Genomic DNA, 144179 nt, shown 5'->3' on the forward strand with positions numbered 1-144179 from the left:
AATTAATATCTGTATTATACACATAATTTATAACACAAAGATAAGTTTGTTCTGTAGTTGAGCTTGTATTGTGAGGGTCACTTGTTCTCTTTGTCTTATACTGCGACGGTCACTTTGCTCTCGTTGTCCCAAGTTCAGGCCCTCACAGATACATCCAGTGGCGGACCCAGGATTTTCCGACTGGTGAGTCACAATCGATAATCAAATATGTAAAAAAATTTTTTTACCAAACAACCAAATAATAGTACTAAAAAATACATCCAAATATTCAAACAGTACAAAATACAACCAAATGTTCATATAATACTACAAAAGACAACTAAATAGTAATGCAAACTTATTAAAATAGTTCTCGACGAGTTTTCATGTTTTGATATCGATTCATGATATCTTCCATGCTAACATTCAAAAACAAATCATTCTCCAAATAAGTAATTAAACAATCATTCAACATTTGATCTCCCATGCTATTTCGTAGTTTGTCTTTCACTTGCTTCATGCCAGAAAATACTCTTTCCACACTTGTCGTTGCGACAGGAAGAAGCAACACCAACTTCAAAAGTAAATAGACCCTATCATGAGTTTCAGACAATCCCGTTTCAACCAATTTGATTGAAAGATCACTAAGACCCTTCAAATTCCAAAACCTTTCATCTCCTGTAACAGAACAAATGTAACTATCAAGTGTATGACCAAAGACTATCAATTCTGAACTTGGAAATTCATTAGGATAGAATTTTGCAAGCTTAATCAATTTTTCCTTATCAAACTTAGAAAAACGATCCACAGGACTCAAACAAGACATACACACAAGTAGTTCTTTAGTTATTTCGGGAAATCGATTTTCAAGTTCTTGCAATTGAAGATCAATGACACCAAAAAAAACTTCAACTCGAAAATGATGTAGATTAGACACTTGTGGGCATTTACCTCTAAACAACCTCCTCCCGGGAACAACATATTTAGCCTCCATATCTGGAACTGCAATGTCATAGTCACCAATAAAAGAAATTACCTTTTCCATATGAGAATCCCATCCTTCATCTCTCATTTTTTGCAAATTAGTCTTGGTTACATTAACCATGGCCATTGCATTCACAATGTCTTGATCGTGCTTTTGTAAGGCCACATTCAAAGCATTTGTTATCGCAAATATACTAACCATCAAGTGTGCCACGAACACAAAATCAAAGGACATTAGAAGATTTGTAAGTGTTTGAGCTCTATTAGAATCTATTGTATCAGATACTTTTGCAATATCCTCAAGAGAACCAAGGATTACAGGGAATAAATCAAGTACATTCAAGATTGTCTTGAAGTGAGATCCCCAACGAGTATCACAAGGTCTACCTAATCCACGTTCTTGATTTAAACCTGAACCCGTTTCAAGTTCACCTAGAGACAATGCATCCACCACTCTTTGAGCTTGATTTTCACGAAGAAACTCTTTCCTTTTTGGTGAACCCCCCACAAAATTCAAGAGAGGTGCAAGTACATCAACAAATAACCAAGCACAATCTGAATTCTTTTTAGCAAGTGCAACTTGAGTTAATTGAAGTTGGTGAGCAAAGCAGTGGACAAAATAAGCTTCTTTACACTCATTCTCTATAAGAGTCCTAAGGCCATTAATAGAACCTTGCATATTACTTGCCCCATCATAACCCTGACCCCGTACTTGAGAGAAAGACAAAGAATGCTCCATTAATAAGGATTCAATAGCAGTTTTGAGAGTCAAAGAAGCAGTGTTTACAACATGCACAATACCAAGTAAACGCTCACACACTTCTCCCTTTCTATTAACATATCTCAAACAAAGAGCCAATTGTTCCTTGTCAGAAACATCAGCGGACTCATCAGCAAGGATAGAAAATAAACCACCATCAATATCTTCAAGCATTGCTTTAGTGGTCTCTTTTGCACATGCATTTATGATATCTTTTTGGACTTTAGGAGAAGTAAGTTGACAATTACTAGGAGCATTTTTGAAAACAACTTTAGAATATTCAGGATTACCTTTGGAAATAAGGGATAAAAGTGAAAGAAAGTTACCTCTTCTTAAGGAACTTTCTTTTTCATCATGACCACGGAAAGGCAACCCTTGGAGTAAAAGCCATTGGATAGATTCAATTGAAGCTTCAAGTCGCGTCCTATATGCATTTGTACTCTCAGCGGTTTGTTTTGTTAAGGCTTGTGTGATGCTTGAATTTTGTTTCTTGAACAAATCCATAGCTAAAACAGCATTATTATGTGCACTCAAGTGTTTACCGACATGTTTTCTTATTAAATCCGATCGATTCCATGATTTGAAACCATCACTAACAAAAGCATCACCTCCAAAGGCATTTTCATCCTTGAATAGATAACAAGGGAAACAATAGGCAACATCCTTTTCCACACTATACTCAAGCCAAGTCCAAGTATCAAACCACTTAGCACAAAAGCGACGATTTTTGCCAAAAATAGAAGTTTGAGGAAATGTAAAGTCTTTGGGCTGACAAGGCTTTCTTTGAATGTAAATTCTTCTCACTAAATCTCTATCATCTTTATGAAATTGACTCATTTTTCTCCTCTTTCCTGGATCTTGTGGAAGATTAGCAAATTCATGTTCACTTAATCTTTCTCCAAAGATTGGGGCATTAGGAGAACATTGGCCTTGTTCATTTTGAGGGGAATTTTGAGTTGAATAATGAGATGGAGATGAAAGTTGCTCACTTTCTTGAGGTGGAGTTATAGTTTGTTCATTTTGTGTTGGATGTGGAAGAGAAGTTGGAGTAGGTTTTTTTTTAGCAAAGAAGCTAGTAATGTTTTGCATTTCATTTGGAGTATGTTTTCTCTTCATTCTGAAATTTGAATAAATATTGAACTAAATCAAGCAATATTCCCCAGAAAAATTATTTGAATAAATATTCAACTAAATGGTCTAAATCAAGCAATTTCACATAATGACATAATGACATAAACATATTACACAAAACACAATTACACAAAACAGATTTCACATAAGTAATAACTAATAAGTTTAAGAGATTTCAATTACACAAAACACAATTACACAAAACAGATTTCACATAAGTAATAACTAATAAGTTCAAGAGATTTCAATTACACAAAACACAATTACACAATTACACAAAACAGATTTCACAAAAAAAATCAATTGATGATTAGTTGATTACCTACCTTGCTAGGCAGTCGGCAGTCGGCAGCACTCAAGTCTCCAGTGGCGTAAGTTTTGGGTGTAAGTACCGGGCAACTTTCTTGGCTTTCTCAATGGCACAAACTTTGCTCCGATAGCCAAGGAAATAGGGGGACCAAAGATAAAACCTCTTGCTTCAATGCCTAGCAAAACAAAACTTCCAGTTGAGCAACACAAGACAAAAAAGTTAACTCTAAGGTTTGTGGATAGCTGTAATAACTGTTCTGAGAAAAGACCAATTTACAGTATATATGATAAAATATGATGTAAAAAGTGCAAACATGAATCAAGACTTTACTTAAAAACCTACATACTTAAGGTCACCATCCACAAACATATTACCAGTGATATTCTAGCTATCCTGAAGCTAAATTTGTTGGGGAATCTAGATAGTAAACATTAAACTCTCTTCCCCTTTATCTCTAAAATGAATAGCATGATTTATGGCAGCTTAAATTGGCTCGACTAAGAGAAATCTCGTACAAAAATGTGGATACCAGATAATAGCAAGATCTAACCAAGAAGGCTGATAATTTATGATCATTTGATAAGATGATACCCACTGAGTTCTGCAGTGACATCCTCAAAGCATAAAATACAAATATGAGCAAGTAGATTGTAGATAGAAACAGGCAACAGGGTTTCTCCTGATCACAGGAGCAGGAGTGTAATTAACAGATAAGCAAAGAAAGAGACAGAAACTGCTGTTTATGCACATGCGACAGCAATAACCACATCAGACAACCACATTTCATCATCCAGCTTAGCAAATCAGTTGTTACAACAATAACAAAGATCAATAGTCTTTAATAGCTCAATTATGAACGGGCCGATGCAATAAAAGACAACATAATGAATAGGAAAGAATAAAAGCAGCTAAGCCACTGAAAGATATTCAAAATAGGAGTAAGTAGATCACTCGACTTTAAGCCAAGAGCCAAAGGGAATCAAAGAACAAAATAAATTCAGCAATCAGCAGCACAACCAACAGTAAAATAACAAATCAACCAAAGTTTAAACCAAAGTTTAATAAAATTAACAAATTAGACTGAATTAATTTGAAGATTAGAAATTAAAAATAAAAATTAGAAATCAACTTACTAGCACCGACGTTTCGAGTAGCGATTTCACGAAGAGGACGGAGTCCACGAGTCACGACCACCGAGTCACCGACGTCCGACTACCAGGCGATTAGGCGAAGAGAACGGTGGCTGCCTGGCGAAGCGAAGAGGCGAAGTCACGAAGAGAAGAATGGAGATGAGCGAAGAGGCGAAGTCACGCGAAGTCACGAACAGAAGAATGGAGATGAGGCGATTAAGAATGGAGGCGATTAGGCAGAGAAGGCGAAGTCACGAAGAGAAGAATGGAGGCGATTAGGCGGAGAAGGCGAAGTCACGAAGAGCACGAAGAGGCTAGGGCTTGAAAGCCTTGAAGTCTCCTCTAACTGATTTTAATTTTTTTTTTTTTTAAAAAATAACTTAAAATTTTTTTTTTGGGCCTGGTAAGTCACTTGACCCACCAGGTCTAAGCTCAAGTCCGCCACTGGATACATCCATACAAGTTTAAAGGCTAATTATTTGAAAGAAAAATAAAAAAAAGGCTAATTATTTAACTTTATGATAAGGTAATTAAATTGTATAAACCGGTTAGTCTAGTATTGGGGTTACAAACAAAATTTAGTTCTTTATTGGATAATTTTCTTAATATGTAATGAAACTTTATACATATAACTGCTTTTTTGCCATACATAAATAATTGTCATATGCGTGCGATTTAAATATTAAACATTTTATGTGATTTTTTTTTTTTTTTATTGAGATTTGTTGTAGAATTATTAAATATGTTATTGCAACTTGTCAGCATACTCGATAACTTAGAAATTAGCTCTGTTCCGTAAGTTTATCGAAATGCACTTCTAGCATTTTAGATTTTAAAAACCTGGCCTTATGTTTGGTAAATACTGTATAGAAGTTCTGCCTAATATATAGTAGTAAATTTACTTTGTTTTGATATCAATTGACCAAACCCCTGTATTATCATGAAACAGAAACACATTCTGTTTTTTTTTTTACTAAAAATCTAGGACGTATGATATTTTAACTACTTTATGTAATAAAAGTGTCAGTAAGCCACTCTTAATTGCCATTACAGAAGACAGATACAATAAAAACCATTAATTTTGTGTACATGAAAGAGCACCATCAACATTGACAAATACAGCATGAGCTATTTCAAATTAGAATATGAAATATTACAATAAGCAATAATTTAAAATGAAACATTACTATGTGACATAGTCCATATATTTGCAGTTTAGTGCTCAAGGAATGTAATCTAATGAGAATTTATTTTCTTGGTGATCATTCAGAAATGATAATGGAGGATATGTGTTGAATCTTCGGCCAATCATTTCCAGTTGGATTTTGACATTTTTCCTTCAAGCCTTGCTTACAATAACTCAGATCAAGTAGCTTCAGATTGGTGAGGCTCCTCATTGTTTCTGGCAATGAATCGAACTCCAAACAACACTTAACCCGAAGGGACTTGAGAGATGATAAACAGCCTATCCATTCTGGTAAAGCCTTAAATTCCTGAGAACGTTCAATGGTGAGGTCCTGAAGGGCGGACAAGTACTGCATCCCACTAGGAAGAAGGCTCATGCTTTCAACTCCCCAAAGCTCTAAGGAACGGAGGCTCTGATGAAGGGCTCTCCAAGGCATGCCATCGTCTTCATTGCTGTCATCCTCCTCGGAGAAGGTTAAAACTGGACATTGAATTACTGAAAGAGACTCTAGGACAGTGAGGTACTCTAACCCTTGAGAAACACTCCTCAAGTTCTCACAACCTTGGATTGTAAGCCTACGCAAAGAAGAGGAGCAGCTTCTAAATGCCTCCTTAGCTTGGGATAATCTCTCCACCTTATGATCCCATGTTATGCTGAGGCTTGTGACAGAGCTCATTGACAGTGACTTTAGATAGCCAATATTCTCGAAAACATTTACCTTTCTCAGTGCTGAAGGGCGATTATGATCATTGTAATCATCGACGACATCCCTAAACTCCATTATTTTGAAGTTTTCATCAAGTTTGCTCAAGCTCAGTGTTTTCACCCTCGGACATGGAGGAAATGACTCTAGTTTAGGGCACCCCAAGATTGACAATTTGAAAAGGCGCTTAAATGATGGTTGCCAACAGCTACCATCCGCAGCAACAAGCTGTTGATGTTGATCACCTTCCCACCACCCTTTCAGCATGGGACTATAGCTTATGCTGAGCTCTTCGAGGGAGGGAAAGAAAGTGAAATTTGAGGGTTCTTGTGCATAATCACTGCTGCTGCTTCTGCCGTTTGTATCCTCCATATAAACTAAATTGTCCATACTTGATACTGTCAGCAACTTCAGGTACTGCAGCTTGCTGAGCAACGAGAGATGTTGCAACCCCATGGCAGATTCGATCTCTATCTTGATAAGGTTTGGGAGACTGGATGTCCACCTTGTAAAACTCGTACCTTGATAATACCACAATCCTACCCCTTTGAGATTAGAATGTGGCTGTAATTTTTCTAGCAAATCTTCATGATTGATTGCTAGTTCATCACCATACTCATGGCCTTGAAACTCTATAGATACTTCCTTAAGATGCTCCATGCTCCCTAAATATCCTCCTCTTCCTTCAAGGATGTGATTGTCGTTGACATCTTTATACTCTGCAGGGATCGAGATGCTAATCGAGCCTCTTAGATTTGAGAGAGCTTTCAGATCTTTTAACGTGCCCACATTTTTCTCACCGCTATTTGAACTGTCATCTTCACTCGAACTTTCCTCCTTATCACTTACGCTCTCTTCCGCTACTTGAAAGTCAGTGAGAACATGAAGACATGTCAATTTATCCATGCCTAAAGGCATAGAACACATCGCACAGGAATTAATATTTAAGCTCCTAAGGTTCACCAGTTTATATATATCCCATGGCAGCTGTTCTAAATTAGTGCAACCATCTAGATTCAGAGTTTGCAGGTTGTGTAGTTTAGTGATTGAATTTGGAAGTCTTCTAAGATGATTATGAGAGAGATCAAGATACCTTAAATGCAATAATTTACTTATCGATTCTGGCAAACTATCAATGTTTAACTCATGCAAGTCTACTGCCCTTAGACACATCCAACTTGATACAAGATTTTCTAGTGGTGGAAATGAGCGATCAAAAATGCCATGAATAAAAGAACGAATTCTACTCTTAGGAAAAGAGCTTTCACGACATTCACTTCCAATATGATGTAAATGTAGGACATTATTCTCGACCATGTTATTATCTGCAGTAGAATCCACTACACATATCTCCTGTGCTCCAACATCTAAAAGACTATGGACTTTACAAGACACAACCTCGCCATATTCATCCAATTTCACAGGTTGCAGCAAACATCTGATTAACAATATTGAGAAGTATTCTTCAGCAGCATCCACCATGCTCTGACCATCAAGTGGCACAACATATCCTTGCGCCATCCACAGCTCGAGCAACATCTTTTTATCAATGATAAAATCCTTAGGGAACATTGCACAATAACTCAAGCAACTCTTCAATCGAGTTTCTAGATTATTAGGGATAAGATTATGTGTCAATGGAGTCCTATTATCTTCATCATTTGTGGCTAATGCGTGCTCTTCAGACAAACCCAATTTGTTAATATCCTGACTAAATATAACAATACCTAGCTCTTTTATAGCAGGAGGAAACCCCTCACACTTTTCAACTATTTCAGCTAATTCAGGGTGGATTACATGTTTTTGCCCTTTCCCAAAAGAAGTCATCTCTAACAAAAGCCATGAATTCTCCTTGGACAAACCTTTCAACTCATATGTATGTTCGCTCCTTATAGCCCTCGTAGTATCATTCGAGCATGTAGTAACTATAATCCGACTCCCCCCTACACTGAACATTAAAAACTTTCTTAAAGCAACCCACTCTTCTTGATCCTTACCACTAACATCATCTAGAACAATCAAGTATTTCTTCCCTCTAAGCTCTTCTGTAAGTTCTATGCTCAATAAATCATCAGTATCTGTATAAAACCGTCCTGCAGCCTCTAAAATTTTCCCAAGAATCTCATTCGCGTTGAGTTTACCTCCATCTCCATTTGAGACTTGAACCCACAATCTCAACGAAAACTCATCTCTTACCCTTTGATCATTATATACAAGTTGAGCAAGAGCGGTTTTCCCCATTCCCCGAACTCCCTCAATTGTAATGAAAGAAACATCATCTTTCAAATTATTAGTATCCAACAACAGCAAATCTATTACAGCATTCATGTCATCCTTCCTCCCAACAATCTCATTATTTCTGACATTTATACGAGAACGAATGTCACACTCACCCCCCATAATAAGCTGATAATCAACTTCAAACCCAGTATTACCATGACAAATACAAGTACAACTACTGTTACCCAACTGATTCCTTATACTCTTAACACACTGAGACATTCTGCTATCAGAAAAGAAATCGCGTACCTTATCAGGAAGTTTATTGTTACGTTGGAAGCGGCCCTTAGTCTGAGCAGCCACTGTAAGTATTTCATCAAACAAATCATCAGCATCACAAACAGCATCCTTGAGCTTCTGAACCCACTCTCGTGTTTCGACAGAAAGCTCGTGCTTAGCACCCACATCACGAAACACACTCCCTACTTCCGAGACAGTGTTAATCAGGTCATTCAGTTCAGATTCAAATCCCCATTTGGAGAACACCTCTTTCACCATGGAACTTCCCACTGCAGTTAACAGAGTTTCTGCTACGTTACGTAAAGTTGACATGTCTGAAGCAGAGAATGAGGTTTAAACTTTCAATTTTTAGTAAAGCTTTGAAGAAAAAGCAGAGAATGAAGTTTAAACTTTCAGTTTTTGGTAAAACTACAACTCAGATCTACCAGTGTATATATAATGAGCTCAACCAGCTACTGTTAGTAAATCTACCTTTGTTTATTGCGTATTACTTTATTAATTTTGGTTCATTTTCAAATATTCATCTGTCTCAAAAAAGAAAAAAAAAAAATCTCAATTATTATTCTCGGCTACATTTGTCATTATTTTAATGTTTTCAAAATTATCCGTTGGTCTCATGTACCCTTTCTCTTTCTCCTACCAATCAATCACCACTTTCTTCTCTAAATTTGATTTTATATTCAACAAAGTATGGAGTATAGAGTACTACATAAGTCACAATCTAATGAATACTATAATTAAATGGGTACATCTTATTGATAGTATAAAAGCTAATGACATACTAATCTGTAAGTCTTGGTCTTGATTTAATGAAATTAATATACTAAAGTACTCCAAGTTGGAGTTGGTAGAATAAAAGTTAATGACATACTAATCTGTAAGTCTTGGTCTTGATTTAATGAAATTAATATACTATAGTACTCCAAGTTGGAGTTGGTAGAATAAAAGTTAATGACATACTAATCTGTAAAACTTGGTCTTAATTTAATGAAATTAATATACTAAAGTACTCCAAGTTGGAGACAGAGGAACGGTAAAGTATTGATAAAAGGGCATACAAGCTTGCCTTCTTTCATTGATTGAGTCAATATATAACACAAGATAATATCTAAAAATATGATAGAATCAAAGGATTTACACAATAATCTCACAACTTATTAAACTCCTATAATTAAGTAATTAATCTCAAAGATGTATCTTCCCAAATATTCTCTAACTCTTCGTAATAATCCTAACACCCCCCTCAAGTTGGAGAATGAGGAGTGAAAATGCCCAACTTGTGAAGTAAATGGTCAAACTGCGACATGTCGAGAGCTTTGGTGAATACATCGGCCAATTGTGCATTTGTAGGAACATAGGAGGGATCAATCAAACCATCAGTTATAGTATCACGAACCAAATGACAGTTGTTTCGGGGTTTTTTTCTGTGTCCTGCGGGAGAGTTACAATTCCGAGACTGGCTTGCTGACCGGCTGTACCTGCAAAATAACGAAACTCCGGTTGGGTGGAGTTCCGCCGCCAACGATCTAATTAGAATACGTTCGAAGTGAATAGTGCGGAAAAGTAGATGGTTTCTTTCTAATTCAGAGAGAATAAATGTTGTTTGCTTTTGTGTTTTTTGTGTTTAATTTTCTAGATGCCCCATTAATGAGGTCTGTTCCTCTATTTATAGGGCAGGGGAACTGTATCCCTACCAATGGGGGGGCCTGCCACGTGTCAGCCTGGGATTGGCTCCCACTTGCCCTCTCTGGGACTGACACGTGGCACTCCCTGATTAGGCCACGTGGCTAGGGTATTTTTTACCCTAATCATTTGCCCCTCACAGATGACACGTGGCGTGCCATGTGGCATCTGTGACATGGCATGCCACGTAACATGCAATGTGACAGTTGTCACAATTCTGGGAAGGGGACGGTTGGTCTCCTTCCCTCCATTTTTTTTTTTGGTGAAGGAGAGGTGATGGTTCGTCTTTCTCCCGCCAAATTTTGAATTTTGAATCAGGGAAGTGACGATTCGTCTTCCCTGATCTCTATATAAGGAACCCCCCCTTAATCATTTGCAACATTTGCAAATTTCCAAAAATTGAAAAAAGAGCTCTGATACCGGCCGCTTGTAAACACCAAAATCCTTCTTTTTTCTTCACATCCGGCTTCCTCTCTTTCCTGACTCAAGACGCCTGGTCATTTCCGGCTGAGGTAACTTTGAAACTCATCTTTTTCTTTGCATACTCATTCGGTTTTAGTTAGCTTATCTTGGAACACCCCATCCGGTATAATACAGTATCGGGTGACCAGCCGAATATATTTATTTTTTGATCAGCCGGTAATCTTGGAAAATTTGTTCTATCCTCTCAATAAACCCCCATCCGGTATAAACCGCATGGGGTACTGTTGTGTAATTTTTGGGTTGCTTCTCAAAGCTCTCAAAGGACCCCCATCCGGTTATGATCGGCTGGGGGGTCTTTGAATGACCCCATTTTTCCAAGGTTCCTCAATGTACCCCCAACCGGTTTTAATCGTCTGGGGGGCATTTGGGTAGATGTAGGACTTTTCCCACGAGCTTCCAATAAGCCCCAAGACGGTCTTAACCGTTTGGGGTGCTTTTGGGTAAACTAGGATTTTTTCCCAAAAGCTTTCAATAAACCCCCATCCACAACAAGAAATAGGCCAAATTCCGACGAAAACGTTCCGACGGACGTATATTCCGTCGGAAAATTCGACATTTCCGACGGAATTACGACCTGTCGGAAAATTCCGTCGGCAAAAGGAAATTTCCGTCGGAAAATCCGTCGGAAATTTTCCGACGGAAAATCCGTCGGAAATTTTCCGACGGAATTTATTCCCTCGGAAATTACAGCTTCCGACGGAAAATTCCGTCGAAAGCTGTGAATAAAACAGGAAAAACAAAAAAAAAAAAATTTTCCGACGGAAAATTCCGTCGGAACCTGTAAATAAAACAGGAAAAACAAAAAAAAAATTATTAAAGGATGAAGGAATTTCCGACGGACAATTCCGTCGGAAATTCCCTCGGAAAATCTTTATATAAAAATTTAAGAGAATTTTTTTTTATAAAAAAAAATAGAGTTTCCGACGGAATATTCCGTCGGTATATTCCGACAGAACTTAATCCGTCGGAATTTTCTGACGGAATATTCCGTCGGAAACTTTATTTTTATAAAAACCTAACCCTAATTCCCCTTCTCTCCCTCACTGCCTCCGCCTCTTTCTCTCTCCTTTTTCCCCTTCTCTTTCTATCTCCTCTTTCCCCTCTTTCTCCTGTACGTCCTCCTCTCCTTCCTTCCTCCTTCCTCTCCTTCCTTCCTCCTTCCTCTCCTTCGACGACCTCAACAACAACAACAACAACAACGAAGGCAACAACATCAACAACGCATAACAACGTCAACAACCATAACAACATCAACAAACGCATAGCAACATCAACAACAACATCAACAACGCAACAACAACAACAACAACATTTGTAATTTTTGTAGATTTTGTAAATTTTTGTAATTGTTGGATTGATTTTCTGATTTTTTGTTGATTTCCTTAACTTTTTAATTTTTGTTGAATTTGTAATATTTGTTGATGGATTGATTTTCTGATTTTTTTTCCTTAACTTTGTTTTTGTTGATTTTTTCCTTAATTTCTGATTTTTTTGTTGATTTTTTAATTTTGTTTTTAATTTCGATTTTTGTTGGGTAAGGGGGTGGCTGGGTGGGTCGTGTTGGTGGTGGGGTTGGGTGGCCTGGGTCTGGTCAGGGGTTGGGTGGGGGGCGTTTGGTCAGGGGTTGGCTGGGTGGGGGGCGTTTGGGTAAGGGTGGGGTGCGTTTGGTGGGTGGGTGTTTGGGTGGGGCTGGGTGGGTGGTGGGTGGGGCTGGGTGTCTGGGTGGGGCTGGGTGGGTGGGGGCTGGGTTGTCTGGGTGGGTGGGGCTGGGTGGCTGGCTGGATGGGGCTTTTTTTTTTTATTTTTTTTTTAATAAATTTTCCGACGGAATATTCCGTCGGAAAATTCCGACGGACTATATCTTTGAAAGTTAGATCCTGCTATGACGGAAATCATTCCGACAAAATCAACATTTCCGTCGGAAATCCGTCGGAAACTACCTTTTTTCCAACAACAGGTTTTCCGACAGACATGTTCCGACGGATTTCCGACAGAAATGACGATTTCACAATTTTCCGACGGGAATTTTCCGTCGGAAATGAGCTTAATTCGTGTAGTGATCCGGTTTTACCGTCTGGGGTGCTTTTGGGTGAACTTTTGGGTAAACTTTATAATTTTTCCCAAAAGCTTTCAATAGACCCCCATCTGGTTTTAACCGTCTGGGGGGCTTTTGAGTCACTTTGACCAAAAGCTTTGACCAATATCGGATGGGGTGTTTTTGGGTAAGTTTGACCAAAAACTTTGACCAATACCGGATGAGGTGTTTTTGGGTAAGTTTGACCAAAAACTTTGACCAATACCGGTGGGGTGTTTTTGGGTAAGTTTGACCAAAAACTTTGACCAATACCGGATGGGGTGTTTTTGGGTAAGTTTGACCAAAAACTTTGACCAATACCGGATGGGGTGTTTTTGGGTAAGTTTGACCAAAAACTTTGACTAATACCGGATGGGGTGTTTTTGGATAAGGTTGACCAAAAACTTTGACCAATACCAGATGAGGTGTTTTTGGGTAAGTTTGACCAAAAACTTTGACTAATACCGGATGGGGTGTTTTTGGGTAAGTTTGACCAAAAACTTTGACTAATACCGGATGGGGTGTTTTTGGGTAAGTTTGACCAAAAACTTTGACTAATATCGGATGGGGTGTTTTTGGGTAAGTTTGACCAATACCGGGTGGGGTGTTTTTGGGTAATTTTCTGATTTCTGATTAATTGATGTTTATTTTTGCAGATATTTGTAGTGACCGTCTGCACTTGTACCAATCAACTTCAACTTTCAGCTTTCAGTACTAAGGTACCGCCTTTACTTCTTACAACTCTTTATCAATTTTCCGGCTGAATAGGTAGTTAGAAATGGACTCACCCAACACACACTTGGCACAACCTAAAACTGATGTCAACCGGTCACCAAGGACGGCTGAATCTAGGACTGGGGATGCCGCCTGGGAGTGTTTGGTCCACTCTTATGCCATAAATCTGACCGTCTATGCTCATGTGCAGGACAGAATGGCCCGTACAAGATGGACGGCGGTTGATCCTGACTACGAGTTCGAGGGCTCAGCCGGACCTCCGGTTGAAGATGCCCTTTATGACCAACCAGGTGTACCCAGTACACCTAGCGATAGAATTTTGGACGAGGCGTCCGAATCAGGAGGCGAGAGCATTCAAGGATCCGCCTCCTCCTCTTCTGCCACAACTACTAGGGAGCCGGTTGCCCCTGAAACGGACCAGGAAGCATATAACTGGCCGGCAGTAAACAACCCCACCGAGGCGTCAATGAGCGCTCGGGACATTGTGACCCTCAACGCCACTTTGCCAGCTTTTTTGGCAAAGAAGCCGGTAGGGGACGGCTGGGACTTAGCGGTGCCGTCGGCTGACGCAACGGTTGTTTGGGACGACAACCAGGACCATGCAGACAACTATTTTGGCTGCTACGAGGCGGCCTTTAAAGCAGGTCTCCGGTTCCCCCTACATCGAACAATCAGGGCCATACTAAGGGGGTATGACCTTGACATCTGGCAACTTACACCCAACTCTTGGGTGAACATTCTAGGATATATTGCCGCCTGTGAGATGCAGGACGTGACCCCAAGCTGGGAGGCGTTTGCGCACATACATTATCTAAGCCGTGCCCCAGGCGGTTGGAATGCGTGGTACACCCTAACCACGCATCCGGAGTTCATGATGACCCTGGACAAGCCGTCCAAGTGGTCAAGTTGGAAGAGTAAGTTTTACATGCTGTCATCACCATCTCTCCAACTGAACCGGAGGCTGCGTAACTACAACACGCAGCCGTTGCTCCTTGGCAAATAATGTGCCCTTCCAAAGATACCTGGAGAGGCCTGGGATCAAATTATGGAGCCGGGGCTCTTTAAAAAGATAACCATGCCCCTGGATGACGGGACACACATTATTGTCCCCAAATTTTGGGTCCCGCATCCGGATTGGTTTAGAGACGAGGCGTTCCTTTCCGCCTGTGGTTTGAGTACAATGTTCTCCAAACGTACGTCCAAGTTAACCGGCCTTTCTATCCGCCTGTATTGTGCTTGGACAATATCTAATTGTTTTCTTTTGTTTTGCAGAGAAAGGGAAAGAAATGGTTTCACCGGATATGACCCCGGCAAAATCAGCGGCTGAGATCCGCAAAGAGTAGCTTGAGAAGAAGCGAGCTCAAGTTGCGGCCCGGAATGAAGGGGTAAGAAATGGATGCCTCTCTCTAGTTTTTACCGGATGTATGAGTTGCAACTAATACTCTAAAACGCGGATGTATGAGTTGTAGCTCATACACTTGATACCGAGTGTATGAGTTGTAGCTCATACTCTTTACACCGGATGCCTATTAACTTATACTGATGCTTTTAACTTTTTCTTTGCAGTCGGGGAGCAGGACTATGCCTCGCTCCATTCGGCAAATGACAAAGAGACCCGACGAGGAACTTTCCCAGCCGACCTCTACACGCCAAAGAACCATTCCTCTTCCTCCTCCCGTCTCAGGTGCCAGGCCGCCTGCTCAACAAGAGTGGTCGACCTCTGGTGGAAAGAGCCTTCGAGGCTTCATTCCTAGCTCCCAGACGGGAGAAACTGAAACTGAGGAGCCGGAGGCTCCTTCTGGCCGGGTGCTTGCTGTAGCATCCGGCTCAAATGCGGCTGGGGGTGGCTCAACCCCTCAGCCACAAGCTCAAGGTATGGCTTCCCCCTTTGAACACCCCTGGCCGCTTGGACCTGCCAGAGTCAAGTCCTAGGCTTCTCAGTCGGGCGATTCTGCAGCCAACCGGAAAAATATAGGCGGTGCTTATGCCATGTACTTAACCGGTCAATCTGTTGATGCAGAAACTTCTTGTTGGCCAGATTTACAAAATTATGCCAATAGAATGGTCCGGACCCTTACCCGTTCTGAAAGGGAAGCGGTCCCGGGTGTTGGGCAAGTCAATATTGACCGAGTACAATCACTTCTTGCTGAGGTATGTACCGGCTGAGTTACTTTGATGCAAATTTTAATTTCAACGGATGCCTTCTAACTTCTCTTTTGCCGGCTGCATTGCAGGTGATGTTACGGGTGGATGGACTCCGGGGCTCTCTCCGTAGAAAGCAGGAGGAGGTAAGGGATGCCCAAAGAAGGGCAGTCGACTTAGTTGACGTCCATCAGTATAATTCGCTTATGTATGAGATTGAAACTAAAGCCCGGGAGATGAAATAGGAGGAACTTCTCCGGAAAACTACGGCTGCTGCTGAGGCTGCTAACAAGAAAGCAGCTGAGTTTGAGCAGAAAGTACAGTCCCTTCAGGCAGACGTCCAAAAATTGACGGATGCTCAGAAGGAGAATGATGAGCTCAAGGCGGAGGTTGCTAGAGTGAAGGGTGAGCTTGCTCAAGCTCAAAAGGACTTCAAGGGCAAGATGACGGCTGAGCAAACCCGCCTGATCAACGAAAATGAGCGGGGCTGTGAAGCCCGGATGAAGATGGCGTAGGCTTTGCTCCACCTGGAGACAGAGTACGCGTGCTTCGACCTGCGTTATAGGTACGCAAGTGAAGTATACGACGCTCAAATTCTCGGGCTGGACAAGCCGGCGCCCTTTGAAGAGTGGGCGCTAGCTGAAATGGAGCAGGAAGAAGAAGTGCCGGCTGAGGGTGTTGAAACCCAAGGCCAAGCTAATGAAACTCCTCGAGCCGGCGAGGGCCAGCCGTCTCTTGATCAGCCACAACCTCAACCTCCGCAGCAGCAGCATTAGTTTTTTTTTTGCTTATTTTGTTTCATCTTCCGGCCTGCGTGCCGTGTACTAAATTCTTTCATCTTTTTTACCGGACGTGGGTCCGGGTAACATTATATATATATATATTAACCGGTTTGTACCGATTTTCTCAAGATCTTTGCAATATTTTTGCTTTCAATTGTTTCAATTTTTGCAATAATTTTACAAGTGTTGGGTACGTCTGCCCCTGGACGGGTGCTTGCTTCAAGTTAAATCTAACTTGAAGTAAGCAGCCGTCCATACTACCATCCGACTATCACATAGCTTGAGCCGGATGAGGTGCCATTTGAACATAGCAAAAGACCGTCTGTAGGGTCTTTAGATAAAGACCGGCTACGTAGGCCTTAGCTAGAAACCGCCTGTAGGGTCTTTAGATAAAGACCGGCTATATAGGCTTAAAGTAAAGCGCCGCTTGTAGGGTCTTTAAATAAAGACCGGCTACTTGGGCTTGAAATAAAGCGCCGCTTGTAGGGTCTGTAAATAAAGACCGGCTACTTGGGCTTGAAATAAACCACCGATTGTGGTGCCTTTGGGCACCAATTAGGTGTACAAATTTTAGGCCTCTTTGAGAGCCGGATGTCTATCTCAGTTGTAATGATTTATTGCACTTAGGGCTTTCATTGATAGCCGCAAAGATTTTGGAGGCCGCCTGTACCACTTTTGGGTAATAGGCGCCTGTATCTTAAATTCGAAGGATCGTGCAACTGTTAAGTTGATTGTTAGAACAATGTGCCACCCAGGAGGGAGATGCTCTCTTCGGCGACTGAAGCTAAATTCAAATCGCCGAATGTCTGCCTTTTTGGGCAGACAGTTTGAAATAGTTTGGGCAAATTATGCGCTTGCCCTCGTAGAACCGACTACTATTGGGGCTTCAAGATTTTAAACGTCGTCTGTATTACCTTTGGGTAATAGGCGCCTGTATCTTGAATTCAAGAGATCATTCAACTGGCGTTGAGTTGTGATCCCTAGAACAATGTACCACCCGGAAGGGAGATGTTCTCTTCGACGACTGAAGCTAAATTCAAATCGTTGGATGTCTGCCTTTTTGGACAGACGACTGAATTTTATAAACCTAAGTTGTACTTAGATGGGTGCTCGGATGCGTATTACGCATGGGACTATATTGTGAAAGGGATTTATGTCCTCGTGCATTGCACAATTTCAGACAAGGATCCGGATGTGTGTATCACACGGGATAAATACAATAAAATAAGACAAATAAGCGCCGGCTGAGCATTGCACGGCTGGTTCTTAACAAAAATAACTGAAAATTAAGCATCTTTATTAATATACTCTATTACAAAACCTTAGAAGTAGTACTTTTTCAAGTTGTCTACGTTCCAAGTTCTGGCTAACTGCCTACCGTCTGGAGTTTCCAGCCGGTAGGTGCCGCCTCTGACTTCCTCGGTAATCCGGTAGGGGCCTTCCCAATTTGGGGTTAGTTTCCCTTGTTCATTTGCCCTACCGGTTGCCTCCATTTTTCTCAAAACAAAGTCACCTACTTTTAGAGGCCGCTTGTGCACTCGCTTGTTGTAGGCTCTCGTCATTCTCAAACGGTATATCTCATGACGCAAGGCAGCATTGCCCCTGCGCTCCGGGAGTGAGTCCAATGCTAGCCGCATGGCCTCCCAATTTGCCTCTTCATCATAGAGCATGATTCTGAGTGTTGGTTCATATAATTCAATTGGCAGGACGGCTTCAGTGCCGTATGTCATGAGAAATGGGGTTTCACCGGTTGACCCCTTTGCAGTTGTTCTGATGGACCATAGGACGTGAGGTAATTCGTCTGCCCAAAGACCACCAGCCCTTTCTATTTTCTTCTTTATACCGTCTGAGATGAGCTTGTTGAAAGCTTCAACTTGGCCGTTTGCTTGGGGACGGCCTACGGATGCAAAACAGTGGGTGATCCCTTGATCCCCTAGCCAGCTCTTGAGCATAGGCGTTTCGAACTGAGGACCGTTGTCAAAGACCATGGACAGAGGCACCCCAAACCGGGTGATGATGTTTCTCCAGATAAAGGAGATAACATCCTTTGTCTTAATGCCCTTGAACGCCTCTGCTTCTACCCATTTGGTGAAGTAGCCTACAGCCACTAGAATGTATCTCCGGCCGCCTGTAGCAGGCGTATATGGACCTAAGATGTCCATGCCCCATTTTGCAAATGGAACCGGGCTGTAGATAGCCGTCAGGTCTGTTGCCGGACGGTGTATGAGCCGGCCAAATTTCTGGCACTTGTCACACCTCTTCACCAATTCCATGGCGTCTGACTCAAGAGTCGGCTAGAAATATCCCTGCCGCCTGGCTCTCTTGGCTAAGGATCTGCTGCCTATGTGCGATGCACAGAAGCCTGAGTGCAGATCTTCCAAGACTTCTTTCCCCTTTTCAGGAGTCACACATTTCAAGAGCGGCTGGAGATAACCTTTCCGGAAGAGTTCCCCTTGGAATATTTCAAAACTGGCGGCCCGTTTTTTCAGCGCAGCCGCCTCAGCAGGGGCACCTGGCAGAGTGTCGTGTGCAAGATAATCCCGGATGGCATCCATCCAGGTAGAGCTTCGGTCAAGAACTCCAATGGGATCATGCCCAATGCTTCTTTTTTCCATGACTTCCCAGAAGACTGACCTAGGCGCATCACAGGTGGCGGAAGATGCCAGTTTGGACAATACATCCGCCTGATTGTTTTCTGACTGGGGCACTTGACTTAAATTAAATTCATCAAGAGTCCCGGCCTCCTCTTTGACTGCCTGCAAGTATTTGATCATTGCCGGATGGGTGGCCTCATAGTCACCATTGTATTGGCTAACGATCAGCTGAGAGTCTGAGCAGGCATCAACCTTTCTTGCCCCTGCTGCCTTACACATGCGGATACCGGCTAGCAGGGCCTCGTACTCTGCCTCGTTATTCGAGGCCTGAAATTTGAACCGTAGTGCATATTCATAAGTGTCCCCTTCCGGGGATTTCAGGATTACGCCTGCACCACAGCCGTTCATTGTAGAGCTCCCGTCTACATGCACCTTCCAGACCTGATCTATATTATCCGGCTGGGGTGGCCTGGTCATTTCGACAATGAAGTCGGCGAACGCCTGACCCTTCACTGCCTTTCTAGGCTCGAAGGTGATTTCTAAGCTTTGAAGAGCAATAGCCCATTTTAGAAGCATGTCGGATGAGTCCAAGGTTGTCATTGGCTGCTTGAGGGGTTGGTCGGTATAAACCACCACCGGATGCGCCAAGAAGTATGGTTTTAGCTTCTTGACGGCCATGAATAGAGCAAGACCAAATTTCTCAACCATTGGGTACCGGAGCTCTGCATTCCGGAGAACGTAGCTTATGAAGTAGACCGGGAGCTGCGTGCAATCTCGCTCAGCAAGAAGAACGGCACTGAGGGCATGATCCGAGGCGGCTAAGTACATATACAACACTTGCCCTTTCTGGGACTGACACGTGGCACTCCCTGATTGGGCCACGTGGCTAGGGTATTTTTTACCCTAATCAACAGTCAACTTGTATATGTTTTGTTCGTTCCTGAAAACAGGATTCTTAGCAATATGGAGAGCTGATTGACTGCCACAAAACAGTAAGAGCCTTTGGATGATGCACACCCAAACTTGATAAAAGACCCTTCGACCACTTTAATTCACAAGTGACTGCAGCCATAGAGCGATATTTTGCCTCTACTGAAGAGCGAGAAACAATGTTTTGTTTCTTAGTCTTCCATGAGATGGGGGAATGACCAATCAAGAAACACAAGCCAACCAGTTAATGATCTACGCGTAATGGGGCACACGACCGAATTAGAATCACACCAACTTTGCAGGGTTAAACCACTATCAGCTCGTAAAAGAATTCCTTGTTCGGGAAATCCCTCTAATATCGTACGACCCTTAGCACCGCTTCCTAGTGTTTAGTTCGGGGTTCTTTCATAAATTGAGATAAGATATGAACCAAATAAGCAAGATCCAGTTGAGTGACTGCGAGTTAAATGAGCCTACCAACAAGCCTTCGATTGATTTTGGGATCAGAAATAACATCACAACTAGCTAACCCAAGCTTGTGGTTTTGTTCGATAGGATAACCAACAAGTTTAGCGCCTAGCAATCCAACTTCAGAAATAATATCAAGAGTGTACTTCCATTAACACAAAAATAAACTAGCAAAGCTACGAGCAACTTCAAAAAATATTTCAGAGACCCAAAATCTTTCATAAGAAAAACTAAGATATGCTTTAAATACCCTTAATGCAGCGGAATTATTTCCAGAAATAATGAGATCATTAATATAAACAAGTACATTTATCTGTATAGCTCTACTAGTAAAAGTGAATAGAGCATAATCTATTGGAATACAGTTGCAAAAAACAATACTCTTTCAAAGCAGACACAAGTTTGGCAAACCAACATCTAGGTGCTTGTTTTAGGCCATAAAAGAATTTACGGAGGCGACAAACCTTATTTGGGTGACATGATTCAAAGCCAGGCGGATATTTTATGTACACCTCCTCATTAAGATCCTCGTGTAAAGGCATTTTGTATATTTGTAGACACCTAAATGCTACTTCTCATTACACGCTTACCAATGTGTCATTTCAATCATTAATACCTATGATTTATTACTAATATGGCAAAATTATAAAAATTTGATATTTTTAAACTATAAACCGAGACAAATCTAACAAGATCTCACATGACTATATTTCCTTAACTATAAATTAACAAACTTAGACAAAGTGGAATATATGAATAATGTAAAAGTCAAAGTATTACATTTAAAAAAGAATGGAGGAATTATTATATAAATTTACCAAATATAGAAGTGTTGTATTTAAAAAAAACCTAAAAATAGCAAACGAAGCATTTAAAAAGGGAGGGGGGGGGGGAGTACAACCATATAATTGAAGAGCTCTTTTCAACCTAGATGAATTTTTGCTTCTTGTCACTCTCACACTTGATGATGTCATATCATAAAATTTAACCAAGATTGATGGTTTAAATTCTTTAAAAATAAAATTAAATTGATTGATGATTTAAACCATAACATTAATTTTATACTATCAAGAGATCGAAGTAAAAGTTTTAAGAAATTTTAAAAACATGGCACAAAAAATGCTAAGATTATTATGAAAGTGAGGTAGTAATCTTCTAAATTGTGGCATCAATCCCTTAGGAGCAACTTGGTGAGATGGAATTTGTAAATTGTAATGAGAAGTTTTCACAGATTTCGGGATTATCTCTTAGGAACTCTTCAGATGTTTTGTTACTTAAGTTGAAGCAACTTCTGTTTAAAATGTTTCAATTGCATCCAATATTGCTTTGGCAACGCTGTATTTCAGTATTGGGAAACTAGTCTAAGCTTTTTTTTTTTTTTATGATTGTAAGTTGTATCAGCGAGACAGTAACGTTGGTCAATGTAGGTGTGATATTAAGTTTCGGTTATTGACTCTATGTTTTGCTGAAATTTGTTTATTGAAAAATCTGGAAAATCTGTGATTTTTAGGATCCGGCAGGTCTAGATTTGGATCCAGGGTCTGAACGAATCTAGATCCGGATTCAGTCGGATTCATTCCGGATTCGACCCGTTGCCATCCCTAATGGATACCATAAAAAAAGTTTTATCAACTAGACTATTTAGTAATTGATGTTATTTTGTTAAAGTAAAATATTAATAATTAACATTTAAGAGATATATAGCCTCAGGCATCACTCATGCCTAAAAACTAGTTTAATGTTAACTTTAGGCCACTTATTTAGTTGACTAGGTAAAGTAGTAAAATAAAATTACAATTAAAAAGTAAAAAGAATGTATTATTGAATAACGTGTTACTTAATATTTCATCTTCACTTCCACTACATCCATTTGGTTTTTCATTGATGTCCTTAGAACAATTTTGTAACTACATATATAGTGGCGTGTGAAAGAGAATAACAAAATAATTAGTACCCTCTAGTTTTATTTAAAATTTTGGCCGGTATATTTGCAAAAGTTAAACTTTGACAGATGATATCTTTAATTATTAATGTATATAAATTATAAAAAGTTGATATACGAAAAAATATATGTACTGAGATGATTCTAACCAGTAACAAAAATGAATACGTTTACTTTTATAAAGCACAAATGTCGGTCAAATTAGTGTATGTAAATAGTGTAAAAGTCAAAATGGGACAAAAACAGAGGAATATGATGATTTTCCACCATTTTATTTGCTTTTGGTAGAGAAGATGAATAATTGTTCAAATTTATTTGATAAAATAACATAATTAAGAGCTGGCAGAGCCACTAAGGAACAAGGGGAACATCTGTCCCCCTAATTCAATTTCTTTAATCCATTTGGTTTTTCATTGATGTCCTTCTTAGTAGTTCTTATCATCCTGTCTCATATAAATCCACTAAAATTGAAGAACAGTTTTGTAACTATTTAGTGGCGTGTGAAAGAGAAAGACATAATAATTAGTACCCTCTATTTTTATTTAAATATTTGGCTGGCACATTTGCAAAAGCTAAATTCAACAGATATATCTTTAATTATCAATGTATATAAATTATAAAAAGTTGTTATTTGAAAAATATAGATTGAGATGATTCTAACTAGTAACAAAATGAATATGTTTACTCTTATAAAGCATAAATATTGGTCAAGTTAATATATGTCAATAGTATAAAAGTCATAATAGAACGAATAAAAACAGAGGAATATGATGATTTTCCACCGTTTAATTTGATTTTGGTAGAGAAGATGAATAATTGTTCTAATTTATTTGATGGAATAACATAATTAAAACCTTATATACGAAGTACCTAATTCTTAACCAAAGGAACAAGGGGGACAGCTGTCCCCCAATTTCAAAAAGAAATATTAACTTTTTTTTTAAGCTATGGTAAGAATTAATATCTGTATTATACACATAATTTATAACACAAAGATAAGTTTGTTCTGTAGTTGAGCTTGTATTGTGAGGGTCACTTGTTCTCTTTGTCTTATACTGCGACGGTCACTTTGCTCTCGTTGTCCCAAGTTCAGGCCCTCACAGATACATCCAGTGGCGGACCCAGGATTTTCCGACTGGTGAGTCACAATCGATAATCAAATATGTAAAAAAATTTTTTTACCAAACAACCAAATAATAGTACTAAAAAATACATCCAAATATTCAAACAGTACAAAATACAACCAAATGTTCATATAATACTACAAAAGACAACTAAATAGTAATGCAAACTTATTAAAATAGTTCTCGACGAGTTTTCATGTTTTGATATCGATTCATGATATCTTCCATGCTAACATTCAAAAACAAATCATTCTCCAAATAAGTAATTAAACAATCATTCAACATTTGATCTCCCATGCTATTTCGTAGTTTGTCTTTCACTTGCTTCATGCCAGAAAATACTCTTTCCACACTTGTCGTTGCGACAGGAAGAAGCAACACCAACTTCAAAAGTAAATAGACCCTATCATGAGTTTCAGACAATCCCGTTTCAACCAATTTGATTGAAAGATCACTAAGACCCTTCAAATTCCAAAACCTTTCATCTCCTGTAACAGAACAAATGTAACTATCAAGTGTATGACCAAAGACTATCAATTCTGAACTTGGAAATTCATTAGGATAGAATTTTGCAAGCTTAATCAATTTTTCCTTATCAAACTTAGAAAAACGATCCACAGGACTCAAACAAGACATACACACAAGTAGTTCTTTAGTTATTTCGGGAAATCGATTTTCAAGTTCTTGCAATTGAAGATCAATGACACCAAAAAAAACTTCAACTCGAAAATGATGTAGATTAGACACTTGTGGGCATTTACCTCTAAACAACCTCCTCCCGGGAACAACATATTTAGCCTCCATATCTGGAACTGCAATGTCATAGTCACCAATAAAAGAAATTACCTTTTCCATATGAGAATCCCATCCTTCATCTCTCATTTTTTGCAAATTAGTCTTGGTTACATTAACCATGGCCATTGCATTCACAATGTCTTGATCGTGCTTTTGTAAGGCCACATTCAAAGCATTTGTTATCGCAAATATACTAACCATCAAGTGTGCCACGAACACAAAATCAAAGGACATTAGAAGATTTGTAAGTGTTTGAGCTCTATTAGAATCTATTGTATCAGATACTTTTGCAATATCCTCAAGAGAACCAAGGATTACAGGGAATAAATCAAGTACATTCAAGATTGTCTTGAAGTGAGATCCCCAACGAGTATCACAAGGTCTACCTAATCCACGTTCTTGATTTAAACCTGAACCCGTTTCAAGTTCACCTAGAGACAATGCATCCACCACTCTTTGAGCTTGATTTTCACGAAGAAACTCTTTCCTTTTTGGTGAACCCCCCACAAAATTCAAGAGAGGTGCAAGTACATCAACAAATAACCAAGCACAATCTGAATTCTTTTTAGCAAGTGCAACTTGAGTTAATTGAAGTTGGTGAGCAAAGCAGTGGACAAAATAAGCTTCTTTACACTCATTCTCTATAAGAGTCCTAAGGCCATTAATAGAACCTTGCATATTACTTGCCCCATCATAACCCTGACCCCGTACTTGAGAGAAAGACAAAGAATGCTCCATTAATAAGGATTCAATAGCAGTTTTGAGAGTCAAAGAAGCAGTGTTTACAACATGCACAATACCAAGTAAACGCTCACACACTTCTCCCTTTCTATTAACATATCTCAAACAAAGAGCCAATTGTTCCTTGTCAGAAACATCAGCGGACTCATCAGCAAGGATAGAAAATAAACCACCATCAATATCTTCAAGCATTGCTTTAGTGGTCTCTTTTGCACATGCATTTATGATATCTTTTTGGACTTTAGGAGAAGTAAGTTGACAATTACTAGGAGCATTTTTGAAAACAACTTTAGAATATTCAGGATTACCTTTGGAAATAAGGGATAAAAGTGAAAGAAAGTTACCTCTTCTTAAGGAACTTTCTTTTTCATCATGACCACGGAAAGGCAACCCTTGGAGTAAAAGTCATTGGATAGATTCAATTGAAGCTTCAAGTCGCGTCCTATATGCATTTGTACTCTCAGCGGTTTGTTTTGTTAAGGCTTGTGTGATGATTGAATTTTGTTTCTTGAACAAATCCATAGCTAAAACAGCATTATTATGTGCACTCAAGTGTTTACCGACACGTTTTCTTATTAAATCCGATCGATTCCATGATTTGAAACCATCACTAACAAAAGCATCACCTCCAAAGGCATTTTCATCCTTGAATAGATAACAAGGGAAACAATAGGAAGCATCCTTTTCCACACTATACTCAAGCCAAGTCCAAGTATCAAACCACTTAGCACAAAAGCGACAATTTTTGCCAAAAATAGAAGTTTGAGGAAATGTAAAGTCTTTGGGCTGACAAGGCTTTCTTTGAATGTAAATTCTTCTCACTAAATCTCTATCATCTTTATGAAATTGACTCATTTTTCTCCTCTTTCCTGGATCTTGTGGAAGATTAGCAAATTCATGTTCACTTAATCTTTCTCCAAAGATTGGGGCATTAGGAGAACATTGGCCTTGTTCATTTTGAGGGGAATTTTGAGTTGAATAATGAGATGGAGATGAAAGTTGCTCACTTTCTTGAGGTGGAGTTATAGTTTGTTCATTTTGTGTTGGATGTGGAAGAGAAGTTGGAGTAGGTTTTTTTTTAGCAAAGAAGCTAGTAATGTTTTGCATTTCATTTGGAGTATGTTTTCTCTTCATTCTGAAATTTGAATAAATATTGAACTAAATCAAGCAATATTCCCCAGAAAAATTATTTGAATAAATATTCAACTAAATGGTCTAAATCAAGCAATTTCACATAATGACATAATGACATAAACATATTACACAAAACACAATTACACAAAACAGATTTCACATAAGTAATAACTAATAAGTTTAAGAGATTTCAATTACACAAAACACAATTACACAAAACAGATTTCACATAAGTAATAACTAATAAGTTCAAGAGATTTCAATTACACAAAACACAATTACACAATTACACAAAACAGATTTCACAAAAAAAATCAATTGATGATTAGTTGATTACCTACCTTGCTAGGCAGTCGGCAGTCGGCAGCACTCAAGTCTCCAGTGGCGTAAGTTTTGGGTGTAAGTACCGGGCAACTTTCTTGGCTTTCTCAATGGCACAAACTTTGCTCCGATAGCCAAGGAAATAGGGGGACCAAAGATAAAACCTCTTGCTTCAATGCCTAGCAAAACAAAACTTCCAGTTGAGCAACACAAGACAAAAAAGTTAACTCTAAGGTTTGTGGATAGCTGTAATAACTGTTCTGAGAAAAGACCAATTTACAGTATATATGATAAAATATGATGTAAAAAGTGCAAACATGAATCAAGACTTTACTTAAAAACCTACATACTTAAGGTCACCATCCACAAACATATTACCAGTGATATTCTAGCTATCCTGAAGCTAAATTTGTTGGGGAATCTAGATAGTAAACATTAAACTCTCTTCCCCTTTATCTCTAAAATGAATAGCATGATTTATGGCAGCTTAAATTGGCTCGACTAAGAGAAATCTCGTACAAAAATGTGGATACCAGATAATAGCAAGATCTAACCAAGAAGGCTGATAATTTATGATCATTTGATAAGATGATACCCACTGAGTTCTGCAGTGACATCCTCAAAGCATAAAATACAAATATGAGCAAGTAGATTGTAGATAGAAACAGGCAACAGGGTTTCTCCTGATCACAGGAGCAGGAGTGTAATTAACAGATAAGCAAAGAAAGAGACAGAAACTGCTGTTTATGCACATGCGACAGCAATAACCACATCAGACAACCACATTTCATCATCCAGCTTAGCAAATCAGTTGTTACAACAATAACAAAGATCAATAGTCTTTAATAGCTCAATTATGAACGGGCCGATGCAATAAAAGACAACATAATGAATAGGAAAGAATAAAAGCAGCTAAGCCACTGAAAGATATTCAAAATAGGAGTAAGTAGATCACTCGACTTTAAGCCAAGAGCCAAAGGGAATCAAAGAACAAAATAAATTCAGCAATCAGCAGCACAACCAACAGTAAAATAACAAATCAACCAAAGTTTAAACCAAAGTTTAATAAAATTAACAAATTAGACTGAATTAATTTGAAGATTAGAAATTAAAAATAAAAATTAGAAATCAACTTACTAGCACCGACGTTTCGAGTAGCGATTTCACGAAGAGGACGGAGTCCACGAGTCACGACCACCGAGTCACCGACGTCCGACTACCAGGCGATTAGGCGAAGAGAACGGTGGCTGCCTGGCGAAGCGAAGAGGCGAAGTCACGAAGAGAAGAATGGAGATGAGCGAAGAGGCGAAGTCACGCGAAGTCACGAACAGAAGAATGGAGATGAGGCGATTAAGAATGGAGGCGATTAGGCAGAGAAGGCGAAGTCACGAAGAGAAGAATGGAGGCGATTAGGCGGAGAAGGCGAAGTCACGAAGAGCACGAAGAGGCTAGGGCTTGAAAGCCTTGAAGTCTCCTCTAACTGATTTTAATTTTTTTTTTTTTTTAAAAATAACTTAAAATTTTTTTTTGGGCCTGGTGAGTCACTTGACCCACCAGGTCTAAGCTCAAGTCCGCCACTGGATACATCCATACAAGTTTAAAGGCTAATTATTTGAAAGAAAAATAAAAAAAAGGCTAATTATTTAACTTTATGATAAGGTAATTAAATTGTATAAACCGGTTAGTCTAGTATTGGGGTTACAAACAAAATTTAGTTCTTTATTGGATAATTTTCTTAATATGTAATGAAACTTTATACATATAACTGCTTTTTTGCCATACATAAATAATTGTCATATGCGTGCGATTTAAATATTAAACATTTTATGTGATTTTTTTTTTTTTTATTGAGATTTGTTGTAGAATTATTAAATATGTTATTGCAACTTGTCAGCATACTCGATAACTTAGAAATTAGCTCTGTTCCGTAAGTTTATCGAAATGCACTTCTAGCATTTTAGATTTTAAAAACCTGGCCTTATGTTTGGTAAATACTGTATAGAAGTTCTGCCTAATATATAGTAGTAAATTTACTTTGTTTTGATATCAATTGACCAAACCCCTGTATTATCATGAAACAGAAACACATTCTGTTTTTTTTTTTACTAAAAATCTAGGACGTATGATATTTTAACTACTTTATGTAATAAAAGTGTCAGTAAGCCACTCTTAATTGCCATTACAGAAGACAGATACAATAAAAACCATTAATTTTGTGTACATGAAAGAGCACCATCAACATTGACAAATACAGCATGAGCTATTTCAAATTAGAATATGAAATATTACAATAAGCAATAATTTAAAATGAAACATTACTATGTGACATAGTCCATATATTTGCAGTTTAGTGCTCAAGGAATGTAATCTAATGAGAATTTATTTTCTTGGTGATCATTCAGAAATGATAATGGAGGATATGTGTTGAATCTTCGGCCAATCATTTCCAGTTGGATTTTGACATTTTTCCTTCAAGCCTTGCTTACAATAACTCAGATCAAGTAGCTTCAGATTGGTGAGGCTCCTCATTGTTTCTGGCAATGAATCGAACTCCAAACAACACTTAACCCGAAGGGACTTGAGAGATGATAAACAGCCTATCCATTCTGGTAAAGCCTTAAATTCCTGAGAACGTTCAATGGTGAGGTCCTGAAGGGCGGACAAGTACTGCATCCCACTAGGAAGAAGGCTCATGCTTTCAACTCCCCAAAGCTCTAAGGAACGGAGGCTCTGATGAAGGGCTCTCCAAGGCATGCCATCGTCTTCATTGCTGTCATCCTCCTCGGAGAAGGTTAAAACTGGACATTGAATTACTGAAAGAGACTCTAGGACAGTGAGGTACTCTAACCCTTGAGAAACACTCCTCAAGTTCTCACAACCTTGGATTGTAAGCCTACGCAAAGAAGAGGAGCAGCTTCTAAATGCCTCCTTAGCTTGGGATAATCTCTCCACCTTATGATCCCATGTTATGCTGAGGCTTGTGACAGAGCTCATTGACAGTGACTTTAGGATAGCCAATATTCTCGAAAACATTTACCTTTCTCAGTGCTGAAGGGCGATTATGATTATTGTAATCATCGACGACATCCCTAAACTCCATTATTTTGAAGTTTTCATCAAGATTGCCCAAGCTCAGTGTTTTCACCCCCGGACATGGAGGAAATGACTCTAGTTTAGAGCACTCCAAGATTGACAATTTGAAAAGGCGCTTAAATGATGGTTGCCAACAGCTACCATCCGCAGCAATAAGCTGTTGATGTTGATCACCTTCCCACCACCCTTTCAGCATGGAACTATAGCTTATGCTGAGCTCTTCGAGGGAGGGAAAGAAAGTGAAATCACTGCTGCTGCTTCTGCCATTTGTTTCCTCCATATAAACTAAATTGTACATACTTGATACTCTCAGCAACTTCAGGTACTGCAGCTTGCTGAGCAACGAGAGATGTTGCAACCCCATGGCAGATTCGATCTCTATCTTGATAAGGTTTGGGAGACTGGATATCCACCTTGTAAAACTCGTACCTTGATAATACCACAATCCTACCCCTTTGAGATTAGAATGTGGCTGTAATTTTTCTAGCAAATCTTCATGATTGATTGCTTGTTCATCACCATACTCATGGCCTCGAAACTTTATAGATACTTCCTTAAGATGTTCCATGCTCGCTAAATATCCTCCTCTTCCTTTAAGGATTTGATTGTCGTTGACATCTTTATACTCTGCAGGGATCGAGATGCTAATCGAGCCTCTTAGATTTGAGAGAGCTTTCAGATCTCTTAACGTGCCCACATTTTGCTCACCGCTATTTGAACTGTCATCTTCACTCGAACTTTCCTCCTCATCACTTACGCTCTCTTCTGCTACTTGAAAGTGAGTGAGAACATGAAGACATGTCAATTTATCCATGCCTAAAGGCATAGACCACACCGCACAGGAATTAATATTTAAGCTCCTAAGGTTCACCAGTTTATATATATCCCATGGCAGCTGTTCTAAATTAGTGCAACCATCTAGATTCAGAGTTTGCAGGTTGTGTAGTTTAGTGATTGAATTTGGAAGTCTTCTAAGATGATTATGAGAGAGATCAAGATACCTTAAATGCAATAATTTACTTATCGATTCTGGCAAACTATCAATGTTTAACTCATGCAAGTCTACTGCCCTTAGACACATCCAACTTGATACAAGATTTTCTAGTGGTGGAAATGAGCGATCAAAAATGCCATGAATAAAAGAACGAATTCTACTCTTAGGAAAAGAGCTTTCACGACATTCACTTCCAATATGATGTAAATGTAGGACATTATTCTCGACCATGTTATTATCTGCAGTAGAATCCACTACACATATCTCCTGTGCTCCAACATCTAAAAGACTATGGACTTTACAAGACACAACCTCGCCATATTCATCCAATTTCACAGGTTGCAGCAAACATCTGATTAACAATATTGAAAAGTATTCTTCAGCAGCATCCACCATGCTCTGACCATCAAGTGGCACAACATATCCTTGCGCCATCCACAGCTCGAGCAACATCTTTTTATCAATGATAAAATCCTTAGGGAACATTGCACAATAACTCAAGCAACTCTTCAATCGAGTTTCTAGATTATTAGGGATAAGATTATGTGTCAATGGAGTCCTATTATCTTCATCATTTGTGGCTAATGCGTGCTCTTCAGACAAACCCAATTTGTTAATATCCTGACTAAATATAACAATACCTAGCTCTTTTATAGCAGGAGGAAACCCCTCACACTTTTCAACTATTTCAGCTAATTCAGGGTGGATTACATGTTTTTGCCCTTTCCCAAAAGAAGTCATCTCTAACAAAAGCCATGAATTCTCCTTGGACAAACCTTTCAACTCATATGTATGTTCGCTCCTTATAGCCCTCGTAGTATCATTCGAGCATGTAGTAACTATAATCCGACTCCCCCCTACACTGAACATTAAAAACTTTCTTAAAGCAACCCACTCTTCTTGATCCTTACCACTAACATCATCTAGAACAATCAAGTATTTCTTCCCTCTAAGCTCTTCTGTAAGTTCTATGCTCAATAAATCATCAGTATCTGTATAAAACCGTCCTGCAGCCTCTAAAATTTTCCCAAGAATCTCATTCGCGTTGAGTTTACCTCCATCTCCATTTGAGACTTGAACCCACAATCTCAACGAAAACTCATCTCTTACCCTTTGATCATTATATACAAGTTGAGCAAGAGCGGTTTTCCCCATTCCCCGAACTCCCTCAATTGTAATGAAAGAAACATCATCTTTCAAATTATTAGTATCCAACAACAGCAAATCTATTACAGCATTCATGTCATCCTTCCTCCCAACAATCTCATTATTTCTGACATTTATACGAGAACGAATGTCACACTCACCCCCCATAATAAGCTGATAATCAACTTCAAACCCAGTATTACCATGACAAATACAAGTACAACTACTGTTACCCAACTGATTCCTTATACTCTTAACACACTGAGACATTCTGCTATCAGAAAAGAAATCGCGTACCTTATCAGGAAGTTTATTGTTACGTTGGAAGCGGCCCTTAGTCTGAGCAGCCACTGTAAGTATTTCATCAAACAAATCATCAGCATCACAAACAGCATCCTTGAGCTTCTGAACTACAACTCAGATCTACCAGTGTATATATAATGAGCTCAACCAGCTACTGTTAGTAAATCTACCTTTGTTTATTGCGTATTACTTCATTAATTTTGGTTCATTTTCAAATTGGATCACGTATATATATATATTCATCTGTCTCAAAAACGAAAAAAAAAAATCTCAATTATTATTCTTGGCTACATTTGTCATTATTTTAATGTTTTCAAAATTATCCGTTGGTCTCATGTACCGTTTTTCTTTCTCCTACCAATCAATCACCACTTTCTTCTCTAAATTTGATTTTATATTGGTACATCTTATTGGTAGTATAAAAGTTAATGACATGGTAGTATAAAAGTTAATGACATACTAATCTGTAAGTCTTGGTCTTGATTTAATGAAATTAATATACTAAAGTACTCCAAGTTGGAGTTGGTAGTATAAAAGTTAATGACATACTAATCTGTAAGTCTTGGTCTTAATTTAATGAGATTAATATACTAAAGTACTCCAAGTTGGAGACAGAGGAACGGTAAAGTATTGATAAAAGGGCATACAAGCTTGCCTTCTTTCATTGATTGAGTGATTGAGTCAATATATAACACAAGATAATATCTAAAAATATGATAGAATCAAAGGATTTACACAATAATCTCACAACTTATTCAACTCCTATAATTAAGTAATTAATCTCAAAGATGTATCTTCCCAAATATTCTCTAAATCTTCATAATAATCCTAACACCCCCCTCAAGTTGGAGCATGAGGAGTGAAAATGCCCAACTTGTGAAGTAAATAGTCAAACTGCGACTTGCCGAGAGAGAGCCTTGGTGAATACATCGGCCAATTGTGCATTTGTAGGAACATAGGAGGGATCAATCAAACCATCAATTATAGTATCACGAACAAAATGACACTCAACTTGTATATGTTTTGATCGTTCATGAAAACAGGATTCTTAGCCACAATATGGAAAGTTGATTGACTGTCACAAAACAGTTTAATAGCCTTTGGATGATGCACACCAAACTTGATAAAAGACCATTCAACCACTTTAATTCACAAGTGACTCGAGCGATATTCTACCTCTACTGAAGAGTGAGAAACAATGTTTTGTTTCTTAGTCTTCCATGAGATGGGGGAATGACCAATAACACAAGCCAACCAGTTAATGATCTACACATAATGGGGCACGCGGCCCAATTAGAATCACACCAACTTTGCAGGGTTAAAATCACTATCAGCTCGTATAAGAATTCCCTGTCCAGGAATTCCCTCTAATATCATACGACCCTTAGTGCCGCTTCCTAGTGTTTAGCTCGAGGTTGTTTCATAAATTGAGATAAGATATGAACCGAATAAGCAAGATCCGGTCGAGTGACTTCGAGATAAATGAGCTTACCAACAAGCCTTCGATAGATTTCGGGATCAGAAAGAATATCACCACTAGCTAACCCAAGCTTGTGGTTTTGTTCGATAGGATAATCAACAAGTTTAGCACGTAGCAATCCAACTTCCATTAACACAAAAATAAACCAACAGAGCTACGAGCAACTTCAAAAATATATCAGAGACCCAAAATCTCTCATAAAAAAACAATCACTGAGATATGCTTTGAATACCCTTAATGCAGCGGAATTATTTCCAGAAATAATGAGATCATTAATATAAACAAGTACATTTATCTGTATAGCTCTGCTAGTAAAAATGAATAGAGCATAATCTATCTGAATACGGTTGAAAAAAACAATACTCTTTCAAAGCAAACACAAGTTTGGAAAACAACATCTAGGTGCTTGTTTTAGGCCATAAAAGGATTTACGGAGGCGACATACCTTATTTGGGTGAGATGATTCAAAGCTAGGCGGATATTTTATGTACACCTCCTCATTAAGATCCCCGTGTAAAGGCATTTTGTATATCTATAGACACCTAAAAATGTCTCCCCAACACCAAACCTGGTGATGTATAATCTTTTACGATCATATTGGTCGAGTAGCCGCACGCAGCGGGTTGAATAATCACATTAATATTCCTTTCCAGCCCAATTCATTTCCTTTCACAAATCCATTCATCAAACCCAACCATTTTTCCTTAATTAATGTTGAACCCAATCCATTAATTAAGCCCTTTCATTAATTAATCCTAAACCCAAACCATCCTAAACCCTAAACTAATCCTAGAGGAATTAGGAGATTTTAATTAGCCGTCATTAATCTTTTCCGTACATTAATTTACCATAAGTCGGCTAAAAACTATTTCAAGGAGCAAATTCTATCATTTAGCCGCTGTCGCAAAACGGTAGAGGTTGTCACAAAATGGCAATGCTACTGCAAAACGGCAAGCCATAACGTTTTGCGGTGCATGCTGACGTGGCGCGACACATTTGTAGGATAATTTCTCCCAGTTTACATACGGTTTCTGTCGCAAAACGACGCTGCTGACGTGTCGCAATAATCTGCACTGTTTTGTGACATATCCTGCCGTTTTGTGGCAATTCACTTTTCACATGCTTTGATCTAAACTCAAACTTCTCGACCACGACACTTTTTCCCCTATAATACCCGGCTATTTGTTAATTCGAGAACACCAATTCATATTCCAAGATTCACATCACAAACACCGTTACGATATCTTTGAAGCATCAAACACTTTCACGATTATTCCTTCACGTGTTTCGAAGTCCCTAAGCCATACTCGAAGTTTAAGACCTAGATGTGAAAGGTTTGAAATTTCTGAAGGTTTGGATCATCAATCTCAATTTTAATTATTTAATTACTTGTTTCAATTGATTTATATTTTGCCTTCAAGTTACTAACGCTCTATTATTTTGTAGAAAAAGGTCTCGACTTTGAAGTAAGTGCTTCTAATAATTGATTTGAATTTTTATTAGAATCGCATGCTTAAGATAACACGTTTTGTTTGATTATTAGTAACATGCTAGGATTTTATTAATCTTATTGGTATCATGCCTAGGATCTTGCTAATAATGATATTGATATGACGATGTTCTCATGGCTATGTTACTTCTAATATTTATGCTTTATTGCTTGCTTGAAATCACCATTTTGCATGTTTTACAAGAATATGTAATTGAAAATCACGCCTAACAAGATAATTTGGACAACCGGTTTTGGTACCTTTTAATCTTATTATTAATTCAAGTGGTCGTGATTCGTAGTAATTAATAATAGTTGTGCATTGATATTCAACCAACTTAGCTTAATCCTAGTTTGGAGTGGATCAAACAAATTGTTTGCATGTTATTTAGGAAGCGATTAACAAATGTCGTGGTTTGCTTCATAACGCAACTTCATACCATCATCTCTGAATATCCAAGCCAGTCATGGTTCGCAACCACTGTAGAGTTAGCAATCTCATAGATTGTAAATATGGTGTAATCTTCATAATTTATGAACGGTTTACAAGTTCCTAAAACTTGTTGGCGACTCTCTACTTCCTTCATTCTTCATACAATGTCGAATCCCACTTCCTACGATAGCCGGCATTCTCACAACATGTACATGTAGGTACACTTCACACGACGCCTAAAACATCCATCTAATGTAGCACCCAATTTTTAGAAGCTACAATTGCAAGAAAGGCTCATACAGTAACCATTTTAGTCACATGAGCAAATGTTTCCGAGTAATCAATCTCTTCCCTTTGATGGTTGTCGAAGACAACTAATCTGGATTTTAACCGTTCAATGCTTCCATTGAAATTATATTTGATCCGATACACTCATTGACTACTAAGAGCACGTTTACCGGGAGGAAGATATTCCATAGTCCATGTGCCATTATTTTCTAGTGTCTGAATTTCCTTTTTCATTGACTCTCTCCAACCTACATCTTTCATAACCTCTCTAAAAGATCGTGGCTCTTTATTAGAAGTAATGGCTGCAATAAACTTTCGGTAATGCAAAGAATAAGTATCATAATTTATATAATGTGCTATAGGATAAGGAGTGCCTAAGAGATGCTTTGGAGACGAAGTGTTAGGAGATGTAGAAGATGGACCATATGTAAAAATTGAGTGTGTCACATAGTCGCGTAAAAGAACTGACGGAATCTTATCCCTCATGTCACGGCCTAGCTCAATGATATGTGAAGAATCGAGCTGTTATGTATTACTTGCAGGAGACGAGAACGATGTTGCAGGCTGCTCCGCACCTCCCTGTGGCAGCGTCTGTTCGCTGCGGGGTACCCGCGGAGCCTACTGCCTGACTGTGGGTGCATTGCCTTTGTGTGGTCTGCCCGAGCTGGGCAGTGGCGTCTACTGATGTGTCATAGGTGGCAGCAGGCTCTGCAGTGGCGTCACCTCCAACATCTACTCTTATGCCCACCGACCTCTTCTTCTGCATTATTACGCACAATTATTGATTCCTCTAGTGTGTTTTCATAATTATAAGAAATGAAATCATCAAAATCATAGTCCACCTCCATATTAATTAGAATTAAGTTTTCCGGAAGTATATTCGATGAGTTCGGGTCAAGAAAAGGAAACACATCCTCAAAAATCTTCACATCACGAGAGACGAAAAATTCTTATGCATCAAGATCAACCCTTTCTTTCCGAAGGGATACCCAACAAAAACACACTTTCTGCTTCGACTTGCAAATTTATCTCCTTTCGCTTTTATATTATGAGAATAACAAAGACGACCGAACGTGCGAATGGTGTTATAAGAGGGAGAAGTGCCAAATAAAATTTTATATGGGGTTTTATTGTTCAACAAGGGAAAAAGAGTAGGACTAATTGAACAACAGCAATAACACTCTCCCCCAAAAATAAATCAAATTTGCTTGAAATCTCAAAAATGTCCCCACATTCACGATATGTTTGTGTTTTCTCCCAACCTACCCATGTTGTTGAGGAGTACCAACAAATGAGGTTTAGAACAAAATACCCATGGCAAAAAAAAAAAAAAAAAATCAAATAAACAATTAAATGCAGTTCCATTATCACTTTGAACCACTTTAATTGTTTGAGAAAATTGTTGGTCAACCATTGCAACAAAGGACATAGACATACGAAACACTTCATTTTTATCGATGAGCAAATAAACCCAAATGGCACGAGAGAAGTCATCTACAATAGTATCGAGCTCCACAAGAAGAGGGATGCCTATAGGATCCCCACAAATCACAATTTATCTTCTCAAATATCCGGGATGCCTTACTCTCACTTAAAGAAAAATTGTCTCGAGGGTGTTTAGCACGAAAACAAACCTTGCAGGCTTTATTTAAACTACCCTTACAATTACCAACCAGAGGAAGAAGCTTTACCACTTTTCTGACGGATGCCCCATTCTTTTGTGCCACAACTCTAAAGTGGAATAAGAGTCGTTCACTGAGACAAGTTGTATTAAAGTTGAGTCATTGAAGTAGTATAGTCCATCTTGCCTAACACTCGTTCTAATGAACTCCCTCGACTGGCCTTGTATAACACACATAGAATAATTAAATTGGACAGTACATTGCATTTCATCAATCAATTGTGAAACTAAAACTAAATTACAACTCAATTGTGGAACAAAAAGAACATTTTGTAGAATAATTGTTGTTGACAAACGAATGAAACCCTCCTTAGTTGCTACTCTTACTAGCACTGATTTACCATTCAGCAGCCCAACTGGACAATGTATTACTTCGTGAGTATCAAACAACCACGAATCATGACAAGTGACATGTCTAGATGCCCTGGTGTCGATGATCCATCTATCTCTTGGTATCAAACTTATCATTCAATCTATTATTGTGAAAATTTGTGTTGCCAATAAGACCCACAAGAGCCTCCCATTATTCTTCTGAAAAAACATGAGAATAGTCATTATTTGTGCTACTCGTATCCCTTGCTCCAAACTCTGTTGTAGTCAAGTTAATTTTAGATTGTTCTTGATAATTGACCATTTTCATGATTTAGAATTAACTCGTGAAAGTCTAACTGGCTAATACAAGAGGGGGGGGTGAATTGTATTTGAGGTGAAGTCTAAAAACTTTTTGCGGAATTTAACTAAATAGAACAATGACAAGAGAAGATATAGGCTTTTCCAAATTTCCACTATGTAATCAAACTCTTTACAAGTGAAAATTCAAACCCGTTAACAAGTTCCACAAATTAAGAACTTGTTCCCAACTCTTACAGAAGACTTCAACAGCGAAGCTTCCTTAACCTCACCTTACAAAAACTCACAATCCCAAACCCAAAAGTACTTGAATACAATCTGTAATTACAAATACCTATTACACTCAAGAATAAATGAAGGACAAGAACTCTCTTTATGTTATAAGATTACTACTGGAATTTTAATGCTCAAGAGTTGTATTTTGCAATCAATATACTTGGTTTATATAGAGAATTTTAATCCTAAACTTCCACACTAACCACTAACACAGTCAACACCCACTATCAATTAGTGGAGAATTGTGACAGTGATCAAGATATTGGAAGTTTCTTAAACTTCTCCATTATCCACATTAACAGCTAATTGCTAAAGAATAGCTCATGAAAACCGTTTACTGAGATATTCATGCAACAACAAAACGATTTGTTTGACTCTTTAAAATATTCTGTTTAGAAGAATTTAAAGAAAAGATTTTATTTTGAAAAGATAATTTATAAATTAATTAATTATTGAAAAACAACTAAGATAATTAAATAAGATTAATTATCTTTATTCGAAAATAGAAGACTAGATAAAATATTTATAAATTATCTTTTCCTTAAATAAAAATTATCTTTTAAAACTAATTTTATTCCAGTAGTCTTTAACATAAATCATTGAGTTCCTTTCCAAACTTATATTATTGAGTGCTCACAATTAAAACTAGAACGTGAAATTTGCATGAGGCTTTTTAGAGAATGCTACTCCGCATCCCTTGAATCAAGTTCCTACTCCGGAACGAACTTTGCTTGAACCCTTTAATCACCAAAGACTTAAAACGCTCATTAGTCAAGTTTCTCAGTTTGTCCATCAAAACCAAAAGGGTCAACAAATTCCCCCTTTTTGATGATGACAAACACTAACAAACTTTGGTAAATAAAAAATGTCCAAGCATGCAATAGAAATTTTAAAAAACATGAAAATCTGTAAAAACAGATTAATTAAAGAACTTAGAAAAATACTTTAATGTTTTTATTTAAGTAAACCAAAAAGACTGAGCAAAAATTAACAGGGACTTTATTAACTCAACAAATCAAATAAAAAAAATTAACTAGGACTAAGACTTTATTAAATTAACTTAACTTAGCAAAACATTTATACCTTCGATGTGTGAGTTCCTTGGTAAACACCTTAGCCGCCAATGAAGTTTGTCTTTTCCCCCTTTTGGCATTATCAAAAGATTGAAAAAATATTTTGTTATACTCCCACTAGACTACGTAGGGAATAGTGAGCTCAAATAATGCAAGGCAAAAATAAGTTAGGCATCAAAATATCAACAAACACACACAGTCATATGTAAAACAAGAGCCAAGTTTCGATTAAGGAAATGAAAATGAACAGAGAGAATGTATCAAAACATAGCTTACAAACCGAAAGTCAAATAAAATATACTAAACCAAAAGAAAAGTGTTCAAAATATTAAATCAGAAAAAGTGCAATCAAGGTGTTAAAAGGCTGCTGAGTGAGTTGGATCATGGACTGGATTGGTAGGATTAAGGGAGTCTTCCTCTACTTCCTCGAAAGCTACTTTGATGATTGTTTCCAAGATCTCCTTGTTGCCTTCAGTGAACTTTCCTTCAGCCTTTACAAGCTTCTCCTCCACCCCTACAAAGCCTGTGGCCTGAGATTCTGCCAGAGCTTGTAGCTGGCCTTGAAGAGAGGTCATTTGCTTGGCCATGTCCTCCAGCTTGTTGCTGACCATTGTAGTCAGCTTCTCCATCTATGCTTTCACCTGTTGAAGATAAAAAAACAGACACATTTGTTCCAGAGAAGGCAGCAAAGCCTGTAGGCTGTGATGGAGGAAAAGCTGGAGAAGGAGAAGTTTTTTTTGGAGGTGAAACATGAATGGAAGAAGGGTCATCTTGTGTTGGAGGGGAATTATGAATAGAAGAAGGCTCAGAAGCAAAAGGAACTTGAGTAGGGGTAAAATCAGGGTCAGAGTGGTCTGAAGAACTAATGTCTTCAATTATCACAGGCTTTGGAGTAGAAACGGTAGGTTTGACAATTTTCCTCTTACTCCTTCTGAGTTCCCCCTTAAAAACAGGAACAAAAGGGAATTCAAGACTCTCAGTCTCTGAACTAGGTTCCCTCTCACTCTGAGTCTCCTCTCCTTTCTCAGGTTCTGCCTCCTGTGCTTCCCCCTCAGAAATTTCTTCCTCTTCTTTGTCTCCCTCACTGTTTTCTTTACTCTCTTCTTCTTCTGATTCACTTCCCTCCTCTTCTGATGCACTTGTATCTCCCTCTATAACTTGTGTTTTTCCCTTCCCTCTATTTTTCTCCTCTCTACCTCTAGACAAGAAAGAAATTGTCCCACTCTCAAGTTTAAGGCTCAGGCGAAGCAAAGATTGTTCTGAAAGGATGTTTTAAGGTTTAATATAAGTGGGTGACTCACTCTCAACATCAATCCCAAATGACTTAAACAACACAGTAAGAAGAGACCCATATGGAATAGTCGTTTTAACAGCATAAAAGAGCAAATGTTCAATCATCAATTTCGGAAAATTTATTTTTATTTTACGAGCAAGGCAAAAGATGATAGTTGCATCTAGTAAAGATATTGTGCTTCGTTCTTGCAAACGGGGTACAATACCTCTCCAAGTGAAATTGAACAATAATTTGTGAAGAGGAGAGAGTATGTTATGATGTGAGGTCTTGCTTTTCGGGTTTCCACCTATAAATTTGATTATTCTATTCTCATCATAATGCCCAATTTGCACAATTTGTTTATGCTTCAAGTACGAACTATAGCCAGAGGTGGGGACTTGATACAAATTCCCTAAGTATGCAACATCAAATTGAATATGAGTATCTTTGACTATAGCCGTGCATACACCATTGTTGTGTTTGAAAGTGTTTTTAAACTCAAACAGAAGCTTAGGATAAAGGGGATAGTGACAACAATTTTGGAACAAATGCACCCATTCTTGATAATCAATTAAGGAGGTGAATTCGGAGAACTTACTTGATGTACACCAGTCATAATTGATATGATAGCCGTGAGTGTAGTTCCAAGATGGAAAATTTTGAGAGTTTCGCCTCTTCCTGTCGCCTCCTTTCGTGGTTATAGCCTTCCTCTTTGGCGGAGCAGATGGGTGAACGACGGCGATTGGGACTGGTTCAGGTGAGCCGTCAGTGGATGGAGGTTTGGATGGAGGGGTTCGTGCTTTTGGTGGTTTCAGTGTTGAGTTGAGGTTAGTTTTCATTGTTATGGTGATGCGTAAAAGGGAAGGAGAAGATGAATAGTGAGGAGAGAGAGTGAGCCGGTTATGATGAGGGTTTATGGAGAAGTTAATTTGATGTGATTGGTGAGGGTGGAGTCTGAAACAAGAATAGTTTAAATGGGGAAGGGTTAGGAAAAGTGACGGTTAATATGGTGAGGTAGTGGGGTAGTTTTAGAGATAGTGGGAGTTAATTGGGTGAATTAATTGCACTTATCTAATTCAATTTAAATGAACACAAAGAGAAAAATTACGGAAGTTAAGGAGTTGTTCATGTACATTCTCCTTATCTTTCATAACAAACAATAATAAATCTTTTTGTATTTTTGAATTTTGTGAATAAGAAAACATAATAGAACATAGAAAAATAAGGAAGGAAAGATAAGAATAAAATAAAAGATAAAAATAAGGAAGGAATAAAAGGAAAAAAATAAAAAATAAAATAAAGTTAATAGATATATACAGATTGATCGTAAATTATGAAAATAATTTATGTGATCATAATACAGAGTATAAAGGATAATGAAAGGGAACTTGAAACAGCATGGCTCAATATTTAACATATTAACAGTATGTACGAGTGACTTTTCAATACTTTCACAAATCTTTCCCCTGGGTAATTTCAGCTGTGTTATGCACACAAGATTGAGCATAGCATTGTTAGTTAAACTCGATTTTACCTTAGGGGTTCCAAACAAAAATCACTTTAGCCGTAGCATTCCCAATTCCACACGCATCTTTTCAAACTTGTCTCTGCTTAAAGGCTTAGTCAATATATCAGCAATTTGACATTCAGTAGAAATAAAACCTAGCCTAATTAAGCCCTTTTCAACGTTATCTTTCAAAAAGTGATGCCTTACATGTATATGCTTGACTTTAGAATGTTGAACTGGATCTTTAGAGATACAAATGGCACTTGTATTATCACAATGAATAGGAATGCAATCTAAAACAATGCCAAATTCACGCAACTGTTGTTTTATCCAAAGCAATTGAGAGCAACATGCAGCAGCAGCCACATATTCTGCTTCAGCAGTGGATAGAACAACAGTGTTTTGTTTCTTAGAACTCCAAGAAACCATGCAAGAGCCTAAGAATTGGACCATACCTGATGTGCTTTTACGGTTTACTAAATGTCCTGCATAATCAGCATCAGCATATCCTCTTAGGTCAAACAAATCACTTTTTGGATAAAACAGACACAAATCTTCTGTCCCGTTTAAGTATCGTAGTATTCTTTTGACGGCTGTTAGATGCGATTCCTTTGGATCCGATTGAAATCTTGCACAAAGACCTACACTGAAAGAAATGTCAGGTCTACTAGCAGCTAAATATAACAAGGAACCAATCATACCTCTGTATTTTGTTTGGTCCACATGAGTTCCCTTGGGGTCTTGGTCCAACCTTGTGGTTGTTCCCATGGGAGTGTGGTTGATCTTTGTGCTTTCCATACTGTATTTTTTCAATAATTCCTTTACATATTTCTGTTGATGAATCAGTATTCCTTTGTCAGTTTGTTTAATTTGGAGCCCAAGGAAGAAGTTGAGTTCCCCCATCATGCTCATCTCAAACTCACTTCTCATTAAATCAGCAAAGTACTTGCACAAAGATTCATTAGTTGCACCAAAAATAATATCATCAACATAAATTTGCACAACTAATAAATGAGTTCCTTTTGATTTTAAAAACAAAGTTTTATCAACTTTTCCTCTTTTGAAATCATTATGTAAAAGGAACTTAGAAAGTCTTTCATACCATGCTCTTGGAGCTTGTTTTAATCCATACAGTGCTTTATCAAGTTTAAAAACATGGTTTGGAAAGTTTGGATCCTCAAATCCAGGTGGTTGTTCAACATAGACGTCTTCTTTTAAAAATCCATTTAAAAAAGCACATTTAACGTCCATTTGATAAAGTTTAAAACCCATAAATGCAGCAAATGCAATTAAAATACGAATTGCTTCTAATCTAGCTACAGGAGCAAAAGTCTCCTCAAAATCGATACCTTACTGTTGGTTGTAGCCTTTGACAACCAATCTTGCCTTGTTCCTCATAATTGTGTGTTCATCTAGCTTATTCCTGTACACCCATTTGAGACCAATAACTTTCTGATTTGTTGGTTTGGGTTCAAGATGCCATACTTTGTTTCTTTTGAATTCATTGAGTTTCTCTTGCATGGCTACAATCCAGTCAGTATCTTCTAAGGCTTCCTTGTGATTTCGAGGTTCCAGTGTTGACAAGAAGGCGTTGAATGCACAAAAGTTTCTCAGTTGGGATCTCGTCGGAGTTCCCTTGCTTAGGTCACTTATAATTTTATCCAGGGGGTGTGACCTTTGATGTTTCCATGGCTTTGGCTGGAATGATTGAGCTGGGATAAAAGTGTTCTTTTGAGTTGCTCCTTCTTCCATTTCCTCATAGTGTTCTGCTTCTGCATTTGCTTCACCTTCTACGTTTTCTGCTTCTTCTGTATTTTGAACAGGAGCTTCAGCATTATTTGGAACTTCAGCATGTTCCTGTTCAGCATTTTCAGTAACTCGAGTAGGTTGCTTTCTGGGAATTAATTCTTCATCTTGGTCTGTTGAACAAGTGAGACCAATTTCAAAATCTCCATCTTCATATTCCTGTATACAATCATAATTGTTAGTTTCATCAAAAATAACATGTATAATTTAGTTCTTTATTGGATAATTTTCTTAATATGTAATGAAACTTTATACATATAACTGCTTTTTTGCCATACATAAATAATTGTCATATGCGTGCGATTTAAATATTAAACATTTTATGTGATTTTTTTTTTTTTTATTGAGATTTGTTGTAGAATTATTAAATATGTTATTGCAACTTGTCAGCATACTCGATAACTTAGAAATTAGCTCTGTTCCGTAAGTTTATCGAAATGCACTTCTAGCATTTTAGATTTTAAAAACCTGGCCTTATGTTTGGTAAATACTGTATAGAAGTTCTGCCTAATATATAGTAGTAAATTTACTTTGTTTTGATATCAATTGACCAAACCCCTGTATTATCATGAAACAGAAACACATTCTGTTTTTTTTTTTACTAAAAATCTAGGACGTATGATATTTTAACTACTTTATGTAATAAAAGTGTCAGTAAGCCACTCTTAATTGCCATTACAGAAGACAGATACAATAAAAACCATTAATTTTGTGTACATGAAAGAGCACCATCAACATTGACAAATACAGCATGAGCTATTTCAAATTAGAATATGAAATATTACAATAAGCAATAATTTAAAATGAAACATTACTATGTGACATAGTCCATATATTTGCAGTTTAGTGCTCAAGGAATGTAATCTAATGAGAATTTATTTTCTTGGTGATCATTCAGAAATGATAATGGAGGATATGTGTTGAATCTTCGGCCAATCATTTCCAGTTGGATTTTGACATTTTTCCTTCAAGCCTTGCTTACAATAACTCAGATCAAGTAGCTTCAGATTGGTGAGGCTCCTCATTGTTTCTGGCAATGAATCGAACTCCAAACAACACTTAACCCGAAGGGACTTGAGAGATGATAAACAGCCTATCCATTCTGGTAAAGCCTTAAATTCCTGAGAACGTTCAATGGTGAGGTCCTGAAGGGCGGACAAGTACTGCATCCCACTAGGAAGAAGGCTCATGCTTTCAACTCCCCAAAGCTCTAAGGAACGGAGGCTCTGATGAAGGGCTCTCCAAGGCATGCCATCGTCTTCATTGCTGTCATCCTCCTCGGAGAAGGTTAAAACTGGACATTGAATTACTGAAAGAGACTCTAGGACAGTGAGGTACTCTAACCCTTGAGAAACACTCCTCAAGTTCTCACAACCTTGGATTGTAAGCCTACGCAAAGAAGAGGAGCAGCTTCTAAATGCCTCCTTAGCTTGGGATAATCTCTCCACCTTATGATCCCATGTTATGCTGAGGCTTGTGACAGAGCTCATTGACAGTGACTTTAGGATAGCCAATATTCTCGAAAACATTTACCTTTCTCAGTGCTGAAGGGCGATTATGATTATTGTAATCATCGACGACATCCCTAAACTCCATTATTTTGAAGTTTTCATCAAGATTGCCCAAGCTCAGTGTTTTCACCCCCGGACATGGAGGAAATGACTCTAGTTTAGAGCACTCCAAGATTGACAATTTGAAAAGGCGCTTAAATGATGGTTGCCAACAGCTACCATCCGCAGCAATAAGCTGTTGATGTTGATCACCTTCCCACCACCCTTTCAGCATGGAACTATAGCTTATGCTGAGCTCTTCGAGGGAGGGAAAGAAAGTGAAATCACTGCTGCTGCTTCTGCCATTTGTTTCCTCCATATAAACTAAATTGTACATACTTGATACTCTCAGCAACTTCAGGTACTGCAGCTTGCTGAGCAACGAGAGATGTTGCAACCCCATGGCAGATTCGATCTCTATCTTGATAAGGTTTGGGAGACTGGATATCCACCTTGTAAAACTCGTACCTTGATAATACCACAATCCTACCCCTTTGAGATTAGAATGTGGCTGTAATTTTTCTAGCAAATCTTCATGATTGATTGCTTGTTCATCACCATACTCATGGCCTCGAAACTTTATAGATACTTCCTTAAGATGTTCCATGCTCGCTAAATATCCTCCTCTTCCTTTAAGGATTTGATTGTCGTTGACATCTTTATACTCTGCAGGGATCGAGATGCTAATCGAGCCTCTTAGATTTGAGAGAGCTTTCAGATCTCTTAACGTGCCCACATTTTGCTCACCGCTATTTGAACTGTCATCTTCACTCGAACTTTCCTCCTCATCACTTACGCTCTCTTCTGCTACTTGAAAGTGAGTGAGAACATGAAGACATGTCAATTTATCCATGCCTAAAGGCATAGACCACACCGCACAGGAATTAATATTTAAGCTCCTAAGGTTCACCAGTTTATATATATCCCATGGCAGCTGTTCTAAATTAGTGCAACCATCTAGATTCAGAGTTTGCAGGTTGTGTAGTTTAGTGATTGAATTTGGAAGTCTTCTAAGATGATTATGAGAGAGATCAAGATACCTTAAATGCAATAATTTACTTATCGATTCTGGCAAACTATCAATGTTTAACTCATGCAAGTCTACTGCCCTTAGACACATCCAACTTGATACAAGATTTTCTAGTGGTGGAAATGAGCGATCAAAAATGCCATGAATAAAAGAACGAATTCTACTCTTAGGAAAAGAGCTTTCACGACATTCACTTCCAATATGATGTAAATGTAGGACATTATTCTCGACCATGTTATTATCTGCAGTAGAATCCACTACACATATCTCCTGTGCTCCAACATCTAAAAGACTATGGACTTTACAAGACACAACCTCGCCATATTCATCCAATTTCACAGGTTGCAGCAAACATCTGATTAACAATATTGAAAAGTATTCTTCAGCAGCATCCACCATGCTCTGACCATCAAGTGGCACAACATATCCTTGCGCCATCCACAGCTCGAGCAACATCTTTTTATCAATGATAAAATCCTTAGGGAACATTGCACAATAACTCAAGCAACTCTTCAATCGAGTTTCTAGATTATTAGGGATAAGATTATGTGTCAATGGAGTCCTATTATCTTCATCATTTGTGGCTAATGCGTGCTCTTCAGACAAACCCAATTTGTTAATATCCTGACTAAATATAACAATACCTAGCTCTTTTATAGCAGGAGGAAACCCCTCACACTTTTCAACTATTTCAGCTAATTCAGGGTGGATTACATGTTTTTGCCCTTTCCCAAAAGAAGTCATCTCTAACAAAAGCCATGAATTCTCCTTGGACAAACCTTTCAACTCATATGTATGTTCGCTCCTTATAGCCCTCGTAGTATCATTCGAGCATGTAGTAACTATAATCCGACTCCCCCCTACACTGAACATTAAAAACTTTCTTAAAGCAACCCACTCTTCTTGATCCTTACCACTAACATCATCTAGAACAATCAAGTATTTCTTCCCTCTAAGCTCTTCTGTAAGTTCTATGCTCAATAAATCATCAGTATCTGTATAAAACCGTCCTGCAGCCTCTAAAATTTTCCCAAGAATCTCATTCGCGTTGAGTTTACCTCCATCTCCATTTGAGACTTGAACCCACAATCTCAACGAAAACTCATCTCTTACCCTTTGATCATTATATACAAGTTGAGCAAGAGCGGTTTTCCCCATTCCCCGAACTCCCTCAATTGTAATGAAAGAAACATCATCTTTCAAATTATTAGTATCCAACAACAGCAAATCTATTACAGCATTCATGTCATCCTTCCTCCCAACAATCTCATTATTTCTGACATTTATACGAGAACGAATGTCACACTCACCCCCCATAATAAGCTGATAATCAACTTCAAACCCAGTATTACCATGACAAATACAAGTACAACTACTGTTACCCAACTGATTCCTTATACTCTTAACACACTGAGACATTCTGCTATCAGAAAAGAAATCGCGTACCTTATCAGGAAGTTTATTGTTACGTTGGAAGCGGCCCTTAGTCTGAGCAGCCACTGTAAGTATTTCATCAAACAAATCATCAGCATCACAAACAGCATCCTTGAGCTTCTGAACTACAACTCAGATCTACCAGTGTATATATAATGAGCTCAACCAGCTACTGTTAGTAAATCTACCTTTGTTTATTGCGTATTACTTCATTAATTTTGGTTCATTTTCAAATTGGATCACGTATATATATATATTCATCTGTCTCAAAAACGAAAAAAAAAAATCTCAATTATTATTCTTGGCTACATTTGTCATTATTTTAATGTTTTCAAAATTATCCGTTGGTCTCATGTACCGTTTTTCTTTCTCCTACCAATCAATCACCACTTTCTTCTCTAAATTTGATTTTATATTGGTACATCTTATTGGTAGTATAAAAGTTAATGACATGGTAGTATAAAAGTTAATGACATACTAATCTGTAAGTCTTGGTCTTGATTTAATGAAATTAATATACTAAAGTACTCCAAGTTGGAGTTGGTAGTATAAAAGTTAATGACATACTAATCTGTAAGTCTTGGTCTTAATTTAATGAGATTAATATACTAAAGTACTCCAAGTTGGAGACAGAGGAACGGTAAAGTATTGATAAAAGGGCATACAAGCTTGCCTTCTTTCATTGATTGAGTGATTGAGTCAATATATAACACAAGATAATATCTAAAAATATGATAGAATCAAAGGATTTACACAATAATCTCACAACTTATTCAACTCCTATAATTAAGTAATTAATCTCAAAGATGTATCTTCCCAAATATTCTCTAAATCTTCATAATAATCCTAACACCCCCCTCAAGTTGGAGCATGAGGAGTGAAAATGCCCAACTTGTGAAGTAAATAGTCAAACTGCGACTTGCCGAGAGAGAGCCTTGGTGAATACATCGGCCAATTGTGCATTTGTAGGAACATAGGAGGGATCAATCAAACCATCAATTATAGTATCACGAACAAAATGACACTCAACTTGTATATGTTTTGATCGTTCATGAAAACAGGATTCTTAGCCACAATATGGAAAGTTGATTGACTGTCACAAAACAGTTTAATAGCCTTTGGATGATGCACACCAAACTTGATAAAAGACCATTCAACCACTTTAATTCACAAGTGACTCGAGCGATATTCTACCTCTACTGAAGAGTGAGAAACAATGTTTTGTTTCTTAGTCTTCCATGAGATGGGGGAATGACCAATAACACAAGCCAACCAGTTAATGATCTACACATAATGGGGCACGCGGCCCAATTAGAATCACACCAACTTTGCAGGGTTAAAATCACTATCAGCTCGTATAAGAATTCCCTGTCCAGGAATTCCCTCTAATATCATACGACCCTTAGTGCCGCTTCCTAGTGTTTAGCTCGAGGTTGTTTCATAAATTGAGATAAGATATGAACCGAATAAGCAAGATCCGGTCGAGTGACTTCGAGATAAATGAGCTTACCAACAAGCCTTCGATAGATTTCGGGATCAGAAAGAATATCACCACTAGCTAACCCAAGCTTGTGGTTTTGTTCGATAGGATAATCAACAAGTTTAGCACGTAGCAATCCAACTTCCATTAACACAAAAATAAACCAACAGAGCTACGAGCAACTTCAAAAATATATCAGAGACCCAAAATCTCTCATAAAAAAACAATCACTGAGATATGCTTTGAATACCCTTAATGCAGCGGAATTATTTCCAGAAATAATGAGATCATTAATATAAACAAGTACATTTATCTGTATAGCTCTGCTAGTAAAAATGAATAGAGCATAATCTATCTGAATACGGTTGAAAAAAACAATACTCTTTCAAAGCAAACACAAGTTTGGAAAACAACATCTAGGTGCTTGTTTTAGGCCATAAAAGGATTTACGGAGGCGACATACCTTATTTGGGTGAGATGATTCAAAGCTAGGCGGATATTTTATGTACACCTCCTCATTAAGATCCCCGTGTAAAGGCATTTTGTATATCTATAGACACCTAAAAATGTCTCCCCAACACCAAACCTGGTGATGTATAATCTTTTACGATCATATTGGTCGAGTAGCCGCACGCAGCGGGTTGAATAATCACATTAATATTCCTTTCCAGCCCAATTCATTTCCTTTCACAAATCCATTCATCAAACCCAACCATTTTTCCTTAATTAATGTTGAACCCAATCCATTAATTAAGCCCTTTCATTAATTAATCCTAAACCCAAACCATCCTAAACCCTAAACTAATCCTAGAGGAATTAGGAGATTTTAATTAGCCGTCATTAATCTTTTCCGTACATTAATTTACCATAAGTCGGCTAAAAACTATTTCAAGGAGCAAATTCTATCATTTAGCCGCTGTCGCAAAACGGTAGAGGTTGTCACAAAATGGCAATGCTACTGCAAAACGGCAAGCCATAACGTTTTGCGGTGCATGCTGACGTGGCGCGACACATTTGTAGGATAATTTCTCCCAGTTTACATACGGTTTCTGTCGCAAAACGACGCTGCTGACGTGTCGCAATAATCTGCACTGTTTTGTGACATATCCTGCCGTTTTGTGGCAATTCACTTTTCACATGCTTTGATCTAAACTCAAACTTCTCGACCACGACACTTTTTCCCCTATAATACCCGGCTATTTGTTAATTCGAGAACACCAATTCATATTCCAAGATTCACATCACAAACACCGTTACGATATCTTTGAAGCATCAAACACTTTCACGATTATTCCTTCACGTGTTTCGAAGTCCCTAAGCCATACTCGAAGTTTAAGACCTAGATGTGAAAGGTTTGAAATTTCTGAAGGTTTGGATCATCAATCTCAATTTTAATTATTTAATTACTTGTTTCAATTGATTTATATTTTGCCTTCAAGTTACTAACGCTCTATTATTTTGTAGAAAAAGGTCTCGACTTTGAAGTAAGTGCTTCTAATAATTGATTTGAATTTTTATTAGAATCGCATGCTTAAGATAACACGTTTTGTTTGATTATTAGTAACATGCTAGGATTTTATTAATCTTATTGGTATCATGCCTAGGATCTTGCTAATAATGATATTGATATGACGATGTTCTCATGGCTATGTTACTTCTAATATTTATGCTTTATTGCTTGCTTGAAATCACCATTTTGCATGTTTTACAAGAATATGTAATTGAAAATCACGCCTAACAAGATAATTTGGACAACCGGTTTTGGTACCTTTTAATCTTATTATTAATTCAAGTGGTCGTGATTCGTAGTAATTAATAATAGTTGTGCATTGATATTCAACCAACTTAGCTTAATCCTAGTTTGGAGTGGATCAAACAAATTGTTTGCATGTTATTTAGGAAGCGATTAACAAATGTCGTGGTTTGCTTCATAACGCAACTTCATACCATCATCTCTGAATATCCAAGCCAGTCATGGTTCGCAACCACTGTAGAGTTAGCAATCTCATAGATTGTAAATATGGTGTAATCTTCATAATTTATGAACGGTTTACAAGTTCCTAAAACTTGTTGGCGACTCTCTACTTCCTTCATTCTTCATACAATGTCGAATCCCACTTCCTACGATAGCCGGCATTCTCACAACATGTACATGTAGGTACACTTCACACGACGCCTAAAACATCCATCTAATGTAGCACCCAATTTTTAGAAGCTACAATTGCAAGAAAGGCTCATACAGTAACCATTTTAGTCACATGAGCAAATGTTTCCGAGTAATCAATCTCTTCCCTTTGATGGTTGTCGAAGACAACTAATCTGGATTTTAACCGTTCAATGCTTCCATTGAAATTATATTTGATCCGATACACTCATTGACTACTAAGAGCACGTTTACCGGGAGGAAGATATTCCATAGTCCATGTGCCATTATTTTCTAGTGTCTGAATTTCCTTTTTCATTGACTCTCTCCAACCTACATCTTTCATAACCTCTCTAAAAGATCGTGGCTCTTTATTAGAAGTAATGGCTGCAATAAACTTTCGGTAATGCAAAGAATAAGTATCATAATTTATATAATGTGCTATAGGATAAGGAGTGCCTAAGAGATGCTTTGGAGACGAAGTGTTAGGAGATGTAGAAGATGGACCATATGTAAAAATTGAGTGTGTCACATAGTCGCGTAAAAGAACTGACGGAATCTTATCCCTCATGTCACGGCCTAGCTCAATGATATGTGAAGAATCGAGCTGTTATGTATTACTTGCAGGAGACGAGAACGATGTTGCAGGCTGCTCCGCACCTCCCTGTGGCAGCGTCTGTTCGCTGCGGGGTACCCGCGGAGCCTACTGCCTGACTGTGGGTGCATTGCCTTTGTGTGGTCTGCCCGAGCTGGGCAGTGGCGTCTACTGATGTGTCATAGGTGGCAGCAGGCTCTGCAGTGGCGTCACCTCCAACATCTACTCTTATGCCCACCGACCTCTTCTTCTGCATTATTACGCACAATTATTGATTCCTCTAGTGTGTTTTCATAATTATAAGAAATGAAATCATCAAAATCATAGTCCACCTCCATATTAATTAGAATTAAGTTTTCCGGAAGTATATTCGATGAGTTCGGGTCAAGAAAAGGAAACACATCCTCAAAAATCTTCACATCACGAGAGACGAAAAAATTCTTATGCATCAAGATCAACCCTTTCTTTCCGAAGGGATACCCAACAAAAACACACTTTCTGCTTCGACTTGCAAATTTATCTCCTTTCGCTTTTATATTATGAGAATAACAAAGACGACCGAACGTGCGAATGGTGTTATAAGAGGGAGAAGTGCCAAATAAAATTTTATATGGGGTTTTATTGTTCAACAAGGGAAAAAGAGTAGGACTAATTGAACAACAGCAATAACACTCTCCCCCAAAAATAAATCAAATTTGCTTGAAATCTCAAAAATGTCCCCACATTCACGATATGTTTGTGTTTTCTCCCAACCTACCCATGTTGTTGAGGAGTACCAACAAATGAGGTTTAGAACAAAATACCCATGGCAAAAAAAAAAAAAAAAAAAATCAAATAAACAATTAAATTCAGTTCCATTATCACTTTGAACCACTTTAATTGTTTGAGAAAATTGTTGGTCAACCATTGCAACAAAGGACATAGACATACGAAACACTTCATTTTTATCGATGAGCAAATAAACCCAAATGGCACGAGAGAAGTCATCTACAATAGTATCGAGCTCCACAAGAAGAGGGATGCCTATAGGATCCCCACAAATCACAATTTATCTTCTCAAATATCCGGGATGCCTTACTCTCACTTAAAGAAAAATTGTCTCGAGGGTGTTTAGCACGAAAACAAACCTTGCAGGCTTTATTTAAACTACCCTTACAATTACCAACCAGAGGAAGAAGCTTTACCACTTTTCTGACGGATGCCCCATTCTTTTGTGCCACAACTCTAAAGTGGAATAAGAGTCGTTCACTGAGACAAGTTGTATTAAAGTTGAGTCATTGAAGTAGTATAGTCCATCTTGCCTAACACTCGTTCTAATGAACTCCCTCGACTGGCCTTGTATAACACACATAGAATAATTAAATTGGACAGTACATTGCATTTCATCAATCAATTGTGAAACTAAAACTAAATTACAACTCAATTGTGGAACAAAAAGAACATTTTGTAGAATAATTGTTGTTGACAAACGAATGAAACCCTCCTTAGTTGCTACTCTTACTAGCACTGATTTACCATTCAGCAGCCCAACTGGACAATGTATTACTTCGTGAGTATCAAACAACCACGAATCATGACAAGTGACATGTCTAGATGCCCTGGTGTCGATGATCCATCTATCTCTTGGTATCAAACTTATCATTCAATCTATTATTGTGAAAATTTGTGTTGCCAATAAGACCCACAAGAGCCTCCCATTATTCTTCTGAAAAAACATGAGAATAGTCATTATTTGTGCTACTCGTATCCCTTGCTCCAAACTCTGTTGTAGTCAAGTTAATTTTAGATTGTTCTTGATAATTGACCATTTTCATGATTTAGAATTAACTCGTGAAAGTCTAACTGGCTAATACAAGAGGGGGGGGTGAATTGTATTTGAGGTGAAGTCTAAAAACTTTTTGCGGAATTTAACTAAATAGAACAATGACAAGAGAAGATATAGGCTTTTCCAAATTTCCACTATGTAATCAAACTCTTTACAAGTGAAAATTCAAACCCGTTAACAAGTTCCACAAATTAAGAACTTGTTCCCAACTCTTACAGAAGACTTCAACAGCGAAGCTTCCTTAACCTCACCTTACAAAAACTCACAATCCCAAACCCAAAAGTACTTGAATACAATCTGTAATTACAAATACCTATTACACTCAAGAATAAATGAAGGACAAGAACTCTCTTTATGTTATAAGATTACTACTGGAATTTTAATGCTCAAGAGTTGTATTTTGCAATCAATATACTTGGTTTATATAGAGAATTTTAATCCTAAACTTCCACACTAACCACTAACACAGTCAACACCCACTATCAATTAGTGGAGAATTGTGACAGTGATCAAGATATTGGAAGTTTCTTAAACTTCTCCATTATCCACATTAACAGCTAATTGCTAAAGAATAGCTCATGAAAACCGTTTACTGAGATATTCATGCAACAACAAAACGATTTGTTTGACTCTTTAAAATATTCTGTTTAGAAGAATTTAAAGAAAAGATTTTATTTTGAAAAGATAATTTATAAATTAATTAATTATTGAAAAACAACTAAGATAATTAAATAAGATTAATTATCTTTATTCGAAAATAGAAGACTAGATAAAATATTTATAAATTATCTTTTCCTTAAATAAAAATTATCTTTTAAAACTAATTTTATTCCAGTAGTCTTTAACATAAATCATTGAGTTCCTTTCCAAACTTATATTATTGAGTGCTCACAATTAAAACTAGAACGTGAAATTTGCATGAGGCTTTTTAGAGAATGCTACTCCGCATCCCTTGAATCAAGTTCCTACTCCGGAACGAACTTTGCTTGAACCCTTTAATCACCAAAGACTTAAAACGCTCATTAGTCAAGTTTCTCAGTTTGTCCATCAAAACCAAAAGGGTCAACAAATTCCCCCTTTTTGATGATGACAAACACTAACAAACTTTGGTAAATAAAAAATGTCCAAGCATGCAATAGAAATTTTAAAAAACATGAAAATCTGTAAAAACAGATTAATTAAAGAACTTAGAAAAATACTTTAATGTTTTTATTTAAGTAAACCAAAAAGACTGAGCAAAAATTAACAGGGACTTTATTAACTCAACAAATCAAATAAAAAAAATTAACTAGGACTAAGACTTTATTAAATTAACTTAACTTAGCAAAACATTTATACCTTCGATGTGTGAGTTCCTTGGTAAACACCTTAGCCGCCAATGAAGTTTGTCTTTTCCCCCTTTTGGCATTATCAAAAGATTGAAAAAATATTTTGTTATACTCCCACTAGACTACGTAGGGAATAGTGAGCTCAAATAATGCAAGGCAAAAATAAGTTAGGCATCAAAATATCAACAAACACACACAGTCATATGTAAAACAAGAGCCAAGTTTCGATTAAGGAAATGAAAATGAACAGAGAGAATGTATCAAAACATAGCTTACAAACCGAAAGTCAAATAAAATATACTAAACCAAAAGAAAAGTGTTCAAAATATTAAATCAGAAAAAGTGCAATCAAGGTGTTAAAAGGCTGCTGAGTGAGTTGGATCATGGACTGGATTGGTAGGATTAAGGGAGTCTTCCTCTACTTCCTCGAAAGCTACTTTGATGATTGTTTCCAAGATCTCCTTGTTGCCTTCAGTGAACTTTCCTTCAGCCTTTACAAGCTTCTCCTCCACCCCTACAAAGCCTGTGGCCTGAGATTCTGCCAGAGCTTGTAGCTGGCCTTGAAGAGAGGTCATTTGCTTGGCCATGTCCTCCAGCTTGTTGCTGACCATTGTAGTCAGCTTCTCCATCTATGCTTTCACCTGTTGAAGATAAAAAAACAGACACATTTGTTCCAGAGAAGGCAGCAAAGCCTGTAGGCTGTGATGGAGGAAAAGCTGGAGAAGGAGAAGTTTTTTTTGGAGGTGAAACATGAATGGAAGAAGGGTCATCTTGTGTTGGAGGGGAATTATGAATAGAAGAAGGCTCAGAAGCAAAAGGAACTTGAGTAGGGGTAAAATCAGGGTCAGAGTGGTCTGAAGAACTAATGTCTTCAATTATCACAGGCTTTGGAGTAGAAACGGTAGGTTTGACAATTTTCCTCTTACTCCTTCTGAGTTCCCCCTTAAAAACAGGAACAAAAGGGAATTCAAGACTCTCAGTCTCTGAACTAGGTTCCCTCTCACTCTGAGTCTCCTCTCCTTTCTCAGGTTCTGCCTCCTGTGCTTCCCCCTCAGAAATTTCTTCCTCTTCTTTGTCTCCCTCACTGTTTTCTTTACTCTCTTCTTCTTCTGATTCACTTCCCTCCTCTTCTGATGCACTTGTATCTCCCTCTATAACTTGTGTTTTTCCCTTCCCTCTATTTTTCTCCTCTCTACCTCTAGACAAGAAAGAAATTGTCCCACTCTCAAGTTTAAGGCTCAGGCGAAGCAAAGATTGTTCTGAAAGGATGTTTTAAGGTTTAATATAAGTGGGTGACTCACTCTCAACATCAATCCCAAATGACTTAAACAACACAGTAAGAAGAGACCCATATGGAATAGTCGTTTTAACAGCATAAAAGAGCAAATGTTCAATCATCAATTTCGGAAAATTTATTTTTATTTTACGAGCAAGGCAAAAGATGATAGTTGCATCTAGTAAAGATATTGTGCTTCGTTCTTGCAAACGGGGTACAATACCTCTCCAAGTGAAATTGAACAATAATTTGTGAAGAGGAGAGAGTATGTTATGATGTGAGGTCTTGCTTTTCGGGTTTCCACCTATAAATTTGATTATTCTATTCTCATCATAATGCCCAATTTGCACAATTTGTTTATGCTTCAAGTACGAACTATAGCCAGAGGTGGGGACTTGATACAAATTCCCTAAGTATGCAACATCAAATTGAATATGAGTATCTTTGACTATAGCCGTGCATACACCATTGTTGTGTTTGAAAGTGTTTTTAAACTCAAACAGAAGCTTAGGATAAAGGGGATAGTGACAACAATTTTGGAACAAATGCACCCATTCTTGATAATCAATTAAGGAGGTGAATTCGGAGAACTTACTTGATGTACACCAGTCATAATTGATATGATAGCCGTGAGTGTAGTTCCAAGATGGAAAATTTTGAGAGTTTCGCCTCTTCCTGTCGCCTCCTTTCGTGGTTATAGCCTTCCTCTTTGGCGGAGCAGATGGGTGAACGACGGCGATTGGGACTGGTTCAGGTGAGCCGTCAGTGGATGGAGGTTTGGATGGAGGGGTTCGTGCTTTTGGTGGTTTCAGTGTTGAGTTGAGGTTAGTTTTCATTGTTATGGTGATGCGTAAAAGGGAAGGAGAAGATGAATAGTGAGGAGAGAGAGTGAGCCGGTTATGATGAGGGTTTATGGAGAAGTTAATTTGATGTGATTGGTGAGGGTGGAGTCTGAAACAAGAATAGTTTAAATGGGGAAGGGTTAGGAAAAGTGACGGTTAATATGGTGAGGTAGTGGGGTAGTTTTAGAGATAGTGGGAGTTAATTGGGTGAATTAATTGCACTTATCTAATTCAATTTAAATGAACACAAAGAGAAAAATTACGGAAGTTAAGGAGTTGTTCATGTACATTCTCCTTATCTTTCATAACAAACAATAATAAATCTTTTTGTATTTTTGAATTTTGTGAATAAGAAAACATAATAGAACATAGAAAAATAAGGAAGGAAAGATAAGAATAAAATAAAAGATAAAAATAAGGAAGGAATAAAAGGAAAAAAATAAAAAATAAAATAAAGTTAATAGATATATACAGATTGATCGTAAATTATGAAAATAATTTATGTGATCATAATACAGAGTATAAAGGATAATGAAAGGGAACTTGAAACAGCATGGCTCAATATTTAACATATTAACAGTATGTACGAGTGACTTTTCAATACTTTCACAAATCTTTCCCCTGGGTAATTTCAGCTGTGTTATGCACACAAGATTGAGCATAGCATTGTTAGTTAAACTCGATTTTACCTTAGGGGTTCCAAACAAAAATCACTTTAGCCGTAGCATTCCCAATTCCACACGCATCTTTTCAAACTTGTCTCTGCTTAAAGGCTTAGTCAATATATCAGCAATTTGACATTCAGTAGAAATAAAACCTAGCCTAATTAAGCCCTTTTCAACGTTATCTTTCAAAAAGTGATGCCTTACATGTATATGCTTGACTTTAGAATGTTGAACTGGATCTTTAGAGATACAAATGGCACTTGTATTATCACAATGAATAGGAATGCAATCTAAAACAATGCCAAATTCACGCAACTGTTGTTTTATCCAAAGCAATTGAGAGCAACATGCAGCAGCAGCCACATATTCTGCTTCAGCAGTGGATAGAACAACAGTGTTTTGTTTCTTAGAACTCCAAGAAACCATGCAAGAGCCTAAGAATTGGACCATACCTGATGTGCTTTTACGGTTTACTAAATGTCCTGCATAATCAGCATCAGCATATCCTCTTAGGTCAAACAAATCACTTTTTGGATAAAACAGACACAAATCTTCTGTCCCGTTTAAGTATCGTAGTATTCTTTTGACGGCTGTTAGATGCGATTCCTTTGGATCCGATTGAAATCTTGCACAAAGACCTACACTGAAAGAAATGTCAGGTCTACTAGCAGCTAAATATAACAAGGAACCAATCATACCTCTGTATTTTGTTTGGTCCACATGAGTTCCCTTGGGGTCTTGGTCCAACCTTGTGGTTGTTCCCATGGGAGTGTGGTTGATCTTTGTGCTTTCCATACTGTATTTTTTCAATAATTCCTTTACATATTTCTGTTGATGAATCAGTATTCCTTTGTCAGTTTGTTTAATTTGGAGCCCAAGGAAGAAGTTGAGTTCCCCCATCATGCTCATCTCAAACTCACTTCTCATTAAATCAGCAAAGTACTTGCACAAAGATTCATTAGTTGCACCAAAAATAATATCATCAACATAAATTTGCACAACTAATAAATGAGTTCCTTTTGATTTTAAAAACAAAGTTTTATCAACTTTTCCTCTTTTGAAATCATTATGTAAAAGGAACTTAGAAAGTCTTTCATACCATGCTCTTGGAGCTTGTTTTAATCCATACAGTGCTTTATCAAGTTTAAAAACATGGTTTGGAAAGTTTGGATCCTCAAATCCAGGTGGTTGTTCAACATAGACGTCTTCTTTTAAAAATCCATTTAAAAAAGCACATTTAACGTCCATTTGATAAAGTTTAAAACCCATAAATGCAGCAAATGCAATTAAAATACGAATTGCTTCTAATCTAGCTACAGGAGCAAAAGTCTCCTCAAAATCGATACCTTACTGTTGGTTGTAGCCTTTGACAACCAATCTTGCCTTGTTCCTCATAATTGTGTGTTCATCTAGCTTATTCCTGTACACCCATTTGAGACCAATAACTTTCTGATTTGTTGGTTTGGGTTCAAGATGCCATACTTTGTTTCTTTTGAATTCATTGAGTTTCTCTTGCATGGCTACAATCCAGTCAGTATCTTCTAAGGCTTCCTTGTGATTTCGAGGTTCCAGTGTTGACAAGAAGGCGTTGAATGCACAAAAGTTTCTCAGTTGGGATCTCGTCGGAGTTCCCTTGCTTAGGTCACTTATAATTTTATCCAGGGGGTGTGACCTTTGATGTTTCCATGGCTTTGGCTGGAATGATTGAGCTGGGATAAAAGTGTTCTTTTGAGTTGCTCCTTCTTCCATTTCCTCATAGTGTTCTGCTTCTGCATTTGCTTCACCTTCTACGTTTTCTGCTTCTTCTGTATTTTGAACAGGAGCTTCAGCATTATTTGGAACTTCAGCATGTTCCTGTTCAGCATTTTCAGTAACTCGAGTAGGTTGCTTTCTGGGAATTAATTCTTCATCTTGGTCTGTTGAACAAGTGAGACCAATTTCAAAATCTCCATCTTCATATTCCTGTATACAATCATAATTGTTAGTTTCATCAAAAATAACATGTATACTTTCTTCTACACACATAGTTCTTTTATTGTAAACTCTATAAGCTTTACTATTAGATGCATATCCTAAAAAGACTTCTTCATCACTTCTTTCATCAAATTTTCCAAGATTTCTTTTATCATTATTGTGAACAAAGAATTTGCATCCAAAGGCTCTTAAATGAGCAATATTAGGTTTTCTCCCTTTTAACAGTTCATAAGGTGTCTTGTCCAACATTGGTCTAAGCATGGCCCAGTTGATGATAGAGCATGCTGTGTTGACGGCTTCTGCCCAAAAGTTCCTTGGAAGCCCACTTGCTATTAGCATAGTTCTTGCCATGTCTTCCAATGTTCGGTTCTTTCTCTCAACCACACCATTTTGTTGTGGTGTTCTTGGTGCTGAGAAATTGTGACTTATTCCCTTTTCCCTACAAAATTCATCAAACTTGGAATTTTCGAATTCCGTACCATGGTCAGTTCTCATATGAATAAGTTGATTACCTATTGATTTTTGTGTCTTTTTCAAGAATGTCATAAACATATCAAAAGTTTCATCTTTCCTATGTAAGAATATGACCCACGTAAATCTAGAGTAATCATCCACAAGAACTAAGACATATCTTTTTCCACTTCTACTTTGAATTATAACGGGGCCACACAAATCCATATGAATAAGTTCCAATGGTTTTGTGGTGCTTACCATTTTCTTTGATTTAAACGATGATCGAAAATGCTTTCCTTTGTTGCAGGTTTCACAAATTCTGTCATTAAGGAACTTGATAGAAGGTAGTCCGATTACCAAGCCCTTTGACCTTAATTTGTCAAGCAGTGAAAGACTAGCATGTCCAAAACGTTTATGCCATAGAAATGGATCATTCTCAATAACACTTAAACAAGATAGATTGTATTTTAGAACTTTGTAAAGGTCCACGGTATACGTGTTCCCTTTACGAGTTCCTTCCAAAAACGATTTTTCCAGTGTTATTATTGATGATTCTGCATTTTTCAGAAGAAAAACTTATAGAGTTTCCTTTATCACAGAATTGAGAAATGCTGAGCAGACTATGCTTCAAACCCTCGACTAAAAATACATTGTCAATTGCATGGGAACTTGACCTTCCTACTTTGCCAACAGCAACAATGTTGCCTTTCTTATTGTCTCCAAAGGTCACAGTTCCTCCTATATAGGCCATCAGTGAGAGAAATCTGGATTCATCTCCTGTCATGTGCTTAGAACAACCGCTATCGAGGTACCACTAGTTGTTCCCCCTCACTGCGACCTGCAAAAAAAATTAAGGGTTAGTAGCAGGAACCCTTTCATTCATGGGTTCCTGTGTTGACACATTTAAATCAGATTTCTTCTGCCAAACATAATTCACATTTTTATTGTACTGAGATGCTTTCTTAGTACATTCTTCACTACGATGTTCCTTTTTACCACAAAATGAACAAACAGTCTCACTAGGCAGGTCCACATACTTCTTTTTCTTTCCAGTGGACTTCTTCTTATGGACATAGCCTAGACCTTCTGTTATTTTTGTTTGAGCTTCATGTACCCACTTAGGAACACCCATGCTTGCAGTACTTCTACTTTTTCTTGCAATTTCTAAGTCCTTTTCTAGTTTCTCATTTTTATCATTAGTATCCTTTAATTCTTTCTTAACATGTTCTAACTCAGTATTGAACATGATTAAAGGAACTTCAGTAGACCTGCAAGAATCAATGTTAGTACACAGCATTTTATATTGAGTCAATTCAACATTTAGCATGATATTTTCACTCTTGACTTTTTCAAGGGATTCTTTTAGCATGATATTCTTATCTAACAATTCAAAAAATCTGCCTTGAAGATCATTTCTTGAGCTATTTAGATACTTAACATGATCTCTACAAATTCCAGTTGCCTTTTTGTCTTGCCTTAGTTTTCCACATAATTATTTATAATCATCTAAGGTTTCTAACAATAGAGAGATTAATTTATCCTTTGAGAGAGATTTCAAATAACTAGGTTGAATGACTACCTCATCATCATGCTTCGCCATTAGACAGAGATTGGCTACTTCATCATCAATGTGTTCCTGTTCCTCTTCTTCGGAACTTGAGTCTCCCCACGTGGAAATCATAGCTTTCCTGAAATTTGATTTAGAAAAGTTAGGCTTGGAGTTTCTGTTTTGATCAGCTTCTTTTCCCTTGCCTTTCTCAGATTCCCATAATGGACACTCTTTGATGAAGTGGTTGGTGCTTCCACATTTGTGACAAGAAGACTTGGCTTTAGACTCTTGATTTCTTTTAATGTATCCTTTCTTCTTGTCTGAAAACTTGTTGTTACGTAGAACTTTTTCAGCCTTCTCACCAACATTGCAGCTTCTTCTTCATCAATGTCAGACTTCTCTTCGGATTCTTCATTTGCATTTAGTGCTAGCCCTTGACTTTTGACAGTCTCTTGAGTCCGGTTGTTCAACTGGATCTCGTGGGTAATAAGGGAACCCGCAAGCTGTTCTAGATTGAACTTGATGAAGTGTTTTGATTCCTGCACAGCTGCAACCTTTGCTCTCCATCTGTCATTCTCTGGAAGACTTCTTAAGACCTTTCTAACCTGCTCATCTATAGGAATTATCTTACCAAGACACGTTAGTTCGTTAGTGATATTCTTAAATCGAGTGAACATGTCTTTAATAGATTCTTTGTTTCCCATTTCAAAGCGCTCATACTGAGATAAAAGAATATCAATTTTGGAATGTTTAACATCTGACGTTCCTTCATGCGCAACTTCCAGAAGATCCCAAATTTCCTTTGCGGACTTGCACCCTTTGACACGAGTATGTTCATCAGGTCCAAGTCCCCAAATTAAAAACTTTTTGGCAGTAGCATTCAATTCTAGTTTTTCGAAATCAGTTTTCTCATATTCATCCATAGGCTTAGGAATTACCTCATTGTTTGCGTTTGTTTTAGTAATTTCGTAATCTCCTACTTGAATAATTCGCCATACCTGATAGTTCTCTGATTGGACAAAGATTTCCATCTTATCCTTCCAATAAGAGTAGTATTTGTCGTTGAAGTATGGAGGCCTTTGAATGGATGTACTCCCGAATTCCTTTTCCTCTGTGTAAGCCATTTTCCCAGGAACTTGCTCAACAGGGTTGCCTGCGTTTTCTGAGTTCTTGCTCTGATACTAACAGAAAGTCTAACTGGCTAATACAAGAGGGGGGTGAATTGTATTTGAGGTGAAGTCTAAAAACTTTTTGCGGAATTTAACTAAATAGAATAATGACGAGAGAAGATATAGGCTTTTCCAAATTTTCACTATGTAATCAAACTCTTTACAAGTGAAAATTCAAACCCGTTAACAAGTTCCACAAATTAGGAACTTGTTCCCAACTCTTACAGAAGACTTCAACAACGAAGCTTCCTTAACCTCACCTTACAAAAACTCACAATCCCAAACCCCAAAGTACTTGAATAAAATCTGTAATTACAAATACCTATTACACTCAAGAATAAATGAAGGACAAGAACTCTCTTTATGTTATAAGATTACTACTGGAATTTTAATGCTCAAGAGTTGTATTTTGCAATCAATATGTACGTGGTTTATATAGAGAATTTTAATCCTAAACTTCCACACTAACCACTAACACAGTCAACACCCACTATCAATTAGTGGAGAATTGTGACAGTGATCAAGATAGTGGAAGTTTCTTAAACTTCTCCATTATCCACGTTAACAGCTAATTGCTAAAGAATAGCTCATGAAAACCGTTTACTGAGATATTCATGCAACAACAAAACGATTTGTTTGACTCTTTAAAATATTCTGTTTAGAAGAATTTAAAGAAAAGATTTTATTTTGAAATGATAATTTATAAATTAATTAATTATTGAAAAACAACTAAGATAATTAAATAAGATTAATTATCTTTATTCGAAAATAGAAGACTAGATAAAACATTTATAAATTATCTTTTCCTTAAATAAAAATTATCTTTTAAAACTAATTATTATTCCAGTAGTCTTTAACATAAATCATTGAGTTCCTTTCCAAACTTATATTATTGAGTGCTCACAATTAAAACTAGAACGTGAAATTTGCATGAGGCTTTTTAGAGAATGCTACTCCGCATCCCTTGAATCAAGTTCCTACTCCGGAACGAACTTTGCTTGAACCCTTTAATCACCAAAGACTTAAAACGCTCATTAGTCAAGTTTCTCAGTTTGTCCATCAAAACCAAAAGGGTCAACAACTCGGCTCTGATATCATTTAAAGTTTTGGTAAAATAGCATAAAAGCTTACAAGATAATATCTAAAAATATGATATAATCAATAGATTTATACAATAATCACACAACTTAATCAACTCCTATAATTAAGTAATTAATCTCAAAGATGTATCTTCCCAAATATTTTCTAAATATTTATATTAATTCTAACAAGAAGCATCCTTCCAATTACTGTATGTTGTGGTTCCTGTTAGATATGACATACAGTAGCTTGGGTTAGAATTAATATAAAGATTATAGTAGCTTTAGCTTTAGCTAAAGATTATAGAATCTTTATAGGAACCATCCTTCCAATTACGATATGATATAATGGTTCCTGTTAGATATGACATACAGTAGCTTTGTTGTTAGAAAATTCTATAATTGTTAGAAAATTTACGTGTGATAAAGTTTTATATTGTTTAGATTCTTTTTTGTAGAATATAAATATTGGCCAATATCATTAATACAATTCAAGCATTCATGTCTCAAAATATATTTTACATGGTAACGGAGACAAGTTATTTTTTACTAATAATAATATTACTGGTAGAATACCACCCCCACCGTCATCTAGAGGTGTCAATTTGGATAACCGGATGGAGTTTGGATTGACTCACAGTAGGTCGGGTCTGTTCAGGTCAAACTTACCCTTTTAATCCGCCTCGGGTCAGGTCAATTTCAGGTCAAGAATTGTCGAGTTATAGTCGGGTTTGGGTTGGGTTAAGTTAAGAGTCGTTCATATTCGATTCGAAAAAATTCAAATCGGGTTCAAAATGTGTTTGGCCTGATTAATTTCGGATTGGATGACTTAGGGTCGGGTTTGATTTTGGTTCTGATCATTTTAATTCAATTAATTTCGATTTGATTAAGATAAGATTGATTTAGATCCTTTTCGTGTTTGGCTGAATTTTGGTCGGGTTGACCAATTCAATATTCAAATAAAGTCATTGTTAAACTAGGTCAATATTCCTATTTATTGAAAAAAAAAAAAAAAAAAAAAAAAAAACTTATTATTCTTTAGTATGTATAGTAGTATAAATACTTTGATAAAATAAATAAAAAACATTTGAGTATAGATGGATCAATGTAATTATGTTTAAGTAAAAAAAAAAGTCAATAATAGTTTGTGTTTAAAAGTATGGTTGGTTTGAAATCATGTCAGATTAAAACCAGGTTAGGGTAAAATCGGGTCGGGTTTATATTAGTTCTAGACAAAACAAATCAGATTGAATCGGGTATTATTCAGGTCGGGTCAAATCGGTTTGATTTAAGTTCAAGTCGGGTCAAATTGGTTTCGGGTTGAGTTTAGGTCGGACCAAATCGGTGTCGGACTAAGTTCAGATCGGATCAAATTCAGATTAAATTCAAGTCAGTTATAGATTGAATTTGGGTCTTGAATTTTTCGGATCAAATCAAATCTGTTATAGTTTGAAATGAATGATTTTTTATGAATCGAGTTGATTTTGACACCTCTAGTCACCACAATTCATTTCTTCGTTGTTAGTTTGTCCGCAATGCAAGAAGGCTAAGCAAGGACACAAAGTAAATAATTGTTACGAAATTATTAACCATTTAGATTGGTGGTCCGTTCTACTACAATCTAATGGAGCCATGGAAAGTAATTTCCAACCTACTGCCACAAGATACCTGGAAACACAAACCACTAGTAAGAAGGTCATAGCAAATTTAATTGGAAATACAAAGATGCAAAATAATAAATCGAATCGTTAGTTTAATACTAATCGGCGGATTGTTGATACTATTAGAGTTTGAATACATTTTGTATTGAATAACAAAGTAAGTATTTACAACTATATATAGAGAAAGCAAATAACCTACCAAAGAAAACTAAGCTACGGTAAAGCCTACAATTAAGGCTAAAAATCAGTAACAACCTAAAATATGATTGACCGTGAATAATAGTCAATAAAGAATGAAAACAGAGGCTATAATTAAGGAAAAAAATAACTACAGCTATTAACAAGGAGATATGATTATCTCTTAACAGATACCAGGACCATGCATCATGTAACCGGCGACGAGTCTTGGTTGTTTGATATCACGCCTATTTTTGTATTGCCCTCTTGGTCTTCCTAATGGTGAGACCGTATTTTCGAAGAAGGAGGGTTTGGTTTGCTTATCAGACTCGGTTGTGCTTAAACATGTTCTTTATGTTCGCCTATTAAGTTGTAATTTGTTTTCAATTTCTCAATTAAATGATAATTTATATTGCATTGCTAAATTTAATTCTTCTATGTGTGCTATACATGATCAAACGGAGAATCTGATTGGAATAGGAGTTAGACAAGATGGACTTTACTACTACGGAGAAGCTAATTCAGTGCAACATGTTTCAGTTAAGGAGCTACCTCAACTTTGCAGCTATGGCACAAAAGGATGCGACACCCTTCGGAAAATGTAGTAAAGTTACTTCCTCCTATCATTAATTTTTGGGGTAGTTTAAATAAAAATTGTGAAATATGTTTTCATGCTAAACACCTTAGAGACAAATTTAATTCGATTGACAATAGAGCAAGTCGCATCTTTGAAAAACTACATTGTGATTTATGGGTTCTTATAGAAATCCTTCTTCTCGTGGAGCTCGTTATTTTTTAACTATAGTTGATATTTTTACCGAGCTGTGTGGGTTTATTTGTTGGATGATAAAACAGAGGTTTTCCATACTTTTATGGGTTTTATTCTTATGGTTGAACGTCAATTTTCCTAGACTATTAAAATTGTTCAAAGTGATAACGGTATACAATTTAATTGTTTACGTGATTATTTTATTCCTCTTGTGTCGGGACTCCACAACAAAATGGTTGGGTTGCAAGAAAACATAAACACATAATAAATGTAGTAAGGGCCTTGCGATTTTAAGCAAAGTTGCCAATTTATCTTTGGGAAGAATGTGCTTTTCGCAGCTGTTCATTTAATTAACCGTACTCCATCTCCCTTGTTGAATAACAAAACTCGCTTCGAAATATTATTTGGTTTTCCACCTTCATATAATGTTATTTGAACTTTTAGATGTTTATGTTTTGCCCATAATCAAAAGACAAAAGGATATAAATTTGAGAGTTGGAGTAGAAAATGTGTCTTTTTGGGGTATTCTTTTGGAAAGAAAGGATAGACTTTATTTAACCTAAATAAGAAAGAATTAATTGTTTCTAGAAGCATTATTTTATGAGGATGTTTTTCCGTTTGTTGACACAAAAGAGGTAAACATTGAGCCGGATTACATAGTGTCCATGATTTTGTTGTTGGTCAGATTTTGTTGCTTTTTTTTTTTTTTTTTTTGCCCATTTAATAAATGAATAATTTTCATTTTCGTATAATATAATCTTCGTTTGCAAAAATAAACTAAATAAATTTGTTGTTGGTCAGAATTTGTGGCTTTTTTTTAAAAAAAAATTTAATAAACGAATAATGTCTATTCTCATATAATAAAATGTTCATTTGCAAAAATAAGTTAATATAAACTTGTTGTTTGTCAGATATTGTGTGGATTTGTATTTTTGTTCATTTAATAAACGAATAGTCTTCATTATTGTTAACCTCTTTAACTAAACATTTAATGTTAAGTTACTATTTATAATATTCATGTAATTTAATGTTCATTTTCAAATTAGCTAAAATAATGTCCATTCTTGTCAAAGTGGAATGTTCATATATTATAAGTACAATGTTCAAATGTATTAAGAGAAATGTCCATGCATCTAATTTAATGTCCTTGTTAAAATGATTATTTTATGTATCCATATTGTGGATATTTGACGTTGGTTTCCATTTATTTTCAATTTTATACGTTCAATATTCATTTATAAAAGTTTTATGGTAATTTTAAATGTTTTTTTTCTTCATATTATCAATACATTTTGTCAATATCATAGATTATGTATGTTCATTTTGAAAAAGTACAGTATAATGTTCATTTACATATATAATAAAGATTTATTGTTTGTGTTAGAATTTTTTAAGACGGCTTGATGTTTATTTTGCTAATATGAAGGTTAGAATATTTATTTAGATTTGCATTTTTGTTCATTTAGTAAACGAGTGATGTTTATTTAGAATATTCATGATCCATAACAAGTACCTTTTAATGGGAAATAAATAATCAACTATTCATAATTCATGACATTGGATGTTCATTTTTATTTGATAGAAATTTCATTTACCTTATCAAAGTAATAGGTTTTCATTTTCATCTTCATGTTATAGAATGTTCATACTTATATAATTAAATGTTCATTATCATTTTCAATTAAAATGCATTTTTGTGTTTATTTGCTCATTTGTAAAGAATGTTCATTTTTATGTTAAAGGATGTTCAATTGACATTCTGCATTAATATTAACAAACTGAAGCTGAAAATAAAAATTGGAGAAACACAAGTAGAAAAAGTTCAGGAAACATCAAGGTATATCAGATTTTGTTATTATGATTTTCTCTTAATAATTACAAAATGTTCATATATATTAAATGGATTGTTGGATTGTTCATACTTATTATATATAACGTTCATTAATACTATTTAATGTTAATAGATACATTGCAAAAACCTTAAGTATTTTGAACAAGTTCAAAAGGTAGCATCAAAAGACAAAAAAAAAATACCAAAGGAAGACTACATTCCCTAGAAAGGAATCTTTTCAAGAAAAGACAGTCGATAAAGAAAGATCATCTCTAGAAGCTAAAAAGAAGGCTAAAGAAGAAGCAGTAGCATTGGAAGCCGCTAAACAATATGATACAGAGCAAACAAAGGCTCAACCAAAGCTAATAAATAAAGCATTTTTAGTTAAAGCAATGTTAATTTTAATATTTTAATAATTATATCTTCTTATTCTGAGTTTTTTTTCCATTCAAAAAATGTTCATTGTTATTTAATGAATGTTTATTTCTATTTTTGGATTGTCATTTCCAGTTTCAATGCTCATTTTAAGATATGTTCAATTACAAAATGTTCATTTTTATATTAAATGTTCATTTTTCAAAATAAAGGACCAGCCAAAGCTGGCTGGTTGTAAGACTAGCCAAAAATATACACGAGAAAGGAGTCAGTCTCCTCCCCTACTCCCACAACCCAGATGTCTATGGGCTTAGCTCTAGCAAGCGACTAGCATGTGGTTGAGAAAACAACAGCAAACCCAGTAGTTGAAGAGTCTTTGGATCGGGTATTTGCCCAAAATTTCCTATGTTTTTTTTCGAGATTTTGTCACTCATATTATCATCACAAAGCTCCATCTTGATCTACTTCGCCTCCATAGCAATCCTTAGGTACTCCTTATCCTATAGCACATTGTATTAATTGTAACAATTTTTCTATAAATTATCGTCACTATTTGGCAGCTATAATTTCGAGCCAAGACCTGAAATCATGTGAGAAGAAATGAAATACGATGGGTGAAAGAAATCAATGCAAAAAAAAACTTGCGCTTTGGAAGATAATGAGACATGGACTGTAGAGGAATTACCATCGAATAAACGTGCCCTTAGTAGTCAGTGGGTTTATTGAACCAAATTTCATTCTTTGGTTCTGTATGGAAATCATCAAACGAAAGGTATTGACTACAATGAGAACTTTGCTCCTGTTACAAAAATGACCATTGTTCAAGCATTTCCAGCAATTACTGCATCAAAAAATTGGAAACTTCACCAAATGGATGTTCATAATGCGTTCCTTCATGGAGATTTAGAGGAGGTATTGACGTATTGTAACACCCTAAAAATTCCCCCCTTCCAGAACTCCACATTAAAATAATTTAGGAAATGATTAAGGCGTTACCGCCACCGCAAAACGATTAAGGCTAAAAACTACCAAAGTTACACAGCGGAATTTAAAACAAAATTTACTTGTTCAAAACCATTAAACTTTAAAAACTCAAAACCAAACCAAATAATTCAAACTTCCTCAAAACAAGTAACCTTTGAAAATTTATAACTTGGAACCATGATGGCCCAAAACCAAATCCATCAAATAGTTAACTAGTAATTGTAATTATCAAGTTCATAGAATATAATAATTCAACTGAATAAAGAATGTACATAGCTCTCTGCACTCAAACCCCAACATGAATCCATCATGCTACTTGCAGGCTCTCTATTCTATCTTATCTGCTCGCCAAAATGGGTCATTACAGGGCCAATGCAAGCAAGGCCAACAAATACAAACAAAGCACACAACAAAGTTGAGTACATAAACGTAACAGGACATCACACTAGCATAAATAGTCCTAACAATTCCACACACCTCTATTTTCCAAGCATACCAAGTCATACACAATACTCAATACTATTTATTCCAAATTTATTAATTTTGGATAATGCATCGAACGAGTTTCCACACTATAATCCCTGCCCAAAAGATCTTAGGGTAACTACTCAAGAGCTAATCAAGTAGGCAAACCTATGTCACCGAAAGGTGATGGACGTCCCTGCGCGTAATAAATAAATAGGAAAGTACAACATCTTGTATCCCCTTCAGAAAGTCATGGTTAAATATAAAACCTCATAATTTCCTCCATGTGTTCAATATTCAAGGTATATACATTCCAAGTGTTTTGGTGCATACCCTCTTTCACTTTACGTGATTTACATATTCATTATTTGGTGAGACTCATAAACAAACACGATCCAATTTAACCAAACATTACACATTCCTCATAATTACTCAAGCAAATCAAATTAATTAATCTTGTATAATTAGGGACCATACAATCTTTATGTGAAATCCTTTTTAACTATCTCAATGTAGAAGTGCATAAGCACCTCAAATCCTATCTCTCGGTGTATAAACACCTTAATTCATTCACCTCGTGTCCGTAGAGACTTAATAACATAACATTTTAATAATAACTCCTTCCCTCGTGCATAAAAGCACTTATAAAAATTGTATGAATCATGCTATAATTCTTTCTCAATATTCTAAAAACCAATTTAAACTATTAATTTAATTAAACACGCTCCTTTTCATGCTCATAAATAAATTCATGGTTCACACAAAACATGTATCAAGTCTCATAAAATAACATATTCAACCAATCACGCTTAGAACAATAACAATTCATCATATCATCACAATTCCTGATCTTAATCCAATTCTAGCATGATACTAATACTTGATACTCAATTAAATAATTCTATATTCATACATACTTGAATACTACTCCAACTACTCGAACTATTCATACGTAAAGTGAAAGAGGGTATGCACCAAAACACCTGAAATGAATAGTACGAGCTTAAGTTCGCCACTACTCCAAAAAATCGCTTAACTCGTAGTCTCCTACAATTGGAGATAACCAAATTACATTAATAGCTACTCAAACTAAATTTATAGCAATATAAAATTGCCTTAAACCCTTCAAAATAATCTGAAAATTTACTTTCTATGCCCATAATCTTCTTTCAATAATGGATAATTAATTCCCAATCATTAAATTTAAATTTGTAGCACTACCCACAAATTTCCAGCAATAACAATAACTCTAATAATCTAAAATTTGGTCTTCAAAATAATATTTCAATACTTCTAGCCTTTATATACATAATTAATCTAGACATTAAAATTCATTAATTACCCACTTAGGGTTTAAATTTGGGGCTTATTAAGTTCAATTACATATTCTGAAAATTTCTACATCAATTACCCACATCAAAATCAATTCTTTCTTCTTGAAAACATCATCCAAATATCCCAACAATATTCATAAATAAAATTTGAAATTACATAACATGATTATTAAAATCAAAGAGAGAAAAGAAAAAAAAATTATATAACACGGCAGTAGCAACAACAGTAGGGGCGGTGGCGCCGCCTATCGCTCGTTGCGACAGCTGCCTTGCGACGGTGGTGGCGGAGGCTGGCTCGGGTGGTGTTGCTGATCACCTTGTTGCGTGTGGGGTGTGCGGCATTCAAGGTTTATTTATTTATTTTTTTTCTCAAACTTAAACTATAAAAATTGAATCTTCAAATATTGAGTCTTGGAGAAAAATAGAGAAGAGAAGAGAATGTACCTTTGGAAATCTCCAACTTTGTTTTTAAACCCTTAAATTTGAGCTTTTCCCAAAATACCCTTACTTAGTTGAATTAAAACTCCTTACTTCTAATTTAAAATGGCTTAGGAAACCTAAAACTGTCTATCCTTTTAAAATAATATTTTTTAAATACAAAATATTGCCCCAATTAAATTATTTATTTATTTTTATAAATATAAATTAGCTTAAAAATACGCTTTATAAATATAAAATAAATTATTAAATGTATAAAAATACCGAGTATAATACATGAAATTACCTCCCTGTTTCAACAGTTTAAATATGAATTTAGTGTGTCGTTTGAGAAGATCTTCGTATGGTTTAAGCAAGCTCCGAGGTGTTGTTTGCAAAATTTGTCACAGCTTTAAAAGGGTATGTGTTTCTTCAATCCTACTCTGATTATTCTTTGTTTAATAAATTTGTTCATATTAATATGTTGGTTTATGTTGTCGATTTGATTATTTCCATAAACGATTCTATTGAGTTACGTGCTTTCAAAGTTTATTTGGGTGATTGTTTTAAAATGAAAGATCTTGATTCTTTAAACTATTTTCTTGGCTTTAAGGTTGCTCGTAACATGACAGGGTTGTTTATATGCCAAAGAAAATACACACTTGATATAATCGCAGAGGTCAGCTTGTCAGATGCGAAGTTGTGCGAGTTCCCGATTAAACAAAACCACCGCTTAGGCCACGCGGATGGTGCATTAATGACAAATCCAGCAGCTTACCAACGACTTGTGAATTGAAGTGGTTAAAAGGTTTATTATTAAGTCTTAGAGTTCATCATCCTAAGGCAATTTCGTTGTTTTGTGAAAGTCAATTAACTTTACATATTTCTAGAAATCCAGCGTTTCATGAACAACCAAACACATCGAAATTGATTGTCATTTTGTTTGTGATGCAATGACAGAAGGAATTTTTACACCTTCGTATGTCACTATTGAATCTCAATTGGCAGGCTTTTTTACAAAAGCTCTTGGTAAACGTCAATTTGATTATCTTTTGTCCAAGTTGGGTATTCTTGATCCTCACCATGCTCTAACTCGTGGGGGGGTATTAAGATATATGATAAGTTTATGAAAAGATTTGATTAGTTGGCATAAGATATATTTATGGTAATTTGATATTGTCTAAAATTAGGAAAGTTTACATATGATAGAGTTTTATATTGATCATATTATCTTTTGTAGGCTATAAATATCAACCAAGATTATCAATACAATTCACACATTCATGTCACAAAATATTTTACAACAGTCTATACTTAAGTCCTTCCAAAATAAACAAAACAAAATCAAACTGTTGATCCTTATGTCACTACAAGAATACACTCATTTACCGATGGAAAATACCGATGGCCACTAAAAACCATCGGTAAAAATGTAATTTATCAATGGTTAATATAGCCATCGAAATATTTAGAAATACCAAAGGCTATCGGTATATATTTATTGATGGCTTTTGTCCATCGATAAAATCATTGTTTTTTAAAAAAAAAATTATATTTTTACTGATGGCTTCAGGCTATCGGTGGAGATTTTTTTTTATTAACCATATAAGCTTGCTTGTGTCATCATCAAAACTTCAAAAAACATAAAAACTTTTTAGCTTTTATTAGATGATGTACCTAAGGTGGAACCAGGTTCTGAAGAGGGAAATGAACTATGTGATGATGTACCTAAGGTGGAACGAGCATACTACAAGACATGATGACTAATGACCAAATGAGAAGAATAAATCAAGAAAGATGGTTATTACTTCCTTTAAAGGAACTGCTGAACAGAAGCTTCAGAGTCGAATTTTCTTTTGAGAACACAACCAAGGAGAGACGAAGTAACTGGGTTATCTTTTTAGCTTCTTGTATGTGTAAATCATATTTACATGAGTAAGAGTCAAGTGAAATTAGTTATTTAGTTATATCTTAATTTATTGTATTTTCTAAAAGTTTTAGTTTCCGTCGGTAGCTAAATCCAACAACAAATTTTTGGAAATTAGAGATGGATTTCATCAGTGTGACTCACATTTTACCATTATCGCTATCAACTTGAAGTAAAGTCCTGTATAATATGTTGAAATTAGAATGCAGATGAGAGAGAGGAGAGGAGAGGATAATACAACTTACATTCAATCCTTTAAAAAAGTAATAAATAGCAACATATGTAGTGCAAAATTAAGCTGAAAGTAAGAAACATGATTCCATAATCATTAACTTATCATGCCTAACATAAACCCACTACACCCACTACTTTATGACTTCACTAATACAAACTAATTAGGAGTTAACTAACCACTAACTATTTGATGCAAATATTCCAACGAAAATGCATAGAATGAACACCGCTTCTATAAAGAACATTGTGCAATCTCTTTTTTCTGACGTCAAATTTTCAAAATTATAGATAGAATGTTCATTTTCATCGTCATAATCATTGAAAATCCCTTCATTCTAGGGTTTCTACCAAGAAATATTGCAATTTACAAGTAGAGGTGTTAATTCGGAAAACTGGATGGAGTTTGGGTTGACACACGATGGGTCGGATATGTTCGGGTCGGGTATGTTCAGGTTAAAATTATCCTTTAACCCGCCTCGAGTCAGGTTGGGTCACTTTCGAATTGGGCCAATTTCTGGTCAAGAACTATCGAGTTAGGGTCGGGTTTGGGTCATGTCAACTTTAAGTCGTATAATATCCGATTCGGATAAATTCGAATCGGGTTCAAAACAGAATTGATCAGGTTAATTTCGAATCGAATGACTATGGGTCGGGTTGATTTTGATTCGATTAAGTTCGGTTTGCTTAAGATAAGGCTGATTCAGTAATTTAGATCCTTTTCGTGTTTTGGCTGAATTTTGGCCGGGTTGACCAGATTCAATATTCAAATAAAGTTATTTTTAAACTAGGTCAATATTTCTATTTATAATTAAAAAAAACGTATTATTACTTAGTAAATATAGTTGTATAAGTACTTGAATAACATAAATAAAAATAAGTTGAGTATAGATGGATAAAAGTTGAGTACATAAATAATCCTAATATCGGAAAAAATTAAAAGTTCGTAATCGTAATTAATGGAAAGCGTTGAAGCACGGTTGTAAGATCTAAACTAATCTTCAATTTATTATTGTTGTTATTGTTATTATTACAAGTATTGTTAGTAATTATTATTGTTGTTATTGTTATTGTTATATTTGTTGTTATTAATTATTATTATTGTTATTATTATTGTTAAAATTGTTGTTATTAACTTTTATTGCTGTTATTTTTATTATTACAATTATTGTTATTAATTATTATTGTTGTTATTTTTATTATTACAATTATTGTTATTAATTATTATTATTGTTATTATTATTGTTAAAATTGTTGTTATTAATTATTATTATTATTGTTAATTATGGCATCGAACAACCCATCATCTAGGGGGAAGGGGAAAGGCCAACTTGTCCGTGGTAGTAGTTCTAGGGAATCACCTAATCCAACGAGCCCCCTAATTCCGAATCCGGCCATTCCAACCAATGACCCCGGTAACATCCCCCTAGGCTTTGAACAATTTAGACACGATGGTACTTCTGGTTTTCAACCCTGCAATATGCCCGAATTTCCACCACCAAACTAATTTCCACCACCAAACCAATTTCCACAATTCTGTCAATTCCCACCAAATTACTTTGACACACAAAATTTTTATTCTAGCCAAGGTAGCCAACAAACCATAAATGCCTCCGGTTCTACTACTAACCAACAAACCCCCGATTCTACAAACACTCAATTCCCAAACACACATGAGGAACGGTTAACTGAGAGTGAGATGGTACTTGTCAAAAGCCGCAAAAGTGAGATATGGCGTTATTTCCTCCTAAGTAGAGACCACCTAAGAGCAAAATGTAAAACATGTGGTCATTCATTCTCGGAAAAATCCACATCGGGGACGGGACACTAGGTAGACACGTGAAAAGTTGTGCAAAACCAGCTAGTGATCCAACCCAGCCAAAAATTTCCCAATTCCATCCACACGGCTTTACCTACAACTATGAGAGGGATAGGGATGAACTAGGGAAAATGATAGTACACGCCGAGCAACCTTTTCTTTTCTCCGAAAGTGACCCATTTAACACTTACATTAAGAAAGCATTACAACCCCAACATAAAAGAATCTCTAGGAAAACCGTTCGTTTCGCCGCCATGAAAAACTTCCTAGAGTACAAAATGCGGTTACAAGCCAAATTGAGTAACCTTAACTGTAGAGTGTCTTTGACTGCCGATTCTTGGGATAGTGGTTATAAATATCATTATTTATGTGTGACTTGCCATTGGGTAGATGATCAATGGTTGTTACAAAAACGAATAATCCATTTCAAAATGTTGTAATACCCCCACACCGGCATTAACATTTCTCACCATTTAATGGAAGCAATAAATGAATACAACCTTCGAGATAAAATGATGTCAATGAGATTTGACAATGCAACTGCAATGACATATACTGCTAATTATGTCAAACAAAACTTGACCGATGTAATATTAGATGGTGATGCACTTCATACTAGATGTGTTTGCTTATGACATTAACCAACACAATTGAGTACAAGAATCCGTTGACAATTTTTTACAACCAAAAATTTTCAAACAATGCTCTATATGAGGATGATTGGGCTAAATGTGAACGATATATACAATTTTTACAGTTATTATATAACATGACGTATTGTTTTTTTTTTTCTGTTTATAATCCTTGTGCTCAAAACTTTCTTTCAAATGGATGTTTACTCGCCCAACTTTTCGCTGATCATCGCAATCAAAGTGATTATGATCAGTATCTTCCAGCAATGGAAACAAAGTGGCGTAAATATTATAGTGAAATTCCTTTGATTTATATTTTTGCTTCCATATTAGATCCTAGGCAAAAGTATGCAAACACATTTATGTTAGTTGACATTTACTTTCAATGCATGCTTCTTGACGATGATGTAGACAATTATAAGAGTAATGTGAAGGATTAGTTTTTTGTTTTATATAGAGTTTATGAAATAAAAAACTTTTATTTTCACAAGCTACTAATAACTTGATTTCAAAGTTTTCAGGTGATTCATCAATAAGGAGAACGCAAAACGATGTCTCGGAGTTGCAAATGTACCTAAGTTACGACTTCACCAAGGGCATGGACGACGATGAGATAAAAAGCCTCGACCTCCTTGCATGGTGGAAACAACAAAGCACGAAGCATCCAACTTTGGCGGCAATGGCACGAGACATTCTTAGTATCCAAGTCTCCTCCGTTGCCTCCGAACGAGCTTTCAGCGCATCCGGGAGGGTTTTAGACGATAGAAAAACAAGTCTAAAACCCGAAACACTTGAAATGTGCGTGTGTTTCAAAGAATTGGTTGGATGCGGAAAATCGGTCACAAGACCGTTCTTCCGACGACAACGACAACGATGAAGGAACTTCTGCTTCCGACCGTTCGGGTTCGGCTAGTTCCCAATCTATGCAACTAGCCGATGACCATGAAGCCGAAGACGAAGACGAAGACGCACAAGAAGAATAAGAAGAAGAATAGCTAATTTTTGTATATTGTACGATTTTTATCATTATCAATATTATCATTTTACGATTTTTATCATTATCCAATTTTTGTTTAATATCCTTGTACGATTTTTAATTTTTTATCATTATTATCATTGTACAATTTTTTCAAGTAATAATAATATGAAGTATGCATTATTCACATCCAAAGTCCAATTTGCCTTTTTTTCGTTAAGTTATAATTCGTAAATTAATATAAAAAAAATAGAATTATAATAATTAATAATACAAAAATAAATGTAATAAATTATATACATTAAAGTATTAAACTATAAAGTAATAGCATAAACTAAATATATAAATTTAAATATTAAATATAAAAAATAATAAAACATAAATATTAAAATTAATTTATTTTAGAAAAATAATAATATTAGATTATAAGTTATAAACTATTAGTAAATAAATAAATTATTAAAAAAAAAAAAAAAGAGAAAAGGAAGGCAGCAGGCCAGCCCGCAAACCAGCAGCGTGCCAGACCAGCAGGCCAACCCACCAGGCTAGCACGCAGGCCAGCACGGCATGAGCCCGAATGGCACGTGGGCCGTGCCGTGTCGTGGGCTGGCCTGTGACTTTGGGCGGCACGGCACGAAACGTCTTTTCAGGCACGGCCCGTCAGAGCACGTGGCCCGCGGCGGCACGGCCCGACACGGTGCCCACCTTTACCTAGAAGGTTATTGACTGTGAATATCCCTCTACGTTCAAGGCAAGAAAAGAAAAGAGCCTTATTAGGTTTGAAGCTATCAAATCATGGAAGTTATTATTAGTTTGAAGTCTTTGAACTTTTCAAGAATAAAATTAAAATGTTGTATGGCTACAGCCTTTGAAAACTTTGTATTTCTGCTTTTAATCTAGCCTAATTCCTCAACCAAAAAAAAAAAAAAAAAAAAAAAGTGAGAGAAAAATTATAGCTCGTACTACTTGTCTTTGAAAGAAAAAAAAATATATAGCTCGTACTACTTAAACCAATTACAAATAACTTGTCAACTATTCTCTTAAGTTGGTTTAGGGATAAGTATTTCTTTTTTTCATTTTGCGGTCTGATTATAGCGGTGTCAAACAAGTTGTTTGGATAGTGTCAGCTTAATTTAGATAAGGAAAAATTGTAGGGAATAATCCGAACTTTGCTCCTTCCGCCCAAGATAATCCCAACTTTCGTTTATTTTTTAATAATCTGAACTTTATACCCAATCCACTCCTATTGCTCCCAATCGGTCATCCAATTTGATATAACAAGTTACCAGATACTTGTCGGCCTATGATTGGTTAAAAAATAAAAGAAAAAAGAAAAAAAGAAAACCACCAGCCATCCAGCCTAACCACTCCCTGCCACCCACGCCCATCTCGACCCCCTGCCCCCACACCATCCATCGCCCTGACCCCCTCTCCCTTCCCCCGCCTAGGGTTTCGGGGGTTGGGGAGGTACGGCTGGGTGTTTAGGCAGTCGAAGAGTTGCTTTAAGGGTTTTTCGAGGGGAGGGGTTACGGTGGTTATAGAGGAAAGGGAGGGTGGTTAGGGCTGCGCCAGGGGAAGAGGGGTTTAGGCGGCGACCAGTGCAGGGGGGAGGGAAAGGGTAGAGATGGGCGTGGGTGGGGGGGTGTGGCTAGTGGTTTTTTTTCCTTAATTTTTCTTTTTATTTTATTTTGTTTTAATTGTTGACTAATCACGATACGTGTGCAAATAATCTCATGTCAGCAAGGTTAATCTTATCATCCGATTCCAAGTCACTTAGGAGTGATAAAATTTAATGGGGTATAAAGTTCGGATTATTAAAAAATAAACGAAACTTAGCTTGGGATTATTTTAAGTTATTGTATTAAATCAACTTAAATTGTTATTTTAGAGCTTGAGTTAGTTTAGACAACTAGACAATGCAAGCACAATTTTATTATGCTCAAGTAAATTTCAAATGATAATTAATTTTGAATATAGTTGAGATTGTAATATTTATTTATTTATTACAAGTTTTGTGCCACGGTAATGTCCCAGATTATTGATAAAATTATAGATTTTTTTTTTTCTTTTTTTGCTTGAATGTTAAATCTTATCTTAAAAAACATATTTTTTATAAGTAGCATATTTTATAAATAGCTTATAATCTTTTTTGATGTATGATATATCATTCATGTGATGTTTTCATATAGGATTAAAAATCTATTGTAAATTGGATGCTCATATGGATGTAGATGTTAATATGATAATATCTATGTGTGTCCTACTAAAGCATAATAATTGTTGTGATATTAATAAGATAATACCTATACTATTTATATCTACTCATGAATAAATTATTACTTCCCCTCCCTTTTTCGAAATCGGAATAAGGAGGAAGGGGGCTCGAAATCGGGAATAGGGGAGGAAGGGGGGCTCGAAATCGTGGGTGGTGGGATTGGCCGGAAATCGAAAAGGGGGTTTGGGTGGGTTTGGTCGGAAATCGAAAAAGGGTTTAGGGTGGTTTCGCGACGGGAAAGAGGAGGGGAGGGGGAGAGGGAGACCTTGCTTCGGGGGCGGCAGGGTTCCGGGGTTCGACGGTAAAGAGGGGGTGGTGGCTCGGGTTTAGGTGGTATTCTGTTTTTTTTTTTTATTATTTTTTTTATTTTTTTATTTTTTTGGTTTTTTTTAAAATATATTTTTTTTAAATTTTTGTTTATTTTTTTTAAAAACGGGACCAATCAGAAGGTAACACGTGGCAAGTGGTGGGGTCAACTAACGGTCAATTAACGGACATTGACGGTCAACTAACGGAAATGACATTTGGTGATATTGTACTAAACCTCAGTGGCACGCTGCGAATTATACTAAACCTCAGTGACATTTGGTGAATTTAGGAATTCTTTGTGGCATTTGGTGAATTTTCGCAAACCTCAGTGATCTTTGGTGAAAAATCCCTTTTTTAAAAAAATAGACCAATCATAAGGTGACACGTGGAAAGTGGTAGGGTCAACTAACGGTCAATTAACGGACATTGACGGTTAACTAACGGAAATAACATTTGGTGATATTGTACTAAACCTCAGTGGCACGCTGCGAATTATAATAAACCTCAGTGACATTTGGTAAATTTAGGAATTCTTTGTGGCATTTGGTAATTTTTTGTAAACTTCAGCATTTGGTGAAAAATCCCCCTTTTTAAAAATCTATATTAGTAATCAAAAGTTGCTTTAATGAGAGGGGAAAACCAGCAATACTCTTCTCTCATAAAGCCACGTCATCACATCACTAACGGCTAGCTCCAAATTCATACCAGCAAATTATAGTCATGTCAACAAATTATCATAATTTTGGGCCACTAATAATGCCATATATATTCCCTTTAAAAAGCAACAATTTCCATAGTTTGTAATGGGAAAAAATTTGTTCCGACTATTCTTACTATCACAATAAACGACAAATTTTACAAATTCACAATAAATAATGAGAAAAAAATGGTAATTCGATTCAAAATTCATTGTATATTAGGCAACTAATTATCTGAGGATTATAGAGGTTTAGGGAGTCATTTTGGACTTATAGGTTCCGATTTAAGGTCAAAATTGAAAAAAAAAACATAAAAAATATCTCGATTTGCGTGTATCATGCAAACCGAGGTAATTTTAGTAGGCAAGACATTTGCGGTAATTTTTTTCAGTTCTGGCCTCAAATCGGTTCCTTTAGATCCAAAATGACCCCCAAAACCTTAAAAGAGTGTTTTTAACATGAAAAATCAAAGAATTTTTTTTAAAATTCCGTTAGACCTAATGTTTATCTTTACGATAGGTGGTGAAAAATAATTTTTAGATTTTTTTTGGTGGTAAAGTAAAACTTTTAGAAGTTTTGGTGGTAAAAAATAATTTTGTGTTTTTTTTTTTTTTTTTTTTTTTTTGTAAAAGTCAAAATTTCCTAATTTTTTTCACACCATAGTCTGCAATTCAAAATAATCTCCACAAAAATAAAAACTTAAACAAAAAACATGAAAAAACGGTAGAATCGAAATTATGGAGGAAAAAAAATGAAGGTATTATACTGAGGAAAAATCAAGTCTCTTAAATTATAGAAAATAATATGTGAATTAAAATCAAATAATAGAGAGAAGGGGTTAAAAATCGAATTTTTTCTTAAAAAAAATTATCGTATAGACATATTTTTGACGTTATTCCACTTTTCATGATTCATGTATCAAAAATCAAGAATAAAGATAATACAAATATTATTTTTATATCATTATTATATTGACACTATTTTTTTAAAACATGTTTTCATTATGGTGAAATTAAAAACCCGTGCATTAGCACGTACACATGCTAATATGTAGAAAAGCTAAAATCCTAAATAGAGATTCTTCATTCGTTTCACTCTAAACCTCTAAGGATTTCTCTCCTCTTATCCCCTCCACTCACTTTCTCTCTCTTCCTCTCATTTCCTCTTTCCTCTCTTCTCTCTCCTCTCTCCTCTCTCCTCTAAGGCTCTAACCTTAACCCCAGTCCCTCCCCCTTCACTTCTCCTATCACGTTTCTCTTTCTCTCTCCTCTTCACTGCTCGTCGTTTGCCTGTCTTTCTCTCCTCTCTTCCTTTTCAAAGTCAAATTTTTATGGTCGAAACCAATGCTTTAAAGGTTTTTTTTTTTCCTCCGTATTTATTTAAGTGAGACGTTTTCCTTTTCCGCCCATATAATTTAAAGTGAAACGTTTTCTTTTTTAGAAAATTCTCTCTATTTTTTTTTTATTTATTATTCATACTCATACTACACTTACCTATTATCTCTAATTTGTTATTCTTACCATACCCCACTTCTGATTTTTTTTTTCTTATTTTTTTTATTCTTACTCATACCCGACTTACCTATTATTTTAATAAATTCAGCTATATTTCCTAAAAATCCGTAACAAAACATTTCACTTTAATAAATATGGAGAGAATATTTACAGTATAATTTAACCTTATAAAGTGACACTTGATATGAAATTAGATTTGTTTGGTTCTGTAACACCCTAAATATTTTCCCCCCTACTCCAAACACCTTAATAAAATATTATTAGGAAATTAATAAGGCGTTACCGCCACCGTGAATCGGTTAATGTTAGAAAACTACCAAAGTTACACAATGGAATTTAAAACTCAATCTTTTAGTCTAAAACTGCCAAACTTAAATAGTTAAGGAAAAATTGCTTTAAATAATACGAACTTTACCCCATCCGCTAAAAACAAGTTGAACTTTTGTTTATTTCAGAATAATACGACCTTTGGGGGGTGTCCACTTTAAACAAGTTATTTTACCTACAACCTGAATAACCGGTTAAAATTTTCAATAAATTCGTTTAATAATCTAATTAACTCTTAATTAAAACTTTAATTATGGTTAATTAATAATTAAAATCTTAAAATAAAAAAAAAATTACCCACCTCCACCACCAGCCACCCTTTCCTCTTCCCCGGCAACCAGTCAACCCAGCGCCGGCCGCACCTAGATCTCCCCTCCCACAGCACCGGCGCCGATCCCATCCCCGTGCCTTCCCCATCACCAAAAATCGCATCACATCCCAACAATCAAAGTCGCAAATCCGCATAACAACAACAACGAGGTGGGTATGGTTCGGTTTCAAGGTGGATATGGTAATATTCTGGTGTTTAGGGTGGGGAATCGAGTTGTGCGGTGGTTTTCAGGAGGGTTTCCGTACAATGGAGTTTTGTGGTGGGGTATTGGGGCGGTACGGTTCAGGTGGGTTGCAGGCTTTTTGCGCGGGTTAAGATTGGTCATGGCCGACATTTAGGGAGGGGAAGCTAAGAGAGGTCGGTCGCCGGAGCTCAGGGAGAGGAAGAAAGGGGTCAGGGACCAGGAGACGTGGTTTGTGAGGTGGTTGGCGGTGTTGGTGGAGCGCTGGAATGTGGTGGTTTTTAAAAACTAAAAAAAATTTAAAAACAAATAAAATTTTCAAACTAATCAAACAATGACACGTGTCCATATAACCTGTTAATCAAGTTAATAACCGGTCATAACTTGTTTAAAGCGGAGTACCACTAAAGTTTGCATCATTCTGAAATAAACAAAAGTTCAACTTGTTTTTAGCAGACGGGGTAAAGTTTGTATTATTTAAAGCAATTTTTCCAATAATTAAAACCAAACTTGTCAAAGCAATTAAACTTTAAATCTTACAACTTGGAATCATTACGGCCCAAACCAAATCATTAAACAATAAAGTATGCGAAGATCAATTGAAGAATTCATGAACTAAGCAAATAACAGAATAAAGAATGCATATAGCTCTCTGCACTATACCCCAACATGAATCCATGATGCTACTTGCAAGTCCTCTATCCTGTAGTATCTTCTCACCAAATTGGGTCATCACAAGGCCAAGGAAAAACAAGGCCAAGAAACACAACAAACCACGTATCAGCAAAGCCGAGTACATGAGCATAATAGGACATCACACTAACATAATAAACCTAGCAATTCCACACACTTTTACCTGTTTTCCAAGCACACAAATCACACACAATATTTACATCAATTTATTCCAATTTAATTAGTGATTGGATAACGCATCGAACGTGTTTCCCATCTAAACCTGCCCCTAAAAGGGGACTACCATGGGCGCTAATCGTGCTAGTATCAAACTTGGCCACTCGTATGTGGCGACGTCCCTGAGCATAATAATAAATAGAAAAGTACAATGTCCTATACTCTATGTAGAAGTTATGATCAAATATAAAGTCACATAACTCTCGCCATATGTTTATACTCAAGGTATATACATTTCAAGAGTTTTAATGTGTATCCTCTTTCACTTTACTTGTTTACATTTTAATATTCGATGAGACTTATAAACAAACATAAATCCAACGCCAATCAATCATCAACATATTCAACACAATCATCCAGGCAACTAAATTAATTAATCTTGAATAACTAGTGACCAAACAATATTTATGTGGAATCCTTTAAACTACCTCGGTGTAGAAACACCTTAAATGCATAAGCACCTCAATTCTTATCCCTCAGTGTATAAACACCTTAATAAGAATTCACCTCGTGTCCGTAGGTGCTCAATAACATGACCTTTTGTTAATAGCTCCTTACCTCGTGCATAAAAGCACTTATAAAAATTATATGAACCATGCCAAAACTCCTTTTCAATATTCCAAACCCATGAAAACATTTAATTTAATTAAACATGCTCCTACTCATACTCATAAATAAATTCATGGTCCATTCACAACATGTATCAAGCCTCATACATAATTCATATCCAACCATTCATGCTTAGAACCACAATAATCCATCAAAAAACATAATTCCAATCACAATTCATAATTTCAATCCAATTCTAGCATAATACTAATACTTGATACATAATTAAATAATTCCCAGCATGATAGTCCACGTACAAAATAATCCTATACGTGTACGTACCTTGTATATGAATGTAGGGTCGCCAATACCAAGAAATCACTTAACTCGTAGTCTCCTACAATGGAGATTACCAAATCATATCAATATCTTTGAAAATTATCTTTCTATGTCCATAATTCTCTTCCATTAATGGGTAATTAATCCTCAATCATCAAACTTAAATTAGTAGCACTACCAACAAATTTCCATCAATAAATAACAATCTATATAATCTGAAAATTGGCCTTTAAAACAATATTTGAATGCTTCCTTATGTATATAATCAATCTAGAAATGAAATTCCATCAATTAAGTACTTAGGGTTTCAATTTGGAGCTTTTAAAACAATCAAATAATCTGAAAATTATTACTTCAATTTCCCACAATAAAAATTGAATCTTTAATCATAAAATCATCATCAAATATCCCAACAATCAATATATTTAAAAATCTAAAATTATAAACAAAATCAATAATTAAAATTAGGTACAATTAGAAAATAACACCCAAAAATTGTCACGACGATTTTGATTATAACACCAAAAAAAAAAAAAAAAAAACTTTGATTATAACACCAAAAAAAAAATCAAACAATTGGTTTCACTGCCACTTAACTTTTCCATCCAAAAAATCAATAGTGGGCCCCACATTGTACATGTGTCAATTATTTATTGGATAAAAAACACGTGTCACTATACTATTGGTTTTAAAAAAATTTAAAAATATATATAAAAAAAAGAAAAAAAAAACCTAAACAACCTAACCCAGCGCGCCCACCCCACCACCTGCACCACCTGTCCCCCACCGCCGACTGCCTAACCCAAGCCGCCGGCACTCCTGCCCCACCAAAACCGGTGAAACCCTCCCTTCCCCCTCCCCGAAAACCACCCTAACCCTGCCTTATCACCGCAAATCACGACCACAACAAATTAAAAACACTCGGCGGTCAAGGCCTGGGTCTGGGTGGGTCGGCGACGGTTTCAGGTCGGGGAGACAGCGATGGGGGCTGGGTTGGGGTGACGGCCGTGGTAGGGAATGTTTTAGGGTGGGCGAAATGGAGAGGAGGCACTTTGGGGGTGGTTTGTGGCTGTAAGGAGGTAGGTGAGGTGGGTTTTAGGTGGCTATGGGGTGGGTTTAAGGGGCTCTGGAGTGGATTTCGAGGGCCGCTGGGTGGTTTCGGGGGCTACAGGTTGTGTTTCGGTGGAATTGGGGGCGGGGAGGGGAGGGGGGCTGGTGGTTTCTAGTTGGGGGGAGGTCGTCCAGTGGGGGAGGGGCTGGGAGGGGGTTTTCTTTATTATTTTAAAGTTTTTTTTTTTTTAATTTTATGGTTTTTTTAATCCAATAGTTGATTGACACGTGTACTGTGTGGGGCCCACTTAACGGTTTTTTTTGGATGACAAAGTTAAATGGTGGTGAAACCCTTTTTTTGGTTTTTTTTGTGGTGTTATAATAAAGGTTTTTTTTTTTTTGTGGTGTTATAATCAAAATTTGGGTTTTTTGAGGTGTTATTTTCTAAAATTACCTTAAAATTAAGAAAGAAAATATTAGAATTATTTTTTATTAAGAACTGTTCCACAGCAGCAGAGGGTGGCGCAGCTTGCCGCCGCTGCCAGACGTCTGGTGGTGGCGGTGGCCGGCGTGGGTGGGGCTGTTGACCACCTGCTGTCGTGGTACTTAATCCCCCTTTTTTTTATATTAAACATCAAGGCATAAAATAAAAATTGAATCTTGGAAAAAATAAAAGAAAAGAGAAAAGTTACCACTTGAAAACTACAACTCTGGGCAACTGATTTGTTTGTCCATGAGTGGGTTTATATAGATTTGCTTAAAACCCTTAAATTTTTATCTTTTCTAAAATACCCTTACCTACTTGGTTTAAGACTCTTTATTTCTAATTTGAAACAATTCAACTTAAGAAATCTTAAAATTAAATTATTTTTCCAAATCATATTTACATATAAAAAATTGCCCTAATTTAAAATATTTAAGTATTTTTATAAATATATAAAATTTAATTTAAAATACGCTTTATAAATATAAAATAATTTATAACTTGTATAAAAATACGGAGTATTACAATGTACCTCCCTTAAAAGAAGTTTTGTCCCGAAACTGAGGATAAATAAATTGAAGGTTTTACACTCATTTAAGTATATTTTTGCTTATTTTGGCCAAACTTTTCATTATTGTTGTACTCTTTTAGGAGTCTACTTCTTACCATTCTTACTTTTCAAAGCAAACTTGCTTCGAATTGTGCAAAAATGCACAAAATTGAAGTAAAAATGGGGAAAAAGCGCAAAATTCTACCGCATTCTACCTCTCTTAAAGAAAACAAGTTACGACCCCGTAACTCTACGTACGTACCTCAAATAATTCCAGGTAATTCTTTCTCATTTCAGTTTTAGCTTCCCAAGTAGCTTCTTCATATTGTTGATTAGACCACAATACTTTCACTAGATCAACACCTTTGTTGCGTGTCTTTCTCACCTTTTTATCAAGGATCTTAACAGGTCTTTCCTCATAAGTTAAATAAGCTTTGGTCTAACTCTATGGTCTCGGGTTGCAAATCATGTGATTTATTCGGGATATATCTTCTCAATTGAGAAACATGAAAAACATCATGTACTTTGTTCAAATCCATTGGCAATGCCAATTTGTATGCAACTTTGCCTATTCTCTGCAATATCTCATACGGTCCAATATATTTTGGACTCAACTTTCCCTTTTTCTCGAATCTCATCACTCCTTTCATTGGTGAGACTTTCAATAACACCTTACCACCTACTTCAAATCCGCGTAGCTCTTATGTCTATCCTGCACAACTTGAATCTTATCTTGAATTACACTCACTTTTTCCATAGTATCTTCAATCATTTGCGGTCCTAAGGCCACTGTTTCACTAATGTTGTTCAAACACAATGGACTACTGCACTTCCTGCCATACAAAGCTTTAAATGGTGCCATCCCAATGCTAGTGTGGTAACTATTATTGTAAGAGAAATCTATCAAGTCTAAATTATATTCCCATCCTCCTTAAAAATCAGTCACATAGGCTTGAAACATATCCTCTAAAGTTTGAATCGTTCTTTCAGTTTAACAGCCCCGAGTGAAAGGCTGTACTCATCTTTAGCGTAGTACCATAGTTTTTTTTTTTCAGGCTTTTCTAGAATTTCAAAAGAAACCTAGAATCTCTGTCAAACACAATATCTATTGGAACCCCATGTAGTCTTACCATGTGTTTAATGTAAGTCTTTGGAAGTTGCTCCATCTTCCAAGTCTCCTACATTAGTATAAACACTGCAAATTTTGTAAGCCTATCAACCACAACCCATATCGTGTCATTCCCTCCTCATGACTTAGGCAGACAAGTCAAGAAATCCATGGAAATACAATCCCACTTCCATATAGGAATTTCTAAAGGTTGTACCATCCCTTGAGGTCTTTTATGCTCGATTTTAACCTTTTGGCAGGTTAAACATTCTTATACAAATTTTGTAACTTCATTCTTAGCCACCAATACATCTTCTTTAAATATTTGTAGAGCTTATCCTCGTGGATGCAGAGTATGGTGTATTGTGCCCTTTTGCCATTAATCTCTTTTTCACCTCCTCACATCTTTGGGGTACACACCACCTTCCTTTGTACCTCAAACTTCCATCTTCGTAGATTTTAAAATCCACTGCCTTCACTTGCCTAATTTTGTCCCGAATTCGATCTAATTTAACATCTCCTATTTTCTTTTCCCTTATCTTATCAAATACAGTTGGCCGGATGCTTATGTTGTATAGAATTCCTTCTACTCCACCTTTTTCAATAATTTCTAAGTTCAACTTTTCAATTTCTCTACACAACTCACCCGCCACTACCAATGCATTCACTTTGGGACTAGATTTTCTACTTAAAGCATCGGCTACCACATTAGCCTTTCCTTCATGGCACTAAATATCTAGATCATAGTCCTTTATCAACTCTAGCCATCTATGTTGATACATGTTTAGCTCTTTCTAAGTGAATATATATTTCAAACTTTTGTGATCTATGTATATTCTACACCTTACACCATACTGGTAATGTCTCCAAATTTTGAGTGTAAAAACTATTGCTACTAGCTCTAGGTCATGCGTGGGATAATTAAACTCGTAAGGTTTCATTTGCCTAGAGGCATAAGCTATTACCTTTCCATATTGCATTAAAACACACCCTAAACCATTCTTCGAGGCATCACTATAAACATCATATGTGCCACTTCTATCTGTTAGGGTTAAAACTGGAGTTGTGGTTAACTGCTCCTTCAATATCCTTTTTACTTCAAATAAAATGAAAATGAAAAAAGAAAACAGTCACTTACCTTCGTGCCCGTTTAATAGCCCAAAAACGATTGCAAATTTGCGGCCGCTTTGAAAACAGTCGCAATATTGCAACTGCGTAAAAAACGGTAGCATATTTCATATTTTGCGACCGTTTTAATGACGATCGTAAAAAAAAGGTCTCAATTTCACCGAATTTTAGTAGTGTCTCTCTATTCCGACAATGGGGGGAATGGTTTTGACGGCAAGAGATATTAGGGGGTGGTTTCACGAGGGCGGGCCGCGGTAGGAGTATGTGGCGGTTTCGAGGGCGGTGGGTGGGGATACGTGGTGCTTTCGAGTGTGGGGGAGGGGGCAGTTTTGAGGGTGGGGCTTTGGGGGAGTTGTTTCAATGGGGTGGCAGGGGAATGGAGAGGTTTCTGGCTGGGTTGGGGTTAGTTGTTTCCGGCTGGGTTAGGGGGAGGGGGGTGGCTGGTAAGGGAGGTTGTTTTTTTTTATTTGATTTGATTTTTTTTATTATTATTTTAAACCAATCACATGATGCCACGTGTTACAATTCTGGTTAGGACTGGTGGAGGAAAATCTACATAAAAGTTTGTATTGTCCCAAAACAAACGAAAGTAGGGATTATTCAAAGTAAATCGTGCAAAGTTTGGGATGAATGGGGTTTTCCGAGGAAACTTCTGTTAACAATGGGTTTTGATGGAAGATGGGTGAAATGTTATTTTTTTTATTAATTGAAAATAAATAATTAAAAAGAATCAATGATATCATGACACAAGTAATGATTTACCCTAATGACTAACGGAGCTAAAGATTGTTAGTCAATAAGGGCATTTGGTGAATTTTTAAAAACTCAACAGCATTTGGTGAATTTTGAAAAACTCAATGGTAATTAGTGAATTTTCAAAAAAACTCGATTGCATTTGGTGGTAAAATCGTTGAATTTATTTATAAAGTGTTATGTCAAAAAAACAAACTATGATGTGCTTCGTTGTTTTGTAAGGAAAGCCTCATGCCCTTGTTTAATAATCATATTACTCCTTAATTCCAATAATATAATCACAAAAGTACAACACAAAAGACGAGTAATTAGAGTAAAAAATCATCAAGAACATCACAATGAACACAGAAAGAAATCATGGATGTGATAATTTGCAGTAAAAATGGATCAAAAACTGACATGCAATTGTAAAAACTATAGCAAAAAGAGCTTGTTGTCGTAGTGAAATAATCCTTTCTTTTTTCTCTTGGTGATGAAATTCATCGTTATTTTTCCTACATAAAATAGGAGGAGAGCAAAGGAAAGCCAATGATATACAATCTTTATTTTGAAATGTATATATTGGTTTTCCTATCACTTGTTTGTAACGTCCACCACTCCAAGCCTGTCATAATATACACCCAAATTAATGCAAAGATTAGTGAATACATTAGATAAAACCATAGTACTAATTATGATTAATCTAATTGCAATGAAATGATTAATTAAGAACACAAAAAAAAATTAGACAGCTCAAAAGGGTACTAATTAATCTAAGCAATGCAACATCCTTGAGTCATGATTATGTTTCAAGGGACACGAGGGGCCTTCCATGTCAAAAAATGTTGGTCATGATGACCAATACAACGGGTGTAACATAGACTCGTAGTAGTAAAGTACACAACAAACATAGTCAATTAGGCTATTAGCCAACCCCCCCCCCCCCCCCCCCACCCCCATTGTATAAAAGGTACTCTTTCATAATTGATTGTATGTGATTATGGTGATGATTTAGTCTGCTATAAACAATACACTTGTTGTGTACAAGTTTTCCCTACAACTAATAATTTTCCCGTTTCATATATATTTGAATCAACGTGCTATAACCACAATAAGGCTAAAGTATTGTTTGTGTGATTTACCTGTAGTTGATCCCCAGCTGTGACAATCAAGGCATTTTCAAGTGGGGTGAAAGAAATCCAGCCTTTCTTAGAGTAAACATGAAACTCAGAAGATCCATCACAAACATGCAATGATACTGCATGGGAATAATCTGACCTTTTGATCATCATCCTTATGACGTCATATCGAAGGGAGCTAAGGCATTGATCAGCTGACACGTCATGAGGATGCTTGTATATGTGGCATACACAATCATCCAGATTACTATTTGGTAGATTGGAGTAGTTTTCATTTAGGATCAACATTATCTCCTTAGCAATCTTCTCCATTGATGTTGCCAAGGTCTCCATTTTGTCACTGCAATGTATAAACATCATTCAATTTGTCAATCCATTGGCTCGAGTTTTAACGATAGGAAGAAAATGATTGAAACGAGTTTTAATCTATAATAATATAAATGTTCATTTAAAATTTGATGTTTACTTTTGAATTTCAATTATTAGTTGCTAACACTTTAAAATGGTATTGAGTGATATAGTAATGAATATTGAATATATAGGGGGGGGGGGATTTTTAAACCCTACACGCGAACGCTCACACACAAAAACATAACTTAAACTGTGGATCTATATCACATGAATCATGTCAAGTAACTTTGGTTTCAATATTGCATGCAAACTTATTATTAGTTATTTTCATGATTTAATAACGTATGTTAAATACAATGGCGATCATTCCAAATATTATAATGTAATACAGAGTAACAATATTTTCTGTACTATTTATAATATATTTTTCTTTAAAAAAAATAGCAATTTGTAGTATTCAACCATTGTACTCCATACTGCTTATGACTAAACAATTTCTCAACTATTTAGAATTCCCTGTAAAAAAAAAAAAAAAAAAAAAAAAAAAAAAAAAAAACCTATTTAGAACCTCAATTTGTGACTAAATTAAAACTTAATTTGTCAAATTTATGTATTCATATTCAATTAACTAACCGCGGTGATTAGTTAATTTTGTCATTTAAAAAAAAAATACACTAACCGCAGTGATTATTCATCATTTTTTTCTTTTAATAAACTAACAACGATGATTTTAATTTCTTTTGTCTCTTAATATCATTAATTTTGTCATCGGTGACATTAATTGTTGCATAAATAAATAAACAACTTGAAAACAGACAAAAACAAAAAATGAAAAAAAAAATAGATCATAGATTGACCGTTAAATACCTGAATTTTGAAAACTTATTTGGCCAAATTCCCTCCATTTTTAACTTAAAACCAAATCCCCTGCCCCAAACAAATTCCTCACCCATCTCATTCACAACCTCCTCTTGCTCCCCACTCACTTGATCCTCAAACCCAAACTCCATCTCCGGCGATCTCACCGCCATTCTCTTCTTCTCCGGCGACATTCTAAACACCCGTCGTGCCCGCCTAACCACCGTCTTGATCAACTCCGGCGAAATCCCATGATTGATCACCTGAAAACACCCAATTTCCGACAAAGAATCTCGGATCTTCAAAACTAAATCATCTTTTGCAGAATTCAGAACCTGAAAATCAATCTCTGGAATATCCCTGAATGGTTTTTGTCTTGGGAAGATTCGATCAGGGAGGATAAGGTCCGGGACCCGAAGGCTGTGCTCTAGAAACTCTGTTAAGACCTCATCATTCGCCACGGAGGAAGCACGACGGCTTGAGCCGATTGGAGATGGCGGTGGGGCTCGAAAATCGAAGGTGTTTGTTTCTTTCTCTTGGTGACTTTCAGGGGAAATTGTTGGCATTTTTTTTTTTAATTAAATCAAAAAGAAAAGCTAGAAGAAGCTAGAGCTAGAAGTTTTTTTTTCTTCTTCTTTTTCAGTTGGAAATAGGCTTGTGTTTGATCACAATAATACTACTATATAATCCTATAAATTCTACATGAAATTCCATTTTTTTAAATTTTATTCCATAAGTTACTATAGACAGCAATGATGGGATTGTCTGAAACATTAATGAATAAATATATATAATCATGTTTTATTTAAACTGGTATACTTTATATTGTTTGGAAATTTTAATTATGATTTTGTTATTGATAGAAGCTTTACAGCTAGCTAAGCTTTGTTAAAATGGTGGGGTATAAAAGGATTAATTTGGAGGACTAAAAAGATGAGAAAGAAAAAGGTTGATTTAAGGGGGCAAAGGTTTCAATCAGAGTTAGCGCCAAAGAACTGCAGTATGCTTTTCTACTTTCAATCTATGAATATAGTAAGAGATGGACCTGTAAGTACACTGTTGTTCATCAAAAGGGTGTTGCAATGTCGGATCTCAGATGTAATATCAAATCGATCATACCGGGCCACCGAGGGAAATTTGTCGACGAGACAACGACGTTAATCCTCAAGGTCGAATTGTTTCATTTGCTTGATTGGTGTAAAAATAGGATTCTTTGCCAAATTGGTACTCAGATTAATAGAAATTCGAGTTTTATTAGAGCAACTACAATGATAAGCTAATTATCAAATTAGCTCGTCATGCCACATAAGCTTTTAAGCTAATTGTCATTATAGCTACATTGAGCTCCAATGGCTAGCTATTAGCTTGCTATTTAAATGAACCTCAATTAATTAATTAGCTTCTTTTTATTTAATTTTATTTATTCTTTTTTGGTAAGTACTTTTTCAAGCAAATGAGCTTGGCAATTGCATTTTGTAGCTCCAATGGTTAAGCTAGTAGATAGGGATTATATAAAATTGCAAGTAAGTCTTTAGCTACAACCACTGGAGTTGCTCTTAAGAATTAAGATGTTATAAGAAAGAAGGTGTCTAATGTGCAAAATATAAGGCTTGGTGTTTAACCAGTGTATACTTAGGCAAAATTACAATCATTAACATCAACTTTGTGAAGTTTTGCAATTATTGACACCAACTTATATCACTTGCTAAACTGATACCAACTTGCTACAAAAATTACAAAATTGACATAAATGACACCGAACAACTAACTTTACGTAACTTTCAACCCTTGTACAAGTATAAAATTCTTTTTCAACAACCATTTGCTTCAAAAAGTTCTTAATGTGTTGGAAAGATAAGACTATATAGATGTAGAGTATTATTGAATGTTTATTGCCTTTAATGTCAATTTTATTCTTTTTTGGGCAAGTTGGTGTCAAGTTAACAAGTGACACAATTTCGTGTCAATATTTACAACATAATTTTAAGTTGATGTCAATGAGTGTAATTTTGCCGTATACTTAATATGGAATAAAAGGAGTTACAAGGCTACAAGCCTACAAGAAAATAAACAGTAATGAAGGGATTTAGATGTCATAGCAACATTCACGACCTTTAAAAATTAAAACGATATATAATTAAGATAAAGTTGGATTGTTACAAAATTACTACGTATTGAAATTTGGCTGAGGCACGTAAAAGCCCGTGGCCTCGGAATGTGTGGCCCAAAAACATATTTTTAGATTGGTGTAGCATTTTGGGGGATAAAAAAAACTAATAAAAAAAAAATGGGCGGTTGCAAATTTATTTATGTTGCTTTCTGGCTTTCTGCCATATATGATTTGGGTCATTGTTGTTTTGCTTCCACGTTGATCATAGGCCCTCATCTAACTGGTTATCTCAACGAGGAGCCTAATTTAGGCCCATGGCCAAATTACGTATATTCACTAACAAAGAAGGAAAGAAAAGAAGGGAAAGAAAACGGAGGAAGGGAAGGGAAGGGAAAAGAAAGGGAGGTGAAAGTGAGCTTTATTTTCCCTCCAAATCTCTTTAATTTTGGAGGGATTATACTTATTAAAGAGAGAGGGAAAATAGATCTCTTCATCTCCTTCCCCTTCCTTACTCCAATCCTTTACTCAAACAAGAGAATTTGTTTCCCTCCTTTTCTCTTCTCTTCTTTTCCTTTTAAATTAAATTTATTTTACCTTCTTTTGTAACTTGTCAGTGTTAAAATGCAAATCCGTTGTTTTAATAGAGTCAACTAAAGGTGGGCAGCAGGCCGGGCCGTGCCGTCGCGAGTCGTGCCTGGCGGGCTAGCCGTGGCTGCGGGCCGTGCCTCCATTTCCACCAGGCCAGCCCACGACACGGCACGGCCCACGTGCCGGGTGTACCGTGCAAGGTAGGGGTGAGCAAAGACCCAGGGTACCCGGTACCGGATCTGGAACCGGTTAAGATCCGCCGGGTCCAGACCCGGAGCTAGTCTCACCGGTTCCGGGACCGGGTCCAAAATGTCGGACCCGGTTGTAACCGGTTCCGGACCGGGTCCTGAAATTTCGGACCCGGTACCCACTGGATACCCGGTAAATGTTCAGATTTAATTTAATTTTTTTTTTTTATGTCAATACTATTACACTAATATACACTATGCAGTTTCTTTAAAACAAATAATACTGGATAATGATCTTAGGATCAAGCCCAACTGGCTTCAATATCCAGCCTTCCCTATTCAGTCTTCGTTCCCCAAATCCTCACATTTCAGTAACTCATTTACTCACATTTCAAAAGTTATTAACATTTAGGGTTTTTGTTCCCCAATTCCTCAACCGCCTATTCGCCTCCTTCAGTCTTTGTTCCTCTCTTTCGTTCTCCGACCACCATTAAACGACCATCAAGCAAAGATCAGTTGCTTCAATTATTCACCAATGAGGCTATGATGAACTAAATTACTCAAACTAATCGAAGTTTTTTCTGGGTTTGGTTGTATTTTTCGAGGTAAGCAGTTTGCCATTGGCTTGGCAGCAACTTGGTCGGCATTTTTAGTTGCGACGTGGTTGTGAATGCAATTTGCCGTTTGGGTGGTGAATGTTTCTTGCTTAATTTTATAAAAATGGTGAAATAAATGTGATTTTGTCTATAAATCTTTGTTGGTCTACAGTTTTTTGTTGAAGATATAAAGAGGGAAGTGTTGATGATGAGGTTAATGCCTCTCTACAAGCTCAAAAAAAAAAACAATAAAACTATAGAATAAGAACCGGGTACACGGTCTTGGAACCGGTTTCGGGACCAGTTCCAATTCTTGGGACCCGGTCATAACCGGTTCCGGATCCGGGTAGTGAGAATATGACCGGATACCCGGTTGTGCTCACCCCTAGTGCCAGGTCAGCCCACGTGCCTGTCACGTTCTTCAGTTTTATTTTCTTTTATTTTTTTTTTAAAAAAAAACAATACATTATTTTTTTATAATTAACTAATTAAGTTTACTTCTTATTATTATAAATTAATTAATTAAGTTTATTATTATTTTTTTATTATACTTGTTTTATTATAATTTATTTATTTAATTATTATACTTGTTATTATAATTTATTATTTTATTATTATACTTGGTATTACTTCTTATTATTATAATTTATATTTATTATAGTTATAATTCATTATAATTTATATTTATTATAGTTATAATTATAATTTATTATACTTTTTTATTTATTATAGTTAATTAGTTATTAACTTATTTTGTTTATATTACTTTTTATTTTCTTAACGGCGAAGATGAAAATTTCAAATCTTAACGGCTAAAATTGGACTTTGATTCTTTGAATGTGATTAATGCATACTTCATATTATTATTACTTGAAATATTACAAATAAATACATACTTCTTAACGTTGGAAGATATAAATTTCAAAAAAAAAAAAAAAAAAAAAAAAAAAAAAAAAAAAACTCAAGTATAAAAGTTTGATATTAATCTAATAAGTAATAATGATAAAAATCGTACAATGATAATGATTTCGTACAAGGATATTATACAAAAATTGTCTACAGTTAGAAGTATGTAATCCATTTATAGTTCTTCATCTTCTTCTTCTTCTTCTTCTTCGCTTTCGCGTTCAAGGTTATCGGCTAAAAGAATAGATTAAGAACTAGCCGAACCCGAACGGTCGGAAGTGGAGGTTCCGTCATCGTTGTCGTTGTTGGCGTAAGTACGGTCTTCTAAGCGATTTTCAGCATCCAACCAATTTTTGAAACACACGCACATTTCAAATGTTTCGAGTTTTAGACTTGTTCTTCTATCGTCTAAAATCCTCCCGGATGCGCTGAAAGCTCATTCGGAGGCAATAGAGGAGACTTTGATACCAAGAATGTCTCGTGTCATTGCCGCCAAAGTTGGATGCTTCGAGCTTTGTTGTTTCCACCATACAAGGAGGTCGAGGCTGTTTATCTCATCGTCGTCCATGTCCTTGGTGATGTCGTAACTCAGGTACATTTGCAACTCCGAGACATCGCTTTGCATTCTCCTTATTGATGAATCACTTGAAAACCTTGAAATCAAGTTAGTAGCTTGTGAAAATAAATGCTTGGCCTTTTTACTTATGTTTTTAGATGGTTGGGAAGGGCCAGAGCGAGGAACGGTGCCATATTTGATTTCATAAACTCTATATAAAGCAAAAAATTGATCCTTCACATTACTCTTATAGGTGTCTACACTATCGTCAATAAGCATGCATTGAAAATAAATGTCCACTAACATAAATGTATTTTTATACTTTTGCCTAGGTTCTAATATGGAAGCAAAAATATAAAAATATTTACGCCACTTTATTTCCATTGCTCGAAGATATTGATCATAATCACTTTGATTGCGATGATCAGAGAAAAGCTGGGCGAGTAAACATGCATTTGAAAGAAAGTTTTGAGCACAAGGATTATAAACAGAAGAAAAACAAAATGTCATGTTATATAATAATTGTAAAAATTGCATATATCTTTCACATTTATCCCAATCATCCTCATATAAAGCATTTTGTGGAAATTTTTGGTTGTAAGAAATTGTTAAGGGATTCTTATATTCAATTGCCTTGGTTAACATGTCATAGGTGGAATTCCACCTAGTTGGACAATCGGTTTTGATTTTTATTGCTCTTATCTTTTGTTGTCTTAAAAAACCTTTCCATTTTTGGAATCTCATGTTTGAGCTATTAATAAACATAATAACTTCTCTAATTTTGTTATAGTATGGACTAATTGCTTTAATTCCATCTTGTACACATAAGTTAAGAACATGGCAAACATATCTAGTATGAAATGTGTCACCATCTAATATTACATCGGTTAAATTTTATTTCACTAAATTAGCAGTATATGTCATTGAGGTTGCATTGTCAAATGTCATAGACATGATTTTTTCTCTAAGGTTCTATTCATTTATAGCTTCCGTTAAATGGTGAACAATGTTAATACCGGTGTGGGGTTATTCAAGCATTTTGAAATAGATTATTCGTTTTTATAACAACCATTGATCATCTACCCAATGGCAAGTCACACATAAATAGTGATATTTATAACCACTATCCCAAGAATCGGCAGTCAAAGACACTCTACAATTAAGTTTACTCAATTCGTCTTGTAACCGCATTTTGTACTCTAGGAAGTTTTTCATGGCGGCGGAACGAACGGTTTTCCTAGAGATTCTTTTATGTTGGGGTTGTAATACTTTATTAATGTAAGTGTTAAATGAGTCACTTTTAGAGATAAGAAAAGGTTGTTCGGTGTGTACTATCATTTTCCCTAGTTCATCCCTATCCCTCTCATAGTTGTAGGTAAAGCCGTGTGGATAGAATTGGGAAATTTTTGGCCGGGTTGGATCACTAGATGGTTGTGCACATGTTTTAAAGTGTCTACTTAAGTGTCCCTTCCCGGCCTTGGATGTGGCCGAGTATATTTTACCACATGTTTTACATTTTGCTCTTGTTTGTTCTTTATTTAGCAAAAAATAACTTCATACTTCACTTTTGCGGCTTTTAATATTTACCATGTCTTATTCGGTTAACCATTGCTCTTGTGCGTTTCGGATCGTGTTTGTAGATTGGGGGTTTGTTGAGTAGTAGACTCGGAGGCAAGGCTATTTTGTTCGCTACCTTGGTTAGTATAAAAATTTTATGGGTCAAAGAAATTAGGTGGGAATTGACCGAATATTGAAAATTGGTTTTGTGGTGGAAATTGGGTTTGAGGAAATCCGGGCATATTCATGTTATAAGGTTGAAAACCGGAAATACCACCATGCCTAAATTGCTCAAAACCTAGGGGGGCGGTTCTAGGGTCATTGGTCAGACTTGAAATTGGGGGGGGGGGGTCATTGGATTAGGTGATTCCCTGGAACTATTATCATGGACAAATTGGGTTTTCCTTGAGGATGATGGGTTGTTCATGTTTGGTGATGCCATAATTAACAAATTAACAATTTTAATAATAACAATAATAATAATTAATAACAACAATTATAACAATAACAATAATAATAATTAATTACAATAATTATAAGAATAATAAGTAATAACAATAATAATAACAACAATAATAAAGATTAGTTAGATTTTACAACCGTATTTCAACGCTTTCCGCTAATTACGATTACGAACTTTTAATTTTTTTCGATATTAATAAATTATAATTAGAGAATATAAGAGATTAAGAGAATTAGAGATTAAGAGAAGAGATGAGTTGAATTGTGATTTGAAAGTGAAGTGAAATTTGCTATTTATAGAAAAAATGGGAGCAAAGAGCCGTTGGAATGGAGGAGAGGAACGACTCTAATAACCGTTGAAGACTGTTTCTCAACAATATAAATTGGCGGGCCACCCACGTGCCAAAAAACGGGCAAGCACGACGGGCTCATGTCGTGCCGTGCCTGTTTTCTAGCTGGCTTGTACGCAGAACGGCCCATGGCACGCCTGGCGACCAGCGTGTCGTGCGGGCCTGCCATGCCTGGCTACTCAGTCAACAATTGATACTCCCTCCAAATAATCTTTCTGAACTTATTTTAGGATGTCCATACAGAATTTTTCCTAGAAATTTGTCCAGTCAACTCATATGATGTTTATCCTTCTATTAAGTCTGTTTTTTTGGTACACTTTTACGTCATATGTTATGTCACGTGAGTCCTTCTACTTGTTAATTATCTTCCAATGTATTATTTTTAATTCTCCATTATCAACCTACCAAAATATACACCTTACTAAATCCTTAAATACACCTTCCGTCGAAGGTGGAGCTATAAATGCTAACAATAAAAGTGGTTCGGTGCAATTTTGTTAAATTGGGCCCTAAAATCATTTTTTTAAGGAAAAATATGTTACGAAATTCAAAAAATGGGGCACTTTTATAGTAGTTTCTCTTAGGAGCCCATTGCGGTCGACCACCATGCACATGCTCAGATAGAACCACCCCTGTCTTCCATTATCTACCGACCAAATTATCTATCCACATTACTAAATCCTTTAATATACGTTCAGAAAACTAACATAAAAAATTATTAGGGCATGGACCATGGAGGACGCAGTAGGAAAGCACATTAAATTATATATGTACGTCAAATAACATATCCTATTCACCTAGGCCATTATTATTTTCCAACAAGATTTAATTTTTCTGGTGTACTTGGTATTTATGAGAATTGATACTAGTGCATTATTCAATATAACATGCAATGTTGCGTGCTGAAATGTGTGGTGCATGGCACAAGCTCGCAAGCTCATAAACGTATACGTATTAGTTATCAATTGATAAGGAGGACATTACCCACTAACATGTACGATACACGTGTTAGCGAAAGTTATACAAGTATTAGAATGGATGCCCGATGATATGCATATAATTATCATCGACATCCCTCATTTTTCAATAACCTAATTGAGAAATTGGAAAAAACAACGAAAAAAAATTGTAAAACGGTGGAATATTCTTTTCATAGTACATCCCAATATTTCTATCATAGGGGTACATTGTACCTAGTACTATCTAACATTATGTGCAAATTTAAGGATTGGAAGAATTTTCAAGCTCTATTTTGGATCAATTAGATAAGAATTTCAGCCCAAGACTTTTCAAAAGGAAAAAAAAAAAAAAAATAACTGTACATCAACTTGAAGAATGGGGCACTATTAGCAGTAGTAAATTATGACATTACTACGGCTGTAATACGAGTAGTAGTAGGGATCCTTTAAACAGTTGCTCTTAATTAATTGCATATTTGACTCATGTTTGAATGCTTCTAATACTTGTTCATTAATATTATTCATAACTGTGAAAAGACATTGGAACATTTATGATTAACTAGTATCTTATTTTAAGTACACCATTTGCATTTACTAATGATTCGATATAATTAATTTTCACTTGGTGATATGTTGAATTCAGGAGGAAGAACGATGGGGTATACCGATATAAATGAAATATTTGATCCAACTCGGGGTGAATTTCACATATAAAATTCGACTATCCATATATAATACAAATATTATGATGAATATCAACATTGTTGGAAATAATTTTGCTTTTCTTAATACTCTTTATATTATAGGCAAAATGTGTTTTATTAAGGATTGAATTGAACCAAAATATTACTAATGATTGAAGGTGTAATGGTGTATTTGTCTTACTCATTGTTATGTGTGTATGCAAATGGGGTTAGTGGTGGGAATATGTTACTAAATCATTTATACCAGACATCAATCCTTGTAATTTTTTAGATTTAAGTTGTTTAACATTTACGGGCTAAACACCTAAAAGTGAGGAAAATGATAAGGGATTCTCACCTTCAAGCACCTTTGGGAGGATTTGACCTTGTGACCTCAAGGTTACAAGGTGAGTCCCTATTTCAAATACTCAGAGTAATGGTTATAAGAGACAATTAAAAAATTAAGAAGGTATTTTTATAAATACAATTTAAAAGTCAATCTTGTAGTTCTTTCTCCTTTGATTATTTGCAATCAATTGGTTGTATTCCAAAGTAAGTGGGCCTTAAAATTACAAAATAAGGCTGTAGGCCTGTAGTATTTAATGTTGCAATTGGATTAAGGTTTTCTTTGAGGCTTTGCTCTTGGTATTCAATACTATTAATTGGAAATCTATAGCACGTGCTTGATATATATGTCCAATTATTAACTTTAATTAACCTAACTCCAATCTTCGTCAATTTATCTTCAACTAACCCTCTACACTACCATCTTATTCAACCTCTTTCCAGTCAACCCGGCCCTAGCTAGATCAATCCCCCCTTTTAAGTACCTCCAAGTCTCCAACCCCTTTTCCCTAGCGTCTCAACACGATCAATTATTACACATATATAAAATACCTTAGCTACCCATTTTACATGCATCTCTATACTCTAATCGTTACTCATAAGAGGTGAAGGACTTATTCATCAAGGAGTATGACATTGGCCTAAGGAAGTCATGTCTTATTTGTAAAGGATTATGATATTAACAATATATTATCCCTTGATTTACTCCGTGATTTACACAATTAGGTTGATTGTCAAAGATTTCCCTAACTATTGTCTAATGTACCTAGACATATATTCTAATGTATCTAGTCATAGTTTAATGCTTACTTATGTACTATAAATACTCTTGTATATCATCAATATAATCAAGCTTTCCAACATTCTCTTTCTCATAATTCTATCATTATTAGCATGTTATTGTCAATTCATGACATATATAGATTACTAAGTCCGATTACAAAAACATACATTCAATGACGACCTAGCTCATAATAGGGCCAAAACTGAATTATGAACATAAAATAAAGGTTGGGCTCATTCATGTATCTTCTAGCAATATATAATAATGTTATTCATTAGGTAGCCTAATTGAGTATACAATATCAATGATTCTATATGACTTCAATACTTCATATTTGATGTGTCAAAAGTGTGCCGCCGTTCTTTCCTTGGTCAACCCTCTTTTAGTAAATTGTTCTAATAGTAGGTGACCTTGACTTTAATTAGTCTAAAACAGTCACCATAAACACGTGCTTCTTTTTCTATTAGGAAGTTTCGTGAAACTACTTTGTATACAAAGTATGTTGTATGGATTAGTATTGTTTTTGTTTTAAATCATGATACTCTTAGCAATTAGTCCTCTATTTCGTAATACTTGTATAACATAAGCTTGAAATTAATTACATAATATGATCATTAAATAAATTAAATCTAATAAGAAAAAAGGTAATATAAATACAAAATTACATCAATATTCAAGGAATGAAATAGCACCACCTCCACAACCAAATTAAAGTGGCGGCGCCAAAAAAAACATAGTATATCTGAACCAAATAAATTAAAGAGGAACGTCTTGAAACCTTTCTCGGCTTGAAAAATTTTGTTGCAGTGATGACAAATTGGCAATTGAAGCTCCAACAAGTATGTTTGCTTTGAGAAGAAAAAAAGACTAATTAAGTTTCTATATATAGATATAGACTTTTTTTCTTACTTGACTCATTGGTGTAACTTCAGAATATAATTTTTAATAATAATTATTTATAATTATATATATTGGACTTTTGGAGACTAAATTTTGGCCCTTGATTCTTGCAAAACAGATTCTTTAAACCTAATCATACATTCATATTTACTTGGAGAGGGGAATAATGTATCAAAGGAAAGAAGAATTGGATAAAGGTTGATACTTTTTGTAATTTTATGAAAGGGAAAGAGAGGAAGGGGGTGATTTGTTGCAATGAGACATGCAAACAAGCGGTTTTATTTACTACATAAAGAGTATATTTGCATAAGATGAAGTACATACTTATAATGGTTGTTCGGGTGAACATTTTAATGAGGTGAATATTGTAATAAGGTATCTTTTACTGTTCAACTTAATCAAGATTTTTTTTTTTTTTTGAAATAATTTTGATTAAGTTCAACTTAATCAAGTTTTGCCAAGGTTTTCTCGGGGAAAAGAACTCAAAAACTCTGATCCACCGTTAATTACAGAGTTATAAATTTATAACGTCTTCAGTTTAATAAGCTATAAGTGTTCGGTTGGTTGGACATAGGAAATAAATTTTCCAAATAGCTAAAATAATAATTTTAGAGTTTTTTTTTTAAAAAAAATTATTTCAAAAAGTTTTCATGTGTTGGAAAGTTATAATTTGTTTGGTTAATTAAATAAAATTGTCACAATACGGTGCATATCTAGCATATAACTAAAAAAGCTCACAAACTTTTCGTCTCAAATAAAAATTAACATTCATTTAAATTGTTTTTTTTTCACAAAGAATTCGGAATGAAAACAAATAATGTTAACATGATTTAATCTCAAACTTAAAGTATCATTATGGTCGCTTTATCCAACAACTAAGTTACAGAAAATCTGTTATGGAGACTAAGAATTAGCATCTACATTGCTTTTCCAACAAACATCTACAGTAAAATTGACAAAGCTATTGGCACAAGTAGTCCGCTGCTCATTATATGGTGGTAGAAATAGAATGTGATACAAATCATACAATGGTCAAACTTGGAGATAATATAGGTGAAAATAATTGGACACTAATTAACTGATTTTATTGTTAATAAAAAAAAAATGTCTTTTGACAAGATTTACCAACCTTATGTTTGGTTGATAATATTATTAAAATAAAATACAAGTTGTTGGTTTTATTAAGCTTGATATATTTGACCATTGATGACGGTCGTAGATATTTTTATGGCTATAATGAAGGTTAAAATTAAACTAAGAGATTGAAAGGTCCCTACAATTACAGCCTTTTTAGGTGTTTCGTATTAAAACGTATCGTTTTTAACCGGCCATATATTATACTTTGAAGTATGATAGGATATAATTTGGGACCATATAGTTGCAATCTATAGCCGCCAAGTTTGTCTACTTATATTTGTTGTCAAGGCTTTGGATAATTTAAGCTTAATTATGACTATGATTTTATCTACAGTATTTAAACTTAATATGCGTAACTTTTTCTAACTTATTTGGATATGTAATACGGAATATTTAATTTATTTGTGAAATAATCTTTACTATACCTTATCATGACTTATTTGAACTTAATTATCCTATACTTAGAGGACAATGCTGATAGAAAGGTGAAAGAAATGTTTTCCTTGTTAAGATTAATGCCTCAAAATATACCAAGCCATTGAAATTATGACAATTTTATTTCCTTTTTTCAAATTAGTGAGCTATATTATACCAACAATCATATTTAGATCGAACTAATTTAACATTCCAATAATGTACGATATATAATCCGTCAATTTTAATTATTTACTAAATTCTACCAATTATGTTTAAATTTTGTTATGCTCTGGATTGACTCTTTACTCATCTCGATCTATCAATTTTACTCCAGATTTAATGTGGTTAATATTGATGGTTTAAGACATAAAAGTTGAATATGAATACTTAAGAAAAAATCATGAAAATCTATATCATACTACCATAGTAATCTGAAATAAGATCATATCGATCCTTCTAAAACTTCTTAATGTGCGCTCTCACCATGTGATGAATTGAGGCTGTTGGATGCACATGCACAACCCAAATTCTACCATAATATAGTATACGTGGAGGTTAGTGATCTATCTATGAATTTATCATCAAATCTTGTTATTTCTAGAAGAATACATAATAATGATACAATTTTTGACTTAAAGTACACATTTGTGTACATGAAAATTGGATGTAATAAAAGTTTGTAATCTGAACTAAAAAGTCAAACGGACATTGATTTAGATAAGGAAGTTATCTTGAGACGTAAGCTAAACATCGATAAAGAAGACAAGCACCATCAAATTAGTTGATGCTTCATTTTTTCTCGAAGATTAATTTATCACAACTTTTCGATAAATGCACCGGAGTATCAAGGACTGTCAACTACCAAGTTTCTCAAGGAGAAGGTACCAGGTGTTTTCTTTATAACATGTCACAATCACTACCAAGTAATTGACCTAATATTATGACTTATCAAACGAGTATCTTAGATTTTACACAAGAAGATCGAAATACATACAAAAAACATACACATATAGAACAATAGAAGAGATAATCAACGCAAATTTGAAAAAAGTCAGCCACAAGAGTCAAGGGTGGGTGGAAACAAGTTACGTAGACAATACAAAATGACACGAGCAAAGATACATGCATTAGTCTTCTGTTCACATGCACCAAGTTCAACTAGCTAGTCAGCGTAAATACCATTTTTTTTCTGAGTTTTGTGTGCTAAAAAGTACCACTGTCAAAAACCGAACCAAACTGGTGAAACCGAACTGGTTCAAATCGATCCGAATGAAAACCGAACCGATTAAAAACCGATTTTATGAAACCGAAAACCGACCCGAACCACATGTTAGTAAACCCGAAACCGAACCGATCCGAGTAAACGTTAAACCGTTTAAAAACCGAACCAAATCTAAACCGAATTTAAATGAAACCGAATCGAATATGAACCGAACCGTTTCTAACCCAAAATCATTTGAACTGGCATAAAAACCGTTTACACCGAACCGTTAACAAACTGCAACCCATTTGCACCGAACCGTTTATAAACCGAACTGATTATAAACCGAACCGCTTATAAACCGAACCATTTATGAACCAAATACATAAACGCATGTTATACTACTAGAAAACAGGTCATTTCCGACAGAAAAATTCCGTTAGAAACTGCTTTTAAAAAAATAAAATAAAAAAAAAAAACGCCCCACCCCACCCCTACCAGCCCACCTAACCCGTACCACCACCCTTTCAGACGCCTAACGCCACCCACAACCCGACCAAACCCGTAAACACACTAACCCCTACCAGCCATCAGCCCCCACCACCAAACCACCGCCGAACCACCAAACCCTAACCCAAAGCCCCCACCACCAAACCACCGTCGAACCACCAAACCTCCAGCCCGACTTAAACCCCAACTAACCTCCCTCCCTTCAGCCCCCAAAACGCCCCACCCACCCACTCTGCCACCACGACACCGCAACCCAAAAAAACATCATCAAAATCCGACCACAACCTCGCCAACCTGGGTACCACCCAACACCTTAACCACCTAAACCCAGATCTATAAGCACCCACCACGGCCCACCTAAACCCAGATCTAAAACAACCCACCACATCCACCAACGTATTTTAAAAAAAAAAAAAGAAAAAAAAGCACCTTCCACCAAACACGACACCAGCCACCACATCCACACCCACCACAACAACAACCGACATTATTTAAAAAAAATTAACTCGAAAAATATACCTTAATAACCGAAATTGGCTTTGAATTCTTGAATTTGGTTTAAATGGGCCAAATTTGACCATAAAAAGTCTAGATCTAGACTTTTCATGGTCGAATTTGACCAAAAAAACCATTACTTACCGTCAACCACTCGCCGGAAAACATCGAGAAAGAGAAGGCGTAGAGGAAGAGAAGGAGAAGGAGAGAGGAAGAGAAGGAGGAGGAGGAGAAAAATCCGGGGGAGGGTTGGTTTTTTATTTTTATATAATTATATTCCGACAGAATGTTCCGTCGGAAATGTTTTTGGAGGAAAATTTCCCACCATTCATATTTTGACGAAATTGTCAACCAAAAAAAATGAAATCAATTTTTCCACTTTGTAAAAATCAAAAATTTTATTTTTATTTTAATAACATTAAACAAACTTTTATACAATCAATTAATTACATGGCTTAAAAAAAATTAATTACATTTCTCGAATCCCGATAAAACGATATATACCTTCATAATATCAGCTTTTATATATATTTTTTTAACACACACATTAACTTATTAAGTTATTTAAATTATAAAAATGTGAATCGGTTAGCGTGTAAATGTTTAGCGTTGCGATTAATAAAAATTCGAAGACCGTTTAATAATATAATGACGTCATATCTTAGAGAGTTAGAATTACTACGGATTTGTTATATGATTATATTTATATCAGTTTAGCTGTGCCTGTAAGCAATACACTTGTAATCGTGTAAACTTATAAATAATAGAATTGACTAGTAGATTAGTACATAAATACAAATTACTTAATTAGATATGAGTCATATGACTACATGAGTGATTGACTAACATGACTATATGAACAATTGTCAATTTAGCATAGTTGCATAACAGATTAACTATGTACTAGACTATCCTACTCGGTAATATACTAATAGCATTTCAGTATTTGATCTATTAGACTCAAGTTAAAAGATACTTTCTTATTAACTTGTTAGTCTAATTAAGTAATTACTAATTACTAATTAGTGACTTAAGCCTTAGGGAAAAACCAGTAAAAGATATACAAAAATATAATAATCTTATGATTCTCATCCCTTTATACTAATACATATTTAACTATGAGAATATGAGATGGTAGATGTTATGTATATGTATAATCGATTGAAAGAACCAATATTACCTTCTTATTCATTAATGTTTTCTTTCATTATACAAATCAAACTACTTTGTAATATCTTCATATATAACTTCATGCAAATATATAATGATAAACGAGTCTTAATTATCAGTCTTGTTGACTAATTAAGTATCGAATACTAAATTGCAAATTTCGATGTCACAACAACTCATCAAATCATGATTATGACATTATTAATTAAATGATCAAATAAGAAGCAGATAATAATCTGATAGTAAAACAATAATACATTAATGCACTAAACTTTTATAATCTACTTCGTAATAAACTAGTAAGATCAGTATGGCTAAACTTGAAACATAACATGATATGTATTTATAAAATTAATGAGAATTTGCATATAATATGATGCCTTAATATGAAGTGATGAAGTCTCGGCTTGATGCCAAACTTGTTAACCAGCAAAAAGTTAGAAAGTAGTATCAAATTTCAAACCAAAACCGTTTAATTGCCCGAATCCAAACGACTCGATAAAAAACCGATTTTTTAAAATAAAAAACAGACCTGAATCGTAATTTAGTAAACCTGAAATAAAACCGATCTAAATAATATTAAATCGTAGAAGAACCGAACCCGTTAATAAATGTCCTAAGGAGTAAGGATTACCTCCTATAATAATAATAAGTTAATAAGAAAATTAATAATTTGTCAATACTACCAATGATATTGATAGGTGAAGTTGGATTACATATTAGAAGATTATATATGAAAGATTAAGAATTACTAAGTCTTATTATTAAGAACAATAAACTGACAGACATGGAATTTTGTCATAAATTTTTACCCTTATATTGTACCATTTTAGAAATGTGTTTACAATGCTTAAATACAACCTTAGGATCTGTATATATATACTCTGTACATCATAATTGTTGTTTACTTGTATTTATTATATAAAGAGAAAACTAACAAAAGTTATTTGCAAATATAACTTTAACATGAATATTACAGAGTATTGTATTACATACGAAGTATTATGTGGTTGCACCCAATCACCCACATGACAATGGGTAAGGGATCAAAAGGTAAAAGTGAAATTTTTTTTACCGTGAGTCCAATATATTTGACGTTAATAATCAAATATCTAACATGAGAAATCTAATAATAATCTAATATCTGACGTTAATAATCTAATGTCAAATATTAGATTATTAAATTATTAATATCAGATACTAAATTATTAATGTCAGATATATTGGACTTACCGTGAGTCCGACTCACCCAAATTTATTCGAAAGCGTAATTGAGAATTAAAGACGAATAAAAAGTCAAAAGGAATTGTTGTTAATTAATTTAACTTGTCAATATGAATTTAACTTATTTAAGCATATTTAAACTTCTTCAAACTAAATTGAAGTAAAAATAAAAAAATAAAAAAAAAACTAAATTGAAGTCAACTTAATTTATTTAAGCTTATTTGTTTTCAAAATAAGTTAAAAGAAAGTCGAGTACAACACATCTTAAAATTTATATTCTTATAAAAAGAGGGGGAAATAAAGGAATATGGAAGACTGTGGTATTCTAATAAAGTTCCAAACAAATTGGCGCTCAAAAGGTTCAATTGATCATCACTTGTTTAAGGCATTTATGTTGCAGTTTTTGATATGTCGCAGTCCTTAGCTTGGTCATCCATTGAAATTTCAGTTCTAGATAAGATGCACATGCATCTCTTGGACTATATTCTTGGCTTTATTGTATTCAATTTAATGCATACTAACAACATATTATTCCCCGGATAAAAAGCTACGGACAGATTTTAGCTAAATTGATACTTCGTATATTATATTATATCACTTATGTTCAAAAACATTTTTTCTCCCTAACTAGTTTATGGATTCAAATCATTCAATTATATTATCCTTGCTTAAATTTGTGATTGATGTAATAATGGATTATATATTGACGTTGATTATATATATAAATATTATATGTATCTTAATTTTGATCAAAATACGAGTAGTAATCTACGATAAAACTAAACATAATATGAAGACTCCAAAATTTTAATTATCGGCTCAAGATTTTCATGGTAGAAGGATTTTCGAAACTTTTACACGAAGTTTAAAATATTTATACTTTATAATCAAAGTTCTTATATGTCTAAAAAAAACACCTAAGTAGTTATGTTCAATTCGTTGCACTTCATATTATAGTATAAAGTAGTATACGGACTTAATTTCTAAGTAACCAATTTTATTTTAAAAAAAATTTCTAGTACAATCATGTACTCCGTAATAATGTATAGGGTGTTAAAGTGCAAAAAGATATTTATTTTGAAACAGAGAAATATATGTAGTGAAAGACTACAAGGTTAGATTATCCTTTAGTTGTAAATAGACCTGGCAAATGGGTCGTTCGGGTCGGGTACGGATTGGGTCAATCTCGGGTCGAGTCAGGTATCAGGTTGATTTCGGGTCACATTCGGGTCGGGTCAAAATCAGGTCGGATCATGTTTGGGTTGTTCCATTTAATTTGTGGATTTTGCTCAAATCAATAATTTTATATTTTAATATTGTTATAATAAGATCTATTAATTCGGTGTATGAGCGTGGCTACACTTGAAGATGAACAATTTAAATTATTTTTGGCACCAGACATTTTTAGTTCAATTATAAGGTAATTTTAGTTTGGAACATTTCGAGTATTGGGTCTGTTCGAGTCAATTTCGGGTATCGGGTTTGTTCGGGTCAAACAATTTGGGTCAATTCGGGTGTCGGGTCAGGATCGGGTCAACTCTATTTTCGGGTCGAGTATGAGTCGGGTCGAGTCAATTTCAGTTTTCGGGTCAATTTCAGATCATGAATCGAGTCACTCGGGTCGGGTCATCGGGTCTGGGTTAGGATTGCCTGGTCTAGTTGGAAGGTACCAAATAATTAACTAGGAATATAAGTCATTTTCTGCATGTAAAGTCGATTTAGAAGCATGAAAAAGACATATAGATTCAAGTTGATAAGGAGACACCTACGAAGTATAATTACGTACAAGTTGTGAGTTTTGCAATAATGGAGGCATTACCCAATTAGCTTAGGCTGCTGCTTCTGCATTATTGATTGAAGTTGATGTTATAACTAATAGATTCCATCCAAGAATCCGTTAAGTGATAGTGAAATCAATTTTTGGAGTTTTTTTGTGGTGTTGTAATAAAAGTTTTTTTTTTTTTTTTTTTTTTTTTTTTTTTTTTTTTTTGTGTTATAATCAATGGTGTTATTTTCTAAAATTTTCTTTTATTTATTAATAATTAAAGATATTAATGCATGATTAAATATTTACATCGAAAAACATGAAACAAAAAGTGTTACATTTAAAAATCCGAAGGAGATATTATTAATTCAAATGACCAATTTAGCTCAAAGTTTAAGCTTATAGTTTTATTAGATTAGAGCCTCATGATTGGATTTAAAAGTGGATGCAACAGGATTATTTTATACCCAAGATTAAAAATACTATAAGGTGGGTTGAATAAGATTTGAACTCGTGGCCTTTTTGTCACGCTAGCTTTTCATATTACATGTCAACGAACAAATTTAATTCAACTAAAAACTTAAACTTGTGATTATGAGGACGTGAGGCGCAAGTTATAAGGTTATTCTCTTATAATAAAATACTTATAATGTAGCGAGTGAGAGGTAATTCAAGTGGTTAAAACTTCTCCTCCCGATTCTAGGTGATCTTGAGATCGATTCTCATCACTCGCCCTTGTGGCTCTCTAAACACCAAAAAAAAAATTAAAAAAAAATACTTATAATGTCGCATGTTATACATTATATTTTTATGGAAAAATTGGCTTAGATGCACCCAGCAACCTGTACTTTGCTTAGTAGTCAAACACCACAAACTAATGACTTGGGTGCAAAGCGCACCTTTAGTGAGTTTTCCGGCCACCATTCTCACCAGAGCCGGTGAATTTTTTCGATTTGTGTGCCGAAAAATGTCCCTTAAAGGTTTCGGGGGTCATTTTGACCTTTAAGAATACAAATTGAGCTCAAAACAAGCAAAGAAAATAGCGTAAATGACTCAATTCGGCTTAAAAAACAATAACACGCAAATCGAGATATTTTATAACACGCTAAACAAATCATGCACGGTATTTTTTTGCTTGTTTTGAGCTCAATTTAGGTCCTTTGAGGATCAAAATGACCCCCGAAACCTTTACGATACATTTTTCGGCATGTAAATCGAAAAATAAAAATTTAATTCACCGACTCCGGTGAGAATGGTGGCCGAAATACTCACTAAAGGTGCGCTTTGCACCCAAGTCATTGGTTTGTGGTGTTTTGGCCATTAAGCAAAGTACAAGGTCCTGGGTGCACCCAAGTCATAGTTCAGAGTGTTGAGGCCAATTTTGCCTATTTTTATATCAATATCACGTATGTCAAATTAAAGCTAATTTAATATTTATGCGAATGAGGTATATTGACTATTGAGGTTAATAATCTACATGCTGATGGGTAATTGATCAAGAAAAGGCAAATATAACAAGTTAACAACCGTACTGTATAATAATTGTGAAAACAAAGATGGAATATAGCAACTACCATGTAAAAACAAAATATATTGGCATATATGTCATAAGGATGGAAGTCAATGTGTCCATGCAAAAATGGAGCTGAAAAATGTGTTTTTCTCACTTCTTTCAGAATCTATATATACACGGTAGGTGCAAATTTTCGCAGCAGGGAATCAAATCAAGAATATACAACAATAGCAAAGAGAGCTAATGTAATTTGATGATTGAATATAATGCTAATTATTCAACCATTTGATAACACTCCCAACGTTTCATTTTAGGTGTAAAAAATTTTCAATTTGAGATATCTCAATAGAAGTCAAATCTATAATCTATAACTATATAATAAAGGTGAAAGATTCTTGTCGGTTAAAATTTTCCCGCCTACAGTAATTCTTTTTTTTTTTTTTTTTTTTGCCAAATCTTCTTGCATAGTATTTAATACAATATAATATATTCCTTCATATTTGGCTATTATATTTCTTCCATACACATTAAATTAAAAAATTAATACGAATTTCATTATTTGATATGTTAAGTATTTTTATTAATTTATTACGTATATAATATTGACATACTATACTAAAATTAATATAGAGTAGAGAAAAAATTTAGTGCCTAAAAATCATTCTAACTAAATAGAGATAATATTTTGGTATATATGGCCCCCTTCACTTCACCTTATTTTTGCTTAACTGAAATTAATTTTACTAAACTGAAATTATTTTTGCTGAACTGAAATTAATTTTGCTGAACTGAAATTATTTTTAATGATTCTCTATTATATTTCTTCTTTAGAGTTGCTGATTTTTGCTGAAGTAAAATTATTTTTACTCCACTGAAATTAATTTTATTGAACTGAATTATTTTTACTGAACTGAAATTATTTTTACTGAGTATTATTTTTTTTAAGGTGAATTGAACAGCGTCTATCTCTACCTATAATTACATAGTAAAATATGTTTACAAAAATACAAGTACTTTTTTTAGACAAAAATACAAGTACATTATATATGAAAACATTTTTTTTTTATATAATCAATAATGATTTATTATTAGCTTTGTATATAATTATTTTGGAATTTGTTATATACACCCGTACCGTACACCCAACTAACCCAAGGTTAGTTTTTGCTTTTCATTTGATGATTAAATAAAACACAATCATTAAAATAAGAACAAAATACTCATGGGTATACGATGCACCCGAGTGTATCTAACAATCTCTCTAATAATTCTTATAAATAAAAAAAATATCGATCTTATCATTCAATTATTCATTTAATTAAATTAATGCAGCTAACAAATTTAATAATATACTTCTATCGATGATAAAATGAACATATTTAGAGAATTTTGAAATGTTGCAATCTATTATAATCTCTATCCCTAAAAAGAAAAAAATAATAATAAATAGAAAATTATATACGGGTTAAAAGCTATAAATTTAAACCTGATAATCCACATCCATAAATATTCCTTTACGTCAATATTAACACACGAACTTTATGTAATACATGCTCAAACTTAGGCCCCATTCACTTCACCTTAAAAAAAATAATATTCAATAAAAATAATTTCAATTCAGTAAAAATAACTTAAGTTCAGTAAATATAATATCTATTCAATATAAATAAGTTTAGTTCAGTAAAAATTAATAACTTTAAAGAAAAAAATATAATAGAGAATCACTAAAATTAATTTCAGTTTAATAAAAATAATTTAATTAAATTTAGTAAAATTTATTTCAGTTTAGTAAAAATAACCTAAGTTCAATAAAAATAATTTAAATTCAACAAAATAAGGTGAAGTGAACAGGGCTTTAAACTAAAAAAAACCAGCACAAGTTTCACAATAATCAATTTTCTTTTTTTTCTTTTGACAGTATTGTTCATAACATTTTGGTATTTGTCTCTATCTATAGTTATATAGTAATATATGTTCACCAATAAGTAAAAATTATGATATATTTTTAATCAACTCTTTTACTCGTATATGATATTTTATCTTCATTTTAATAAATTTTAGAAATAAGGAAAATTAAATATATTGTGGTTAAATTTTGTCGAGAGTTCATTTAATTTTTTTTTTTTTTTTATATTAATAGTAAAAACTCATGGAAGGGACCTAACCTAGTTTTCAATACTAAATAACCAAAAGCATTTAATATATGTGTGTTGACCCTCTTAGTATTTTGATGATTGACATAACAAAACAAACTTCGACTAATGTTGGGTATTAAGTCTTGGTAGAACAAAAAGATTCAGGTACAAACAACATGTTCCGGAGTAGGAGCAAAGGGATTGGAAGTCTTGATGATGAATATGCAAGCTTTCAAGAAAAAGATCAAAGTCCAGTCTTAGATTCTCTGTAAGCATTAGAGTATTTATGTGTAGAGGAACTCAGTAAAGATCCTTATGTTTCTTAAGGAACTTAATGTCTTAATCAGAAAAAGATTTTAACGTCAAGTTTAAATCAGTTTTAAAGTCCTTGAAATAAGGATAGAATAAAATCAGTTTTGAAAAGATATATTTTGCAAATAAATAAAGATAAATAATTCTTTAATTTAAAAGATAAGTTTATTATTTTTGAATTAATTAATTATTTAAAAGTTTTATCTTTTTTAAAAATATCTTTTTAATAATAATTACATTTTTAATAATTATCTTTCTAACTGATTTTTGACCAAGTTAAACTAGCTGCCTATTTTCAAGGAAATAACGTTGATGGATTGAGAGGAAAGTCAGGGAGATCCACTTCCCACTTTCTATCCAACGTTCTTAACTTCCAAAGTTAAGGTAGAACGTGGTTAATGGGAGGAGTGGGAAGAAAGATTGAGGCTTTCCTTCTCTCTATAAAAAGCTATCAACGAATCTGATTTATGTGTGGAAAAACAATTCAGTTTTCTGAGCGTTAAGTTTTCAAAGTGTTAGAGCTGAGTTCCTTCCTGCTTTAATCCTTCTAAGTGCATTAGGAAAGTCTGCAATTACATTTGTAATTGGGATTGGGGGTGATTCAGAGTCGAATCACTGAGAGTGAGAAGCTACGGTTGAGGACCGTAGTTGGGATACTTGAGTTCCTAGAGGAACTTAAGTGTAGGCTGAATATTCACAGTTGTAAATGAGTTTTTGCATAGTGAAATAATTCGAAAAGCCATCTCGTGTGTTCTCTCCTTTTATACTTAGTTTAATTTCCGCATAAAGTTCATAAATTTTTATAAACTACAATTCACCCCCCCCTCTTGTAGTAGACATCATTCTAACAATGTGGCACTAATTTAGTTTTTATTAGTCAAAATTAATCTAAAAGGAATAGGAGCATCACAAAAAATGATGTTTCCTTTTATTTCCTTTTTTTTTTCCATCCCCTAAATATGACAAACACGAAGTAATATGGGCAAAGAGAGTTTATACAGTTAATGTATAAATGCTTTATACGGCCTTGTTCTTATATGTTCTTGACAATCCCCTAAATGTGACAACGGAAAATTAAATTACAATACTATTCGTATAAAACTAAGTTTGTGTGTGTTTTTTTTTTCTTTTGAAGGAAAAAAAAAAATATTTCCTTTGTTAAAACTATTTTCTTTGTTTTATTTTGTTGATACTTTCAATTTAGGCGCACATATTAAAGAGAGGAGAGAGAATAATAAAGCAAGTGAGGTAGACTAATAAATACAAAGTATAAAATTTACCTAAAAAAAAAATGTGTGAACTAAAATAAAGTTTCTAAAAAAAATACGTGTCAACTAAAAACAACGGAAGTAGTAATAAATAAATTTTTGTTATTTTCATGTGCATGATGAAACCAACAACAGTAAAAACAAACAAATTAATAAATAAATATAATTAAAATTATAAATAATTAAAAATAAACGTGTAAAACTTTGGTGATCGTATCAACTTTGGTAATAAAAAAGTTGAAAAAAAAAAGTGAGAAGATACGGAGTCAAGATACGAATAGCGCATAATAAGGAGACAACGAAGCAGCTTCGAATAGGCAACCTGGCAAAGTTTCACACTTTTGAGAGCCGTACATTTTTGAACAAATTGTTGGTTGGCCAATTATTATTTTTAGTTGATGACCATTTTCATTCTAATATTATTGATTAATTAATCATCAATATAACTCAATACTTTAAATACAAATTATGGGGTGTTTGTTACATTATTTGGATTTTAGTCAATTTTAGGTGAAATAGGCAGACCCTTAATATGATTATTCATACATATTAGAGTATAGTTACTCGTGTCTTTGTACATGTTTGATATTGTGTTGTTGATTTTCTAAATTTTTTTGTAATAATTATGAATAAATAATTTGATGTTATTGTCAATGAATATATAAGAATACAAGTATACAACAGATGTATAAGGAATGCAAAATAATTTCTTGTTAGGAATATGTTTGGTTCATTTAATTTGTAAGAGTTTACTAATTGGATAGAATTAAAATATTTAAATTTACAAATAGTCAATAGATTTTAGAGTAGTAAATCATTAGGGTTATTGTATTAATCTTACTTCAAATAGTCATCACGGAGTACTAAATCATATTCAGTATTGATACATGAATAAGTTATACTTTATTTAATATTAAGACAAACTATGATTAAATTATCTATGCCAACATTTATCAGTTAATTGAAAAACATCTGCTAAATATTAACATATATATATGTATGATACAATTGAATATACAATGTACAAGAAAACAATAGCCGATTTAAACATTTAAAATACTTTGTAGTAGCAGCTTAGTAAAAAGCTTTGTATTACTTCAATTCTATTTGGGAAAAAAAAAATTCTAATATAACTTCAACTCTTCAAGTTAATTACGTTATGTACCTTGATAAATCATGTAATAACTCCATACATAACATATATAGGATTTTTTTACGAAACTGAGCCAAATTGAAAAACAATTTACGAAAATAGACGCATGGCAAAATATTTACGAAACTAAGCTTCAGAGGTAAAATGCTGACTCGGTCAGCGTTTTACTACTTTTTTTTTTTAAATTTCGTATTTTAAAATGCCAAATTTAAAAAACATGAAATACAATAAAACGCTGACTGAGGCAGCGTTATTAGGTAAGTCCTAAAACGCTGCCTGAGGCAGCGTTTCATTAACAAGGAAAAGACGCTGCCTCAGGCAGCGGTTTTGCCTGGTATATTGCCACAGAAAACTGCGACAACAAATCATTCACTCTACTTCAAACTCGCTCAAACTCTCTAAAACGGATATTCCCTCCTTGTACTCGCCGTCCCCGCCGCCGGAAAGTGTGCTGCCGCCGCCGTCGCCGCCTTGTTGGTACTCTCTCTCAAACTCTCCTCTTCATTTAATGACATTGTTGGTACTTCTCTTTGTTTTTAAAATTTTAAAACCTAGGTTAGTTTGATAATTATATACTACATTGTTTTAATTTGATAATGTTGTTGATTATTCTAAGTTAGTTTGATGTAAATTGATAATTATGTTGATAATTCTAAGTTATTTTGTTGTAATTTGATAATAGTTTAGTATAAAAGCCCTAAATTGATGTTAGTTTAGTAAGAAAGTTTATGATGAAATTGTGGAAATGTTTGATAAAAATGTTGAAAATGTTGATGAAATTGTTGATATTGTTGATGAAATTGTTGTTTTAATTTGATAAAATAGCCTACATTGTTGTTTAATTACGAAAATTATGTTATGTAGAATATGTTGGTTGTTGTAGTGTGAATATGTTCGTTGTGTACTTTGTTTTGGTTGGTATGTGAATTGGAACAATGATGGTTAATTATGTTTATAGTGTGAATTTCTTGGTTGTTATTGTGCGAATTGGTGAAGATTGCATGCAATTAAGATGTGTTTTTGGTTGTTGTATAGAATATGGCTACACAAAACGCAGCTTTGTTATGCCGATGGGGGGGTGAATTTGTGTCTGATGGACCGAATGTCCAGTATAGTGGTGGAAATATGGAACCATTGCCACTTGGACGAGACATGACTTTCAACGATCTGATGAACGAGGTTCATAGCATTATTGGCTTAAACCCAATGAATGTACAACTTAACATTCAAATGAGGTTTGAGACTAATAATGCGGTTTAAGTGTTACCTTGTTCTAACGATAAACATTTGAAAGCTTTGAGGAGCGCTGTTTTAATGAGGGGTTATCCACATGAGATATATGTAGAAATAGTGTCTACGTGTATGCAACAAAGTACTCGACCAGATCAACAAGCTACCTATTTTTCCGGTTACATAGAGTCCTTCCGAATGCCCTCACGAGACATTCCATCAACTAAATATTGGATGGGGTCCTTCAGCAGACTGTTTCATGACGATCGGTTCCAGATGCCGTTAAGTTATTCACCTACGCAGCATGATGATCATACATCACCTACGAGTATTTTGGGCCTTCGGCCCTTGTGTTGAAGGTTTTAAACATTGTATGTCTGTCATCTGTATCGATGGGACGCATTTGTACGGGAAATTTAAAGGAACATTGTTGGTTGCTACAAGTGTGGATGCAAACTTCCAAGTGTTTCCGCTTGCATTTGCGTTAGTCGAAGGGGAAAACATTTCCAGCTGGTCTTGATTTCTGGGCTGCATTCGGGTTCATGTCACTCAACGGGATGGCCTCTGTGTTATATCTGATCGACATGTTGGGATCATTGCAGCAATGAATGACCCTAACGTTGGATTCACCGAGCCGCGAGCCTATCACAGGTTTTGTGTTCGGCACTTGGCTTCTAACTTGAAGACTCACGTGCGAAGAAACGACATGAGAGATATGTTCAAGGCTGCTGCGTACCAAAGGCAGGAAAGAAAACTGGTAGCTGATATGAGTTTGATCGGTCAGGCATGTACCAAGGCCATACAGTATATTGTCCAAGTGCCCTTGCCTATGTGGTCTTTGTTTCACGATGTTGGTCGCAGATATGGGATATGTACTACGAACTTCTCAGAAACATTTAACAATGTGTTGAAGGGTGCTCGATTTCTACCTATCATGTCCCTTGTTGAATTAACATTCCACAGAGTCAATAAGTATTTCACTGATAGAAGGGAATTATCTCAGGCTAGATCTGAACAGGGACTTGCATACCCCCCCAAAGTCACTTCCATTATGGAGAAAAACATTGCAAAGGCCAGATATCACAAAGTGGAAGCGTATAACCGTCGACTGCATATATATCAAGTTGAAACAAAGAGGGGAGATAGAATTGGTAGAAAAGGAGGCCATAGACATACTGTTAACTTTCAGTTAAGAACGTGCACATGCAATAAACACGGATCTTCCACCTCCCATGTTCTCATATATATATGTAGTACATGTACAAATTTTTTTATTTGGACAAAATTAGTGAACAGTACATTCGATTGTAATATAATTTAATTTGTAATAAATGCAGAGTAATACAAATGCTATATATACTTCATATATATACTATATAACTCATAAATGTCATATGCTTTATAATCTCGTTTTGAGTATGACTAATGTGATTAACTTGAAAGTGCTGATTGTTAAATTAAAAAATAAAAATATAAACAAAAAAGAAAATCGAAAGTGCTTGTATATGTTAGTCACTATTTCTAAACAGTGATTAAATATTAGGGCTTGTTTAATTCACCTTAATTTTGTTTATTTAAACGGATTTGATATGATCTTATTTGATTGTCTGATTTGATCAAATTTTGGTCTATAAAGAAAAAATATATCAAGCGGGGTCTTGTTAAATTCGTAATAATGTGTATTTTATTAATATGTAATTTTTATAATTTTTTTCAGTACGAAATTAAAAATATTTAACGATAAAAAAACCGCACATAAAACAATAATCTAATCTTAACTTATTTTATTTTTTTTCTAAAATAAGTAAAAATAAGTTGAACTAGATAAGACCTTAGTCCACTTATTTCAGTGATCCCTTAGCTTCTTGAACCAAGGACAAAGGTATACCTAGGTCGTATGGACAGTATGGTTAATATGGAGGTGAATAGTCTCATTTTAAAGAATAGGTATGGATTGGAGGTCGGTCATCAATTCATGTACTCAAATTTATTCTTCCAAGTTCCAATCATTGTTGCTTCACCATTTTGATTGTCGGCTACCTTGTTGTTTATGTTATGATCTATTCAATACAATTTCTATTACAAGTATAACTTTGTACTCCACTAGTCATACCGTATTAAGCTAAGGTATATAAATCGATTATTTCCTTCAATTTCATATTTTGTTTTTTATTGTACAAAAATCCAAAAAAAGAAGTTGATGGAAAATTATTTTGAGGCTTGGATATTATTGAATAATATAAGTGAAATCATCAATGATCTAAGGAAGAAAAATGAAAAATTTTCTTTTTTTTTTTTTTTTTTTTTTGACAATAGCAAAGTAAACTAAAACAAATCCTACAACAAATTCAAAAGATTAGTCCGACATTTTCTAGCAATACCGTTCGTCTTTTGGACTTGATCACGCTATACCTTCAACATCGTGCACCTTTGAAATGATGCCCCCAATACTCTTAACTCCTTAAGCAACCAAGATATTGAAATATCATTACCATGGTTCCCTTGTAAGTTGGTCAAAAGACCAATCGAGTAAGATAAAACAAGAATTCCTTGTTTACCTTTCGCTCGGGCCCATTTCATTGCCTCTAGGCAAGCCCAAGCCTCACATTGAATGGCTGAAGCAGCCACTCCATGCTTTCCACCCTCATCCATTGCATTGCCCTGTTGAATACTCTTAACTGCCCAACCTATCCCTGCCCTCCTTGTCTTCTTATCCCAGGAGCCATCGACTTCCACAATGAAATCATCATAACCACTTTTATCCTTTCCCAGGTGCACGTGATAAAAACCCGGAGGAAAAGTCGGATTTTCCCGGTCAGAAACCTCTTACTCCGGTGTTGGACTTGCTTGAAGATTAAATATTTCATGATCCTTCATGGCAAGATTAATAAATTCCCTTACTGAACTTATCGTCTCTGTAGAACCCTTGAAACATCTAGCATTCCTAGATTTCCAAAGCCCCCATAGTGTTGCAATAAACATGGTGCAACGATTGCTATGCTTACCATCCTCGCTATTAAACAACAGGATATAGTGCTGGATCCATCTTTTCAATGAGTTGAACCAAGGATAGTCAGGGAAAATAGTTAGGGAGCCATTCTCCCAAATTTCCTTTGCCAGAGTACGGAACTTGAAGAGGTGTTGGCTGTTTTCCAAGCCTACCCCGCAATGATCACAGATTGCATCCACTTATATTCCCCTTCTAGCCAGATTATCTTTTACTGCAATACCATCATGAAAAAGTCTCCAAAGGAACAACTTCAATTTTGGCTGAATGTTCAATCTCCAGACCAGCTTTATAAACTCATGATCTCTTGCTAGAAAAGTGGATCTTTCTAATCCCAAATCCTTTGAAAGATAGTAGTACCCAATTCTAACGGTGTACCTCCCAGACTGATGATAATTCCAGTAGAGGAAATCTTCTTCCTCAGTGGATTGAGGAAGTTCCATGGAAAGGATCTCCTTAGCACTATTCCAGTCGAAACATTCCCTTACTTTCCCCGCATCCCAAGTTTGAGTCTCCCTGTTGATAAAGTCCTTCACTCTCCAATTCGCAGCTACCCTAAGAGTTTGACCTGACTTTACTGAAGGAATTTTGCCATTTGCCCAGGGCATACTAATTGCTCTAATGTTAATTCCATTCCCTACCTTCCATGCAAACCTGTTCTTGAAGACCTCGGTGACTTTTTGGAGACCTAACCTTCCCATTGAAAGGTTCCCTTTTCTTTTCCTTATATTTGTACCAGTAAAACTACATATTCCACACGGTTGGAAGCCATTGTGAATTCTTGATGCAATTGAGGATTCAAGTGCATTGTTGTTGCTTGTTTAAATAGGAGAGCCTCGTTGAGCATCGAGCAACCTCTAATTCCCAGGCCTCCCATGCTCTTAGGAAGTTGGGTGATACTCCCGCTTACCCAATGTAACCCCTTAGCCCCCTTTCCATCCCACCAAAACCTAGTGATTAATGCATCTATCTTGTTTGCAATGCTTAGAGGGAGTTTTAGACATTTCACAACATGAGCAGACATGCTTACCAGCACCGCGTTGATAAGAATTAATTTTGCTGATTGAGAGAGTCGTAAGGAAGCCCAAGAGATGGTTTTCTCCGTGACCTTATCAACCAAAAATTGGAAGTGAGTACTCTTTTTCCCCCGAATGTCAATCGGGGCTCCAAGATGAATCCCCATATTATCAGTTTCTGGCATAGAAAGTATTTGTTTTATAGCAACTTTCATATCATTATCGACACCCGGCGAGAACTTAATAAGAGAATTTTGGAGATTCAACTTTTGGCCAGAAGCTTTACCAAACCTTAAGAGGATGTCAGAAATACACATACATGCCTCCTTACTTGCCTTGAAGAAGAGCATAGCATCATCTGCAAAGAAGAGATGAGAGATCGAGGGAGACCGACGTGAAACCTTTAAACCCTGGAATTTATTGATATCCTTTGCCAGATTTAACATTCTCGACAGAATGTCCATGCAAATAATGAAAAGATACGGAGAGAGAGGGTCTCCCTGCCTCAGACCACACTTAGGGGCGAAATGGTCAGTAGTTTTCCTGTTGATAATCGCCTTAAAACTTATCGTTGAGATACACTGAGATATCATCCTTATCCAGTGACTTGAAAACCCCTGGGTTTCACATCAATATCATTTTCTTTGCTTAAAATTATCAACAAACAAAACACGCTTAAAAATAGAAAATTTCATATTATTTAAAATAAATTGGAGGAAATACATTAGAGAATTGAAACATTCGAAACATTGAAAATTATATTGATGTGAAACCAAGAGTTATTAATGGGAATATTATTTGCATACATCAATGTTTCCTACTATCAAAATACGTAAAATATACAACTCCATATGTATTACGTATATTACATTAGTATATTTTTCAATATCTATAAAATCCCATGTCTCTAAAAATATTGTATTTTTAAGCATATTATTGTTATATAAAATACATTTATCTTACCAAAGCATATAATACATTATCGTTGTACTCTTTTTCCCTAGCTATGGTTTTTATCCCACGCGGTTTTACCTAGCAAGGTTTTTAATGAGGCAACCCATACCCCATTTTATGTGAACGTTCAAGGGGAAGTGTTGAAGAAAATACCAAATGAAGTTCACATGTATATTTTCCTAGGACGACATCAATTATATGTACAAGTACAATAAGAGGAAAATCATACATGTATATATTTTTATTGTAAAACTTTGGTTATATAATGAGAGTTTACGTAGGAGAATTAAGGTTGGCCTAGTGGTTGGAGGCCCTCCTTCCATCCCTGTGAGAGGGGTTCGATTCTCACCCCAAGTAAGTGGGATCCCTAATTTTCTCACTACTTGCAAGGGAATTCTCCTTACCTTAAGAAAAAATAAAAAATGAGAGTTTACGTAGTAGCATACAACTACAATTCACCCATCTTCTTTCACTTCTCTTTTACTTCTCCTTTTTACTGATCAAAACGTTCTATCAGTAAAAATCTTTTAATACGTTATCAGCACCAATTTCTAGTCAGGTATATTTATACCTACTGCTCAATATTTATAACAAGTAATATTATCTACTTCTAAATGTTTTGAGGGTATGCTCTATAGTTGCCCATATTTGGGATCCTCTATACCAGAAACTCAAACATTTACAGTATCATATATTGTGCAAATTATATCTTAAAAACAACGATGGAAAAATTCCCATACTTATGAAATTGTTACTATTCTTCCCGGTTTTTCTTGTTCAATCCACGTTGGTATTTTGTTTTTTGTTCAATTCATGTTGATATTATATACTCACCTATTATGTAAAATTTGGTTCTAATTATATGATTGCGTAGTAGTAACTTACGTAACTATAAATGCATATTGGCTATAATTGACAAAAAGATGCAGCCTTTTATATTTATTATTTTTCTTTCTTTTACGTACTTTTTTTGTTTCCTTCCGTTTTTGAACCCATGATCTTTTATAGATATTAGGGCTCTCAGACTACTATGGCTTGCATTCCCAGTGTGATAATCTTCTACATTTATAAATATTTGTATTTGAATCATAATTTTTGCCAGTACATTAGACTATTATATGATATTTTTATAGTTGTACAAAATAGTTACAAATAAACCTACCTCTATAAAAGACATATTTTTCTCCCAATTTCACCACAAATCCCTTATCCCTTCCCACTTTTTATCCAAAAATCACCCAAAAAAATTTCACCCCCTTCTTCTCCGATATTTTTCCCCGTCGACAGCAACCAAAACACCCACCCCTTCACTATCGAGGAAGATTTAAGGAAAATAAAACAATATTTCCTTCTAATTATGACGCTAGTAGTTTTGTTAGTAGCAATATTAATTTTTGTCATTATGTACAAGTGAAGCTCATTTATTTTGTCGTTTCGGTAGATTAAAAGCTTGTTTTTGTTTTATTATGTTGTTTTGTTGTTATTAATCATCACTGTATAATATTACTGTTATTATTATAATTGTTATTATTATTGCTATTATTGTCATTTTTCTGTTTTTTGTGACTAACATGAATCATTTTTGTCTAATTATATATTTACTCACAATAATAAACCAAGGGGGAGAAAAGAACTATATTATTTATGGTTTATTATTGTTAAATAATTTTAATATCACTTGTTCATTGACCTAACTATAATTATGGAAGAATTAAACATATGTGTTGTACATATGATTTATTATTATAAACTAATTATCACGTAACGTAATTTGTTGTACTTAAAGTGGGAGATCTTATGAAAAGACAGTTTAGCATCCTAGATTTACGGAAAGAAATTTCTGGAATGGAAAGTAGATGCAATGATGAATTTGAAAGCTCAAGGGTTAGAGCACACTATTAAAGATAATAAAAGTCCCTCTGGTCAAGCAGTCGATACTACCACTTCTGCAATGACGGTTGTAAAACCTGTAACTGGACAAGAAAAGGCAAAAGTCTTAGTGTTGTTAAGGCATCATTTACATGAAGGCCTTAAAACCAAGTACATGATGGTTGAAGATCCCAAAGAATTATGAGATTTCCTTACTGAAATATTTGGACACCACAAAAGGGTGCTCCTTCCTAAGGCATTATTTGACTAGACAAATTTACATTTCCAGGATTTCAAATCTGTATTTGTAGGGAATTTTTCATCTCCACCCTACTGTGGGTCATGTTTTTAAGCACGGCGGAGATCTAAGGAAAAGAAGCTAGAAAAAAAGAATCGCCAACAAGTTTTAGGAACTTGTAAACCGTTCACGGGTGTGAAGGTTACACCCCATTCACAATCACAAAGATCGCTAACTCCATAATGGTCCGAAACCATGACTGGATGTTCGGGGATGATGGTACAAATTTGACCTAAGATAAATCAAACCCGCCCTAAATAGGCCTCTACTTGATTCTTTTGATATTCATGCATGCTTTTCGATCAACATACATACATCAAGTTAATCCTAAACTTGTTTAGTCTATTTTGGTTGATTATTAATGCAAAATCAAATCTATTATTGGTGATCACTTGAATTAAAATCATATTAGCCTTAGCTTAAATTAAATTATTAATTATCTTATTAGGCGTGATTTCAAGTACAAATTCCCTTTAAACCTGTCAAAAGGGGTGTGATCAAGCAATAGCAATAAATCATGAATAATCAAGCAACATATGATCAATATAACAATCATCATCATATATAAGAACATCATCAAAACATTGTTAGTAGTAATAAGATCCTAGGCATGATACTAAACAGAAACAAATCTTAGCATGTCGCTAATGACAAAGTCAACACGTTATCCTAAACATGATACTAGAAATCATAATAACATCCTAAACATGATTTCTACTCCAAAATCAAAAGAATAATAAGATGGGTGATTAAGTTACTCACTTTGATGCCTCAACCTTATTGCTATTAAAACAGTACACACGTTAGTAAACTTCAAGAAAGTCAAATCAATAAAGTAAATAAATCAAATATGAATTAAAATATAGATTTGGGACCAAACCCTCAGAACTGTAAACCTTTCACGTCGAAATCGAAGGCAATGTCGAGTATGGCTTGGAGTATTTGAATCACGCAAAGGAAGTATTGTGTTTGATTTGGATGTATCAATGGTGTGGTTAGGCTAAGGCTAAGAACATATGTGTTTGATGATTGATGATAGGTGTTTGATAAGGATAGTTGATGATGATTGGAGCTAGGTGGTTATAGCTAATTGTGGCTTATCATTGATGATTCTAGTTTATTGATGGTTATCGTCCATGATCAAGAACGGGGAAAAAGACCTCTATTTATAAGAAGAAAAAAAAGTGAGTCTGGACGATAAAAAAAGATCAGAAGTCCGAACTAAGATTGAACTTGTTTGACGCGGCGCGACAGGGTTGTTGAGCCACGTTGGCTTCTGTCGCGCCGCGACACTACTGACGTGACGCGTCAGTTGTACGGAGTTTGATTTCTAATGGAATTATGATGGTGAAATATATCTGAACGTCTTTGAATTTGAACGGGATAAGGATTATCAAAAGAGAAGTTTTATTTAATCTCGAACTTCTTCGATTTTTATCTTTTCAAGAAGGATAAATTAAAACCTTTTAGAGGATTTTAGAAGTTCCTAATTGATTTAGGATTGGGAATATGATTATATAGGGCCTAAATAAAATATTTGGACTTCATATAATCATTAGGTCGTAGCTAAGGTGGACCTAGGCTCGGTTTAGGCTTGGCTTAGTATTTTGGCCATAACTTATTTGTTTTAAGTCGGATTTGGGCTTATAATATATCGTTGGAAAGCTCTTTTTGAGCCTCATCCAAATAAACAATAATGGACTGAGAACATGGACCAAAATAATAAGGTTTGGACGTTTTTATAATTTGGGCACAAAATGAATGATTTTAAGAACACGAAATGAATGATTTTGGGTTTAAAGACACAAAATGAATTATTCGGATAAATACATTTTAGGTAAATTTAGATATATGGTCAAGGCTTAAGAAAACTTTGCGAGACTCTTCAACTCTTTACCAAACTCGTCAATCAAAGACGTGAAAGGTATTCATCACTGGGTTTGGTTTTTGGGGAGACATAATCAGATGTCTACAGTAATTGATTACAATTCAGCCATACATGAAATAATATTTATATTGAGATAATGTGATCATCCAGTCACCGATGAACAGATGATAAAAAAAAACACTCACTACCTTTCATGCAAGCAACATACTGTTGCAAGAACAATATCATGAAAGAGGTTTCAAAAATTTTAATGAATTGATGAGTGTATTGCTTGTTACTGAACAAATTAATGATCTTTTATTATAAAATCATAATCTTAGACCAACTGGGTCTTTGGCCACTCATGAGGCAAATGTATCCACCCGAGGCAAATGCTACACATAGAGGTGGTCGTGGAAATTACAATGGTTGTGGAAATTATCGCGGATGAGGTCGTGGACGTGATAGAAATAATTTTCAAAGAAACAGTAATTTCAAAAATTTTGAAAATAATAGAAGGGATAGTCATCTTGAAGCCACAAACAAACTCCTTAAATAGGAAAAGACACATGTTACATATGTGGCATGATAGGGCATTGGGGACGTACTTGTCGTACGACCAAACATTTGGTAGATCTTTACCAGGCTTCTGTAAAAGAAAAAGGGAAAAATGCAGAAGCAAATTATGTTAATGAAGAAAATGCTCCTTGTCCTAGCCTTGATGTGTCTGATTTTTTCATAGACAACACTGAAATTGGAAATGATTTCATCTTTGGAGAAAACAACAATGCTTAGATTTCCCATCTACTAATGTAATATATATATTATGTTTTAATGTATTTTCTTTTATGTACTGTAGTTTTAAATTTCTAGTTATGTACTTTTAATTTCTATCATCAATAAAAGTTTCTATGATATTATTCTAAACTAATCTCATATTTATTTAATGAAGATATGGATCTGCCTTAAGTTGGTTCTGAATATCAATGCCTTTTGGACAGTGGAACAACACATACTATCTTGAAGGATAGAAAATATTTTTCACAACTAAAGTTGTTTCAAGCCAATGTAAAAACACTATTTGCGGGGCAGCTAAATTAATTGAAGAATCTTCTATAATGCTTCAAATGGAACAAAAATGATAATCAATAATGCTTTATATTCGAGTAAATCTCAAAAAAATCTCATAAGGTTTAAATATGTACGTCAAAATGGCTATCATTTAGAATCAATGACAATAGATTAAAGAGTATTTATGCTTCACGGCAGAACAATGTGGCAAGAAACATATTTATGAGAAATTGCAAGCATATTCTTCGAGGTTATATCGTATAAATATACGACCCGTGGAAAACAATATGATATATAACCAGAAGTTAGGTGACAAACATTTGATTATTTTATGGCATGGTCGTTTGGGACATCCAACAACTGGGATGATGCAAAGAATTATAGCAAATTCAGTTGGACATTCAATAAGAAATGTCAACATTCCTCGATCGGATGAATTAACATGCTCTGCATGTTTATTTGACAAATTAATAATAAGGCCATCTATGAACAAAATTACTACTGAATCTCCAAAATTCTTGAAAAGGATTCAGGGAGATATTTGTGGGTCAATTAATCCGACATGTGGACCATTTCAATATTTCATGGTTTTAATTGATGCTTATATCCGATGGTCACATGTAAGTTTACTTTCAAGTAGAAATGTTGCCTTTGCAAAATTACTTGCCCAAATTATCAAATTAAGAGCTCAACTCCCAAATCATACAATAAAGAAAATAAGGCTCGACAAAGCTGGGGAATTTACATCCCAAACATTTAATGATTATTGTATGTCAATTGGAATTGTTGTTAAACACCCAGTAGCTCATGTTCATACGCAAAATGGTCTAGCATAATCACTAATTAAAAGACTACGATTGATTGCAAGACCATTATTAATGAGGTCAAAATTGTCATCATTTGCTTGGGGACATGCTATAATCCATGCAGCAGCACTAATTAGATTGATACCTACAGCTTATTATAAATTCTCGCCACTACAGTTAGTTTTTGGTCGAGAACCAAGTATCTCACATCTAAACATTTTTGGTTGTGTTTTATATGTTCCTATTGCTCCACCCCAACGAAACAAAAATGAGACCACTGAGAAGGCTGGGAATTTATGTCGGGTTTGAATCCCCCTCTATAATCAAATATCTTGAACCATTGACTAGTGACCTATTTACGGCTAGATTTGCCGGCTGTCACTTTAATGAAACATTATTCCCAGCCTTAGGAGGAGAGAAAGTGGACCCACGCAAGAAAAAAATAGAACTCATTTGGAATGCAACACAACTGTTGATGCTAGACCCACGAACTAATGCGTGTGAACAAAAAGTCAAGAAAAAATTTTCATTTACAAAGTGTTGCCAATCAATTGCCTGATGCATTTGTAGACACAAAGATGGTGACAAAATCACATATACCAGCAGAAAAGGCCCCTGCACGTACTGAAATTCCAACTGATAATAAGGCCATTAAAAATAAATCTCAAGCACGCAAAAAACGTGGGAGACCACTTGGTTCAAAAGATTCTAAGCCAAGGAAATTGAAAATATTGGATGGAATAGAAAATGAGACTAATGATGTTCCCCTGTCTGAAGGTCAAGAAAGACCAAATGTGGATGAAAGTAAAAAAAAATGATGATAATCTAAAAAGGGATGAACAAGAAGACAATCCTACGGGAAATGAAAAAAATGACAAAGACATCGATAACAATGAAATTTCAATGAATTATGTCTCTACCAAGATTCATTGGAATAGAAAACATGTTATCGTAAATGAAATATTCCATTGCAAACGACATTGTGTCTGATGAAAACGATGTTGAACCAAGAACAGTGGAAGAATGTCGACACAGGAGTGATTGGCCAAAGTGGAATGAGGCAATGCAAGGTGAGTTAAAGTCACTTGAAAAACGAGAAGTTTTTGGAAAAATAACTCTTACACCAGCAGGTTTAAAACCCGTTGGATACAAATGGGTATTTGTGAGAAAACGTAATGAGAAAAATGAAATAGTTAGATACAAGGCAAGACTTGTAGCACAAAGGTTTTCTCAAATTCTAGGGATTGATTATGAAGAAACATATTCTCCACTAGTTGATGCATCTACATTAAGATTTCTGGTAAGCTTAACAGTCACAAAAGGACTTCAAATGCGATTAATGGATATAGTGACTGCGTATTTGTATGGGTCACTTGATACAGACATTTATATAAAAGTCCCCAAAGGACTAAAGCTACCAGAAAACCACAAGCCTAGACAATTACATACTTTCCATAAAACTAAAAAGGTCACTTTATGGATTGAAACAATCTGGGAGGATGTAGTATAACCGTCTCAATGAATACCTTATGAAAGAAGGGTTCAAGAACAACCAAATTAGTCCCTATGTTTTCATAAAGCGATCACAATCAGGATTCGCTATTATTGCAGTTTATGTTGATGATTTGAATATCATCGGAACCCTAAATGAACTTAAGAAAACTGCAAAATACTTGAAGAAAAAATTTGAGATGAAAGACCTTGGAAAAACTAAATTTTGCCTTGGATTGCAAATTGAGCACTTGAGTCATGGTATTTTTGTCCATCAATCAAACTATATAGAAAGAGTTTTGAAAAGATTCTTCATGGACAAAGCAACTCCAATCAACTTCCCAATGGTTGTTCGTTCTTTGAATATAAAAAACGATCCATTTAGACCCCGAGAGGAAAATGAAGAAATTTAGGGTCCAGAATTACCATACTTAAGTGCAATTGGAGCCTTAATGTACTTAGCTAACAACACTAGACCCGACATAGCTTTCTCAATGAACTTAGTAGCCACGTACAACAATGCACCAACATACAGACATTGGAAGGGAGTCCGACACTTACTCCGATACCTACGAGGGACACAAGACCTTGGTTTATATTATCAACCAAAACGAGATGCTGCTCTCGTTGGGTATGCAAACGCTGGATACTTATCAGATCCACAAAATGTCTAGTCACAAACTGGATATCTGTTCACTTACGGTGGCACTGCAATATCATGGAAATCAACAAAGCAAACATTGACCGCAACATCTTCGAATCATGCAGAGTTGATAGCTCTTTATGAAGCTGGACGAGAATGTGTATGGCTGAGGTCGATAATTAGTAATATCCAAGAAGAGTGTGAAATGGACGCAATAACTGAATATCCAACCATCATCTTTGAAGATAATATAGCATTTATCTCTCAAGTAACTGAAGGATATATTAAGAGAGATAAAACAACATATATCCCCAAAACTATTCTTCACACATGATCTACAAAAGGATGAGGAAACAGATATCCAGCAAATTCAGTCTTGTGACAACCTTGCCGGCATATTCACTAGATCATTTCCTTCGAAGAAATTTAAGCAATTAGTTCACAAAATTGGAATGCGACATCTTCGTGAACTATGCTCAAATCAGGTGGAGTGATTATATACATTGCACTCCTCTTTCCTTCGATCAGGTTTTTATCCCACTGGGTTTTTCCTGACAAGGTTTTTAACGAGGCAGTATACCAAAACATATAATACAATATCGTTATACTCTTTTTCCCCAGCTATGGTTTTTATCCCACGGGGTTTTACCTAGCAAGGTTTTTAATGAGGCCACTCATTCCTCATTTCATGGGAACGTTCAAGGGGGAGCGTTGAAGAAAATTCCAAATGAAGTTCACATGTATATTTTCCTAGGACATCAATTATATCCACAAGTACAATAAGAGGACAATCATGTATATATTTTTATTGTAAAACTTTGGCTATATAATGAGAGTTTACGTAGGAGAATCAAGGTTGGCCTAGTGGTGGGAGGCCCTCCTTCCATCCCTGTGAGAGGGGTTCGATTCTCACCCCAAGTAAGTGGGATCCCTAATTTCCCTTACTTGTAAGGGAATTCTTCTTACCTTAAAGGAAAAAAAAAAAAGAAAAAAAAGAGAGTTTACGTATTACCATACTACTACAATTCACCCATCTTCTTTCACTTCTTCTTTTACTTCTCCTTTTTACTGATCAAAATATTCTATCGGTAAATTTTTTTTTAACATATCTTAAATTATTGATGTATGTTTATTATTTTTATTTTTTTTAGAAAGGGTTAAGAAAGATAAAAATTCATGCTACTAACTTAGAAGATAAAGACATATTTTGGAGAATAAAATGGATTTCTAAGAAAAAATACCCCTCTTGCGTGGCTCTGTAAGGTTTCTCTCCTGTTGTGTGGGCCTTAAATTGTGGTTTCTTTTGTGAGGAAGAAGAGTTTATAGGTGGGGGTATTTTTGGTCGTAATCATTTATCACTTAATTTAACAGAATTAACAGTGTATTTCTTCTGTCCTTGAGGAAAATATGGTCAGGATTATTTCTAAAATTTTAAATATGTTATGACAAGCTATCTATATACTTGTATAATTCTTTACCTTTCCACCGCATCAATAGAAAATAGGGCATTATACATTTTCAATATTATCATGTACTGACGGTTTTTCCCCCTCATATTAGGGCCGTCTGAAATAAAAATCTAGCTTATAGTTGTTACAAACCTCAATAACTAGCACATCATCTTATTAATAAAAAGATAATTAGGAAATATATTGTCTTTATTAGGAGTCATTCTCACTATTTCATATTAATCCAACTGAAAACAATTCGTGTTTTGAATTTTATGTCAATTAAAGTATCAAAATCACAACATCAATGTATAACGAGGTTAAGTACACTTCCGTAATACATATTCCTATGACCAATTCGTTTTTCAACATCAATAAAATTAAATTATCGAACCCCTTTTAACCCATCATGTTATAAGAGTATAAGTATAATACTAATATAAAAGTGGAAAAGGTAATCACTTTTTAATTTTTTCAATTATTAAAAAATTTGCGCACTAATCATCACTAGTCATAAAAACATACTTAGGGTGTCTAAACTTTCCACTAAATTTTCCAACTTACCACTTAAATTTATGAAAAAGAATGACCAAGTCCTTCCAAGAAACAATACACCCCCAACAACTCTCATTCCTAACTCTACTATATATATCCCTCGAATTTATCCTTACACATTAAAGAAAATCTTCCAGGAGAAAGTAACCCAAAAACAAAAATAATAGGGTCAAATTACATGAAATAAAAATTAAAAATCCCGTATTTTTTTCTCCCCTGTTTTCCCCTGTTTCAAAACTGGGCATTAAGCTTCAATTATCCAAGAAAAAAATTGAAAAAAAATGGAGGGAAATAGTAGAGGTTGGGGAAGAAATATGAGCAGAAATTTAAGCAGAAATGTGAGCTCAAGTTGGGGAGTAGAGGATGTATTTAGTAGCCAATCGCGGCGTAGTGTAAGGGCACATGAAGAAGATGAAGAAGCATTAACATGGGCTGCCCTAGAAAAACTTCCCACTTATAACAGGTTAAGGACTAGTGTCCTTAAATCTTATGCTCAAAGTCAAAATCAAAGTAAGATTTCTCATAAAGAAGTTGATGTTAGGAAGCTTGATGTCAATGATAGAATTGAGTTCATTGATAGATTGTTCAGAGTTGCTGAGGAAGACAATGAAAAGTTCTTAAGAAAACTTAAAGACAGAATTGAGAAGTAAGTGTTTTTATTTTATTTTTTTTCATTATTATCGAATATTATGTTATATGGTTTTATTGATTAATTTTACTTTTTTTTTTTTTTTTTTGAACAATATTGATTAATTTTACTTGAATAAGCATGAAAAATAATACTTCTATATCATTAAGGTTTGATACTTTGATGATTGTTCTTTAGCTTTTTTCTTTAGTTAGGTATGCATGTGAGGTTGTGGGTACGTTATAATCTTGTTTGTTGATCAAAAGTATAGAAGCACATAGTTTGATCTTCATGTTCTAGTTATGAGGTTAGTATCACTCGTGTTTGGAAAAAGTTGTCACCATTTATATGATAATAATGAGTCGTGAATTTGTTTACAGTAGATATTTATATTTCTTCCAAGGTTGAAATAGTGAGAAGATTACGATGACGACTGAACTACCACAAAGAGAAATTTATTGAAACGGAGATAATAAATATAATTCTGGTACAAGTGAAAGGTGATTGATCAAAATGGATAATAATGAATAAAAGAATATGACAAAATAAAATGTAAATAATACAATTGGTGGACCTATGTCATTGATAACCATAGGTGGTTGTTAAAATGGATTTGTTATAAAATTGAGCAACTTGTAAGAAATTTGTACTCGTGTTTCTTATAATGCATGAAATTTTATATGCGTGTTCAAGGAAACCTGCTTACGCATTGTATTCTAGCTTTTGTATATTGCTTTTCCGTGTATCTTTTTCACTAATTATTGTTGGTGGTTGCTACTTTTGTGAAGCATTTGTGATTTATTTAATAAAATAGAAGAGCATACATTTCAATCAATTAGTTAATAATTTGCTTTCTCAAAGCTATCTAAAAGAATGAAAGTTCAACATTTGTCTTTTCTTTTTTTTATTTTGTTTTGTCATCTGTTTTTGTCAAGGTTATATCACATTATCACATCACCATTGTGGACTCGAGTCATTCAAAATTGACTATTTTTGATTTTTAATTAGAAAATTATATTCTCTCCCACCAAAAGTATTTTTCAAAGTTATTCTAACTTCTTATTGTTAAGCGCAAGGGCATACAAGGTGATCAATAATATGAATAAAAATAAGAAATATTACATATTTTTCCGAATTAATTAAATGACGAAATTTTAAACGAACCTTGAATCATCAATAGTAAAATTCTTGATTCAATTGACATAAACACAATTAATGATTATAATTGAAGAATTTGAATTGTAGTTGCGGTTATTTTAATTTTTTTATTTATTATATAATCAATAATTTTTTAGTGTCAATGTTTAGATAATTTGGACCCTTTTTTTATATAAAATATTCTATACACCCACCCTAATATATAATTAAACAAATTAACACTTGTCATCTTACCAACTTTATTTATTTTTTTAATCTTAATAATTATGATTAATCTTATCTTAATGTTTATTACAGGGTTGGGATTCAGCTTCCAACAGTTGAAGTAAGATTCGAGCATTTAACGGTAGAAGCAGATTGTTATGTCGGTACAAGAGCTCTTCCAACCCTACCAAATGCTGCTCGTAATTTTGCTGAAGGAATCCTTGGTTTGATTGGTATTAGACTGGCTGAAAGGAAAAAGCTCACTATCCTTAAAGATATATCTGGCATTGTTAAACCATCAAGGTATAATTATTATGAGCCGAACACGACATATTCTTTTCATATTTTAAGCACATAAATGTGTACATATACCTCTATATGATGTGATACCTGATACGTGTAAATTAAAACATAGCCTACTTAACACACGTGTTTCACATAATGCATTATACTATTGTCGATGTACAATATGTCATATGTGTACATATTAGTACACATATAGGAGGACGGTTACAAAGAGATTAAAAAAAATTACGTAGTAGAAAGGAAAAAAGTTTAACAAATGATAAAAGTACTCCATTATAGTACAGTAATTAAGTGTGAAGAAGACAAAATGTAGATATGGAAAATCATATGACTATTACCACTTTGATCAAAATGTCAAAAATGAGGCAACTTTTGTGTTGAAGAAATTGGCCATAGTAAATAAGTAAGATACGGAGTAGAAATTTGTTACATTTTGTTTGAAAATTTATGGTAAATTTTATTTTGCAGGATGTGTTTATTGTTAGGCCCACCTTCATCAGGAAAGACAACTCTCTTGTTAACTTTCGCTGGAAAGCTGGACCCTTCTTTGAAGGTACTTGTTTATAACAATAATTCATTATGATTACGACTAAGGTTATGGTTATGGTTATGGTACACGTATTGATGTAAAATGGACTAATAATACGACTAATCATGGTGATTACTCGTATATATACTATGTATGAACTCGGTGTAACACGTATGTTTGGTGACGGTTTATGATCAGGTAAAGGGTGAAGTGAGTTACAATGGACATAGGTTAGATGAATTTGTACCACAAAAGACATCAGCATACATTAGTCAAAATGATGTCCACATTGGATCTATGACTGTCAAAGAAACTTTGGATTTTTCTGCTCGTTGCCAAGGAGTTGGTTCTCGTTATGGTAAATTATCTAATAATTAACTTTATCTTAATTTTATGCGTATTATTTTTAGAAGTATTCTAATCATGAATTTATAATTATGATATACAGAACTTCTAGCTGAACTTGCGAAGAGAGAAAAAGAACATGGTGTTAAGCCTGATCCAGAAGTTGATCTTTTCATGAAGGTAAATTCCATAATTTAAAAAATATACATCAATCATGAGAAAACAAATTTAATTTCATTTATCTAATTTTTTTTTTTTTGTTACTCCCTATATACGAATTATATGATGACTTAATATTTATTTCAGGCAACGGCTATGGAAGGAGTTGAAAGTAATCTTATTGTGGACTACACCCTCAGGGTAAGTTGCGTTATTAATTATCTCGCGAAGTTCAAATTACACTATTAACACGATGATTAGAAGAGTATGATTTTCGTGTTTTGTTTATTGACTACGGTCCCCTCTAAATCAGCAGCCAGAATTAGGTCGAGAAAATGAGCACCAAAATAATTAAAAATTTGACCATTTTTGTCAAAAGTAGGTTCTCACCTACTAAATTTTATTCTCTGGACAGATATGGATTTATATACGCTAGTGGTCATACTTTATCTAGTTGTATTAGAGATAGTGTCATATGAATCTCTAATTTGGGTTGGTGAACCACTCTTTTTCTTCTTCTTCATGCAAGTTGAAGTGGAAGGCACCAAATCAACGTCTCTCTTCAACTCCACAATTTTGTAAATTTAATTTTTCATAACCGACACATTTAAAATTTAATTAGGAAAAATAATAATTATTATAATCATAATAATAATAAATAACAAAGTAAGGAATTGAAATTATAATATTATCTTTAAGTGCATCTTGTGTTTGTCTGGCCACACTATGCGGCTATTTGTAAAAGAATTAAGTAATCTCTATAACACTGACCGAGTAATCCTTATAATATTATCTGATGAGTAACTCATGTAACACTGATGAAGTAATCCCTGTAATACTGACCAAGTAACCCCTATAACACTAACAAAGTAATCTCCATGATAATGATTTATCACACGGTGTAACCAACCACATATAAGAATGTGTGATTATCTTTTATCCATTCATAATGTACATATCCGTTCATAACGTACATAAGTACATTATGCACTATTACAAACTTTACTTCTTTCTAAGGGTAGCTTTGTCTTTTTAATACCTATATGTATATGTCAGAACTCAGAGAAAATGATATGAATATGATTGATTATAAAATGAGCACCTCCATCTTGCACTAAAATACTAAGACTTTGAGAGTACCACACAATATTTATGATAGTGACATACAAGTGTTGTAATTTTGTTAAAATGGTAGGTCATGATCTGAAATTAAACAACATGAATAAAGATGGTTTTATCTAGTTATAAATTTGTACTTAAAATATTTTGTTAATAAGTTATTTTTCATATCATTGCATGACATAATATTTTATGGAACAGATTCTGGGACTAGATATATGCCGAGACACTCTTGTTGGTGATGACATGCTACGTGGTATCTCTGGTGGACAAAAGAAACGTGTCACCACAGGTCATTTTCGTAATTTCACAACTATTTATGAATATTATTGACTACTCCTAATTTAACCTTTTTCATCCTATTTTTTTCAATGTGGAATTTATTTTTTGTTTGTTCTTCCTCCATTTAATAAATGATTCAATACCAAATTAACCTTAGCCTTTCAATAAAGATAAAACCATAGCCTAGAAGAATTTATTTGTGTGGTTTGATATTGATCAACAAATTGCTACTTTGTGTCTGTCGATGAAAATAACACCGATATATGTGATGTTGTGACAACAATAAGTGACGATTTTTCTTTGATGGTACCTCGACACTATATTCATGACAAATAAAAGAATTATACCATATAACATAGTTACATATTCACCATTGATGGTCATCCTCTATTAATCTCAATGTTATAACTTTAGATATTTTACGTATAACAGTTATATAAATAGAACGTGTATCCATTTTAAACTAATTAGCACCTAACTAACTCGTTTATTTGTCGAATATTTAAAAATTGCAGGTGAAATGATAGTAGGCCCAACAAAGGCATTGTTCATGGATGAAATATCAACTGGGCTGGATAGTTCTACTACTTTTCAAATAGTGAAGTGTTTGCAACAAATAGCCCATTTATCTGATGCAACCATCTTAGTGTCACTGCTTCAACCTGCTCCTGAAACATTTGACCTTTTTGATGATATCATCTTATTATCTGAAGGCCAGATTGTATACCAAGGCCCTAGAGAACATGTTGTTGAGTTCTTTGAAAGTTGTGGGTTTCGTTGCCCCGAACGAAAGGGTACAGCCGATTTCCTCCAAGAGGTAAATTTTCTAAGCCTACGGTCTACATAAATTAATGATCAAAGTTGTATATTGTCAAACGTTAAACTGAAAGTGTTGTGAATATTTCTAAACCACGTGTGATAAATGTTATTTATAGGTTACTTCGAAAAAGGATCAGGAACAATATTGGGCCGACACAAGCAAGCCATACAGGTACATACCGGTATCTGAATTTGTGACCCGATTTAAGCGGTTCCATGTTGGGCTAAGGCAAGACAATGAGCTTTCGGTACCATATGACAAGGCCCAATCTCACAAGGCAGCTCTAGTATACAAGAAATACTCTGTCCCATACAAGGAACTTCTCAAGGCATCTTTTGACAAGGAGTGGTTGCTTATTAAGAGGAACCCCTTTGTGTACATTTTCAAGGCTATACAAATCATGATTATCGCGATCATTACATCAACAGTGTTCATAAGAACCAAGATGCATACTAGGAATGAAAATGATGGAGCTTTATACATGGGAGCCCTGATTTTCACTCTGATTATTAACATGTTTAATGGTTTTGCTGAAATGGCTATGATCATGCAAAGACTTCCTGTGTTCTATAAGCACAGGGATCTTCTTCTTCACCCTGCTTGGACTTTCACCTTACCAAGTTTCTTGCTCGGTATTCCAATATCGATTTTTGAATCAATTGTTTGGACTTCTATGACATACTATTCCATTGGATTTGCACCTGAAGCTAGCAGGTATGATAAAAAGTTCAGCAAATACTTCTTTGTATAAAAATACTCCAGTTTTAAATAGGAGTATACATTATGTTACAGTCTATTATAAGTTTTATAACATGATTTTCTTCCATTTTCAGATACTTCAAGCAACTTCTATTGGTGTTCCTTATTCAACAAATGGCTTCTGGAATGTTTCGTGTTACAGCCGGGTTGTGTAGGACTATGATCATTGCAAATACCGGAGGAGCTCTAAGTGTCCTCCTTATGTTCATGCTTGGAGGTTTCATCCTTCCTAAAGGTCAGTTCTCATATTAAATCTTTTGAATTTGCTTGGATTTTATGATCTTAATATACATTGGAATGGAATATTGATTGTGTATTTACATATTTAATCAGCCTTAATACCCAATTGGTTGCAATGGGGATATTGGGTGTCACCTTTATCGTATGCATTCAACGCTCTTGCTGTGAATGAGATGTTTGCTCCGCGTTGGATGAACAAGCCGGTAAGATTTCTGTGCAATTTTAATGTCTTTCATTGAATTACATGATACTATCATTAAAATAGCTTAGAATATAATTTAAATTTTTGACATTCGAAATAATCTGCAGGCATCAGATGGTGTAACTCCTTTAGGTGTACAGGTGCTGAAGAACTTCAGTGTCTTCACAGACAAAAATTGGTATTGGATTGGAGCAGCTAGCCTTGTCGGCTTTATAGTAGTTTTGAATCTGATCTACACTCTTGCACTTACCTACCTAAATCGTAAGTATATCGGAGTTTTTCAAATGACATGAAGCAAAAATTTATCATTCTGTAGCTAAAATTATTGTTCCCTTTCATGTAAATAGCCATTGGAAAGCCACAAGCAACAATCGCTAAAGAGGATGAAGATGACATGGAAGATGAGCACTCGGTAAAAAAGCATAAGAAAAACTTATCTTCTGCTGATGGAAACAATACAAGTAAGAGCATTAACTATAAACATGCAAGTTAAGAGTATCGCGATTGCCTAGATCTGGTTATTCATGTTGTGTTTCAAAAACTTTTACAGGGGAGTTGGCACTTCAAAGAATAATGAGTCGGTCCAATCCTAACGGATTTAGCAGAAATGATGATGGTTCTGTTGAGGTGACAAATGGGGTTGCTCCTAAGAGAGGCATGGTCCTCCCTTTTACTCCACTTGCTATGTCTTTCGATGATGTGAGCTACTTTGTTGACATGCCTCCGGTGAGTGAAATCTTTGCCATGTACTTGTCTTGATTAAAGCAAAGAATTTTCCCAAGGAAATATTTTACTAAACCCAATCTTTAATTTTGGGCAATATTAGGAAATGAAGGAACAAGGGGTGCCAGAAGATAGGCTTCAACTCCTTCGAGAAGTGACCGGTGCATTTAGGCCAGGAATTCTAACTGCTCTTATGGGTGTTAGTGGAGCTGGAAAGACAACACTAATGGATGTTCTAGCTGGAAGAAAGACAGGAGGTTACATTGAAGGCGATGTCAGAATCTCTGGTTTCCCTAAAAAACAAGAAACTTTTGCTAGAGTTTCTGGTTATTGTGAACAAACTGATATCCATTCTCCTCAAGTAACAGTCAAAGAGTCTTTGATATACTCAGCTTTCCTCAGGCTTCCTAAAGAAGTCTCCAAGGAAGAAAAACTTGTAAGAATTCCATTTTCGATGATTTTTACTACACGACCTTGTTATCTTCACCTGATTTTTACTGAACTAAAAGTCAAAAAATGATATTTACTAATACTAACTTAACATTATTTTTTCCTGTTAATGAAGACCTGGCCTTGTACATGTGATGTGAAACTAATGAGTTCATTACCTTTATCTAATAGGTTTTTGTTGACGAAGTGATGGAATTAGTAGAGCTCGACAGCCTTAAGGATGCAATAGTAGGGTTACCAGGAATAACAGGGTTATCAACAGAACAAAGGAAGCGGCTCACCATTGCAGTAGAGCTTGTTGCTAATCCCTCAATCATCTTTATGGACGAGCCGACTTCAGGTCTTGATGCAAGGGCTGCGGCCATTGTGATGAGGACAGTAAGAAACACTGTCGATACAGGAAGAACTGTTGTTTGCACAATTCATCAACCTAGTATTGATATCTTTGAAGCTTTTGATGAGGTACTTAACACTCTTTTTAGAGTAAAGTTTATTTAGTTATATTTCACTTTCATCTTTAATAATGTGCAATGGTTATGTTTTCCAGCTTCTTTTGATGAAAAGAGGAGGACAAGTTATATACTCAGGGCCATTAGGTCGAAACTCACGCAAGGTCATCGAGTATTTTGAGGTAACTATGGTTTAATTTTCAACACCTTGTGCAAATATTAACTTAACATATTATCTAACTAGAATATTAATCAAATCATTTTAGTCAATTCCTGGAGTCCCAAAAATCAAAGAGAAGTACAACCCTGCAACATGGATGTTAGAAGTCAGCTCTATCGCAGCTGAAATGAGGCTAGAAATGGACTTTGCTGAGTATTATAAGTCATCATCACTTTACCAGTAAGTTGATCAAATTCGCTTTCCAAATTACATTAACATGATACTGATTTTACCATTTACATGTATTAACTATGTGTTCATAACTGTTGAGCAGAAGAAACAAGGCACTGGTAAAGGAGCTAAGTGTACCACCAGCAGGAGCTAAAGACTTGTACTTTTCGACTCAATTTGCTCAATCGTTATGGGGCCAATTCAAATCATGCCTTTGGAAGCAATGGATGACTTATTGGAGAAGTCCTAGCTATAATCTTGTCAGATACTTCTTCACCTTGGCTGCTGCTCTTATTGTTGGAGCTATCTTTTGGAGAGTTGGAACTAAATTGTAAGTATTATGTTTCATCCGAACCATGTCTCACCTTTTTCTACACACCCTCCATTCAGAATTAGTAGTAATTAACAGATGCCTTTTACAATATGTGACTACTAATTCCAGACCAGAAAAAACAAGTATAAGTGAATGACTGATCAGGTTTTAGCCTATATTAACAATTTCTACGACTTATATTGACAGGGACAACGCAAATAATCTAACCATAGTCATTGGAGCCATGTATGCTGCTGTACTCTTCGTTGGAATCTGTAACTGTGGAACAGTACAGCCGGTGGTGGCTGTTGAGAGAACAGTCTTCTATAGAGAAAGAGCTGCAGGAATGTACTCTGCATTGCCATACGCCATTTCACAGGTAAGCGCAAAGTTCAGCATACTTGTGATGACTTAATCTAATGTCATAAATTGAATTTGTACATTTGGGATGTATATAGTTTAACATGACCTCATTTGTGTTCATACAGGTTGTTGTTGAAATACCTTACATATTCGTGCAAGCGGCATACTACTCAATCATAGTGTATGCTATGGTGAGCTTCCAATGGACTGCAGGAAAGTTCTTCTGGTTCTTCTTTATCACATTGTTCTCCTTCC

General features: G+C 35.1%; 10 protein-coding genes across 10 annotated transcripts in view; 2 read left to right on the forward strand and 8 right to left on the reverse strand.

Annotated features, from left to right (window-relative positions):
- Positions 1 to 242: 242 nt before the first annotated feature.
- Positions 243 to 2560, reverse strand: LOC110729936 (zinc finger MYM-type protein 1-like). Its single transcript, XM_021909727.1, has one exon. It carries the CDS (start codon positions 2558 to 2560, stop codon positions 341 to 343), a length of 2220 nt encoding a protein of 739 aa, XP_021765419.1. The 3' UTR covers positions 243 to 340.
- A 2996-nt stretch (positions 2561 to 5556) lies between these two features.
- LOC110729937 (putative disease resistance protein RGA3) lies at positions 5557 to 8961 on the reverse strand. Its single transcript, XM_021909728.1, has one exon. It carries the CDS (start codon positions 8959 to 8961, stop codon positions 5557 to 5559), a length of 3405 nt encoding a protein of 1134 aa, XP_021765420.1.
- Positions 8962 to 15191: 6230 nt separating this feature from the next.
- LOC110729815 lies at positions 15192 to 15858 on the forward strand. The gene is made up of 2 exons (XM_021909591.1): positions 15192 to 15551; positions 15699 to 15858. Exons 1-2 carry the CDS (start codon positions 15221 to 15223, stop codon positions 15842 to 15844), a joined length of 477 nt encoding a protein of 158 aa, XP_021765283.1. The 5' UTR covers positions 15192 to 15220; the 3' UTR covers positions 15845 to 15858.
- Positions 15859 to 23733: 7875 nt separating this feature from the next.
- Positions 23734 to 26051, reverse strand: LOC110729938 (zinc finger MYM-type protein 1-like). The gene is made up of 2 exons (XM_021909729.1): positions 25655 to 26051; positions 23734 to 25504 (listed from the first exon to the last, which is right to left on the reverse strand). Exons 1-2 carry the CDS (start codon positions 26049 to 26051, stop codon positions 23832 to 23834), a joined length of 2070 nt encoding a protein of 689 aa, XP_021765421.1. The 3' UTR covers positions 23734 to 23831.
- A 2994-nt stretch (positions 26052 to 29045) lies between these two features.
- LOC110729939 (disease resistance protein RGA2-like) lies at positions 29046 to 34190 on the reverse strand. Its single transcript, XM_021909731.1, has 5 exons — positions 34113 to 34190; positions 33900 to 34004; positions 33680 to 33821; positions 29689 to 32294; positions 29046 to 29603 (listed from the first exon to the last, which is right to left on the reverse strand). The coding sequence occupies exons 1-5, from the start codon at positions 34188 to 34190 to the stop codon at positions 29046 to 29048; spliced, it is 3489 nt and encodes a 1162-aa protein (XP_021765423.1).
- Positions 34191 to 40023: 5833 nt separating this feature from the next.
- On the reverse strand, positions 40024 to 41649 carry LOC110729940. Its single transcript, XM_021909732.1, has 2 exons — positions 41409 to 41649; positions 40024 to 40796 (listed from the first exon to the last, which is right to left on the reverse strand). Exons 1-2 carry the CDS (start codon positions 41647 to 41649, stop codon positions 40024 to 40026), a joined length of 1014 nt encoding a protein of 337 aa, XP_021765424.1.
- Positions 41650 to 45013: 3364 nt separating this feature from the next.
- LOC110729941 (disease resistance protein RGA2-like) lies at positions 45014 to 50158 on the reverse strand. Its single transcript, XM_021909733.1, has 5 exons — positions 50081 to 50158; positions 49868 to 49972; positions 49648 to 49789; positions 45657 to 48262; positions 45014 to 45571 (listed from the first exon to the last, which is right to left on the reverse strand). The coding sequence occupies exons 1-5, from the start codon at positions 50156 to 50158 to the stop codon at positions 45014 to 45016; spliced, it is 3489 nt and encodes a 1162-aa protein (XP_021765425.1).
- Positions 50159 to 55994: 5836 nt separating this feature from the next.
- Positions 55995 to 57620, reverse strand: LOC110729942. Its single transcript, XM_021909734.1, has 2 exons — positions 57380 to 57620; positions 55995 to 56767 (listed from the first exon to the last, which is right to left on the reverse strand). The coding sequence occupies exons 1-2, from the start codon at positions 57618 to 57620 to the stop codon at positions 55995 to 55997; spliced, it is 1014 nt and encodes a 337-aa protein (XP_021765426.1).
- Positions 57621 to 90845: 33225 nt separating this feature from the next.
- On the reverse strand, positions 90846 to 93753 carry LOC110729860 (1-aminocyclopropane-1-carboxylate oxidase-like). Its single transcript, XM_021909647.1, has 3 exons — positions 92955 to 93753; positions 91740 to 92076; positions 90846 to 91222 (listed from the first exon to the last, which is right to left on the reverse strand). Exons 1-3 carry the CDS (start codon positions 93509 to 93511, stop codon positions 90974 to 90976), a joined length of 1143 nt encoding a protein of 380 aa, XP_021765339.1. The 5' UTR covers positions 93512 to 93753; the 3' UTR covers positions 90846 to 90973.
- Positions 93754 to 134449: 40696 nt separating this feature from the next.
- LOC110729861 (ABC transporter G family member 35-like) overlaps positions 134450 to 144179 on the forward strand; it is a 10482-nt gene continuing 752 nt past the window's right edge. The window contains exons 1-21 of the mRNA XM_021909648.1: positions 134450 to 135130; positions 136568 to 136777; positions 137249 to 137333; positions 137508 to 137667; positions 137758 to 137834; positions 137961 to 138014; positions 139134 to 139224; positions 139730 to 140031; positions 140150 to 140748; positions 140868 to 141028; positions 141127 to 141236; positions 141343 to 141496; positions 141583 to 141696; positions 141786 to 141961; positions 142062 to 142394; positions 142580 to 142870; positions 142956 to 143039; positions 143124 to 143257; positions 143352 to 143579; positions 143769 to 143940; positions 144050 to 144179. The exon at positions 144050 to 144179 is cut by the window's right edge and continues 125 nt beyond it. Of these exons, the coding sequence (XP_021765340.1) occupies positions 134766 to 135130; positions 136568 to 136777; positions 137249 to 137333; positions 137508 to 137667; positions 137758 to 137834; positions 137961 to 138014; positions 139134 to 139224; positions 139730 to 140031; positions 140150 to 140748; positions 140868 to 141028; positions 141127 to 141236; positions 141343 to 141496; positions 141583 to 141696; positions 141786 to 141961; positions 142062 to 142394; positions 142580 to 142870; positions 142956 to 143039; positions 143124 to 143257; positions 143352 to 143579; positions 143769 to 143940; positions 144050 to 144179 (4030 nt within the window). The 5' untranslated portion in view covers positions 134450 to 134765. The remainder of the gene's footprint in view (positions 135131 to 136567; positions 136778 to 137248; positions 137334 to 137507; positions 137668 to 137757; positions 137835 to 137960; positions 138015 to 139133; positions 139225 to 139729; positions 140032 to 140149; positions 140749 to 140867; positions 141029 to 141126; positions 141237 to 141342; positions 141497 to 141582; positions 141697 to 141785; positions 141962 to 142061; positions 142395 to 142579; positions 142871 to 142955; positions 143040 to 143123; positions 143258 to 143351; positions 143580 to 143768; positions 143941 to 144049) is intronic.

This window comes from Chenopodium quinoa, unplaced genomic scaffold (assembly GCF_001683475.1).
Source record: "Chenopodium quinoa cultivar QQ74 unplaced genomic scaffold, ASM168347v1, whole genome shotgun sequence".
In the NCBI taxonomy this organism is placed as follows: Eukaryota; Viridiplantae; Streptophyta; class Magnoliopsida; order Caryophyllales; family Amaranthaceae; genus Chenopodium; species Chenopodium quinoa.

What these genes read in the sequence shown, in the direction of transcription:
- LOC110729936 (XM_021909727.1), bottom strand. Translation starts at nt 2,560, where the DNA reads ATGAGTCAATTTCATAAAGATGATAGAGATTTAGTGAGAAGAATTTAC.
- LOC110729937 (XM_021909728.1), bottom strand. Translation starts at nt 8,961, where the DNA reads ATGGTGAAAGAGGTGTTCTCCAAATGGGGATTTGAATCTGAACTGAAT.
- LOC110729815 (XM_021909591.1), top strand. Translation starts at nt 15,221, where the DNA reads ATGCTTTTAACTTTTTCTTTGCAGTCGGGGAGCAGGACTATGCCTCGC. An exon ending in CCCTCAGCCACAAGCTCAAG is followed by an intron (nt 15,552 to 15,698) that starts GTATGGCTTCCC and finishes CTGTTGATGCAG; the next exon opens with AAACTTCTTGTTGGCCAGAT.
- LOC110729938 (XM_021909729.1), bottom strand. Translation starts at nt 26,051, where the DNA reads ATGAGTCAATTTCATAAAGATGATAGAGATTTAGTGAGAAGAATTTAC. An exon ending in AACAAAACAAACCGCTGAGA is followed by an intron (nt 25,505 to 25,654) that starts GTACAAATGCAT and finishes TTATTTCCAAAG; the next exon opens with GTAATCCTGAATATTCTAAA.
- LOC110729939 (XM_021909731.1), bottom strand. Translation starts at nt 34,190, where the DNA reads ATGCCTTTACACGGGGATCTTAATGAGGAGGTGTACATAAAATATCCG. An exon ending in AATCTATCGAAGGCTTGTTG is followed by an intron (nt 32,295 to 33,679) that starts GTAAGCTCATTT and finishes TCTGAGTTGTAG; the next exon opens with TTCAGAAGCTCAAGGATGCT. An exon ending in GCCCTTCAGCACTGAGAAAG is followed by an intron (nt 29,604 to 29,688) that starts GTAAATGTTTTC and finishes TGGGATCATAAG; the next exon opens with GTGGAGAGATTATCCCAAGC.
- LOC110729940 (XM_021909732.1), bottom strand. Translation starts at nt 41,649, where the DNA reads ATGAAAACTAACCTCAACTCAACACTGAAACCACCAAAAGCACGAACC. An exon ending in TTATGACTGGTGTACATCAA is followed by an intron (nt 40,797 to 41,408) that starts GTAAGTTCTCCG and finishes ACATCCTTTCAG; the next exon opens with AACAATCTTTGCTTCGCCTG.
- LOC110729941 (XM_021909733.1), bottom strand. Translation starts at nt 50,158, where the DNA reads ATGCCTTTACACGGGGATCTTAATGAGGAGGTGTACATAAAATATCCG. An exon ending in AATCTATCGAAGGCTTGTTG is followed by an intron (nt 48,263 to 49,647) that starts GTAAGCTCATTT and finishes TCTGAGTTGTAG; the next exon opens with TTCAGAAGCTCAAGGATGCT. An exon ending in GCCCTTCAGCACTGAGAAAG is followed by an intron (nt 45,572 to 45,656) that starts GTAAATGTTTTC and finishes TGGGATCATAAG; the next exon opens with GTGGAGAGATTATCCCAAGC.
- LOC110729942 (XM_021909734.1), bottom strand. Translation starts at nt 57,620, where the DNA reads ATGAAAACTAACCTCAACTCAACACTGAAACCACCAAAAGCACGAACC. An exon ending in TTATGACTGGTGTACATCAA is followed by an intron (nt 56,768 to 57,379) that starts GTAAGTTCTCCG and finishes ACATCCTTTCAG; the next exon opens with AACAATCTTTGCTTCGCCTG.
- LOC110729860 (XM_021909647.1), bottom strand. Translation starts at nt 93,511, where the DNA reads ATGCCAACAATTTCCCCTGAAAGTCACCAAGAGAAAGAAACAAACACC. An exon ending in AATAAGTTTTCAAAATTCAG is followed by an intron (nt 92,077 to 92,954) that starts GTATTTAACGGT and finishes TATACATTGCAG; the next exon opens with TGACAAAATGGAGACCTTGG. An exon ending in CAGCTGGGGATCAACTACAG is followed by an intron (nt 91,223 to 91,739) that starts GTAAATCACACA and finishes ATATTATGACAG; the next exon opens with GCTTGGAGTGGTGGACGTTA.